This window comes from Artibeus jamaicensis, unplaced genomic scaffold (genome assembly GCF_021234435.1).
Source record: "Artibeus jamaicensis isolate MK-2021 breed Jamaican fruit bat unplaced genomic scaffold, CSHL_Jam_final contig_793, whole genome shotgun sequence".
Taxonomy (NCBI): domain Eukaryota; kingdom Metazoa; phylum Chordata; class Mammalia; order Chiroptera; family Phyllostomidae; genus Artibeus; species Artibeus jamaicensis.
In genome coordinates this window covers 10,630,268-10,774,446 of record NW_026521975.1, presented here as the reverse complement: position 1 = coordinate 10,774,446, position 144,179 = coordinate 10,630,268, and the positions used below count along the sequence as shown (strand labels likewise).

General features: G+C 44.0%; 3 protein-coding genes across 9 annotated transcripts; 1 reads left to right on the top strand and 2 right to left on the bottom strand.

The window, feature by feature from the left end:
• Nucleotides 1-44,804: 44,804 nt before the first annotated feature.
• ZDHHC19 (zinc finger DHHC-type palmitoyltransferase 19) lies at nt 44,805-55,763 on the bottom strand. The gene is made up of 8 exons (XM_037147428.2): nt 55,639-55,763; nt 55,149-55,270; nt 54,469-54,608; nt 53,413-53,585; nt 52,916-53,021; nt 45,958-46,043; nt 45,412-45,616; nt 44,805-44,899 (listed from the first exon to the last, which is right to left on the bottom strand). Exons 1-8 carry the CDS (start codon nt 55,761-55,763, stop codon nt 44,852-44,854), a joined length of 1,005 nt encoding a protein of 334 aa, XP_037003323.2. The 3' UTR covers nt 44,805-44,851.
• Nucleotides 55,764-63,127: 7,364 nt separating this feature from the next.
• SLC51A (solute carrier family 51 subunit alpha) lies at nt 63,128-82,327 on the top strand. 2 transcript variants are annotated; one of them, XM_037147409.2, is made up of 9 exons: nt 63,128-63,388; nt 64,006-64,100; nt 75,757-75,911; nt 76,821-76,894; nt 77,348-77,506; nt 78,021-78,132; nt 78,392-78,538; nt 80,650-80,755; nt 81,258-82,327. In XM_037147409.2, the coding sequence occupies exons 1-9, from the start codon at nt 63,351-63,353 to the stop codon at nt 81,392-81,394; spliced, it is 1,023 nt and encodes a 340-aa protein (XP_037003304.2). In that variant the 5' UTR covers nt 63,128-63,350; the 3' UTR covers nt 81,395-82,327. The 2 variants fall into 2 exon arrangements, with proteins under 2 accessions (XP_037003304.2, XP_037003305.2); XM_037147410.2 differs by lacking the exons at nt 63,128-63,388; nt 64,006-64,100 and adding an exon at nt 70,189-70,289.
• On the bottom strand, nt 82,077-143,067 carry PCYT1A (phosphate cytidylyltransferase 1A, choline). Of its 6 annotated transcripts, none has more exons than XM_037147404.2 (9): nt 143,024-143,067; nt 125,526-125,645; nt 106,068-106,167; nt 101,013-101,129; nt 100,261-100,412; nt 97,846-97,924; nt 89,034-89,176; nt 87,000-87,188; nt 82,077-86,148 (listed from the first exon to the last, which is right to left on the bottom strand). In XM_037147404.2, exons 2-9 carry the CDS (start codon nt 125,640-125,642, stop codon nt 85,942-85,944), a joined length of 1,104 nt encoding a protein of 367 aa, XP_037003299.1. In that variant the 5' UTR covers nt 125,643-125,645; nt 143,024-143,067; the 3' UTR covers nt 82,077-85,941. The 6 variants fall into 6 exon arrangements, with proteins under 6 accessions (XP_037003299.1, XP_037003300.1, XP_037003298.1 ...); XM_037147405.2 differs by having other exon boundaries at nt 125,526-125,642; XM_037147403.2 differs by lacking the exon at nt 143,024-143,067 and adding an exon at nt 142,551-143,015.
• Between the last annotated feature and the right edge of the window lie 1,112 nt (nt 143,068-144,179).

The window sequence follows — 144,179 nt, the reverse complement described above, 5'->3', positions numbered from 1 at the left end:
GTTCATTCTCTCACAGTTCTGGAGGCTAAAGGTCCTAACAAGGTGCCAGCAGGGCCATGGTTTTCCCAAAGATTCTACAGAGAACCCTTCTTTGCCTCTTTATAACATTTGCTGGTTGCTGGCAATCCTTGACGTTACTGGTTTGTAGGTTGCATGACTCCACCTCTGCCTTCATCTTTACATGGCAGTCTTCCTCTGTATGTGTCTTCTTTGTGTCTCTATGTCCAGTTTTCCTCTTATAAGGCACCAATCATTGGGTTTAGGGCTCACCCCAATCCACCATGAGTTTATCCTAACTAGATTACATACGCAAAGACCCTATTTCTAAATAAGTTCACATTTACAGGTACCAAGGGTGAGGACTTCAGTATCTTTTGGAGGAGCACAATTCAACCTACTATATATAAGCAGTTTCAGTTTTTATCTCTCATGTCTCCTTCTTGATCCAGGCTCTGAAGAACATTGAAAGCCTTGCTGAAATCCAGACCGCGCAGGAGTTTATGCACCCCACCCCATAAACCAGTCAACCTGATCTACTGACCAAGCCTGGAGTGATGGTTGCTACCAGGAATTGTATATGGCTGCTCTCTCCCTTCCCACTTTTCAAAGATTCTGATGGAGTTTCCCCCTGGGAGAGGAGGCCAAAATCTGGGGTTTGGAGGGTGGGTACGTGGAAGAAGGAGGCCATTAAGTGGCATGGTTAAGAGCATGGACTTTGGAACAAGACAAACCTGTGACTTGGGGCTAGCTTACTCAACCTTTCTAGCATCACATTTTCTTCACTTGTAAAGTGTGAGTACTAAAACTTATCATCTTATGAACATTAAATGACATCCCAGGGTATCAGTGGCTGTTACTGCTGCTGCTCTGGCTGTGAGCTGCTTTGTGACTCTGATAAAGCTAGGTTGGAATTCAGACCTTCAACATCCCTCTGAGGTAGGTTTCTTAACATTACTAAACCTGTTTCAGGTTTTCATATCTGTAAAATGAGAAATCTAATTCTTAGGGTGTTATGAGATGTGAGTACACCTGGACCACAGAAAAAGCATCATAAATGTTTGCTTCTTGGCTTCCCTTCCCCTGTGAATAAAGGAAGTAATGTCAGTCTCTGACATGACCTACTTTCCAGGAACTCAAGGTGACTCCTTCATGATCACTCTCTTTTCTCTGTCCCTGGGAAGAGATCTTGAATTTTATATTGAGTTTGTCTTTACAGAGACCCTCAATTGTTTATAGAATCAAAATGTATATTAATATATATATATATATTCCCCCCAGATTTTTAGAGAGCCCTCAAGTTACTATTTATTTATTTGCTTACTTACTTATTGTTGTTGTTTTTCTTCCTTTAATTGCTCAATTACAATTATTTTTATTTTTTGATTATAGATGACATTTAATATTATTTTATATTATTTTCAGATATAGAGCATAGTGGTTAGACAATTATATAATTTATGAAGTGATTTCCTGATCACTCTGGTACCTACATGGCATCATACATAGTTATTACAATATTATTGACTATATTCCCTGTGCTATACTTTAAATCCCTGTGACTATTTAGTAACTGCCAATCTGCATTTCTAATGGGGGAACTCAAGAGTTAAAACAAATTTTTAAAATATATAATTTTTATTATATTTTTTTCCCATTACCATTTAGTCCTCTTATACTCCCTCCCCTGGCAATCACCACGTTGTTGTGCATGTCCATGAGTCCTTTTCCCTAAGAGTTAAAAAAAATTGGCTTTAAGTTATGGTTAATAGGTTTAGTGATTAATGGTTATAGAAAGCTATTGCTCCAGGAACTGGAATGCCTGACCCCAGGAGGACCACAAGCAATCAAGATGATATCTGAGCTATTGTGCTTCAGGGAGGAACCATGACGAGGATGCAGATTAAAAAAATCACTGGTCAGCAGTTGAAGGGATACCACTTTTACCTGATTTATCTTTTTCCCTGAATTCTAAACTCCTTATCTACTTTTCCCCTGGATTCCAAACCCCTTCCCTACTCTTTTCTTCTCCTTATAAGAAATATCTGCTTGAGATGATATGTTAAAATGGATTTTAGGGTACATAACCCACCATCTTCTCAGATTGCTGGCATCTGAATGAAGTGCCAGTGAAGATTCAATCCCTGTCTCTATTTATTGATTTTGGTAGTGACAAGCAGCATGAATGCCAGCTTTTCTGGTTTCATATTCTGGCAATTCCTAGGACAGCTTTGGGACTCTCTGGTAAGTCTGAGTATTTGGCAGGAAGTCCTATTGGCTTTCTAGACTGGGGAGCCCTGGAGTATGAATTTGAAGACTCCCTAGCCACACTGCCAAGTGATTTCACTTGGGGACCCTTTTCCAACTGTTGGCACTCCCCATTGCTTTCCCTTTCAATTGAATTGCTGTACTTCTTGGTTCAGGATTACAGTTCTGGGTTATGACTTAGATTGGTCGACAGGAATTGAGGTGCCTCCTGGGTTATGTGATATCACAGAGCTTTGTCTGATAGAATGGGAGGGGGACCCTCTGTTCTGGGAAGAGCCCTTTAGGGTGAATTTTGACTGACTGGATGATTTGTGGTTATGAACCTATGACTAAAAAGAAAGTGATTTTTTGTTGTAATACTGCTTGCCTTATGTATAATCTGGATTCAGGAGAGCACTGGCTACTGAATGGGTCTTTAAACTACTGTACTATACTGCCATTAGAGTTGTTTTGTCACAGATCAGGGAAATGGAATGAAATACCTTATATACAGGCTTTTATGACTTTATATAATAAAAATGCAGGATTAAAAGGAAACAGATTAATCATCCACAGAAAAGGGAATCTGCCTGTGGCAGATAGCGGAAGCTGAGAAGGGAGGGACCAGGAAGATCACAGTGTGATGGCTGCTGTGAGCATGGTCAAGGTTCCCAGGGCTCCTCCATCCCTAGAGGATTTTCCTTCTTACTCAGCCAAGGGAGCCAGAAGAGGTAAACCTGAACTGGTCTTTCTGTCTCAGTCCCTTCAGGGAAACAAATTTGGTGGAGGACAAGAACCTAATGGGGTAGGGCAATATATTTTGCATAGACTCAGCGGAAGTAAGGCCAGAGGGCTAGCCTGCTGGATATCACTGGGCACAAACTCCAATTTTTTTTATAATACACTGGATATGTTAAACTGGATAAACTACAGTTCTTCCTATAGAAATGATTCTACTAAAATGACTGACTTAGTTATACCAATTTTTGCCACCCACCATCTTAAATGGGCAGACACCCAAGCCTTACTGAATATTTTTCTTATGGGGAATGACTGGAGGTTGGTACTGGATAAGGCAGATGAAGAGGTTCAGACTCTGCTCCAAGAAAATCCATATGGGGATCCCAACCCTACTAAATCAATACCTTTACCATGCCCAACTGGGATCCTAATGAGAGTGGACTTCCTCCTTTAGAGCATTATAAGACACACATCCTTGAGGGACTGAAGAAAGGAGTCTCCCGACTTCCAGCCAAGATGGAGGCATATGTAGATACACTTTGCTTCCTCACACAACCAAAAGAAGAGCAATGACAAATTTCAAAACACAAAGCAACCAGAACTGCCAGAAAATCGAATGGTATCGAAGTCTGATAACCAAGGAGTTAAAGAAGAAACATTCATCCAGACTGGTAGGAGGGGCAGAGATGGGCAGCTGGGGCAGAGAGGATGCGTGGCAAGGCAGTGGACTGGGCAGTCCCACATTCGGGTGAAGATAAGCTGGGAGGAACAACTAGGGAATGAGACAGACTGCACAACCCAGGGATACAATGCAAGAAAATAAAATCACAAAACCTCTGATTGGAAAAACCTGTGGGGGTTACAGCAGCAGGAAAAACTCTCAGCCTCACAGGAGAGTTTATTGGAGAAACCAATGGCATCCTACAACATAAACAAGTCCACTCATGAGGGACTCAGCATCAGAAGGGCTCAATTTACTTGGGGGAAGCATAGAAATTACTGAAAGCAGGGCAAGAGCTGAGTAAGCAGCATTGTTCCATCTCCGACTCCTCCCCCACAGAGAGTGCCAAAATGCAGTGACATGGGTTGCCCCACCCAGGCTAATACCAAAGGCTCCACCTCTTAGAACATAACAGGTGTGCCAAGACAAAGAAATATGGCCCAATTGAAAGAACAGGTTAAGCCCTGGCTGGTGAAGCTCAGTGGATTGACCCCCAGCCTGTGAACCAAAGCGTTGCCGGTTTGATTTCCAGTTAGGGCACATGCCTGTGTTGAGAGCCAAGTCCCAAGTGCGGGAGCGAGAGAGAGACAACCACACATAGATGTTTCTCTCCATCTCTTTCTCCCTCCCTTCCCTCTCTCTAAAAAGAAATAAATAAAATCTTTTAAAAATAAATTTAAAAAAAGAGAGAACAGATGCAGAGTTCAAAACACTGGTAATCTGGGTGCTCACAGAATTGGTTGTGTATGGTCACAAAATAGAGGAAGAAGTGAAGGCTATGCAAAGTGAAATAAATAAAAATACACAGAGAACCCACACTGAAGGGAAGGAAACTGGGATTCAAACCAACAATTTGGAGCAGAAGAAAGAAATAAACACTCAATTGGAAGAGAATGAAGAAACAAGAATTCAAAAAATTGTGGAGAGGCTTAGGAACCTCTGGGACAACTTTAAATGTTCCAACATCCAAATCATAGTGGTTCCAGAAGAAGAAGAAGGAGAGCAAGAAATTGAAAACTTGTCTGAACAAACAATGAAGAAAAAATTCCCCAATCTGGCAAAGGAAATAGACTTCCAGGAAGTCCAGGAACCTCAGAGTCCCAAAGAAGTTGGACTCAAGACATATAATAATTACATGAGCCAAGACTAAAGATTCTTAGTCTTGGGGAGAATCTTAAAAGCAGCAAGAGAAAAAGGAGGCAGTTACCTACAAAGGAGTGCCCATAAGACTGTCAGCTGATTTCTCAAAAGAAACCTTACAGGCAAGAAGGGTCTGGAAAGAAGTATTCAAAGTCATGAAAGGTAAGGAGCTACAGCCAAGATTCCTTTATCCAGCAAAGCTATCATTTAGAATGAAAGGGAAGATAAAGTGCTTCCCAGGTAAGGTCAAATTCAAGGAGTTCATCATCACCAAGCCCTGGTGATGTTAAATGAAATGTTAAAGGGACTTATCTCAGAAAAACAAGAAGCTGAAAACTACGGACATTTTATCAATTACAACAAACTCATAACTGTCAACAACTGAATCTAAAAAAACAAAAACAAAAACAAGCTAAGCAAATAACTAGAACAGGAACAGATTTGGAGAACTGGAGATCTCATGGAGGGTTATCAGTAGGGAGGAGGAATGGGGTAGAATTGGGGGGAAAGGTACAGGGAATAAGAAGCATAAATGGTAGGTACAAAATAGAGAAGGAGAGGTTAAGAATAGTATAGGAAATGGAGAAGCAAAAGAACTTATATGTATGACCCATGAACATGGGACTAAGGTGGGGGAATGCTGGTGGAAGGGGGGTGCAGAGCAGAGGGGGATAAAAGAGAAAAAAAGAATGAGACAACTGTAAAAGCATAATCAATAAAATATACTTTTTAAAAAGTAGTCCCTAAGCAGGAAAGTCTGAATATGGTACAAATAGTACAACAAAAATCTACAGAGGACCCCTCTGAGTTTCTTGAAAGAATCTGCCAGGCCTATAGAAAATATACTGATTTGGATCCACAAGCCCCCAAAATAGTAGAATGGTGAATATGACCTTTATCTGTCAAAGTATGCCTGACATCAAGAAGAAACTTCGGAAGTCAGAGGGAAGAATAGGCATGAATCATTCCCAATTAGTAGACATTTCCTTCAAAGTTTATAAACATAGAGAATAGAAAAAGGCCCAACTGGCCACCATTTTCTTGAAACAGTCCTCAGGGCAATTCCACAGGTGGGCAAGAGGTGCCCAACCCCCACACCCCCAGTCTAAATCATTTGCCCCTGATCAATGGGCATATATTGCAAAGAAAAGGGGCACTGGAAAAATAAGTGCCCCAAGCAAGGTAAAAGGAAGTCAGAGTCTGAGAACTTGAGAGTTTTACTGGGGAAAGGAAATCGCTCCCACAGTGAAAGATGAGGCCCAGAGGTTCTCGACAACCTGTTAAAGTCATCCCCCATGAACCTAAGGTGAAACTAACTGGAACTGGAATTTCTGAAAGCTGTGAAAGCCAATCTTTCTCTCTTTTTAGGTATATTTTATTGATTATGCTATTACAGTGGTTCCACTTTTTTTCTTCCCTTTATTTCCCTCCAGCCTTCACCCCCACTCCCACCAGCACCCCCCATCCCCCTTCCCAATTCATGTCCATGTCCATGGGTTGTACATATAAGTTCTTTGGCTTCTCCATTTCCTATACTGTTTTTTACCTCCCCCTGTCTATTTTGTACCTACCATTTATGCTTCTTATTTCCTGTATCTTTTCTCCCATTCTCCCCCCTACCCCTTCCCTTCTTATTACCCTCCATGTGATCTCTGTTTCTGTGATTCTGTTCCTGTTCTAGTTGTTTGCTTATTTTGTTTTTGTTTTGTTTTTTATGCTCAGTTGTTGATAGTTATGAGTTTGTTGTCATTTGAAGACCAATTTGTCTTGAAGCCATTAGAATGTGCTATAGGAGATATGGTTTTAACTCATAAAATTTTATATATTCCTGAGTGTCCAATTCCTCTTCTGGGAAGGGATTTGCTGTACTGATTTCATGCTCAAATCACTTTCTCTGCATAAGAATGACAGCTCCACCTACAGGTTCATCCAGAGCATGCCTGGAAGTTCCTTATGAAACCAATGGGGGAAGAAGAAGAAAAGCAACCTTGGCCAGATGAAGTTGAGACTTGGGTAAACCCCATTGTGTATAGTGTTGAAAAGCCCGGAGGGTTAAGTGAGCCTCCCCTGTTAAAGTTGATCTCAAACCAGGGTGGGGACTCCCAATAAAAGGCAGTATCCCTTGTGGAAAGAGATCCTGGAAGGAATATGCCCAATAATTCAGAAGTTTCAGGAATACAGACTTATGCAGACCTGCCACTCCTCATATAATACACTGATTTTGCCCATTAAGAAACTACATCCAAATGAGTATCCATTTGTACAAAATTTAAGGGCCATAAATGAGATTGTACAGGATATTCACCCCACTGTCCCGAATACTTATACTTTGGCGAACAGTATACCCAGGGACAGCCTCTGGTAGTCAATACTGGACTTAAAAAATTCTTTCTTTTGCATTTCGGTTGATCAAGACTCTCAATCATTGTTTGCTTTTGAATGGCAGGTCCTGGAATCTCAGGTCAAGACTCAGCATTGCTGGACAGTCCTACCACAAGGGTTCAGGACCTCCCTTACAACTTTTGGAAAGCCCTGATCCAGGAATAAGAAGATCTAAAGCTAAAAGGAGAAACTCTGTTACAATATGTAGATGACCTCTTAATTACAAGGACATCATTTCAGTGTTTAACTAATACTACAGCTACCTTGAACCATCTGGTATCTTGTGGCTATAAAGCATCAGCACAGAAGGCCCAGATTTGCCAACAAGCTGTAAGATTTCTTGGGTTCCTTCTAGAACCTGGCAAAAGGAGTCTTACTGGAAACAGAAATGAAACCATAATTCAAATGACAGTCCACAATATGAAGAGTCAGTTAAGAGGTTTCCTGGGAATGACAGGCTACTGCTGCATTTGGGTTCCAAACTTTGGGCTCATTGCTAACCCATTGTATGAAGCTCTGAAAGGATTGGAATATAGCCCTTTAGAATGGACAAAGGAGTACACTCAGGCTTTTGAGTCCCTAAAGGCACACCTGGCTTCTGCACCATCCTGAGGGCTTCTGCACCTACTAAAGCCCTTTCACTTATATGTTCATCAAAGGCAGAGCATTACCCTAGGAGTCCTCACCCAAATGCTTAGTGATATTCCTCATACTTGTCAAAAAAACTAGATCACACTCCTCTTCAGGGTGGCCAGCCTGCTTGAGAGCTGTGGCAGCCACTACAAGCTTTTACAAGAAGCTGAAAAGTTCTTCTTGGGACAGCTTATTACCAGATATGCACCCCCACTAAGTGTTGAGCCTGCTAGAGCAAAAAGAAAATTTGTGGCTCACTGCTGGAAGATTGTGCAGTTACCAAGCCATTCTTCTCAACAATGCCAAGGTCTTCTTCAAAAACTGTAAATTAGGTAAATCCTGCCTCCCTTCACCTGGAGCCTGACTCAGCCATATTAATGTACGACTGAGTGAAATAATTGATGAAGTGTATTCTAGCAGAATTGATTTATAGGGCCATCCTCTAGAAGAGGCAGACTGGACTCCATATGCAGAGGGAAGCAGTCACAGGGACAAAGGAAACAGAGAGGCTGCATGTGCAGTTGTGGCTCCTGAAGGAGAAGTAGAAGCCAAAGCCTTGTGACAAGGAACCTCTGCTCAGAAAGCTGAACTGATTGTGTTGACGAGGGCACAGGAATTGTTGCATGAAGAGAGTGAATGTGAATACCAATTCAAGGTATGCTTTCCTAATCTTGCATGCACATGGTTTAATCTGGAAGGAAAGAGGACTGTTAATCTCCAGTAAAAAGGAGATTAGGCATGCAGCAGAAATTTTAAAATCATTAGAAGCTGTCCAGGTACCTTTACGGGTGGCAGTTATGCACTGGCCGGGGCATCAGAAAGAGGACACTGAAGTGGCTAGAGGAAACAATCTGGCTGATCGAGCAGTAAAAGAGGCTGCTAAAGGAATGTGTGTAATTCCCTTGGTACCTGTTCTAGACTTGTCACAATTTGACCTTGAATATTCAACTACAGACTTACAGAAAGCTAAGGGCTGGTGTTTTGATGAAGATGGTCCCAACAGTAGATGTAGAGAGAACAAAAAAGGAATCATACTACTTCCTGAACATTTAGTAGACCCAGTCATGAAGCATTTGCATGAGGCCACTCACTATGTAAGGGACTAATTAACCACCTGTATTAAACCATGGCTCACAGGCCCTGGAATTTCTAAAGCCATATGAAAAGTAATAGCTAGATGCCTTGTGTGCCAGAATAACAATGCCAAGACAGATCTCCATCAAAAGAAAGAAAGGAAGCAATACTAACAGCAGTACCCACTTAAAGATTAGCAAATAGAGTTTACCCAGATGCCAAGGGTCCAAGGGTGGAAATATTTACTAGTTTTTGTCGATATCTTTCCAGGATGGGTAGAAGCCTATCCTACTAGAACAGAGAAATCCTCAGAGGTAGTGAAAGACTTACCACCCCTGGGTGGTGTTGCTCAGTGGATTGAGTGCCCGGCCTGCAAGCCAAAGTGTTGCTGGTTCGATTCCCAATCAGGGCACATACCTGGGTTGTAGGCCAGGTCCCCAGTTGGCATAACATGAGAGGTACCCACTCACACATTGATATTTCTCCCACTCTCTTTCTCTCTCCCTCCCCACTCTAAAAATAAATAATTTTTTAAAAAAGAAAGACTTACTGAAGCAAATAATTCCTCACTCTGGTGTACCTGGAAGCATCCAAAGTAATAATAGACCTGCTTTTGCTTCAAAAATTACACAGAAGGCTAGCAAATTTGGGGAATCAAGTAGAGACTCCACACAGCATGGAGACCTCAGGCTTCTGGGAAGCTAGAAAAGATGAGTCACACCTTGAAGAAAAAATATAGCCAAGCTGTGCCAAGAAATTGTTCTCTCTTGGGATCAAGGTTTACCTATTGCCCTGCTCAGGATAAGGGTGGCTTTTCTAAATGGGATTCAATTGCATTCTTATGAAATTGTGTAGAGGTGACCATTTCAGGCTTTGACTGGGGTAGGAGGTATATATAGTAGAACAAGAAGTGAAGGTAAAGAATTATATACAACATTTAAGTCAGACCTTAGCTGTAATTAATGACCTTGCTTGTATTAGAGACCTCTCCCCACAGGTTCACTACGTTCCTTTGAGCCTGGAGACATGATGCTACTCAAGACTTAGATGACAGCATTTCCAGAAAGCCAACTAGAAGAAAAGTAGACTGAACCTTGGGACGTACTCCTCACCAACCCCCCACTGCGGTGAAATTGGCAGGAATAAAACCTTGGATTCATCACACCAGAGTAAAGAAAGCACCAGAACAGTGGACCACTGAACCACAAGACTTGAAAGTTATCTTTTGAAAACAAGGACTTATATTCCTTTTTGTTTAACCCCATATTATGGTGAACTTGCTCCTTTCAAATGAGATGAAAATATTTGGGTCTATTTAACAAAAAATCTCCTAAATATCTCTGACTTTTGTCTTTTAGGAGGAACCTATTTTGAACAAACTTTTACTTCATGTCTTGTATTTGTACTTACCTGGAAAACCTTCGAAATTATACTTTGTTTCAGCATATCAATAAGATCATAACCTACTCCAATATTTATAACTGGGGACCTGTGATAATTCCAAAGGACAGGGAAGTGTTTCCTTAAAAGTCACTAATGTAGCCCCAGCTGGAGAGTGTGCAATTTTTGTTACCTGTACTAAAAACTGTTTTATGCTCTCAGCAGATGTGGAGATGAATTGTACCACCACCAGTGATGTACCGTCTACCTTTAGTCATGTCAAATTGCCTGCAGAATGGTTTCTAATATATGAGAGGACTGTTTATTCCTATGTTCCAGCAAACAGTTCCAGGGGACCATGCTTTCTAAGAAGACTGACAATGTTTATGCCTCAGAAGCCACATACCACCTGGGCTCAATGGGCACTCTCCCTTGTATCTGATTGTAACAGTGACTTCCACCTTTTTAGGCCTGCTGAATACATACCTTTGATCATATTTGTTTTCTAAAATATTATATGTATTTACTTTTAGAGAGAGGGGAAGGGAGGGAGAAAGAGGGAGAGAAACATCGATGTGTGAGATATATCGATCGGTTGCCTCTTGACACCCCCAACTGGGGACCTGGCCCACAACCCAGGAATGTGCCCTGACTGGCAATTGAACTGGCAGTCTTTTCATTTTGCAGGCCAGTGTTCAATCTACTGAGCCACACCAGTCAGGGCTCTTTGACTATATTTGTAATGCAAGTCTGGAAACCTTTTCAAATATAGAAATAAGTAGATTAGCCTGCACTATGATAAAAGCTTTATGCCACTTCTCAAGCCATTAATGCCATCAGTCAAGAACTAGGACAAGTTTGAGAAGCAGTATTAGAAAATTGCACAGCTATAGACTATCTCCTTTTAAGACATAATCATGGATGTGAAGAATTTGAAGGACTCTGCTCTTTTAACCTAACTGATAGTTCATAGCTCATAGGTGTTAAGTAAAGCAAATACATTAAGTAGTGTCCAAGATAAAACAAAAAGAGGGAGTCTTCGGTATTAATTTGTCTAAACCAACCTCCTGGATGCCTAGTATTACTGGTCTTAGAAAGGCAATTTTTGTTTTATTTCTTTTTATCTTTTTCAATACCACAATTTGTTGTTGCATACAATGTGCCCCTTAAGTGCATCTGTAATTAAGTGTATTCCTAAACCCTCAAAGAGACTTTCTAACATTAAGATACATTTTAACAGCAAAATAATTACTTCTATATGAAACTAATCTCATAGAAATGATAGTTAAGACTAACAGTGGGGAATGATGGGGGAACTCAAGAGTTAAACTTTTTTTTAGCTTTAAGTTACAGTTAATAGGATTAGTGATTAATGCATATAGAAAGCTGTTTTTCCAAGAGCTGGGATGCATGACCCCAGGAGGATGACAAGTCATTAAAATGGTATCTGTGCCATTGTGCTCCAGGGAGGGAAGGTCTGCCGACCAGGACACAGAAAAGAATCACTGGTCAGCAGGTGAAGTGATGCCACTTTTACCTCATTAACTTTTTTCCCTGAATTCCAAACCCCTTACCTAATTTTCCCCTGGATTCTGAAACCCTTATCTACCCTTTTTTTCTCCTTACAAAAAAGGTCTAAGATGAGATATTAAGGTGGTATTTAGGGTTTATAACCTACCATCTTGTCAGATTGCTGGCATCTGAATGAAGTGCCCATGAAGATTCAATCCTTGTCTCTGTTTATTGGTTCTGGTAGTGACAAGCAGCACAAATGCCAACTTTTCCAGTTTCACTTCTGTCTCCTCATTAATTGCACCAGCCCAAACCTCCTCCCATCTGGCAAGCCTCAGTTTGTTCTCTGCATCTATGAGTCTACTTCTGTTTTGTTTGTTTGTTTCTGTTTTATTTTATTTTGTTCTTTAGATTTCATATATAACTGAAATCATAGGGCATTTGTCTTTCTCTGTTTAGCATTTTTTTCGTTTGTAAGTATATTTTACTGATTATGCCATTACAGTTGTCCTATATTCTTCTCCCCTTTATTCCCTTCTATCCTGCTACTCCCTTTCCCACTGGCATTCCCCCACCTTAGTTCATGTCCATGGGTTGTGCATATAAGTTCTTCGGCTTCTCCATTTCCTATACTATTCTTAACCTCCCTTTGTCTATTTGGTAACTACCATTTAAGCTTCTTATTCCCTTTTACCCCATTTCCCCACCCCCTCCCTGCTGATAACCCACCGTATGATCTCCAGTTCTCTGATTCTGTTCCTGTCCTAGTTGTTTGCTTAGTTTTGTTTTGTTTTTGTTTTTTTAGATTCAGTTGTTGATAGTTGTGGATTTTTTGTAATTGGTCAACTGTCCATAGTTTTGATCTTCTTTTCTTAGATGAGTCCTTTTAACATTTCACATAATAAGGGCTTGGTGATGATGAACTCCTTGAATTTGACCTTACCTGGGAAGCACTTTATCTTCCCTTCCATTCTAAATGATAGCTTTATTGGATACAGTAATCTTGGGTGAAGGCCCTTGCCTTTCATGACTTTGAATACTTCTTTCAGGCCCTTCTTGTCTGTAAGGTTTCTTTTGAGAAATCAGCTGATAGTCTCATGGAAACTCTTTTGTAGGTAACTGTCTCCTTTTCTCTTGCTGCATTTAAGAATTCCTCCCTATCTTTCATCTTGAGTAATGTAATTATGATGTGCCTTGGTGTGTGCTTTCTTGGGTCAAACTTCTTAGGGACTCTCTGATCTCCCTGAACTTCCTGAAAGTGTATTTTCTTTGCCAGATTGGGGAAGTTCTCCTTTATTATTTGTTCAACTAAGCTTTCAATTTCTTGCTCTTCCTCTTCTTCTGGCATCCCTATGATTCAGATGTTGAAATGTTTAAAGTTGCCCTGGAATTTCCTAATACTCTTCTCGTTTTTCTGAATTCTTGTTTTTTCTTTCTGTTCTTTTGAGTGTTTACTTCTTCATTCTGCTCCAAATCATTGGTCTGAATCCCAGTTTCCTTTCCTTCACTGTTGGTTTTCTGTATATTTTTCTTTATTTCACTTTGCATAGCCTTCACTTTGTCCTCTATTTTGCAATCATACTCAACCATTTCTGTGAGCATCCTGATTAGACAATGTTTTGAACTCTGCATCTGATAAGTTGGCTATCTCTTTGTCGCTTAGTTCTATTTTTGGAGTTTTGATATGTTCTTTTACTTGGGCCATATTTCTTTGTCTGTGCTCACCTGTTATGTTGTAGGGGGTAGAGCCTTAGGTATTTGTCAGGGCAAGGCAACCCATGTTTTTGCATTCTGGTGGTGTATGTAGGGAAGGGGTCAGGAGGGAACATTGCCGCTCGCTCAGCTCTCAACCAGCTTTCTTTTTTTTTTATTGATTGTGCCATTACTGTTGTTCTATTCCCCCCCCTTCATTCCCCTCCATCCTGCACCCCCCTACCCCCACCATTCCCCCCCTTTAGTTTATGACCATGTGTCTCAAGTTCTTTAGATTCTATATTTCCCATACTATTCTTGCCCTCCCCCTATCTATTTTCTACCTACCATCTATACTACTTATTTTCTGTACCTTCTCCCCGCTCTCCTCCTCCCACTCCCCTGTTGCTAACCGTCCATGTGATCTCCATTTCTGTGGCTCCCCTCCTGATCTAGCTGTCCTTTTAGTTTGCTTTTGTTTTAGATGTGATTGTTAATAACTGTGAGTTTGCTGTCCTTTCACTGTTCATATTTTTTATCTTCTTTTTCTTAGGTAAGTCCCTTTAACATTTCATATAATAAGGGCTTGGTGATGATGAACTCCTTGAATTTGATCTTATCTGAGAAGCATTTTATCTGTCCTTCCATTCTAAATGTAAGTTTTGCTGGATAGAGCAATCTTGGTTGTAGGTCTTTGGATTTCATGACTTGGAATACCTCTTTTCAGCCCCTTCTTGCCTGCAAGGTTTCTTTGGAGAAATCCACTGACAGTCTGATGGGCACTCCTTTGTAGGTGACTGTCCCCTTATCTCTTGCTGCTTCTAGGATTCTCTCCTTCATTTTCATCTTGGCTAATGTAATTCTGATGTGCCTTGGTGTGTTTCTTCTTGGGTCCACCTTCTTTTTTTTTTTAATTTTTTTATTGATTATGCTGTTACAGTTGTTCTATTCCCCCCTTCATTCCCCTCCACCCTACCCACCCTTCCCCACCATTAGCCCCCCTTAGTTTATGACCATGTGTCTCAAGTCCTTTAGATTCTATATTTCCCGTGCTATTCTTGTCCCCCCATCTATTTTCTATCTACTGTCTATGCTACTTATTTTCTGTACCTTCTCCCCCCTTCTCCTCCTCCCACTCCCCTGTTGCTAACCCTCCTTGAGATCTTCATTTCTATGTTTCCACTCCTGATCTAGCTGTCCTTTTAGTTTGCTTTTGTTTTAGATGTGGTTGTTAATAACTGTGAGTTTGTTGTCCTTTCACTGTTCATGTTTCTTTAACTTCTTTTTCTTAGATAAGTCCCTTTAACATTTCATAGAATAAGGGCTTGGTGATGATGAACTCCTTGAATTTTATCTTATCTGAGAAGCACCTTATCTGTCCTTCCATTCTAAATGAAAGTTTTGCTGGATAGAGCAATCTTGGTTGTAGGTCTTTAGATTTCATGACTTGGAATACTTCTTTCCAGCCCCTTCTTGCCTGTAAGGTCTCTTTTGAGAAATCCGCTGACAGTCTGATGGGGACTCCTTTGTAGGTGACTGTCCCCTTAGCTCTTGCTGCTTCTAGGATTCTCTCCTTCATTTTAATTTTGGCTAATGTAATTATGATGTGCCTTGGTGTGTTCCTTCTTGGGTCCACCTTCTTTGGGACTCTCTGAGCTTCCTGGATTTCCTGGAAGTCTATTGCCTTTGCCAGATTGGGGAAATTCTCCTTTATTATTTGTTCAAATAAGGTTTCCACTCGTGACTGTTCCTCTTCCCCTTCTGGTACTCCTATAATTCTGATGTTGGAGAGTTTAAAGATGTCCTGGAGGTTCCTAAGCCTCTCCTAATTTTTTTGAATTCTTGTTTCTTCATATTTTTCTGTTTGGTCATTTTTTTCCTTCCTTTAGGTCTGCTCCCTTGATTTGAGTCCCAGTTTCCTTTCCATTACTATTAGTTTCCTGTGCATTTCCCTTCATTGCAATTAGTTTAGCCTTCATATGTTCCTCTAATTTGTGACTAAAATCAACCAGTTCTGTGAGCATCCTGATCACCAGTGTTTTGAACTGTGCATCTGAAAGTTTTGCTATTTCTTCATCACTTAGAGTTATGAGTTCTGGGGCTTTGAGATCTTCCTGAGCCATTTTTGGTTCGTGCCTGTTAGGTATGAGGAGCGAAACCTTAGGTGCGGGGTAGGGCCACCAGGGCGGAGTTGCTGGTTTGTGACACTGTATGTGGGGGCAGGGTCAGAGCGTGGAAATGGCGTCCCCCTCTCCTGCTTCTGGCCACTGGGTGAGGAGCAGAGCCTTAGGTGTTCACCAGGGTAGGGCCACTCAGGTCGCTGGGTTGTGACGCTGTATGTGGGGGCAGGGTCAGAGCAGGGAAATGGCGGCCCCTGACGCAGGGGCCTGCTCTTCCCGTTTCACTGCCCACTCCCTCGCCTGTCTATTTGTGCACGAATGCGCCACCACAGTCAACCTGCCGCCCTGCACCCTCGCTGGGTCCACCAGTCGTTCACTGGATAGAGCAATCACTGGAGAGAGCTCACTGGGTCCTCCTGTTGCAACCCCATGCCTGGGGTCCGCCTGCCTGAGTCCGTCTGATTGAGTTTTCTGGTGCAACCCCACTCTGCCAGCAGCTGGCTTCGCCCCTCCTACCGGTCAGGCTGAAGAATTCGTTGTTAACAGACTTCCGAAAAGTTCAATTTTCTGTGTTCTGGCTGTGTTTTCTGTTGCTAATATTTTGTTGTCTCTAAACTTGGTTGTGTGAGAAAACATGATGTCTCCACCTATGCCTCCATCTTAGCGGAAGTCTCAACCAGCTTTCAATCACTTTTCCTGCTACCCAGAAGCAAATTGGGCCTTTCTGATGCTGATTCCCAGGTGGGTAGGCTTGTGTATGTTCTTGGACCTGTGGGTCTCTCCAATGAACTCTCCTATGAGACTGGGAGTTTCTCCTCCCACCACAATCTCATCAGATTTTTAAAGACAGGTTTGAAGCTTCCTTTTCCCATGCTGGAACCCTGGGTTGTGTGGTCTGTCTTGCTCCCCAGTTGTTCCTACTGGTTTATCTGCACATGAATGTGGGACTGCCTGGTTGGCCAGCCACTTCACCCACCCGGTCCTTAAGCAGCTGCCTTGCTGCGCCCTCTCTGCCCCACTGCTCATCTCTGCCTTTCTTACCAGTCTGGATGAACGTTTCTTCTTAACTTCTTGTTTGTAGTACTTCCATACAATTTGCTTTTCTGGCAGTTTTGGTTATTTTTTATTTTTAAATTTGTTGTTGTCCTTCTTTTGGTTGTGTAAGGAGGCACAGGGCACAGTATATGTACCTATGTGTCCATCTTGGGGGGAAGTCCATTTGACATTTCATATAGCATAATACCCTCTAGGTCCATCCATGTTGTTCTAAATGGTAAGATTTCTTTCTTTTTTTTATGGCTGAGTAATATTCCATTGTATCACTATTTTTATTATCCACATGTCCAACCCCACAAGCAGACAGTAGTGAGTGCTGACACATGGCTTCAATACACACCCTTGAACTTCAAGCCCTATGCTTCGCATTTACAGAAATTATATTTTTAAAATGTTTAATTATATACATAAATGAATTTTCTTTAAAATAATAGAACATTACTGATCTATCTAACATTTCTCTGCCTGTCACTTTGAATCTTTGTCCCATGTCCCCTTTCTCAAGGGTAACCACCATTTATGGATTTGATGTGTATGCTCTCGAACTTTAAAAAATATAGACATTTCCATTCCTTTATTTATATATAAACCTATGTATACAAAATATACTGTATACTGTTTGTATGAATGTTTTCACATGGATGTCATCATATACCATACATGATTTGTCTACTTGCATCTTTTACTTCAAGCACATTTAGAGCATTCTCCCTGTTGAAATATAAATCTTGTTTGCTTCTTTTGTTCCTCTGTATCCCATCATCCTTGCCATCCTTGATTGGCCCCCTGCCTCTTCATAGCCCCCTTCCCCCCCACCCCACCCCCACCCCTGCTTGTGCCCCATTTTCTGTTTTCTAGGGCTGGAGGTGAGGCTGAGCAGGACCTGAACAGCCTCCAGGAAGTTCTCCTGTGCTCACAGACTTCCTCAGCTGAAGAGGCCAGAATCATGCGGAGCTAACTTTGAAAGGAGGGCCACCCACAGACCCTAACTGCCTGAGTTCAAGATCAAGGAATTCCCTCAGGCCACCTGCTGCAGGAGCAGGAAGGCCCAACAGAGCTTGCTTGGCCTTTAGTTCCTCCCTGCTGGGCCAGCCCTCTTCATCTCTGCTTGCCAACAGGACCTGTTAGCAGTGAAAGATGAAAAGAGATGTAAAATAAACACAATAAATAGACTAAAGGTTACCAAATAAAATGGCAGCAGTAAAACAATAAAAGCAAACCAACCGACTACTGTGCAAATGCACAAACTTAAAGAGATTAAATGCTTTTGAACAGGTCTTAATCTAAATTCAGACTCACCAAGAACAAGGCCTGAGGCTGGAGGTGGGGACCACTTCCCTGGGAGAGCACTCCCTCTTTCATGTAGGGGTTCATCCTTCCTGAGGCAATTGAGTCTCGATTCCTTCAAGAAATTCTTCCAGATCAGTGGCTACACGTTTGAATCTTGTGAGAAGATTTAAAACAAACAACTTTCCAGTGGTTGGGGGCAAATCAGTTAGGAGGTGAGAATCTATGAATTAACATCACACTGACTTGTAGTGTGATGATTTGTAGTGTTTGCTGATTTTCATGCTATAAATACTCCCATCAGACTTTTTATTTTGAGCTGCTAATGGCTTGCAAATTAATTCATTTAGTATTCAGGACAAGGACACCAAATTTAGAAACATTGCGATCATATACACCATGATCACTGAAAAAACAGTCAGTCAAAAGTTAGTAAGTTATTAGTAGCCAAGTAATTTATAAAGCAAGTTTTTAAAAACCCTCTGAAACAGTCCATAGCAAAAACTATTTAATGTGGGCTGTCAGCATGTTGTACTATGTCTAATATGATGTGTGGGAGGCTTCCATGGGAAGTATTCTGAGGGTCTACGGAGAGAGTAGAAGAGGCGGGGAGCCTGGACTGGCCCGAGGTACACAGGAGAAGCACCAATGAACACAGAAATGCTCTGCATGATTCGCTGAGTCCACCGAACACTTGCACAGGAAAGGAAACGGAGATTCTTAAAGGGAAAACAACTTGCTCAAGGCCACAGGGTAGGTTTCAAGTTATGACTTCTGCTGTTGGAACGGGGTCTCTTTCCAAAATCCACTAGAGCCCACCTAGTGGTGTCTAAGGCCCCAGCTCAAGTCTGGAACCTTTAAAGTCCAAGTGCCCCTCCCTTCCTCTCCTTTCTTGACCTTCAGCCATGGCCTATAGCTGCCAACCTGGCAAGACCACAGGCTCGTCTCACTTGACCCTGAGTGCTCACAGGGGCAGCCAGTGAGTCCATAGCCTCCTGACACCCAGGAGAAACACTAAATCACCAACTGCCCACCAAGCTGCCCAGGACAGAAGCAGTGCCTGGGGGTGGCAAGAGCAGGGGAAACCAGAGCTGCTGACACCCAGAGCAGACCCACACACTGGGGGCTGCTCCCTGTAGCCATGGGTGACACAACCCAGGAAGTTGGCCAGGCAGGGTGGAAGTCCCCACAGAGAAAATGTTTCCACAAGGGAGGGGCGCCATTCCCCCATGCCCTGCAGTGAGCCACACCCCCCAGGGGTTCCTTGCAGCTCACCCCTTTCAGTGGCAAAGCTACAGCCCCACATTCCTGCCCCCATGAGGGTGCAGCACTGCCTCAGGAGTAAGCCCAGGCAGAAGAACAGTTGATTTCCTCAAGTATCAGCTACTCTGGCCAGCTCTGGGCCTGCTCAGTGTGGGTCGAGTCTGAGGAGGCTTCCCCAAATAACTCTCAGGGTAGCCTGGACGTCCTGGCCTCCAAGGTCAGATATTACTACCAAGAATCCTGAGGAGGCCCTGTTCTCACACCCTCTTGGCAGGTGCCCTCAGGCAGGCCAGCTGGGCAAAGCTGGGGAGGAAGAAAGGCCAGGCTCCCAGGGCTCTGGGGAGGGTGTCTGGTCCCCGTGGCAACCTCTCCTCTCTAACACTACATGTGGATACAGGACACTCTATCTGGCAGGAGCAGGTGGAAACAGGGCTGAAACATAACCAGGATGCTGGATTTCAGATCCCGTGGCTCTCAATTTATTAAGAACATGAAAATAAAAGACAAGGAGGCCAGGAGAGAGAAGTGTGATGTGGTATGTGTAATGTGGGGGGTGTGTGTGTGTGTGTGTGTGTCTGTGTGTGTGTGTGTGCCATTTATGTGTCACATGATGAGGGAAGGGAACCTGACTCAGTGTGTGTGACAGGAAGATGGTTTTGAGGGGGAGGAAATTAACCACAAGAAATGGGAAATTGAGGTCAGATGGAGAAAGAAATTGAAAAATTGGGCACACTGATGATGGTCAGAGAATGATAAGGATCCAAGAGCTCAGAAAGGTCTGGCTAACGTCTGAATAAGGACAGGAGAGAAGCCCTGCCCCACAGAGTCCCTGGAGGGCCTCGGGGAACCCCTGTCACTGGAGACAGGGTGCACAAGAGTAAACAGAGGGAAGCGTGACTGTGGCTGCCATCAACAGAAAACCTGACCTGCAGGCACCTGAGCAAATAGTGGTTTCTTTGTCTCACATAACAGAAAATCTGACAGCGGGCTGGGACGGGCCTTCAGCAGTGTCGGGACTGGCACCTCTGAGGTTCTCTTGGCTTTCCCCATGGGAATATAGTTGTGGCAGTTTCAAATATCAGGAACTTTTTCAGAGTAGGAAGAAAGAGAAGGGAACTGCACCAGACAGCCTGTCCTAGGAGTGCTCCTTTCGCTGGTCACATGGTCTCCCCTAGTGGCAAGGCAGGCTGGGAAAGCAGAGTGCAGAGTTCTGCTAGTAAGGAAGAAAGGAAAATGGACATTGGGAAGGCAACCACGCCCCGGAGGTTCAAGACAGAGTGGCAGTCCAAAACCCCAAAGTCTAGCCCCTTGTGCAAGTCTCAGTCATCAATAATTGTCTGAATTAATCTTCATAGCAACCCCATGTGGCAGGTGCTATTGTTTTTCCCACACTACAGACAGGAAAGAAGAGTTTCCCACTTTGTCCATCACACTTCACAGAAATACATCTGAGTCAAGAATTCACAGGCTCTAATCCACATACCCATCAGCTTCTTGGTCCTAAACTCTAACTAACTACTTACAGAAAGCTGTCCCACCCTCCTTCACCCAGTCACGGATCTCTGGCTCTTCCCTAAAACCAAAACAGCAGTAAGGAGGCCTTTGAAAGCAGACTTGCATTCAAGTTCCTATTCTGCTACTTGTCACTGTGTGGCCTTGGGCAAGGTACTGGGCTTTCTGGGCCCCCCTAAACAGGTACCTCCTCCAGAGGTTGCAGGATTAATAGAAGATGGATTAGAGCACATTGCACGGTGCCTAGAAATAGCAGGTGTTCAACAGTATCAGTGTCTTCTAGACAGGAAGCAATGTGGAAATTCAGCCATGGACTGGTTTTGCATAAACTATTACATTATTTCTCAAACACTCTCTCTTTTTTTTTTTTTAAGATTTTATTTATTTATCTTTAGAGGGGAAGGGAAGGAGAGAGGGAGAGAAAATATCAATGTATGGTTCCCTCTCGTGCATCCCCTGCTGGGAACTGGCCTGCAACCCAAGCATGTGCCCTGGCCAGGAATCGAACAGCAGTTGTTTGGTTCCCAGGCCTGTGCTCAATCCACTGAGCTACAACAGCCAGGGCCCCAAACACTTTCTTAATAAAATCTAATTCTTTTTGTTCAGGAGTCATCTGTTTTTGTTTTTGCTTTTCCTCCTTTGCCACTAAATATCTGACATGGTTGAAGTGCTCAGTGGTTACTTCGACTCACATTTATCTACCAAGTACAAGGCACTCTGCTGCTTGGAGGGTAGTCCTTGCCTTAGGAGTTTGCGATCTGTTGTATTGATAGAAAGGCACATGTAGGCAAATAACTTGCAGACCAGACAGGGGGCAGTGAGAGACGTGGAGTGATAATTCAAAGAGCTGGGATTTCAGAGATGGCGGAGCTACCTGGGTGTGGCAAGGTCTTGTCATTCCTTCTTTAGGGAGCAATGCTCCAGGGCTGCCATTAGAAGAGGCACCAGCAGGACCAACTACATGATTTGTGGGACCCCATGTTAAAATATTAAGAATTTTAGTGATAAGGCCCTGGCCGGGGGCTCAGTTGTGGGTTCAGTCCTAGTCAGGACACATATCCAGGTTGTAGCTTTGTTTAATCCCTGGCTGGCGAGGTCTGGGTGCCTATGATCCCCAGTCCAGGCGCATATGGGAGACAACTGATCAATGTTTTTCCCTCACATCAGTGTTTCTCTCTCTCATCAATAAACATATCCTTGCATGAGGATTTAAAAAAAAAGAATTTCAGTGACAACAGAGCCTTAAAGCAAGCATGGGGCCCTCCTGAGCACAGGCCCCGTGGCTGCAAGGGCTGCATACCCATGCAGCCAGCCCCGGGTGCTGCTGTCCCCTGACCTCCTGAGGGCCTCTCCGGTCCTGTGGAGACGCAGCTGCTACCTCTGGGACATGCAGGCACAGGGCACACTCTGTGGGCGATGGGCCAGAAGGCCTCCTTCGGGCTAGTGACTATGCGTCACAGCTCCCCACTTCGCCTGAGGAAAGTCATTTCTGTCTGATGAGAGTCAGCAGGGTTGACTCTGAGTTTCAACAAATCAGAATGGGAGGTAATTTCCCAGGGTGAGAAAGAGCCACCCATAACCGTTTTAGGCAGTTGATAATGGCCTGTCCCTTGCTGTGTCTTTTGCCATACCACTGACCACAAGCAGAAGGTCAAAGGCCAGGAAAAGAGGTGGGAGCTACTGATGTTGCTAAACCTAAAAGGGAAGTCCTAGGGACCTGCTGATCTCAGAGACAGATGCCATGGACAGAAAACAAACCAGGGTGTGTAATAAACTGTACTGTACACACAGATATTTGTGATAGGCACCTGCACCAAAGTGAGATGTTAAGTGACATTCTTGAGCTGGTTGGGCCCTCCAGAGGTCAACTAGGCCATCCTCTGCCTCCAGCTATTTCAAGGCAAATGCAGAAAGTTCTGGAATGTGGAGCATCCCCGGGCATTAACCATGAAGGAAGCCATCTCACAGGTCTGTCGGGGATGCACAGTGTTGACATTCTGCTTCCCACCTACTGCTCTGCTGCCCGCTTACAACTTATCTGACCCTCCTCAGAGCCCAGGAACACATCTCTGTCAACAACCCGGTTTGAATAGGGACCTCCATTTCTATGCACAGCCTTTGCAATCAGCTCTCACTGGGATCAACCCAGCTCCACTCCTCCTGCTTCAGCCTAGAGATCAGACCAGAAAGATGTAAGTCCAGGCACAGAATTCTCCTGGCAGAGATGCCAGAAGCAAAGGAGCCATAGTGTGCCATGGTTTACCCTGCTGTGCTTTCCAGGGCAGGCCTGAATGTACCCCTTTATGGCTACAGTCACAGGGTGGTTCCCAAACCCTCCACAGCTAAAGCTCTGGCTTGAGGCCCTCCCAAGGGCCCTCATTTGAAGTGAACTTAGGGCGTGTGGCCAGTTCTTTCCAGTGGGGTTCTGAATGATGGATCGCAGCCAGGGCAGGTCTCCCGAATGGACCATTAGCACCAGGGAGGCTGGAACTTCTGTAATGAGGTCCGGTGTGACCTCGTTGCACTGAGCCCAAGAACCAACATCTGGCACTCAGAGGGTATGGGCAAAATTTCAGCTTGCTCTGCCTTTTTTAAAAAATGACATTTTTATACTACTATAAAAAAATAATAACATTGGCCAGGATGTAGTGAAATTGGGATCTTTGTGCACTGTTGGTGGAATATAAAATGGTACAGCCACTAAGAAAAACAGTATAGAGGTTCCTCAAAAAATTTAAACATAGAATCACCATATGATCCAGCAATCCCACTTCTGGGCATGTACCTGACAGAAAGCAAGGTCTGGGAGAGAGATTTGTGCACCTATGTTCATAGTGGCATTACTCACGATAGCCAAAGTGTTATCAATCCACATATCTATCTATAGATGACTAGATAAACAAAATATGGCATACACATATAACAGAATATTATTCAGCCTTAAAAAGGAAAGAAATTATGACCCACGCTACAACATAGATGAATCCTGGGAACATTATGTTAAGTTTCAGAAATCAGTTACACCAGCCAAGATGGAGGTGTAGGTGGCAACACTGCACCTCCTCGAACAACCAAGTTTATGAACAACAAAGATGTAGAAACCAGAATGCAACCAGAACAGAGAAAAAACTGAACTGCCCCGAAGTCCAACAACAACAAGCCATTCATCCAGACCGGTAAGAGGGGCGGAGTCAGCGGCTGGCAGAGATGGGTCCCAGCAGGAAAAAGCGGCCAGACCAACCCAGGAGCACAGGCTGCGGTTGGCAGATCCAAGGCATGGGGTGGCAACGGGCAGACCCAGTGAGGGCGCAAGGTGGCTGGCTGACCGCAGTCACACATTCACACTCAGATAAACCAGGCAAAGGAGCAAGCAGTGAGACAGACCGCACAACCCAGGGCCCCAGCGCCCGGAAATAAAGCCTAAAAGCACTGATTGGAAAAAATTTGGGGGGTTGAGGTGCTGGGAGAGACTCCCAGGCCCACAGAGAGTTCATTGGAGGGGCCCACAGGGTCCTAGAACCTACCAAGCCCATCCACTTGGGAATCAGCACCAGAAGGGCCCAATTAGCTTGCAGGAAGCAGCAGAGAGCACCAAAATCCAAGAGAGAGCAGAAAAATGCCATTGCTCCTGCTCCTCTCTGACCCCACTCCCACATACAGCGTCGCAACCCAGCGACTTGGGTGGCCCTGACCTGGTGAACACCTAAGACTCCGCACCTCATATGTAACAGGCATGAACAGACCAAAACATTATGGCTAAAGAAGAAGAACAGCTCAAAGCCCCAGAGCCAATACTTCTAAGCGACCAAGAGATAGCCAACCTATCAGATGCACAGTTCAAAACACTGGTGATCAGGATGCTCACAGAATGGGTTGATTTTAGTCACAAATTAGATGAACAAATGAAGGCTAAACTAATTGAAATGAAGGGAAATGCACAGGGAACCAGTAGTGATGGGAAGGAAACTGGGAATAAAATCAAAGGAGTGGACCAGAAGGAAGAAAGAAACATTGAACCAGAACAGAATGAAGAAACAAGAATTCAAAAAAATGAAGAGGGACTTAGGAACCTCCAGGATATCTTTAAATGTTCCAACATCCGAATTATAGGGGTACCAGAAGGGGAAGAGGAAGACCAACAAGTGGAAAACTTATTTGAACAAATAATGAAGGAGAACTTCCCCAATCTGGCGAAGGACATAGACTTCCAGGAAGTCCAGGAAGCTCAGAGAGTTCCAAAGAAGTTAGACCCAAGAAGGGACACACCAAGGCACATCAGAATTACATTAGCCAAGATTAAAATGAAGGAGAAAATCCTAGAAGCAGCAAAAGATAAGGGGACAGTCATCTACAAAGAAGTGCCCATCAGACTATCAGCAGATTTCTCAATAGAGACCTTACAGGCAAGAAGGGGCTGGAAAGAAGTATTCCAAGTCATGAAATGCAAGGACCTACATCCAAGATTGCGCTATCCAGCAAAGCTTTCATTTGGAATGGAAGGGCAGATAAAGTGCTTCTCAGATAAGGTCAAGTTCAAGGAGTTTATCATCACCAAGCCCTTATTATATGAAATGTTAAAGGGACTTATCTAAGATAAAGAAGATAAAAAAACACACACAGTAAAATGACAGCAAACTCACAATTATTAACAACCACACCTAAAACAAAAACAAAAGCAAACTATGCAAATTAGAACAGAAAGAGAACTATAGAAATGGAGATCACATGGAGGGTTAGCAACAGGGGAGTGGGAGAATTGGGGAGAAGGTACAGAGAATAAGTAGTATAGATGGTAGGTAGAAAATAGACAGGGGAAGGGCAAGAATAGTGTGGGAAATATAGAATTTAAAGAACTTCTGACACATGGAAATGAACTAAAGGGGGGGATTGGGGGAAGGGGGTGTGCAGGGTAGAGGGGAATGAAGGGGGGAAATGGGACAACTATAATGGCATAATCAATAAAACATATTAAAAAATAATAATTCAAGCTAAAAAAAAGAAATCAGTTACAAAAATGCAAGTGCTGTATGAACCCACTTATGTGGGTGCCTGGAGCACTCACAGTCCTAGAGACTAAGACTGCAGCAGTGGTGGCCGGGTGGGGATGCAGGGTTGCACGTTGGGCACCGAGGCCCATTTTTGCCAGATGGAAAGCGTTCTGGAGATTGGCTACACAACAATGTGAGTGTACACACCAGTGCTGAACTGTACACTTAAAAATAGTTAGATGGTAAATATTATCATGTGTGTTTCATCACTATTAAAATTTTTACCATTCTTGCTCTGTAATTGAGTGTGGCTCAGTTGGTTGGAGCATCATCCTGTAGCTGAGGGTTGCGGGTTCCACTCCCAGTTGGGGCACGTGCCTGGGTTGTGTGTTTGATCCCCTGTTCAGGCCTGTGTGATCTCTGGTCCAGGTGCATGACAGAGGCGGCCAGCTGATGCTTCTCTCACATCAATGTTTCTCTCCCTTCCTCTCTCTCTAAAAGCAATGAAAGAAAAAAAAGAAGGAAAATAAAATTTTACCACTGTTAATAAATTAAAATTTTAATGTCATTTATATTGTTTTCCTACAGATGACAAAACTATTTATCAAAAATCTTGAACTCATGGAAAAGTCTAAAGAGTTAAGGATGTAATATATCCATATATTATATAAAAAACTTATAAAGAAATCAGAATTACTCATTACTCTACTACCCAGAGACCAGTGTTGCTAATAGCATAAAATACTTCCTTTCTGTTTTGAGCATATACATGCATACATCTAGCTATACATCTATAATTTAAATTATTTAATAAATACAACTATATATACTTTTTCACTTAACTATATTATGAGTATTTGCAAAGGTTTTCAACATTTTAAGCAATACTGTGATAAACACCCTATGTGTACCCTATTACTTACATTCTGATCATTTTCTTAGAACAATTTCCCCGAAGGCGGGGCCTGAGTCAAAGACTGAGTGTTCTGGAGCCAACAGCCTGCAGTGACTGGGGCCTCCTCCGAGGGCCCTGCTTCGTTCACAGGCCCCGCTTGCCCAGTGCTTGCTGTCTGTCCCTTCCCTTCAGGGCTCATAAGGCCACAGACTTTCTCTCTTCACTTCTGTTAGATGAACTCCTGGTGATGCTAGGGAACCAAATGCTCTGGAATTCAAGCAAAGTTAAACAGAGGCTTTGTGCTTCTGTGGATAACTTTGCAGGTTCAAATAACAGGGACCAGAAGCCCAAAATCTCTGTTCCTGGACAGGACTGAGCGATGGCCTCATTCAACCCTTTCATCTGATAAAGCAGGGAAATGAGGCACGTAGGGAGAATAATATTCCTTTCTCTTGATGGATGGATTGAGCTAAAACTGAGCTTGGTTCATCGCCTCAGGGAGGGGTCACAGTAGAGAGTAAGTTCTCCAGCTCACTGGTCCAAGCGTCAGGTTCCAGAACAGCTGCAGGGTCAATTGGGGCCATCTTTTGACAGTCTGAGTGACAAGGACCTCACGGTCACATCCTGGCACCCAGGAGGTGCCAGTAAAACCCTACAAGACAGCGGCTCAGACCCTTCCCCTACAGTAAATCAGAAAATCAGAAAACCAGGTCTTAGATTTGCAGCCCAGGCCGCCCCTCCATGGCAGGCGTGTGGGTTGGCGGTTGGCACTTGACCAAAGAGAGGCAGAGAAGACCCAGACTGCCCTGTGAAAGAAGTGCAGTGGGGGAGGGGCGGGGAGGGGAGGGGGGAGGGGAGGGGGGAGGGGAGGGGTCCTACCTTTTCTGAGCACCTGCTGAGTACGAGGCCCTGAGGAAAATACAGGGCAAATACATCTTAACTAAAAAAACATTTATTATATGTTATATGTCATATGTTATAAAGAATATTAAAACCTATGCAACTGCCAGTGGACTTAGATGAAGTCCCTATCACATCCTTTTTCCCTCCACTTAAGAGAAACCACTATTCCAATTTAACACTTATCATTCCCTTCCTTTTCATTAAACTGTTAAGTACTTAGGTATCCCTAAATTTTATATAAGTGGCATCTCATTATATGTATTCTGCCACTTCTTCAATTCATTATGGATTGAACTGTGGCCTCCTCAAAACAGATTGCACTGTGAGTCCTAACCCCCAGTGCTTTGCGGAGACAGGGTCTTCCCGGAGCTAATCGGGTTAAGATGAGGTGGGCCCTAAGCCAACATGACGGGTGTCCTATGCAAAGGGGGAAATTTGGGCACAGAGACATGCACACACGGAGAGTGGCAGATGAACAAACACCGTTGTAACACTGCCAAGAAACTACCAGAATCTAACAGGCCTGGAAAAGATCCTTCCCTAGAGCCTTCAGAGGGAGCGTGGCCTTGCCAACACCTTGATCTTGGACTTCTAGCCTCCAGAACTGCGAGAGAACATATTTCTGTGGTTTAAGCCACCCAGCCAGGGGTACTTTGTTCGGGCAGCCCCAGGAACTGAGTACATCATTCCATACTACAGTCTTGAAATTCACTTGTTAATGAATGAAGCTGAGGTTTACCATTTTCTGCCATGTTCCGTTATATGATACACCACCATTTATCCATTTTACTTTGAACAGCTAGATGGCTTGCTTACATGTCTCACTGCAAAGGGCGCTGCCTTGAACCTCCCGAATACAGCGCCCTACCAGGAGCCACCACCCGGGTCTACAAGGCCAATGGGGTCTAGCCTGGGTCAGAGAGCCCAATCTGCTGCCCCTCTGCCAACCAGGCGTGTGTAAAATGGCATTTCCCAGTGTCTTTGGTTTGCATTTTCCTGATTCCTAACATAGTTAAGCATCTTTTCATGTTTACTGACAATGTGTGTTGTCTCTTTTGTAAAAGAGTTACATCTTCCTTCTCTTCTTTCTTATTTATTTCTAGAAGGTCTTTGTATTATGCACTCTAGTCTTGCACTGGTTATGTGTTGCAGGCATCTTCTCCTATTCTCCTATTTTGTATCGTTTGTTTTATTTATAGCTTCCTCTGAGAAACAGAAGGATTCCATTATTTTTTCCTTCTAAATAGACCTTGTTTGTGAGGGCAGCTTCAGGTTCACAGCAAAACTACAGAGCAGAGAGTGGAGGGAGTTCCCACACCCCCAGTCCCCATGCACGCACAGTCTCCACTACCGACATCCCCCACCAGAGAGACACATGGGTTACAATTCCTTTACCTACATTGACACGTTATCAGCTTTTCATTTCATTTAATTTTTTAAAGATTTTTTTTAGAGAGGTGAAGGGAGGAAGAAAAAGAGAAACATCAATGTGTGCTTGCCTCTCACATGCCCCCCACCGGGGACCTGGCCCACAACCCAGGCATGTGTCCCAACTGGGAACTGAACCTGCGACCCTTTGGTTCACAGGCCAGCACTCAATCCACTGAGCCACACCAGTCAGGGCTCAGCTTTTTGTTTTAATGTAGTGTGATTTATTCATCCCTTTCTTAACACTCGGTGCTTTCAAGTTCTTTGTACCCCAAGGTCCCAGAGATAAACTCCTATACTCCCTTCTTAAGGATTTATATCTGCCTGTCTCATGATTAACGGACCTGGAGTTAATTTTGAGACTGCTCTGCAGCAAGGATCTAGAATGGGAAGGAGTACCAGCCAGGCTTTTCTCCCAGGGTTATTGCGAAGATCAAAAGAGACAATATGTGTGCAAGTCCTCTGACAACTGTAAAGCAATCACAAGTACGGGCGTCTGTGATGCTGTTTTGAAGGCAGATGAGAAAGCCACTGGAGAGAAGGCTGCTTCAGCCCTCGATCTGCTAATAAATTGCTGGCATGTTAGACTGCCGATAGGCCGGGCAGACACACAATCACCAAACCCCTCCTGAAGCTAGAGGACAAGTGTGGCCTTTGCAAGAAAGAAAGCTCCAGTAAAATTGCTACAATTGGTCTCCCGTCCGCCTACACTGCCCACTCCGTCTGCCACCTTACATTAGCAAATGAGGTCGCAAATATGGCCCTGAGTCATAGAGAGAAGGTTAATTTACACTCACAAAATCCTGCTCAGCAAAGTATGCGAGTAATGAGACTCAGAAGGTTGTCTACGGCCATACCACCCTGAACGTGCCCGATCTCGTCTGATCTCGGAAGCTAAGCAGGGTTAGTACTTGGATGGGAGACTCAGAAGCTTGTCTGTCAAAAGCAGCAAAAAGCAAGTGTGGTTTCTTCACGGGAAGCCTGTGCACCCCTGTCACAGCCTGCCCCCCTCCAGCCCAGCTCCTGCTCCACCTGGAGAGGCAACAATAGCTTAAGACACACCTGTGACATCTGTAACTGGGAACCCCAGCAACCTTCTTGGATGACGCTACAGGACCAGAGAAGGAAGGAGGGCTGACCTCAGGGAGCTGAAAGATTCAGATCCAAGGAGACAGGTCTGCATGAGGGAGGGCTGGCTAGAGGAAGAGGGCTAGGAGCCCAGGGGCAGCGGGCAGCAAGTGCTAGACAGCAGGCCACACTGCTGGAGGAAGTTGACAAAGTCAAATGCAGCCTTTGGCCTGCAGAATGTGGTAGGGCTCACACTCCTTGGTGCCATGCTGAGGGCCTGTGCCTGTGCTCAGGCAAGCCCCCTGGCCAGGTGCCACCAGGCCGTGATGGTGGCCAAAAGTACCTGGGTTCCAGGATGTCAACACTGGGAGGGGAGTGGAGGAAGGCATGATATGAACAGGACTCAAGGAAACTTTTGGGGGTGACAGATGTCTTCACTATCTTGATACCAAATTGTACACCTTCAATATGTGCAATTTAGTCAATTATGTATCCATTAAGCTGTTAAAAATCACAGAACAGTGTGGTAAGTAATTTTTATCACATATGCATGTTGGTAGGCAGAAGAAAGACCAGAGGGATGTTCCCCAACATGTCAGTAGTGGTTATCTCTGGGTTGTGGGATTACAGAGTGTTTTCATTTTCCTCTGTGTTTTTCTATAGATTTTGTAGAAAAGAGCAACAGTGGAGCCGAGGGGCAGGGTGTGCGGTGAGCGCCCAGCATGCGGGGGCCGCAGTAACCGAAGCAACCAGCCCCGGGCTGAAAACACCAGCCCTGTCCAGACTGTCTGGGTTAAATCTCAGTTCTTCGTCTGTTTGCTGAGCGGCTTTGAGCTGGATGCCTGGCCATTTGGTGCCTCAGTTTCCCCAGTGATAACGTGGAGATGACTGCAGAAGCCTCCGAAGGCGACTGAGAGAGTCGCTAAGCCCAGTGGGTGGCTCTCAGCAGTGTCCCCACAGCCCGGTCCAGACTGGAGGGGTGGTAGCTGCTGTCCTCTTCCTGTCTTAGCTTCAAGGCAGTAAAAAGACTAGAATTAACTTTTTTAAAGTTTTATCTTTTTTTAAGATAAAAAATAGAGAGAGTCGAGTAATCTCTGAAACAGAAAGCCAGTTCTGGAATTGAAGTTTTTTGAGGTTTCTCTTCCGGGGCCAGAAATCTTTATCTTCAACCAACTGTAACCACCATTTTCACGCCGCGGCCCCACCCCCACCTCGTCCCACCACCAAGTGCGCCTCCTTCCTCTTATCTGCACAGCCCACCCCCCTTCCCTGACCCGCTGCAGTGAGCCGCCTCAGCTCCCTTCTCCTGCAGCTGCTTCTGGGGGCAGAGACCATACCTTCCACTTCCCTATTTGTTCCTTTCCCACAGGCCCAGGAGGCACCACTCATGCCCTCCCTGCTCCCCCCCTGCCCAGGATCTAGTGCTATCCTTAAGTTCCTCGGTCCGCTGAACTGAGTCACTAATCACTTCCCTGAGCTTCAGTCTCCTTGTGTGTCTACTGGGGCTATTGCTCCCCACCTGTCTCACTGGGGAATGTGTTTTGTAACTTGTGCATTAAGCCTCACACCACACAGGTGAGAAAAATTTTCCTCGGCTGGCAACAGGAGCTCTGGGAAGAGCAAACCTGCCCCGTTGCCCGCCCTCCACCCAAAGGTGGGTTGCAGCCTTCAGGAACAGCCACGCTCGTCCTTGTGCCCACCATTCTGTGGTCAGTCTTCAGGTCTTACTGAAATCTTCTGCTGATTGGTCTTTGAAGCCACCTGAAGCAAGCTCCCTCTCCTGCCTCTCAGGGGGCCCCAAGTCCCTGGAGGCCAAGGCCATCTCATCCATCCTTGCCCCCCTGACCCTTTCCTTTCCATCTAACAAACCCACACCTCTCAAGGGGCTAGATCATCTCACACACTCATTACCTGCTTGTTCCTTTTATTTCAACCAGCATCGACATCTCTGGCAACCACAGGGATGAGCCGAATCTATTCAATGTTCAGTTTTATAGTGACAACAGAACACAGGCAGAGAGAGGGACAGGTCAGCAAAAATTTGTTCCAAAGGTGAAGTACACCCTAGGGGATTTTTAAGAGGCACCAGGGCAAAAGATCTGAGATGGGCGTTCATGCAGGAAGGCCCCCCGACCGCAAGGTGTGTGGTGGGAGAGGCGGGAAACCCTGGCTGTGCCTGTGTCTGTGTGTCTGCTGGGTGCGTGTGGGTGCATTTGCAGAATTTATGATTTTTCTTTGACTCCAGTGTCAACCTCATTTTCACCAGGGGCCCGGTGCCCAGTGTGGAAACAGGGGCCCGGGCTGTCAGAGGAGATGCTCACAAGTGGCTTAGGGCAGGGGTGTCAAACTCGTTTCACCAGGGGCCACATCAGCCTTGCAGTTGCCTTCCAAGGGCCAAATGTATTTTAGCACTGTATAAACACAACTACTCCTTAACAGTTAATGGAGAGCTCAGCACTGCCGCTGACTACAAACAAGGTGCCAGGCAGATAAAATGAGTAGAGGGCCGATTCGGCCCATGGGCCTTGTGTTTGCCACCTGTGCTTTGACTCAAACCCTTCTCACCTACTCTCAGATTGGGTGTTAAGAGGCCTGCTACAGGACAGTTCTAGGCTAGACCAAATGGTTAATCAAGCCTGGTGGTGGGGGTGGGTTATGTCGTTCCTCCCACAGGTCTGGCCCCTGTGGTCGCCAGCCTGGCAGGCCACTGCCTGCTTTTGTCCTCCGGGTTCTCCATCTCGCCACCCCCTCCCTAATCCCTGATCAGTCTCGCTATCAAACCTGCCAAGGCATGAGGTGAGCCAACCTGATTCAACTGTTTCTGGTCCAAAGACAAGCCCCTGCCTGGAACAGCTCACCAGCAGAGAGGTGAGCTCTGAAAGGTCAACCCAGGGCTCCGGGCTGGCTCGGTGGTCCTGGGAGGAGCCCTCTGTCCAGGCCCCGCCCCCACTGAAGGTGGCCAGTGAGTGGTTCCTTCACTCCCTCACCGAGTGACTCTGGGCAACTCACTCCTTCTCTCTGCGCCCATTTCTGCCTGCATAAAAGAAGGCAATAACACCTACTCTCGGGACTGTTGTGAGCACTAAATGGGAAAACGTTGTTTCCCAAACTTCCATCATTCTATCTCCCATCACAGTTTTTACCATGCCAGCCATCACCTGCACTACTTTTTATTTGGTTTTTGGTCACTAAATCAACTTGTAATCCTCTCACTTTGTAAAAAATATATACTTTGCTGAAGAAGACAGAGCCCATACAATAAATAGATTATGCAGCCTCTCCTGTCTCCAAATCCTTCAATTCTTGGTCAGGACAGGCCTTTTGAGCTAGCAATGTTCTTTTCTAATCCTCGTTACAATAAATGTTTAATTATTAAAGCAAAAATACCTGAAGGCCGTGGCAACACTCCCTGCAAGACTCTGCAGTAACAAAGGGGCGGCCTGGGCCCACGCTTGCCCAAGGCCGGCAGGTGGTGGCTGTGCCTTGGGGAAACCTCTGCCTGAGGAGTCGCTGGCCATTTGGTGAGCAGGGACAGGGCCCTCCATAACCTCCCCACCCTCTCAAGGAGTCAGAGGGGCACAAGGGACAAGGAGCCCTAGGCTGACTGTGAAGTAAGATGTCAGCTCACCTTGGGAGTCACCTTCAGGCCACTGTCATGGCACACACCTCCTGCCAGATGGTGCTTGAGCACCGAGCGCTGGGGAGGCTGAGGCCAGGGCTGCTCTTCCATACATCTCTGGCCTCTGGAGCTGTGTGGCCAGGCAGGGCCTGGTTCCATGAGCTCGGGGTGGCCTGTCCCAACGAGGATTTAAGTGTTCGGGGACTGGAGCTCTATCTCTTTTCTTTTCCTAATTTTCAAAATTTTTTATTAATTTTAGGGGGAGAGAGAGAAACATCAGTCTGCTGCTCCATCCACTCGCACACCTGTTGGTTGACTTCTGTTCAGGGCCCGACTGGGGACCAAGCCCACCTCCCTGGCGTCCCAGGACGATGCTCTGACCCGCTGAGCCACCCGGCCAGAGCTGGAGCTTTATCTCTTCAAAAACAAGTCAGTTAAGCTGTGCCATGGGGCCTGCATGTAACAGTCCTTAACTGCGCCCTGAACCTTCAGCATAGGAGGAAGGCACTTTCACACTCTCCACTTGGTGCCTCACAGTCACCCTATGAAGTGCACCCATCCCTCTGTGTCTGCTGGGGCGGGGTTCCAGGACCCCTGCAGATACCAAAATCCTCGCATGTTCCAGTTCCTTACATAAAAGGGTGTGGTATTTGCATATAACCTATGCACACCCTCCATATACTTTAAATCATCTCTAGATTACTTATAATACCTAGTGTGATGTAAATAGTATGTAAATAGTTGTCATACTGTATTGCATAGGTAATAATAAGAGAAAATAAATTCTGTACATGTTCAGGACAGATGCCACCATCTTAGGCCTAACTACGCAGTACACACCAGCAACAACGTCACTTTTTTCCCCCCCAATTATTTCCAATGTGAGGTTAGTTGAATCCACTGATACGAGTCCCACAGAGACAAAAGACCCGCCGTAGTCAGAGCAACTCCAGGAGTATAAGCCCAGTTCGCAGATGAGGAAATGGGTGTTCAGAGAGTAAGACACTAACCCCCAGGACTGTACGGAGCGGAGGCAGTGTGGGTTTTTGCTGAACACCAATCATGTGCTGGCACAGCCCCACACCTTACCTCGTGTGGTCCTTGGGACAGTCCTGGGAGGTACAGACTATTAGTCCAATAAGCAAGGTTAAGAACCCCACCCAAGATGCAGCAGATTTGATTTTAATGAAGAATTACAAGCAGTCCTCACCTTCCAACCAGGTTGTATTCCAAGGTGTGCTCAAAGGCATTTCTCCACTGAAAATGTTACTATGGTATTTAGGTATTCAGGCTAGTCCAAGGGGGGCCAATTACCCCACAATACTTGTCTATAATATTTTTGGTTTATGTGCTATACACATTAGAAAATTAGTATAATCCAGGAGCCGAAACAGAAAAGCAATAGCATTTGACAGGAAATTACTTTTTGTCTTGAATGACTGCCTAAAACTCTGAGGCCAGGAACGAACAGAGTTTCCCCTGCCCTAATTTCAAATGTAAAGAACAGGAAGAAGGAAGGGGGTATGTGTAAGTGCAGGGGTGGGGTGGGGAGGGCCCCCGCGGGGGGCAGGCTGGGAAAAGGGCAGCTGGTCACCAGGTAGGGAAGTTGTGAAAGGAAGAAGCAGGTGCCTGGAGCCAGGTCAGGACGAGGGACGCTGGGTGTTCCCCTGTTCAGGAGGCTGCTTCCCAGGAGAAGGGCAGCACCCGCCTCCACAGAAAGACGCCAGAAGGTGCTGGGAAGTCAGGGTGACTTAGAGGCCGGAGAACAAAAGGGGAGAAGCAATTTTGCTGGGGGGGGGGGTTCTAGGGAAGAGAATGTGCTTCCAACGGATAGAATCAGACCCCAGTTCAAACCCCAGTTGTGTCGAATGCAGGAGGCAACCAATCGATGTTTCTCCCTTACGTAGATGTTTTTCTTCTCCTTTCCTCACTCTCCAAAATCAATAAGCATATCCTTGAGTGAGAAAATAACTAACTGAATCTCCCTGCCACCACATACAAACTTCTGGCAGTGGGGGGAAGAGCGAGGTCTACAGCTGCCGGAAACCCCCCAGGCCTCCGAAGAGCAGCCCAGGGTTCTGGCTCCTGTTGGCTCACGACGAGACAGCAATTCTGGAGCCCCACTTCCCGGCTCTGCCACTGCATGTGGTTCTGTCCCTCTCTGAGCCTCACCTCCCTTCACACAGTGTCTGGTAAAGGAGGGGACATGTGATCGATGCGTGTTACCTCCCGCCCTCACCAGCTCCCTCACTTCCCAACTGAGGCAGACGCCACAGCTCTGGCCGCAGCCCCCCTTATGTTGGTGGTCGCCAGACTACACTATTTTGATTCTAAACAGGTGTAAAGAGATGAGAGGCATGATTCTAATTTGAGATCAGAGCCAGACAGCTGGCCAGGCTGCGGGTGGCCTCCCCCCACCCCCCACACCTGTGGAGCCCCCTGGGACGGCCGTGGCCACAGCTCCCAAAGCAGATCAGCCTCAGCCAGGCCACTGAAACTGCCACAACCCTCTGGTCCCAAATATTTTTCTGGTTCCACACTCTCATCTCACAGGGGAGGGAAAGGCCCAGAGAGGGGGGGACTTCGGAGTCACACAGCCAGGCACGGGGACAGCTGGGCCTAGAATTCAAGTGTCTTAACACCCAAACAGGTGGCCAGAACCCCCCTAATTAGGAACACTTGCTCATGACCATGAACATTTGATGAATTTGCTTCCAGTCTTTTAAAAATACATATATGTAATTTTAAACTACACTTAATTATGTTATACGTGAGTGTGTTCTTTTTAAAAGTTGATTTCAGTTCCTCCTGGGGACGTCGCAGTTAGCAGTCTTTGGTGAGTGAGTGAGTGCTTCTCTCCACTGCCCCACTTCAGGCCTCAGACGGTGTATCAGCTCCTCCCCGGACAACAAATAAGCCCTTGATTTGTTCCCCCTTCTAGATGCCCCCTCACCGAGTGCCCTCCCCCTCCACTTCCACCCAGTTCCACTGTGGCCCTTGCAGCAGGGACCCAGGGGGCAAGGAGGTCAAGCAAGGCTGCTCCTCTAATCTTGCTCCTTTCTTGGTCAAGGTTAGCTTTGGGACACCCTTTGAACTGAGCTTGGGACATGTGTGAGATGCCCAGATGCCCTTGACCTTGGCTCCAGGCCCTGGCACCCTGCTCAGCTGCTCCCTCGCACTAACAGGTGCTCCTCTTGCCCAGTCGTTGGCTTTGCCTCTGCTTTCTCTCTCTCTTCTCCTCCCAGTGCTGGGACTTGGAAAGACCCCGAGCATCTCTGGTGGGATCCAACTGAATAATTCAATCATGGAAAATTAAGGCCAACTCGACAATGGGAATCCTTGCACAGTGTCTACATATATCAAATCACCACGTTGCACACTTTAAACACATTAAAGTTTTGTCAATTATATTTCAGTAAAGCTGAAAAAAAGAAAATTAAGGCCAGAACATGGGGCGCTGGCCGGGCCTCGGGGCCTGAAGATAGAGGCTCGGCTGAGCCCAGCACTGCCGGGGACAGGGGCACGAGTGAATTCTCCAAGACAGGGGGGCGGGGTGGGGCGTGCAGAGGGTGGGACCTGAAAGATTTTCAGGTAGGAGGTGAGAAGGAGCATCTGGAGGTCAGGAGGAGAGTAAGAGGAGTATCTGATCCCTGAGGTCAGGGTAGAGAGAGTCTTCATGAAAGAGGCTGTGGTCAGCAGTGTGGTTGTAGCTAAGGATGAAAGAGGCCTCCACTTCCTGGGGTGGATGCACACAGACCGGCTCCAGGAACTCGGGCCCAGTGGTGGCCAGCGACTGTCAGGCTGGGTCTGGTGCTAAGGAAGCCTCCCAGTGAGGCTGGATGGGTGTGGACCCTCCACCAAACCCCAGGGACAAGTGCCCGAGACCCCACTGAGCAGAAACAGGGTGGGACGGAAACCAAACAAATTGTTCCTTTAAAGCCACCTGAAAATTCACGTTTCAGGAATGTTTGGTTTGGGGCTTCTCTTTCCTGAAGCAGGATATTCAAAGAAAACAAATCTTTTAAAGCTTCAGCTCCAAAGCAAAGAGCCTTCTGTGTGCCCACTTGTGGTCTCTGCTTCAAGAACAAACCTCTTTTACTCTTTGGTCTGGGTTGTGTCCAAGGCAGAGAGAAACTCTTGGCCAAGATGGGCGCAGCCCAAGTCCCTGCCGATGGTTCAGAATGAATCGGGCACAGTCAGACCTTGAGGCCTTCCAGAAGCTTCCACTCCAGGGCACTCTGGGGTGGCTAACAGATGGCAGTGCCAGCTGGGAGCAGAGAGGGCCACATCCCTGTCCCAAACCCAAGTCCAGCCAATTCTTTCCCTGGGACAGACAGTTGGTGGGGAAGAGAGGGAGCTGAGGTCACCCAAGGAAAGTGACCCAGGCTTATTCTGTCTGGGATTTAAAATAAGGTAGCCTGTCCTCAGCCACTTCCCAAGGATTCAAACAAACCCAGAGTCTGCAAAAGGAGGCCCAAGGAAGACAGATGGAGACCAAAGGGAAAGGCTCCTGCCAGGCTCTGAAGCCCGAGTCTGGCTCCCCACTGCTCCTTCCACGGCGACCCCACACCCACTCAGGGCCAGCCTGCGCAAGGAAGTCAAAGTTCACAGGGCGTCTCCCCTCGCTCCCCCCGCCTCCGAGCACACTGTGACCCTAGAGGTCTGGGAGGGAGGCAGGCTTGGGCTTTCATTTCCCTTCACAGATGTGGTAACAGCGGCTCTGAGAGGCTGGGGGCTTCTCCAGGGCCACAGGAAGCCGCAGTCTCCTGACACCCAGTCTGCCCTCTCCACAGCATTTCATGGCCCCAGCCAGGAAAAAGGCGGGCAGGGACATGCCTTTCCACTTCCGTCTGCACACATATCCGGCAATTACTGGGCAGGGGGCCTTGCCCCCTCCGATGGCCAAGGGTCCTGCCCTTGCTTGGTGACCTAATGCTCCCCACTCCCACAATCAGCAGATGGACGAGGTTCAGGTAAAGGCCCCTAATGGGCCACGGGAAAAGCCTTGTCCAGGGCCCTCTCCACCTCAGGGTTTGTCCCTAGGCCAGGAGCCTTCCTCCCTGTCACAGGGGAGGAAGTGGACTCCCAGGCAGTCAGGGCAGCAGGAGCCCTGAGGATCCTGCAGAAAACTCTGTGCTTGCAGACGGGGAGGTGGGCCTGCAGACTGCCCAGGACCACGTCCACAAAGGTAACGGCAGCACCTCCCTCAAGTTTTTTGAGGATTGCATGAGCTAATGCAAGCAAAGCGCTGAGCCCACAGTTAGCACTCAACCTGATATTGTTATTATTGTCCTGTCTGCTGTGATGTCACCCGAGAGAGGAAGGAGCCAGCCCAGGCCTCTGACCCACTGGCTTCTCACCATGGGGTGACGGTGAGGCCGAGAAGCAAGATGACCGACCAGGCGTCTCACTTGATGAGTGGTTTGGGGGAGGCCTGCAGGACCCCTCCCCCGGTTCCCCAGTTTTCTTCTCAATATAGTCAAGTAGGCCTCTTCCAGTTCGGGAATCCTCAATTTCAGCAGCAAAATCGCCAGACCCCAAAGCCTCCAGGAAAGCTTGTGCCTGGCTCGGAGGAGGAAGCCCAGATTGGAGACAAAGGCGCCCTGTGCAGGCCTGGCTGGGACTTTTGTGGGTTTCCACAACCAGGCCCAGGGGCTTCCAGGAATCACAGTTAGAAGTTATACTTGACCGTTGTCAGACAGTTTACTTCGTGTTCCTGGAGCTGCCGTCTAGGCAGGGGGAGGGGGAGAGGCAGCGTGAGAGTAGGAAGAGCATGAAAGGCAGTGAAAAGAGGAGGAACAGCAAGGGAGAGAACGGAGACGGTGGGAAGGTGGGAAGAGGTGAGGCGGACAGGCACAGGGAGACGAGGGGGAAAGGCCGGACTGGGCAGGTGCTGTGGGCAGTGGCTCTCCACGTGGCCCAGGCACGGGGCTCAGAACACTGCACCCTGTGACGTCCTTCAGCCCGACACTCGGTCCCGCTACCAAACAAGCAGCAGGGACTCTCATGACAGGAACTCCCTCGTCCATGTGGGAGGTCAGAGTCCTTGGGTGGTCTTCTTGCCGCTCCCTTGACTGTCTTTCTTTAGATGCCTCGCTGCAGGGAAGACTCTCCGCCCACACCTCCATTCCACGTTGGCCTGGAGGCCGCTACGTTGGTTGGGTCTCTGTGAACCACCACCACAAACCTCCTCTGTGAAGCAGCATCCTCCGCCTTTGCTGCCCGGCCACTAGGAACCCACACCAGACCGGGCAGGGGCGGGCTGCTGCCACCATGTACCTGGCATCCTACGCCCCCCTGGGTCACACTGTACTGTCCATCGAGCACCTGCCACGGGTCAGTGTAGATGCCAAGCTCTTCACATGAATTCTCATAATGGTGCTAGGAGGGTGCGATTATCCATCCGCGGTAGGGAAACCAGGCCATCTGGCTTCACAGCCGGTCTTAACTAGTGCCCTAAACTGAAATAAAACCGCTGTGAAGCACAGTGCAACGGCAAAGGCCGACGTAGTTTTGGCTCTGCCACACAGAAGCAGTGTGACCTCAGTGAAGTGGCATGTTTTCTCAGGGCTAGTTTTCTCATCTCTAAAACAAGAATAACAGCTTCCGAGGGTGGTTATGAGGATTAGAGGAGGTCTTATGAACCACAGAGCCCTGGCCCTGGCCCAGGCAGCGCTCAATAAAAGTTGTGTTCCCCAGTACGGGGCCCTGGCAAACCTCCAGCCCAGGGCCACACCCCTCAGCCACACTCCACATGTGGGCACCACAGAGGAGGGCAGGGGGCTAATGGGGCATCATCACCTGGTGCCAGGCACTGCGCCCAGGTGCCCAGGAGGGTCAGTCAACAAGGGGCTTGTTCCCTGTGAGGTGCTAGGATTCGGGTCCCTGATCTCAGGACGCTGAGACCTCCTCCTGCTGCAACCTCCTCCGCCCTGCCCCACCCTCAGCCACCTGCAGGGCCCCTTGGGTGAGGCGGGCAGGGCAGAGTAGGACAGGGCAGGGTGGAGCAGGAGGCAGCTCAGGGCAGGGCATCATTATCGCTCCAGACACAGGGCTGGAGACAGAGTTAAGCCTGGCGTTCTTATCAGCGTCCCAAGCCTTGTGCTGAAATGCAGGACCAGGCTCTGAGGCAGGGGGACTGGAAGGCAGGGCCCTGTGGTCACTGCCCAAGTCCCTCCCCCTCTGGAACGGTGCCCTGAGCAGGAATGGGAGAGGCAGCCTGAGAAGCAGGGAGCGCACCACCTGCCTGGGAGACTGCATCACCGGAGCAGTCCCTGCCCCTCTAGTTCCCAGTGTGAGTCCCTTCTAGCTCTAAAGAGTGAGGATCATGTGACCACCGGTAAGGTTGGCTGTGATCGTCCTGTTTACAGATAATGAACCCGACCCCGAGCAGAGGGAAGAGACTTGCTCCCACAGCACTAGCTGACAGAAGAGCTGAGTGATACCTGACTCTCGGCTCAGTGCTCTTCCCACTCCACACGCCCCGACCTTCTTAAAAGGCCCAGGAAGGGAAGAACCAGAGGTCATGAGGAGTGGATGCTGCCAGGCGCCCCGTCTCAGGGTCCAACCACCTCCGTCAGGTTCCAGGGGTGGGCCGGGAACCTCCCAGAGGGGCTCCAGACACGAGGACACCTGGTGGCCCTGCAGGGTGGGGGTCCCTCCTCTGCTGCCGCCCAAGGGAAGACAGGGAGAGCATGGCATCACCAAGTGTGGAGAGTAGGTCCCATCGCTGGTCCCTGACAACACCCCTCCTTTTGTCAGTGAGCCAAGGACTTCGAGAGATGTGTCTGAAAATCAAGGGCGAGTTCAGTAGAAATGGGGAAGGGGCAGAAAAGGCAGATGGGTACAGCTCCACAGACCTCCGGCCTGGCAGGAAAGAACCTCTGAGGCAGGGGGCAGAGGAGAGAGTCAAAAGAAGAGGGGGGCTGGGTCCCACTTACCCCTAGAAGAGCAGAAATCCGGAAACTCCCAGGCCGGTAGGTACTGGAGAGACCTGCAGATCCCAGAGCAGGAGGGGTGTGTTCTCATGGCCTCCTTTGAGAATCTGAGGAAAGTTATGCCTGTGCCCAGTGTGGAAACGGGGACCCGGGCTGTCCGAGGAGTTGCTCACAACTGGCTTAGGGCAGGGGTGTCAAACTCGTTTCGCCCGGGGCCACATCAGCCTCGAGGTTGTCTTCAAAGGGCTGAATGTAATTTTAGGACTTTATAAATGTAACCACTCCTTAACAATTAAGCGAGAGCTTGGCACTGCTGCTGGGTAGAAACAAGGTGCCGGGCCGGATGAAACAAGGTGGAGGGCTGGATTCTGCCCAAGGGTCTTGTGTGTGCCACCTGGGGGTTAGGGCTGGGAAGGCCTTGCCTGGGACTGGACGCATCTCTACATAGCTGGAGGCAAGGACCTGGTGTTAAAGAGAAAACCACAGGCTCCTAAGGGACTCACTCGTGATAAAAGCTCATGATACCAAACCTAGATTTAATACCTGATCTAACTGTAGTTTCATCCTCTCCTAAAAATGTTATCTTAACCAGTCTGGAATTTTCTGGTCCAGCACCAATAATGGAATCTGTCATGTAGACCCTCTCCATCCCCCAAAGAAAGAAATGGCAGCCCCGGCTAGTATCGCTCAGTGGATTGACTGCCGGCCTGTGAAGCAAAGGGTCGCTGGTTCAATTCCCAGTCAAGGCACACGCCTGGGTTGCAGGCCAGGTTCCCAGTAGGGGGTGTGTGAGAAGCAACCACACATTAAGCTCCTTTCTCCTTCCTTTCCCCTCTCTAAAAATAATAAATAGATAAATTTAAATGTCATTTAAAAAAAGACAATCTGAATGACAAGCCCCTTCCCCCTAAAAGACACATGGGCCCCCAAACAATCCTCTCCTTTTGTGTGTGTGTGTGATAGCTTCTTTGCTCCACCATTTTTCCTATTAAAACCTTCCATTTTGTGCCAGACTCCTCAGAGTGCCCTTCTAGTTGCTAGTTGGGACGCTGCCCAATTTATGAATCATTTAATAATCAATTAGGTCTTCAAATTTACTCAGTTGAATTTTGCTTTTTTAACACCGGTAAGTACCGCTCTGATGACCAGCCACCGGGCTGTGACCCAGTCAGGGCAGAGAGGGACAGGCGGCTGGGCAGGGCAGGGCAGAGCTAGGCCTCCCCAGCCCCTTGCAGAGCTGGGGCTGCAGGCAGATGCCACTCCTGAACCAGCCAGTCCCATGAATATACCTCCATCCATGCCTTAGACTGGGATCTCTTCCACTCTGGCCCAGGCCCTGGCCACCCCAAGGACACCCATTTGGGAGTGGGCCTGAGAGCCCTGGGGGTGCCCCACTTCGCCAGCCTGGGCTGAGCTGTGCACCCTGAACACAGACAAGAGGCTCACACAGATTCATGTTCCACATACACACCTTGGCTCAAGGGCTGGAAAGGCCTCATGTTTTACTTCCTTTGCCATGTAACTATACACAGAGAGCTTTCCAGGCTACATGAGGCTGCTCCAGCTTTACTGGTAAACGTGGGCCCTAAGAATTTAAAGGGGGCCACTTAAGCCATTTGCAGCAAGCCTCAAACCGGACTCTAGTGCTCTGCACCCCTCCTGAGAAGCCACAGGCAATGCTGAGTTAAGCAGAGATGAAAACTGAGAAAAGGCATGAACAACAAAGGGGCTTGGGACTTTGGGAGACACTGGGTCCAGGGCAAAGGGGATGAGAAAGAGCCGGAGTTCCTGGGGCTGAGCAAGGCTGGCCAGGAGCCCAGAGAACCAGAGCCAGCTGGATGGGTGAGGCTGGGCTGCACACGGAAAGGCCCGAGGCTGCCACAGCAGGTGGAGGTGCCAGGAACTGGGGAAGGCAGCCTCTCGGGAACTTGGCACATGAGAACCGGAGCCGTGTCTTGCACTGTGGGTCACCTACCTCCCAGGGCTGAGCTGGCACCCCTGGAAAATGAGCTCCTGCCCCCAACACACAGCATGTGCGTGCCCACGCAGGTGCACACACCTCCACGGTCCCCTAGGGTGTACATCTGACCGCCTAAACTTCACCACACCCCCGTTTCACCTGGACACCGGGGAAGCAGTGTGCTTCAGACCCATCCTCACCTGCTAAGGCTGCAGTTCTGAAACTTCAGGGTGGCAGGATCACTCGAGGCACCTGATAACAATTCTGATTCAAATTCCTACCCTCCCCTGCACCCTGTGTGTGATTCTGAGCCAGTGGTCAGGGGGCCCAGGTAATTCTGAGAACGTGGTCTTTGAAGAAATACTGGGCAGTCTGTTAGCTGTGGGTGGAGACAATAATTATAATCACACTGCTGCGTTCATTTGTGCCTACTGTGGACTAGGTAGGTGTTTTGCATGAACCACCTCACTCACTTCATCCTCTGACAATCTTTTAGGAAGCTGCTATTGTTTCCTTTCCCGTCACACACTGGCCCCTAGAGGAGCCAAACTTTCACGTGCACAGTCCCCCCACACCCCATACCCCACCACACATACTTCCTACAGACTCACAGGGCAGGGGGGCCCACCCCAGGGACAGGACCTGACTTCTCAACAGGAGGGAGGGACGAGGGTAAGACCCTCTAGTAGGAAAGAAGCAGGACTGGACTATGATGGAGAAGACCCCCACCCTCCACCTCCCAGAGATGAGGCAGAAGGAGGGACCACTCTGAGACTGAGAAGGGCCAGCGCCAGCCCACCCAGGAGCCCCTGGCAGGACCAGGCCAGGCTTGAGGAATTCCCAGGCAGCGGGCGCCCCCTGCAGCCAGACAGGGGTGCGGTAGGCGGAGGCGAGATCTTTCCCGAGCCGGACAGCCCTGATAATGCTGGATTCCGAGAGGTGGTCAGGACGGCCATTATGGTCTTTATGGTCACTCCATTCTAAGGATGAGAAATGTTGAGTGTCTTGCCCAAGGTCCCGGAGTTGGCTAGTGTTGGGCCCTCCTCCCTCCCAGGGTCTTTGTCCCGGGCCCTTAGAGCACCCCTCACCCCCTGACTCCCTCACACCCAGGAGAGACACACACATTAGGGCAATTGTAGGAGGCAGGGAAAAGGTGTTTAATGGGCTTTGGCGCGGAGCCGGGGGGGGGGGGGGGGGGGCTGGCACTCCCTGCCAGCAGAGTGGCCAAGGATGGGGCCCAGGAGGGGAAGTTTCAGTGCAGACGTTCCTGGCGTCCTGGGTGTGAAGGGGCCGGCCTCATCTGGGGGCCTCCCGAGGCAGAGGCAGCAGGAGGCCTGTGTGGAGCTAAACACGGAGTGGGGTGTGGGGGCTCTTTCCAAGGCCTTGCCCCACAACTCAGAGCCCATCTATTGGGGAGCAAGAAACTATCCAAGCAATCCTAATGCTTCCCCTCCATACGTTTCACATATGTTGGACTTTAGAGTAAAAATTTACTTTAAATAAAGGATGCTGACCCACCCCCCAAATTATAAACCAGTGGGCTAGTTTCAGTCCGCATTGTAGCTGAGGAGACCGAAGCCCAGAAAGGGTAAGTGACCGGCCCAAGGCTAACCAGAAAGTGAGTGGTGTGGTCTGTGTGTTTCCAGAAACCGTGGTGTACTCCGGAGGGCCATGACTCCGGTTCTATCACTCCTCGGGTCTATAATGCCCCTTCCTTGAGCTCTGAGTGCTTTAGCTTCAGAACCAGCCCAACATGGGCAGGGGCAGGGGGCTCCCCCCAACACCTACATTATCCACAGAGGCCCCTCTCCCAACACACACACACACACACACACACACACACACACACTACTCACCTCCAGGACAGCTTCAGACTCACCACTCCCTGCGGGAGCTTTCACTGGTTTGCGGAGAGCCAGAGATTGGGGCTGGTGGCCAGACCCAGGCCCAGGGAGGACTGAGTGACTGAGCCCAGAGGGACACATCGGGAAATGCAGGTTCTGCACTGGCACCCAGTCTGGCTCCACCACGCTCTGCAGCCAGACAGCTTTGGCCATGTACCTGGGGAGCAATACACCGGACACAAGGGGCAGTGTCTCCCCTGGCCCGGTCCCCGTGCCTCCTCAGCTTGGGGAGTGCACAGCCCAGGACCGGAGCTGGGGCCAGTCTCACCCAGGCCACAGTGTCTCTCCACTCCATTTCTTGGGGCGAGAACACACAGAGTCAAGGAAATAGGGAGGTTCCCAAGGCTCCCACAATGCCTTGGAGGAAACCTCAGAGGAATGGGAATGGTGGTGTGGGGGCCTCGGAGTTGCGCTGAGAGTCCAGGAGAGATGACCCAGTTACACCCCACCCCACCACCCCCAGGGGCTACCGCACAGACCTCTGGTCTGCTGACTCACTTGGGTCCCAGTGGTGCACAAATTGTTAAATACCAGTTGCTGGCACAGCCATGGTCAAAGGGGTTGTATCCCTGCAGGTATCGGCACTGGAGGGGGTAAGGGTGGGAAGAGGAGCTCAGAGCCAGCAGGGCTGGACAGACCATCCCCATTGCCCGCCCTCCCTGAGCAGACAGCCAGCCCAGAGCTGCAGCAAAGCTCGGAGGGCGGAGAGGCCCAAGAGGGAGCTGAGGCCTTCCCCAACCCACTCCTCAGTCGTTCTCTCCAGCTGACCCTGGCACTACACCCACCTCTCCTGCCTTCTCAGGAATCCTTCCCATCCCTGTACACCCTCTTCTGCAGCATCTTCCCCATCTCTGTCTCCTTTGGCCACACACATCCTCCTAATATGTCGTTCCGGGTGGAGGTCCAGATCTTCCTTTTGCTGACAAACTGCTCCAAAGACAGTTCCGTGCACACACATGCTACTCCCCTACTTTCCCCTGAACTTGTGCCGTCACAGACAGATATCACTATCTGGAAGGGTGGTTGCACGAAACCCTACTCTATTTTCCTAACCCAAGTCACAGGGCCCTGGAAAATCTGGACTGAAGGTCCTGGGCACCCAATGCAGTAAAGGTCAAGGCCAAAGGTCAAGTCCTCCTCTGGGCACTCTCTTTTTGAAAGATTTTACTTATTTAGTTTTAGAGAGAAGGGAAGGGTGGGGGGAAGAGAGGGACAGAAACGTCAGTGTGGATGTGTGAGAGAAACATTGATGGGTTGCCCTCACACACCCCCAACCAGCGACCTGGCCCACAACCCAGGCATGTGTGCCCTGACTGGGAGTCGAACCAGCGATTTTTTGGTTTGTGGGACAATGACCAACCCACTGAGCCACGCTAGTCAGGGCATCCCCTGGGCACTCTTGACCAGATTCTCCTCCTCCTCCCCTGTCCCTCCTTCCATCCATGGGCCTCCAGCCTTCCTGAGCCCCTTACTCCTCCCCAGTGCAGGCCAAGTCTCAGACTTGAAGAGCCTTTGCCAGGAAATGTTTGTCATAATTAAAAATGGCCCCTCTGCCCACCACCAGCTCCCCTGCACCCCCGCTCTGTTAGTAAGACTTCGGTCCCCAGCAGCTCCACCAGATGGAGCCAGGACTGCACGCAGGGCAGCTGCACCTGGGGAAAAGTCAGGACAGCCCCCAAATGCATCCCTGGCCATTGAGATGTTCTGTCTACTTAAAGCTGTTTAAAGCATTTAAGGGAAACTTACATTCTATTCACAATTTTAATTAAATTGCTCAAAGAGCTTGATCAAATTTATGCTCAGCATTTTAGAGAAATGTTGATTTATTAGATGTATATGAAGTACAGGAAAGTGTTGATGGATCAACGTTTAAAGGATTGATAATTGTTTGATAAATTCATAAAACTGACTGATAAAGCAGAGTGCCCTCCTCTCTCTACCCACATGGGGCCCTCTGAGACGTGAATGGAATCTAAGAGCTCTGAAGTTGCCCAGTTGTCCTCTCTTACTGGCTCCACACCCGGATCTCCTGCCCCAATCCCATGTTTCAAAAGCCCTTACAGTTCACAGATCAAAACCAAAGTAGGCATTTTCTCACCCTCTGTCCTGCCCAACTCCCTGCTGCCTGGGCTCTCTACCTTCCCCAGCAGATCAGGACATCAGCCTTCTTTCTCTTTCCCTCTCTTCGCTTCTTTCGCAAAGCATTATTGGCCCCTTTGCTTGTAGGTTCACTCGTTTACTCATAAATATCTGGGGGCTTTGACGGTGTTCCTGGCACTGTGCTGGTGGAAGAGCATGCACAGGCCAAGACTGCAAGGTGTAGGCAGAGCTGCAGCTGGGCCCAAAGAGGCTGGCGAAGGGCCACGGCAGATGTGTTCAGCTTCGGATGCTGCTGTGCGCAGTGGGGAAAGAGGAGACTGAGGGATGCCTGCCAGCTTTGGCCACTTGGAGGGAGCAGCATCAGTGTGACTCAAAGAAAGAGGCTGGGCTGAAGTGGGCCAAGGAAGGCAAAAATGGCACAGCCAAGTCCTACAGGAAATATGGCAGAGCTGGAGGGGAGAGTACAGCTGGTAGAATGGATACCTGTGATGTTAAGGGAGGATTTTGCTTTGCTTTTAAGATGAAACATGGACATGTATACATGATGATGGGAAAGAGAGAAGACAAGAAGAACAGCATATATAGCACTTGTACCAGCCACAGTTCTACGTGTTTTATGCACATTAATCTGTGTTGTACCTCCTTTACAGATGGGAAAATGGAGGCACCAGGTGGCTAAGTAACATACTGAAGATCTCCCTGCTGATATGTTGTGGAGCTGTGGTTTGAGTTCATGTGATCTGGCTCCAGAGCCCTTGCTATCACCCACCAAGTAAGTTATGGTCAGGAGCTGGACACAGGTTTGAGGTCCCTGGAATGGGGTCTGCAGGTAATGGGAAAGAGCCTTGCCTGGTGAATCATGGACTGCAGACCACATTTAGGTTTCTTGGGCTGAAGATCTGGATTGGGAGGGCCCATTCCAAACAGTGGAGGGAGGGCAGGCCTATGACCTGACCTAGGGTTGGAAGAACCACAGGATGTGGGGATGGAATACGCTTCCCAAGAGAGGCTGAAATGATGGACTGGAGCTTGAGAGAGAAGTCAGGTATACCACATGGGGCTAATGAGTGAGAGCTGAGCAAAGGAGTCACAGATGGGCTGGGGGCCAAATACGGGTGGAGTGATTGAGTGGTGACTGGAAGAGTGGGAGGAGGTGGGCAAAGAGGGTTCCTCTGTCCTTTCAGATATCTCAATGATTCCAGCCCCTCCCTCATTAAACTGGCATACTACTGTCTTCCTGAAACAGCCTTTTGAAGTCATTGTCTTACTGAAGAAATCTCATGGCAAGAATGTTCACTTTCACTACTCCTCAACACTGCACTGGAAGTTCAGGACATTGCAGTAAGAAAAGAAAAAGAAATAAAATCATAATGTTGGGAAGGAAGAAATAAAACTGTCTTTATTCACAATAGCATGGTTTTCTATGTAGAATCAACAAAAAAGTTATTAAACTAATAAGTGAGTCCAGCAAAATTGCAAGATTCAAGACCAATATACAACAAACCACTGTATTTCCTTATATGGTCATGTAACACATAATGGTGTTTCAGGTTCTTTATCAGACTCAAATGCTTTGTGGTCAATGGCAGACTGCATATATAATAGTGGTCCCAATTAGATTATAATAGGGTTGAAAATTTTCTATCACCTTGTGATGTCATAGCCATTGTATTGTCATAGTGCAACACATTACAACTACTTACACTTTCAGTACAATAACGTGCCTGTACAGGTTTGAAACCCAGGAGCAACAGGCTACATCATATAGTCCAGGTGTGTGGTGGACTATACCACCTAGACTTGTGTCAGTGTGCTCTATGATGTTTGCACAACAACAAAATTACTTAATGATGCATTTCTCATATGTGTCACAACAGTTATGTGATGAGTGACTGTAATAATAAACAAATGGAAAATTAAATTTTAAAAATTATAGTAGCACAAAAAATGAAACACTCAAAAAATCTAATACAAAACATGCAAGATTTATATGTGCAAAACTGCAAAACACTAATGAAAGAAATCAAAGAAGACATAAATAAATAGAGAGGTATACCATTTTTATATCAGTTTTCCAAATTGATCAATACATTCACTCCAAATGAAAATCTCAGCAAACTTTGTTGTAGAAATTGATAGATTCTAAAATTTATGGAGAAAATCAAAGGAACTAGGATAGCCAAAAGAACTTTGAAAAAGCACAAAGTTGAAGAATTTACATTGCACCAGCCAAGCTGGAGGTGTTGGTAGATACATTTTGCTTCCTCCCAGAACCAAAAGAAGGATAACAATGATTTAAACACAAAAAAAGAACAAGAACTGCCTAAAAATCAACCTGTATGGATGTCAACAACCAAGGAGCTAAAGAAGAAACATCCATTCAGACCGGTAGGAGGGCAGAGATGGGCACTCAGGGTGGAGAGGATGCCCATCAAGACGACAGCTAGCAAACCAAGTGATCCCATAATCGTGTGCAGATAAACCAGCAGGAACAACTGGAGAGCAACACAGACTGCCCAACCCAGGGTTCCAGCTCTGGAAAAATAAAGCCTCAAAATCTCTGGCAGTTAAAGCCCTGGCTGGTGTGGCTCAGTGGATTTAGTGCTGGCCTCTGAACCAAATGGTCACTGGTTCGATTCACAGTCAGGACATATGGCTGGGTTGCAGGCCAGGCTCACAGTAAGGGGCACGCAAGAGGCAACCACACATTGATGGCTCTATCCCTCTCTTTTGCCTTCTCTTCCCCTCTCTCTGAATTTTTTTTAAAAAAACAAAGTCTCACAAGAGAGTCCATTGGATGGGGCAGGGTCCTAGAATGTACACAAACCCACCCAGGAATCAGCACCAAGGCAGCACCTCAAAGGGCTCAATTTGCTTGTGGGTAGTGGGAATGAGAAAAGTGTCTGAAAGCAGGACAAGAGCAGAGCAAGCAGCATTGCTCCTTCTCTGACCAGCCCCCACCACATACAGCCCACAACATGAAGTAGGGTTGCCCTGCTGTGGTGAATACTAAAGCCCCACCCCTTACAATGTTAACAGGTGCTCTGAGACAATGAAATATGGCCCAAATGAAAGAACAGATCAAAACTCCAGAAAAAGAGCAATGGGGATGAGGAGATAGCCAATCTATCAGATGCAGAGTTCAAAACACTGGTAATCAGGGGGAATTTCAGGGGAAAGGGGGGAAGGATTTACAGGAACTAGTATAAAGGACACATGGACAACAACTAAGGGGGGTGGAAATGGGAGGGAGGTGGGGGGCATGGGGGGTGGGCTGGGATGGGAGTAAAAGACAGAATACTGTAGTTGAAAAATAATTAAATAAAAAATTTAAAAAAAAACACTGGTAATCAGGATATGCAGATTGGGTATAGATGCAAATAAAGAAGTGAAGACTATACAAAATGAAATAAAGAAAAGTGTACAGGGAACCAACGGTGAAGGGAAGGAAACTGGGACTCAAATCAATGATTTGGAGCAAAAGGAAGAAATAAACATTCAATCAGAACAGAATGAAGACACAAGAATTCAGAAAAACAAGGTGAGGCTGAGGAACCTCTGGGACAACTTTGAACATTACAACATCCAAATCATAGGGGTGCCAGAAGAAGAGGAAGAGCAAGACATTGAAAACTAAAATAATGAAAACTTCTCCAATCTGGCAAAGGAAATAGATATAGAAGTCCAGGAAGCTCAGAGAGTCCCAAACAAGTTGGACCCAAAGAGAAACAAACCAAGACACATCATAATTACGTTACCCAAGATTACAGATAAGGAGAGAATTGTAAAAGCAGCAAGAGAAAAGGAGACAGTTACCTAAAAAAAAGTTCTCATGGGACTATCAGCCAATTTCTCAAAAGAAACCCTACAGGCAAGAAGGGGCTAGAAAGAAGTATTCAGAGCATGAAAACCAAGGACCTGTATCCAAGATTACTCTATCCAGCAAAGCTATCATTTAGAATGGAAGGGCAGATAAAGTGCTTCCCAGGAGTTCATCATCACCAAGATGTTATTATATGAAATGCTAAAGGTCCCCAGTAGGGGGCGTGCAAGAGGCAACCATACCTTGATGTTTCTCTTCATTTTCTCCTTGCCCTTCCCCTCTAAAAATATATAAATAAAATCTTAAAAAATACTACAGTGAAACACTTCTACACATTTATCAGTCTAGCTAAGATTAAGATACAAAAAACAACTGACAATGCCAAATGTTACTGAGGGTAAAGAACAAGTGTAATTCTCATGCATTTCTTTGGGAATGCAAAATAGAAAGGCCATTTGGAAGACATGCTGGCAGTTTGCTGCATGAATAAATAACCTGTGGTACAACCATATGAGTGAATACTACACAGCAACCAAAAGGAAGAAACTGCTGAGGTGAACAACATTGATGAATCTCAAATGCATTGTGCTAAGTGAAAAAGGCCAGACTGAAAAGGTTTTGATTCCATTTCATGAGACTCGGGAAAAGGACAACTACAGTGATAGAAAACAGATCAGTGTTTGCGAGGGTGGCAGGGAGGAAAAGTGACTGAAAAGGCCATGAGGGAATTTTTGGAGGTGATGAAAATGTTTTAAATTTTAGTTATGGTGGTGGTTACTGGATTGTATGGCTTGTCAAAACTCATGTAATTGTGCACTTAAAAAATGTGAAATTTTACTTTATGTTAAAAAAAAAAAAAAGAATCCTATCATGGCTCCCAGGATTCCAATTCACCAAGATCAAATTCCCCACCTGATTTCCTGGGCCTTGTAAATCTGGCCACCTCCAAGCAGGCCACTTGACTTCTATGCCATCTTCCACTCCAGTTAAGACTATTTCTTCTCCATCCTCTCCTCATTCCAGCGGCCTGCCTTTTGCCAGCTGGCCCCTCGCCAGCAGTGCTCTCCCCTGTCTTCTGCCCATCCGAAATCACTAACTGGTACTGCCTACCCTACCCTGCAGTCGTGCCTGAACTGTCCGCTTCCTCTCTGAATCTGCGCTACACAGTGTAGGTGAGGCCCCTCGGAGGGTTCACAGGTGTCTGGTAGGTGTTATTCTGACTTCAGTCTCTTTATAAACACGAGCGCAAGATGTAGCCTTACTTGCCTCACGCCCCCCTCCCCTCAAAATATTGCACACGTGCCCAGGACACAGTAGGCCCTAGAGGCAGTGCCCCCAGGAGGGAGCGTTACCACCCAGCTCCGGATGGAGGAGGCGAGTTTTGAGCTTGTCTGGGTCTGTAAATGTTAACGAAGCACCCTCGAGGGAAATCGGGCCATCAAAACCAGGACAGTGGAGAAAGACCGTGAAGTGCAGAGGTGACCGAGGAGCGAGGAGACCACCCACAACCCGATCTCCGCTGGGCCCGCGTACCTTGCCCTCGCAGGAGCGCTCGGCCGCGCTCACTGATAAGGCCTGGATCAGCAGCAGCAGGGAGAGTGGCACGAGGAGGCCCGCCGCGGCCACAGCTACCACGATGCTGCGCACCAGCTAAGGAGCAGCGCCTCCAGAAAAAGTCCTCCCTGACCCCGCCCCTCATCCCTGACCCCTGCTCACAACTACATTGTCTACCCTCTCCCCACCCCGCTCCACCCCCACTCACCCGACTCTGCAATTCAGGCCCCCCGTGCCATCTTCAGCTATCCTCAATTCCTGACCTTGCTGGATTCTCACCTCTTTGCGCTTCCTCCTAGGCCCGCCCATCATCCCCCTGGCCCTACCCACCCTCACCTAGTCCCAGACCGCTCTTCCCAAGGAGCTTCTCTCTCAAACCCCTCCCATCATTGGGGGGGGGGGGCCCGAGACCCCGCCCTCCGCTGTCCCTGAGCTCCCTGCTTATCCCTACTTAAGCCCAGTGGCCAGGCGGATACGCGACGACCTTGTCTATGTAAAGGGGCTGTGGAGTCCTGCGCAGCAAGAATATCAGGCAGGTGACCAGCATGGCGCCCGAGTGGAGGCATAGGGACAGGACAAGCAGCATAAAGAAGCGGAAGTTGCGGTGACCGATGCAGTTATTGACCCACTTGCAGTGATGGTCAAAATCCTGGGCGAAAGGAAGAAAAAGCAGGCCTCTAGAACCCGACCTCTGCCCCATTCTCCGTTACCCCTAAATCTGAGGCCTTACCTTCTCACCCTGAGGCACCCGCCCTTGGCCCCACGTCCTGCCTTTCCCCTACTCCTAACTGGGTCCCAAAGTCCCTAACGCTGGCATTTTCAGCAGTGAGAGCACCATTAGGGCTCTGTGGCTCACAAGCTGGCCTGTCAAGGTCTGGGTCTGTAAGGGCTAAGGAAGCAGCCTGTGTTTAGAGACAGGGCCCGCCTGCTCTTCTGTGGAACAGAAGTTACACTGGTAACTTTAGGCAGGAGGACAAAGTATCTCTGGACATCTCTTTTCTCACCCCAGGGATGAGGATAACAATAATACCCTTGCCCAGGCAGCCTTCTGGGGTTGGAAGGACTACACAGGACAGACAGCACATTTGTAAACCGCTGTGGGCTGTGCAAGTGAGAAGGACGAGCCCTCAGGTCAGGGTTTGAGCCAATCTGAGTCCGAGGGTCCCGGGTGTCTGCTGTCAGCAAGCATGAGTGAGGGCCTGTGGTGGGGGGTCGGGGAGTGGGTAGGACAGGAGTACCTTTCCTTCTCCTGGCCTGACCAAGCCAGTATAAATGTGGGTGCCCCTGTGTATGTCGGCACCCGTGCAGGCAAGGGCCAGCCTCCCAGTACAGGTGTGGGCGGGCACAGGTACAGAGGCAGTGACCGCATGAGTAACCAAGAGCAGCTGGGCATTACTGCCACCCTTGGCCTTTAGCAGTCCCTGAAGTGGTTTCGTAGCCACCACTGGCCCCTGTGTGAGTGAGCTTCCTGGTCCCCACCAGGTAATGGGCTGGGGGGCGGGGCACACTAAGGGAGCAAGAGGGGCCCTCACCTCCACACAGATGTTGCACAAGGGGCAGTGGTAGGTCCGGGGTGGGCGGTGGAAGCAGCACTTCTGGCACCACTGCAGGCGGAAGGCCCTGTGGTTCACCCATACCACGTGCACCGTCATGGGACCCTGTTCGTTGGAGCCTGGCATGGGAAGAGGATTGGGCAGCACCAGGAGCCTCATCCGTCAGTCTCTTGCTGGTTCCAGGAAGCTCGGCAGTATTACTTGGCTCCAAGAAGGATGAGGGGGATGTGGGCTGGGGGGCTCCCTAATCCCCACTGAGCAAGATGACCAAATGCAGAGAGGCTGGCTGTCAAAGGGAAGCATGGTTTCTGCCAGAGGCCTCTTGTGAAAACCCAGGCCTTTGGAATCATGATTGGTGCTTCAAGGATTTTGTGCAGTAGGAAGGAGAAAGAGAGAACTGAGTACGAAGAGCTGGCTTCTCTCCCCAGCCCGGCCGGGCCCACCCCTCCAAGGCTATTGGAAACCCTTCAGAACTCTGTTTTTCCACATCTCAAGCCCTGGGAAATGAAGGGCCAGAAGCAGGGCCCGAGCAAATGAGGACTTGGGATGAGTAGGTCCTGAGGCCACGGCAGGAGAAACAGGAGGGACACTTTACAAATCATCCCTATAGACAAGAACCCTTAGACTGATACTCCTTCTCCTGGGGGCCCAGGTCTCACCTTGATGCAAAATGCCAGGGTCTGAGAAGTTGAGTGAAACAAGACTGAAGAAGGCGAAGACAAAGAGGGGACCCGTGACAATAGGAAAGACCCACTCTCCATTCTGGGCCAGCCACCTGCAACTGAGACCAGAGCAGGACTCAGCCCTGATCTGCGATGGCCTGAAGCTCCTGACAGGACCCAGTTCACCTCCCAGAACCCACAGACCTTAGAGCCTGCTCCAAACGCTCAGGCTAGTGATAAATCCATAGAGGCCCCACCAAATGTCCCCCAGTATTACCAGCCACCTGCAGCTCCCAAATGCACCAAACTCTACTCTACTCCACCATCTGTGCCTTTGCACACTCAATTCCCTCTGCCTAGAATTCTCTGCCTAGAAGATTCCCTTCTCTGACCCCTCTCTTCTGAACTTCTCTTGCATTTGTACCATCAACATCTGTTTTCCTTTCTCTCTCTGTAAGGAACCTGCCAGCTTATGTGGTAGACTCACGGGAATGCAAAGAAGAGGGCGCTGAAAACCAGCAGCAGCACAACATTGAAGGCAGCAAACAGGCTGGGGAGGATCCAGGGAGGTGGAGCCCGAGGTGGGGGACGGGGCTCCCTCAAGAGCGGCATGGCTGGGCCTCCCGTGCCCCCAGGGGAGATCAGAGCCACCAGGCTCCCTCTCCCCTGCTGGCTCCAGGCACCCCATGGCCACAGCAGCCAGGCCAGAAGCCACAGCTTAGGGTGGAAGGAAAGTCCCAGTGTGACATCACAGAGGCTGAGGAGGATGGGGGCCAGGGGCTCTTCAGCAGAACTGTCTGTAGCCTGTGACCTTCACTTCCAGCACCAAACCCATCCCACTCTCACTTGTGCTGGGAACCGAGAGGTCCTGGCCCGGCAAGGAAGTTAGCTTCGAGACTAGGTGAGATTAAAGAAACACATGGGGAGAAGGTGAATGATTCCAATCACCCTTTCAGACTTAGCGCTAATTGAAGCTGCGCTGGTTGCTCACTTGATTTCCGTTATAAAGGGCCCCGTTGGGGAGGGGCAGCTAAAGAATTTTCTAGGTTCCCTCATTTCCATGGCTGGCTTCATGGCACAATTCTGGTCAATGAGAGTGAGTGAGTATCTGTTGAGGGTTCTAGAAAAGCTTTTGTCTTCCTGATAAATGGGGGGAAAGGCATGGTTGGCACAGCTCTGCCCCTCACTTCCCGTGATAAACCCAGACATGCTGGCTAGGGTACCACCTGGGACCCATTAGGCAATCAGTCAACAAGCTACATAGACAGAATGACACTGATGACATTGTTGAATCGCTGCCCCAGACTTGAACTGCCTACCTTTGAGCTGGTTATTATGTGAAAAAATAACTGGGTTTTCGTACCTGCTGTAGACATTTGTCATTTGTTTTAGCCATTGAGCAACTGAACCTCTATGTGTTTGGAGGATTCCCCATCCTGTTGTTTTAATGATGGGCAAAGACTGTTTCCCTGTCCCGGCTGGAGCTGAAAATGCCGGATAGTCGCATTCGAAGCCTCCCTTGCAGTTGGCATGTGGGCCTGTGACCCAGATGCCGCACTGGCCTCAGCAGGTTGTCGCAGCAGCCGCTGGGGCGCAGCAGCGCCCCGTGTGGTCGGAATCTGCATGTGGCAGTGTGATGGCCACTTCAAGGGTCACTTTAATATCAACAGAGTTTATATTACTCCTAAACATGGACAAAATTTGTAATTTCAAGATCCCTACCTTGAATTGGACTAAATGAACAGGAGCCCTTTGAGGAAATTAGATTTAAAACAAAAAGCAAAATTCCCTCATTAACGCAAAATTATTGTTACTTATCCTTTCTTATCTATAGAGACATATTTTTTCTTTCTATTTTTGTTTTACTGATAACCAATCTTTCTATTTATTTCAGGACATAATATACTTTTAAAAAACATTTTATTTACATGTTCTTAGAGAGAAGGGAGGGCAGGGAGAGAGAAAAACATCGATGTATGAGAAAACCATCATCGATCAGTTGTCTCTCACACTTGCCCTGACCAGGACCAGGCCCACAACTTAGGCACGTGTCCTGACTGGTAATCAAACCAGGACCTTTCACTTTGCAGAATGATACTTAACCAACTGAGCCACACTGGTCAGGTCAGAATATAGTGTATTTTTTAGATCCATTTATGGTATTAAGTTATAATCCTGTTTATATATCCATAGGGTATTTTATTTTTGCAAAGGTAGGTTCTAAAAATCATTAAATCAAAGAGATTAATAATAATACACATCAAAATTGATTTAAAATCTAGCCATGGCTCTTGTTTACTGCCTTGGCATTACAGGTGTTATAATTGCACATCCTTAGAATACCACCAAGTATCCCGATGTTTACAGACATAGGTGTTGTCAAAGAAAGTCTTTCTCTGATTTTGGCGAAGAGAAATCACCCAAATTGCATTTCTTAACTACTGACATTGTTACTGAAAAAAGTAGGATTCGGCCACCTGCTGCTGTACTCAAACATAACACAATAATTGGTAGGGAAGAAAAAGAGGTGTTTATTAAAAGGTTCCCCAGTTGGGGGGAGTGGAGAATCCTGGGCTCCAAGCCATTCTCTACTGCAAAATACAGAAAGAAGCCAGCCACCCCCAGGGCCAGAATCAGTGTCCAGACACCCTGATCCATGCCTATCTGTCTTCCCGGCGCCCAGTGCCGTTATGTGAACTGTCTCTGTCTCCCTGGAGTGTGCATTTGTGGGACTGGCATCGCCATTGTCTTGCCGCAGCTTCCACCCTCTCCCAGGGCCAGGTGCGCTGCCAGATCACTGCAGCGGGCGTCCAAGGCTGTTCATGCTCCCAGGGCCAGTGAACATTCCCGGCCCACGCAGCTGTGTGCTGCTGTCACACCGAGAGAGTGGAGGGCGGTCCAGGACCCGGGCTGTGCAGTGTGGAGCTGCTTCGGCCCACAGGCTGCTGCAGGTGAGGCTCATGTGCCTCAAAAACCTACTCTGGCCGGGCAAGAAGGGCAAGGCAAGAGCCACAAGCGGGGCGGCATCCACTGAGTCCTGCAAACGCTCTGCCCCGGCCCAACCAGGCAACTGAGGGGACCACAGAAAGGGGGCTGAGTTTCCACGTGCCCTCTGTCTAGATTTTTCACCCCAAAAGCTTGAATGTTGTGAGAGTGTCCAGCTTGTCAGCCAGTCTAATCTAACCTGCATCACGTGCGTCAGCCCACACAGCACCTCCGCCCTCCTCCTGCCACGGGATCCGGGAAGCGGGTAGGAGGGTTTCTAGTCACGCTCAAGGGTATGGCGTCTCTGCCCGGGGTGGGGTGTCACCATGTTCTCATCCATGACTTACGTCTGTTGTGACCTTTTCAGCCCGTGTGTGCTCTGTGCACACTGTATCACGAGCAGCGTTAGTTGTTTACCCTTTGGTGGGGTGCGGGGGATGGAAGTGTGTCACGTGGTTTTGGTTTCACTCCTGCCACTTTCAGCACTTCCCAGCCCCTCTCATGGGGGTCCCTCCCCTCTGCCCAGGAATCTGGCCAGATCCCCTCTGTTACAACATGATTAACTTCTGCTCACAGCATTACCACTTCTCCTACTGGGGCAAATTCTAGTTTTTTCAAGGCGTTTTCCCCAACTTTTCTGGAAATAAAATATCATGTTTTCCACTTTCCAATCAAAATATTATCCTCACAAATACACGTACCAGGTTGGTATATTCATATATATGCTCTTCATTTACAACAGTTAGTCTGTAAACTTAGTGTTCTCCGTGTATATTAAGATCTGTCTGTAGGTGGCACTGTGAGGCCTCCAGAAGCAAGGAACTTGTCCCGCCAGCTGCTGGAAGATTCTCAGTTTGAGGGCTAGCCATCCCCAAAACGAAACTGCTCATCCAAAGTGCCACCGCCTTTCAGGGGTGTTTTGCATCCAAGGAGTGGCCAACATGAGGGTATAAATGCCCACTTTGCCCCAAAGCAGAACAATTCTGAAGGGCTATCCAGGCCCCATGTGATCTTCCAATTAGCTGAGGCTTTTGTTGGGCCCTAAATACAAATCTGCTTCTTTTGCTCAACCCTGTTTCCTTTCCTCCCACAGGTGCTGATGCCCAAATTATTCTCTAATAATTATCCTGTGTGCTAATAGAGTCTGTAGACTTTTTGTTTCATTCACTTATTAAATTTAGCACCACATATTTCAATTTTTTTGTAGTTTTAGAATTCAGGGGATTTCTTGCGTTTTTAGTTGCCATCATCTCAATCCCTAAAGTTATGATGTTACATAGTAAAAAAAAAATTATAACACAAAAATATCCACTAATAAATAAGAAATAAGCCCTCACTCAAAGATCACTTTTTATGTAAACTAGCATCTTTTCCCCATCCCAACTGCAATGTAAAACAATGCCAAAAGTAAAGCAAAATTTAGAGTTTTGCAAAAGAAGCAGAATGTTATGATGTTAATAGCAGCAATATTAGAGTACCATTTAAATGACCCCCGAAATCTACAGCTAAAAACTGAAGAAGGGAAAATCATCAAGGTTGACAACTTTGTAGTCTCTTGAAAAAACAAAAATGGGCTGTGGCTGCATTGGCTAATTCTACCAAACATTAAGGAATAAATATCAACTCTTGTCAAACTCTTAAGAGAAATAGAAGAGGAACGAGTTCTTCCCAACTCATTCTATGAGGTAAATAGTACCCTGATACCAATGCCAGACAAAGCATCACAAGAAAAAACTACAGACCAATATTCTTTATGAATATACCTGCAAAAATCCTCAACAAAACACTGCCAGGCTGAACCCGCAGCATAGTAAAAGGATTATATGCCATGACCAAGTGAGATTTATCCCAGAATGCAAGAGTGGTTCAATGTACGACACTGCATTAATAAAATAAAGAAAAAGAATACAACATGATTATCTCAATGCAGAAGAGGCATTTGCCAAAATCTAACACCTTTACATGATTAAAACACTCCACAGACTAGGACTAAAAGAGAACTTCCTCAACCTGATAAAGGGCATTTATAAAAACCCCACTGCTAACCTCATACTTAACAGTAAAAGACTGAAAGCTTTTCCTGTAAGATCAGGAACAAGACTAGTATGCTTGCTTTTGTCACTTCTATTTAACGTGCTGGAAGTTCTAGTCAGAACAATTAGGCAAGAAAAAGAAATAGAAGCATCTGCATTAGAAAGGAGAAGGGGACACTGTCTCTATTTGCAGATGACACGACCTTTTAGATAGAAAACCTTAAAGAATTCACACACAGCCCTGACCGGTGTGGCTCAGTTGGCTGAGCATCGTACCACAAAGGGAAGGGCTGCCGGTTTGATTCCCAGTCAGGGCACGTGCCTGGGTGGTGTGTTCAGTCCCTGGTAGAGGTGTATGCAGGAGGCAATGGATCAATGTTTCTCTCCCTTTCTTTCTCCCTTCCCCTTTCTCTAAAAATAAATAAATAAGATCACACACTTTTTAAAACACACACACACACACAATTAGAGCTAGTAAATGAGTTCAGCAGAGTAGCAACATTATTTATCATAGCCAAAAAATATAAACAACCCAAACACCCATTAACTGATCAAAGGAATGAAGTGCTAATACATACTATGACATAAGTCCTATAGATAAGCCCTAAAAAAAATACGCTACATGAAAGAAATCAGACACGAAAGGTCACATATTAATATGATTTTAGATGAAATATCTGGAGTGAACAAACCCATAGAGACAGATTAAATAGATTAATGGCCCAGGGGATGGGAGGGAGGAAGAATCGGAAAACATAAGGTTTCTTTTGGTGCTGATGGAAATATTCTGCAATTAGATTCACAGTGATAGTTGCACAATGTTATAAGTATACTACAAACCACTGAATTATATATTTAAAGATGACTAAAATGGTGAGCTTTATGTTATGTAAATTATATCTCAATAAGTAATTTTTTTAAAAAGAGAAAATAGCCCTTAAATATCAAATGATTGAGGACCCCTGGAGAAAACTGATGAAATTCATGGGATTTTTAAAAATATCTTGATTTTTCAAAAATGTCCCTCACACTGAGAAAGCCAAAACTGAAATGATAGGTGTCCTATCATGTGATTGTATAATTTTGTGGGGGAAATTAAGCCCCCCAAAATGATGACTCGTTCTTGCTTCTAAAAAATCACTGCTTGATAGCCAGCAGTCCAAAATGACCAATCAAATTGGCTGGGACCTCGTCTTCTCTTGCCTGGCCTTAGCTACAGATGAGCTGGCCTTCAGTCAAGGGCATTGCCCTGAGCTAATTCATGGGTCACGCCATATACAAGGTAGCCACTTAGGACTTCGGGTGGGTCGCAGCACCCCGTCAGAGTTGAAGCCTTCTTTCCCACTCCTCCATCATCATCCAACCTGAGAATTACCCAGTTTCCCCTGGACCTCCCACCTGCCAGACTCTGGAAGACTGAATGTCTGCCCAGCTGCCAATTCTTCCAGACTCCCTCCTGCTCTCTGACACCCTTCTCCTGTCTCCCCCAGTTCCATCCTGAAGAAGTTTCGGAGAACATCCTCAGCAGCTGTTATCTGCTTTAAGGAAATCTAAAGTTCAGAGCTTTAGGCAATTAAGCCCAAGGCCTCCCACTGCACTAGAGGTGAATGACCCAGGGAGCACTCCTGTGGAGACAGCTTCAGGAAGCTGAGTCAGCTAGTGTCTTTGTCCAGGCGGGCCCCAGGCAGTGGACCCTCTAGAGGTCAATGCCCCCTCTTCCGGTGGCTACCTTAGGAGGTAACTGGGCCCTTGAGCTTCCTGGATCACTACACTGTCCTACCCTGAGAACTGTGGAAAGTAAAAGAGGCAGAGGGCTCTGCCTGGTCCTCGGAAGATATTTGGAGGTGTTTTGAGACAGGAGCAGGCAGTTTTCTGGAACCACTTCAATCACTGCTTCCTCTGACTGTATCTACTCACCAGCCCCGTCAGGGAGCCGCCTCTGCCCTCCGGAACTGACTCTTTATACCCTCTCCCTGGCCCTCTCTTACTATCAGAGATCTTCACCTGAACCTCCTCAGAGCCCCAGCCCAGGTCCTTTCTGCCTCTCCATACTTCCACGGCTTTCTACCCCATCTAGTGTCATAACCCCTCTGACCCTCAGTTTCCTTATTTGTGAAATGAAAATAAAGATAGCACTTACCTTTACAGAGAGATCGTAAGGCCTAAACGAGATAAGTAACATTGCATTCCCAGCACCATAAGTGCTCAGTAGACCTTAGCTGCTGCTACTGCTGCTGCAGTTTTGTTATTTTATCAGTCAGGCAACCAATTCTAAGGAGCACTTAGTGTGTGTCAGGCCCTGTACCAGGAACCCAGGGGCACTGAGCTGGCCTCAGATCAGTGTATTTGGAGAGAGAAGAAAAGTGACCAATCAATAAAATAGTCCATAAGCAATTTGGCACAGTTTAAAAGGAAAAAAATACTCTATATGCTCAGAAATCTCATGCACATCTCTGTCGCTTACTATATACAGCCCCCTTCTCCCATTTGCTCTATCTTTGGCTGCTATTCAGCTGGTAAACCCACCACCAGGAAGTGGTGGACTGGGCTTTGGAAAACTCACAGGGGTCTCGTCTGGCTTTTCCAACTAGCCCTTCCTTCCACATGCCAAGCCACCAGCACAGACATAGTCAAGGACTGAGCCCTGATTCTCCCACCCCAGGGCCCCAGAGCCTGAGTTGCCATCAAGTTCTTGGGGAGAAGTAGTTGTTGACCAGGGGGCACTGAGGGGAAGATTGAGAACTTTGTCCCCACCACCACCCTAGAAGGCTTCTGGGTGAGGGGGGCGGGAGATAAAGGGTAGGGGTGGGTCAGGGGGAAAGCATGGCTAAAGGTACTTATGGGAGGGAGGCCAGAGGGACCACACCTAGGGGCCGGGGCAGAGGGGGGGCGGAGTCAGGAACCTGGGAACTCAGCCAGCAGAGAGGATCAAATTTCAAATTACTCTGGGATGAACTCTGAGATAGAAATCTTGAGCAAGGAGGCCTGAGGAGGGAGAGAGCCATCGTGGACGACCCAGACACCCTGCCTATCCTCTACCTGAGTACTTTGGGAAAAAGCTGGCAGTCAGCAGGGCCGGGAGCCACCTACCTCAGGGCCTGCACCTGTCTGCCCTTCCTTGCTATTCAGTGCCTGCCAAGAAGGAGAATTGAGAGTTGAGAACCGGAGAGTGAGAGAAGTAATGGAGCCAGGCAAGACTCAGATAAAGCTTGACCCCAGGTGAGTGAGGGCTGCAGGCCCTGAGCCAGAAGCTGGTTGCTATGCAGCAGGTGGCCTCTATCGCTCTGGCCTGTCCCTCCCTCCCTCCCAGTACCCTTTGGTTTCCAGCAGACAGAATGAGACAGAACTGATAATGGTCTGGCTGTCCCTAAGGTCCTCGCTCAGGGACACTTGGGATTTGGCCAGTGCATGACCCTTCAGAGCCTTGGCTTTCTCTCCCCATTCAAGGAGAGAAAGATCCCAGAGCTGGGAGCTGGGGGAGGAGGGTGCATCCACAGAACTCCCACCAGCTGGGGACCCACCCCTAGTGCTGAGGATCCACTCTTTCCCTGGGATTCTGTTCTCTCTCCCCGGCTGGTGCCCCAAGGGATGTGAAGTGAAAGGACTGTGGGCTCTGTGGGCACTGCAGCCAGGCCTGTCCGGGGCCTCGGTGGCAGGCTGCCTTGCACGCTAGATGGGACCCACTCGCCAATTCCTTCCAAGAACCAGGAACTTGAGGAGAAATGGACAAGCTCCCTGAACCCAGAAGTTTTTGAGGGAGCGTCTAGTAACTGACGTCCCTTCCGGTATTCTCGCCTGTCCATAAGGCTATCTGAATGCAGGCTGTGTCTCTCCAGGTACACGGTAGACCTTGTGGAAGCACTGAAAACCAATTACAACATCCCCTCTGCGTGCTTCTCTCTCCCTCCCAGTGCAGCCCAACTTCTGAGAGGTGAGTCGGGGACCCTCCCCAGAGGGACCTGAAAGGAGGAGACGAGCATCCCTGTGGTGGGTCAGGACAGCTGAAAGGAGCAGAGGAGTGGTGGTCCTCAGCTGGCCAGCCTGGAGGTCCTGGGAGGATGGCCGGCCCAGGGTTTGTTTATCATGGTTAAGGCCTTGGAGGAGAAGATCGATTCCTCAAGGAGCCCATAGGCCAAAAGAGGGGCATGACAACCTGGCCCAGGAGACGGACGTGCATGTTGGACCTCCCACCTATCCTAGCCCCAGTGTCCCTTCAAATTGGGGACCCTGGCCTAGAGCATTTTTCAGACCCTAGGACCATCTGAGGACTCAGGATGGTGCTCAAATTTCCCAAGCCCCACAGGCCCCCCCCCACCCCCGAGACCTTCACAACAGCCTTATTGGGGAGGGGCCTAAATCATTCAAGAAGGGTGGTTATTATGAATAGTGTTCTTAAAACTTAGGTGACCCTGTAGGTGTATTTTCACAGTTCCTGCCAACTAGATTCCTATTACTGAATCACTTTGAAAGTGAAAGCCTGAAGATGGGACTCGGTTTATTTTCTGGGTGCATAAAACATGACATTCAAATGACCCCAGCTTCTTTATAGCAAATATTTCTCGCCCACATTTTATTTCATTTTCCTACTGCGTGATTACCTCTGAGACATTGATAAATAGGAGCCTATGTCTTTATGGCACCTAAATGCTTTTCCCAAACTCCTTCCTGCAAGGAGTAGACTCTTTCTGAACAACAGGATGTGGTCAGCGCGCATTAGGAGGCACGTATGAGCGTGTCTTTGAACAGTGCTCACCCCTGTTTCAGATGCCCTGAACCACAGCGAATGCCAGCTGCCAGCAAGTGTCCAGAGAAACCTCTTAGCTGTCAGGAGGCAGCTGCCGCATCTAGCTCCGAGAACCTCTTGCTCACAGAGTGCAGCTGGTGATAGAAGTCTTCCCTTACACCCGTGGTTGTCGGCCAGAGTCGATTTCATCCCCCAGGGGACTTTTGCAAATGTCTGGAGACAGTTTCAGCTGTCACAACTAAAGGGTGCTACTTGGCATCTAGTGGGTAGAGGCCAGGGATGCTGCCCTTGAAACAAAGGAAAACCTCCCACGAGGAATCCTCTTGGCCAAAGTGTCAGTGGTGCTGAGACTGAGAAACCCTGCCTTATGCAGTGAAAATGGATCTCACACTGCTCGGTTACAAAGTGTGCAAAATAGAAGCATCAAGGGCATTCAAAACAGGGAGATCATTTGGGCCTGTTGTCTGGCCAGTTGCCTGCTCCCAGGTGGAACTATTGGAGGGGGTAGCAGTTGGAGAGCGGGAGGCAGGTGGTGAGCACTGCTGGGCTGGGGATGAGACAGAATGAGCAGACAGGTTCCCCAGACACGGAGGAGTCGTGTCTGGCAGAATTCAAGGTTGCTGGTGGGGAAGTAGGGGCCAATCGAGAGGCTGGGCAGGTAAGGTGGGGCCCAGTAAGTGTCAGGCAGAAGAGTTGTATTTTATCCTGCAGCCTGGAGGGGCCTAGTGAGGGCTCTGAGATTGGGGGGGGGGGCTGGATAGTGCCTCAGGACCATTTATCAACAATCAGACTGGGCTTCAAGGAATAAGAACCTTGAGAAGCAGGGGTCTAAACTGGGGGTTATTGCCACAGCCCAGCATAAGGGACAAGGGTCTGAGTCATCAGGGAAAAGAAAAGAAAGGTTGGAAAACACAGGAAATCAAAAGAAAGAGCAGGCCATCTGGTAAATAAATACCTAGGCAAGGTAAGCGAAGGAAAAAGAGCCTCTCCTAATGGCTCTGGGGACCTGGGCGGCAGCGATGGCGTTGCCAAAAACAGGAGAGTCAGGAAGAGGCACCCGCCGGAGGGTGTGGAGAAACCCCTTCCTTCTTCTTCTGTCATGAAATAAATGCCATTTAAGAAAGAGCTATTCAGGAAGAATGATTTCAATTAATCCATTTTTGAAATGCCTATGATATGAGTGCATTTACGATCCTTACAGGATTTTTTTTAAATGGACTGACCCAAACCTTTAAACATAACTATAAAGTACTATGTAAAGCCAAGACCTGCCCTTCCAGAGATTAAGGCTTATAACAAGACTAAAATAGTTAAGGTAACAAGGCAATAACTATAAGGGGTCAGACAAGTAGAAAAATGGAAGAGAATACAGGGCCTAGAAATCATCCCACACCCACTCACTGGGGCAGGATGGACTCTTCAAGAAGGGCTGCTGGCAACTACCTGTCCCTGTGGCAACCAGTAAACGTGACAATAGCTCCAATGCAGCTTTAATCCTGGTTGATTAAAATCCTAAATGTAAAATGCAAACATCTGTACAAAACAATTTTAAAAATGTATCTTTATGAGAGTAGAGAATAATTTCTTAAATGCAAGAAAGCATAAACAATCATGGAAATTGACTACATAAAGCAACCAAACTTCTGTATGACTAAAAACACGATAAAGAATGTTAAAAGTCAAAGTACAGACTGGGAGAAGATCATTTCAAGCCCATAACCTATATCAAAGGTGAGTAGTTGGTATTAAAAAAAAATTACCCAATAACCATTGGATAAAAAATATATGAACAATTTATAGAAGAGGGAACCCAAATGTCCAATACATATATAGAAAGATTGTCTATTTCCTTAGGAATTAAGGAACAAGAGTTAAATAATAAAATATCGTTTCACTACACTCTTATAGACTAAATAAAAAGCCTGATAATCCCAAGTGAAGGTGAATTTGAGGTGGACTGTGAACTCATAGACTGCAGGTGGGATTCCAAATTGGTATAACCACTCTGAAGAGTGGTTATAACTCCTTTAACTTAAAGTCCTCATGTCCTACAACCTAACTATTTTTAATTCTTTAAGTATATTTTATTGATTATGCTATTACAGTTGTCCCATTTTTCCCCTTTATTCCCCTCCACCCCACATCCCCCTCCTCCCAGCATGCCCCACGCCCTTTAGTTCATGTCCATGAGTCATACGCATGAGTTCTTCGGCTTCCCCATTTCCTATACTACTTTTAACTTCCCCCTGTCTATTGTCTACCTACAATTTATGCTTCTTATTCCCTGTACTTTCCCCCCCCATTCACCCCTTCCTCTGCTCATTCCATGTGATCTCAGTTTGGGGATTCTGTTCCTATTCTAGTTGTTTGCTTAGTTTGTGTATTTGTTTGTTTATTTTTATGTTCAGTTGTTGGTAGTTGTGAGTTTGTTGTCATTTTACTGTTCATAGTTTTGATTATCTTATTTTTCTTAGATAAGTCCCTTTAACATTTCATATAATAAGGCTTGGTGATGATGAACTCCTTTAACTTGACCTTATCTGGGAAGCACTTTATCTGCCCTTTCATTCTAAATGACAGCTTTGCTGGATAGAGCAATCTTGAATGAAGGTCCTTGCCTTTCATGACTTTGAATGGTTCTTTCCAGCCCCTTCTTGCCTGTAAGGTCTCTTTTGAGAAATCCGCTGACAGTCTGATGGGAACTCCTTTGTAGGTAACTGTCTCCTTATCTCTTACTGCTTCTAGGATTCTCTTCTTTATTTTAATCTTGGATAATTAATTATGATGTGTCTTGGTGTGTGCTTCTTGGATCCAACTTGTTTGGGATCTCTGAACTTCTTGGGCTTGTATGTCTATCTCCACCAAATTGAGGAAGTTTTCTTTCATTATTTTTTCAAATACGTTTTTAATTTCTTGCTCTTCCTCTTCTCCTTCTAGCACCCCTATTATTCAGATATTGAAATGTTTAAAGTTGTTTTGAATGTTCCTAAGCCTCTCCTCATTTTATTGAATTATTGTTTCTTGTTCTGTTCCGATTAAATGTTTATTTCTTCCTTCTGCTCCAAATCATTGATTTGAGATCTGGTTTCCTTCCCTTCATTGTTGATTCCCTGCATATTTTTCTTTGTTTCACTTTGCGTAGCCTTCACTTCCTCCTCTATTTTGCAACCATACTCAACCATTTCTGTGAGCACCCAGATTACCAGTGTTTTCAAATCTGCACCTGATAGGTGGCTATCTCCTCGTCACATTTCTTTTTCTGGAGCTTGTTATCTGTTCTTTCTTTTGGGTCATATTTCTTTGTCTGGGCTCACCTGTTATATTATAAAAGGTGGAGCCTTAGATATTTGCCAGGGCAGGGCAACCCTCTTCTCCACATTGTGGTGCTGTATGTGGGGGAGGGGTCAGAGAGGAAAAAATGTGGCTTGCTTGGCTCTCACACCATTTTCAGACACTTCCCCTGCTACCCACAAGCAAATTGAGCCCTTCTAGTGCTGATTCCTGGGTGGGTGGGTTTGTGTACATTCTAGGACCCTGTGGGTCTCTCCAACAAACTCTGTTGTGAGGCTGGGAGTTTCTCTCACTGACCCAACACCCACAGGTTTTTATAGTCAGAGGTTTTGAGGCTTTATTTCGCTGTATTGGAACCCTGGGTTCTGCAATTTGTCTCACTCCCCAGTTGTTCCTCCAGGTCTATTGCACACAAATGTGGGACTGCCCAGTCTGCCAGCTGCCACCTCACCAGTCCAGGTTCTCCAGCCGCAGCCTGGTCAGAGTCCTTTTTGTCCCACTGCCTGGCTCCGCCCCTCCTACCAGTCTGGATGAATATTTCTTCTTTAACTCCTTGGTTGTCGGACTTCCATATAGTTCAATTTTCAGGCAGTTCTGGTTATTTTTTGTTTTTTAATTAGTTGTTGTCCTTCTTTTGGTTGTGCGAGGAGGCAAAGTGTATCTACCTACACCTCCATCTTGGCCAGAAGTCAAAATGCATTTGGAATTTTACTTTGAATTCATGTGTCTCTAACTTCAGAGCCTATGCCCTTAACCTCCATGGAAACAAATATGCAAAAATAAAGTAATTTTTGACCAGGATCCCACTGATACTATGGATAATACTCTTTCTTCAAATTTTTAATGTTCTGACATTGTTTTCATTACATAAAAAGTAATCTTCACTATTTTGGAGACAGTGAGAAATTTGTTAGTTGCTAAAGTTGTACTTGTATTCAAAATGGTTAGACAAGCATTTCCCAAAGTGTGTTCCTGGAATCCCAAAGAGTGCTTCATGAAAACAGAGTCTGTAGAAAAACAAGTTTTATAAAAGTTGTAATTCTATAACCTCCTTTTGGAAATTAACATTGTAAATCAGATAAAACACTTCAGTATGCTCTGCAGAAAAGAAACACGTATATAAGTCTCTTCCAAAAATCCTTTGTCCATAGACCACTTTTGTCCCATAATTGCAATTAAGATGCAGAAAAATAAGGTAGGAGACAATCTTCTAAGAAGATAAATAAGTTTGATGGAGAACAGTGGTGCCGGGCTATGGTTGCTAAGAAACTCTTTTGCTTGGCTTTTGCACTGTGGAGATGCATACAAGAGCCTACAGACAGTACAAGTGTGAGAAAGAACAGGGTACCAAAGCCAGCATTTACAAGAAAGCACAAAGGCATTTCTGCATTAGAGTCAGAATATGCCCTTCCCCCTCCTTCATAAACAATCTTTCAGGGTTGCATTTGGTTGTTTCTAGCACTCCTCATTCCCTCTTCTACGGACGTGAACCCAGCCAATAATCAGCGTGTGTGATGGTTGAGAGCATGGGTTTAGTGTGAGAAACCCCTCCATTTGAATCCTAGCTCATCCACTTCAAGACTGTGTGACCTTGGGCAACGTGCTTGTCACTCTAGGCTTGGTTTCCTGAAAAAGCCTGTAAAATAGAGATGGCAATAAGAATTCTCAGGGGATTATGCCTTTCATTCAACAAATAGTCACAGTTGCTGTTCCAAGCCCTTGGAGGCAGAACAGAGAACAAGGCTGACAAAGTCCCTGCCTCAGTGTGATTTATACTAAGGTGAAGAGGCAGACAAGCAAGTAAGTCAATATGTAAATAACGTCATTGTGGGAGGGGCAGGTCCCACTGTGCATTTAAAGGAGGCTGCCAGAGGAGAGGCATTTGAGCTGAGAGCTCAATGCTGAGAGGAGCCGTCCACTATACTTGTCAGGGAGAAAAGCTGAACCAGCAGAAGCCAAGTGTAAGGTCCTGGAGGTGTGAACACCCACGTGGTTGTTGGGAGACTGAAGGAGTGGCGGGGAAATACAATACCTCTATGAACGGAGAAGAGCAGAGCTGCAGTGACTGAGTTTGCAGAACACAAGGTGTGGGAGAGGGTGAGGAATCTGCAGAGGAGACCAAGGGTCAGAGGCCCAGAGGGGAGTCATGAGGACTGTGGTTCTGTGAGTCATGGGGAGGGAAGAGTTTTAGGGAGGAGGGAGGAGTCAAGGAGGGTGAAGACTGAGGAAGGATTTGGCCTTGATGGCTTGCCTGAGAAAGGGCAATTTCCACTCTCGGTTCAGTGACCTGATGAGGACAAGAGCCAGGGAGGGAGTGGGGTCAGGCGAGGATAGGCCAAGGCAGGACTCCCCCTCCCAACAGTGGACATTGGCTTTTAGAAAGCCACTGAATCGATTTTGGTTTCTGCCTTCCAGTACTTTATCTTTGTGTGTATTTTTAACTAAATATTTCTATTGTAAAAATAATTCAGGTTTAGGCAAGTAAATATGAAAATCCTGAAAAGTAAAAAGTGGCGGTTTCCCACCACTTGGAAACAGGCCCTGCTTGCAATTTCCTTCCTCTGTGTTTTTATGTAACATTAGAAATCACACCATACCTACAATTTTATGTCCTGTTTGTTTAAGCACGAGATCATATGAGTCTTTCGTATTAGCATATGTTTGGCAAAATGTATCCTTTTAAAAACATTTTTTATAAAATACATGTTTATTGTAAAATAAATGGGTAAGGTAGAAAAGAAGGCAAAAACCACCCACCGTCTCATTACCCAAAGACGTCATTGCTAATTTTTTTAGTATTTCTAGGCATTTTTTAATATTTTCATTTTATTAAAGTAATATATGTACATGGTTAAAAATTCAAATAGTACAAAAGGGCTGCTAATGAAAGTCAACAATCCCCTGCCCTGTCCATTCTCATTTCTGATCCCCCTCCTTTTTTAGCTGAAGATTTTTTTGATAGTTACCGTCACATCGCCAGTCTGCGCGCACCTTTATTTCCTGGGTATCAGCTTTGGGCATCACCTGTGGCTGCCTCTGTGATACACGAGGATGCAGCCCACTGGGCACCAAACTTCTTTCCTTCTCTCCATATAATTATGTCAGTATTTTTGGTTGGTTATTTCTATAGGTTTGTGCATTTTACCTATAGTTTATTTCCTATTCCGCTATCGATAATGCTTCTTGACTTTCCATTTTGTCAGATAAAGGTGCTAGTGCCTCACTCTCTTCTTCAACTTTTTTGGACCTTTCTTTCCCCAAGTAAATCCTTTAAGCATGGTTATAATTGTTACTGTGTTTATTTTTCATTCTGTTTTGTCCACATAAGGTTTTTTTTTTTTAAGGTATGCATTTAAGGACAATGATCTGAAGTATATAGCTTGGTGAATTTTACCTATGTGTACAACTGTGAAACTGCCACCCAGGTCAATATATGCAACATTTCCAGCATCCAGAGGGGAGCGGTTTCTCACAATTTCTCTATTCTAACCTCTGTCACTTCTATAGATTAATTTCCCTTGTTCTTCAAGTGATCAAAACAAAATCCAACAGTTTGTGCTCTTGTGTCTGGCCTCCTTCATTCATCATTATGTTTTTAAGAGTAATCAGTTTCATTGCGTGTATCAATAGCTCATTCTTTTTATTGCTGTGTGATATTCCCTTATGTAAATATATCACAATTCACTTGTCTGCATTCTTATTGAAAAACATATGGGCTATATTGGGGAAAGCCTCAAAAGTCTAAATTTAGAACTGATTCTGAAGCACTGGCATGGAGGAGCCTTATTCAAATTTATAAGAGCTTTAGTAGGAGAAACTTACATACACAGGCAGAGAGCAGCTGCTTGCTCCCAGTGGGGACCCGCTGGGAAGACATCAACACCCCTCTCTGAACAGGATCTCTTTTTATAGGGGATTAATAGTAAAACCACGTGGTGGGTAGCCAGATAAACCACCAAAAGAATGTGCATTTCTAAGTTAACAGATAATATCAGTCAGTTATCCACACTGGTACATTCGTTAATCTCCTTCCTGGCAGGACATTTACCTTCGGGAGGCAGTTAGCCTGAGGCTACAGAGAGTTAAACAGTCACAGAAAGTTAGAGAATCCAACATTTTCCAGAAGCCTTTACTGCTGGAACCATTTTGCATCCCTGACTTCCCCTGCAGGCTGTTTCCAGTTTGGGCCATTGTGAAAAAGGCTGCTCTGAACATTCTTTCTGTGATTATAAGCATCTCTAGTGAACAGGTATCCCAGAGTGCAGTGTCTGTGTCTTAGGGTAGGTGGATGTTTAATAGCTGCTGCCAAACTGCTTGCCAAAGTGCTTGGACTCCTCTTGACAGCAGTGTGTGAGTTCCAACCATTTATCTCTCCTAACACTTATAATTGTCAGCACTGTTAATTTCAGCCCTTTTGGTGGTTTTTTTTTTCTCTGGCAACTGTAGATACTTAGCATCTTTTTATGTTTTGTGAACATTTGGGTATCTTCTTTTGTAAAGTTACTGTTTAGATCTTTTTTAAAGTAAAAAATTATTGTCTTTTTCTTAATGATGGGAATTCTTTATATATTATGGTATGAGTCTCTTGGTGACTATCTATATTACAACTATCTTTTCTCAGTCGGAGCTTGCCTTTTCATTCTCTTAATAGTTTCTTCTGACTGGTGGAAATTCTTAATTTTAAGGAAGTCCAATTTATTAACTTTTTATGATTGGTGGTTTTGTGACCTATTTTAAAAGACCTTTGCCTATCTCCAAGTAATGGAGATGCATTTCTCTGTTTTCTTCTAAAAACTTGGTTTTAACTTTCACATTTAAGTGTTTTTGAATGAGATGAGGAAAGGGTCAATGTTCTTTTTTATTCTCCAGTGGGTCTGCCAAGAAGATTTTGGGTTTTTTAGTTGACTGTTAAGAAGTTGGGTTTTTGTTTGTTTGCTTTTTAGAGAGAGGGGAAGGGAGGGAGAAAGAGAGGAGAGAAACATCAATGTGTGAGAGAGACATCGATCAGTTGGTTGCTGCCTGCATGTCCCCAACTGGGAACCCCACCTACAACCCAGGCATGTGCTCTGACTGGGAACTGAACCAGTGACCTTTAGGTTCACAGGCCACCATTTAATCCACTGAGCCACACCAGTTGTGGAATGTTAATAAGTTTTTAAAAATATTATTATATACTCTTCACAAAGACTTTTTATGGCATGCACAAAATTTTCACGTCTGAATAATATTCTATGGGATAGTTGACTTAATAATTCCAATACTGTCAGATATTTAAGTTGTTTTAATGGTGATGTATTATTATTCAATAATATCACAAACATTCTCATTTTAATATTAAACATTATCATTTAATAGAACAAAAAAGAATACATCACCATTATTTTGCTCTTCTCTGGCTGCTAGGCAGAGCGACGCTTTTCCCATGTGTCAGAGCCTCCTGTTTTTGTACTAACTTTCTTTAGGTGACAAAGATCTTAAACTTTAGTACACTTTTATCAAAAATGCTTTCCCCCAGTGTGTTTCCTCCCTTTTTATAACATTCAGAAGTTTAAACTATGTCATATTTGACCACTGCTCTCTTTGTGATTTCTGTGTTGCTCATAAGCTCAGAAAGGTGTCTCATGTCCAAAGTTTTGACAAAAATACAATTCTTTCTCTCTTCTTTGCGCTCTCAATTTTTCCTGGTTGATTTTTAAAGACTTATCTCTTTAACCTATTTAAAATTATTTTGAAAAATGGCTGGCTTTAGGTGTATCTCCATAATTGTTTTAAATACAAATTTTTGATATAAAAGGGTAATACCGTATAAAACAAATCCTCTGTGTGTTTATATTTTAAATTTTTCAAGGAGAAAAAGGTGAAGTGTTTTTTTTTTTTAAGTAAAGGACTGCGACAAGTTGTTTAATATTCAAAACTTGCAGGGCCTTTGAATAATATATCTGGAGAGGTAATTGAGAAAGAGGCAACAGAACTAACCAGTAACAGCAATGCCCAGCCAGTCACTTATTCATTTATTTTTTTATTGATGTATAGTTATTATGTCATATTATATTAGTTATATTAATTTCGGGTGTAAATATAGTGATTTGACTTTTTTATACCTTACATGGTGATCACCCTGCCAAGCCAGTGGCTCAGACACCCAGACGGCTCTGTCCTGACTAAATGGAGCCGAATGGAGGAAGGGAGGGGTGGGAGCAAAGAAAAACAGCACGATCCTGTCTTTTATGGCCTGTGGTAGAAGGAAAAACTTTCCTACTAGCTCTTTGCTTAGGAGCTGGAATCCGAGGGCCGGCTTCCCCATGGCAGGTCCTGCGGGTTGGCAATTACCTGACTGTGATCAGAGATAATGGGCCTCCCTGGGGTAAAGCAAACAGAGAGATAAACATGTGCCCTGAAAAGCCACCAGGATCAACATGGTATTTTTGGACAGATTCACCTTTGCCTGGTTGCTTCTTGCGGTGCCACCAGGTATGGCTGATGCAGATGACAGGTCTCTACTGTGGTGCGGTTTCCTTCCTCCCTGGTTTGGTTTTGGCAGTATTATCTCGCTGGGTGAGCTGCCCTTAGTCACCAGAACATAGGGCAGACTAGCCAATGCCTTCCTCCTACTTTACTCCCAATGCACAACGACAGTGGACTGGGTTCTGACACTCTTCCTTTGCCCCTTTTCCCTCTCATCTAGCCAGGTAGGAGGTAGAGAGAAGCAAGTCTGCTAACTGGGGAAGAGACTTAGGTAAATGAGGGTCCAGACTTAGTCACTAGGAACACAGAACCCTTTAAAACTAGTGGTTGCATTGGTGAGTCACCTGTTTAGAAAACATACTGTAACTAGATTCATTTTTTTCTGTTAGCAATGGTGAGGCCTGAAGAGCTTCACTGGTGATGTGAGAATGTTTATCCCCTGACCATTATCAGGGGAATCTGTTAAAAACGCAGTTACTGGGCCCATCCCAGATCCACTGAAGCAGCATCTCTAAGGGCTGGGCCTGGACAGCTACCTTGTAACAACTCCTTGAATGAATATGATAAACACTAAAGAAAGCCACTGGGCCACATTCAGTGTTGTAAGACTAAGTGTGAGACCAACACTCAGTGTGGAGTCCCAGGTTTATGACATAATTTTTGAAATCAAATTCAAATGGTTCTAAAGTATATCACTAATTACATTCTGCTTCAATTCTAATGTTGTTTGCTAGCATGACACGTGGCACCTGAGGTAGAAAATCGAATAGACCCTACTGAACTCCTACTCCAAAAGTTGCACTATGGAAAAACTTGTTTGATGTCTGTACTCCTGTTCCAGTGAACCTCACCATACCCGAAATTACGTGGTCCAGTCTCCCATCCATGCAGAAGAATGACTGTTTTCTAGCCACATGTTAGATTTTCTAGGTCTAAGAAAAAGCCATTGTTCTGCATGCATGGGAGCCTGGGTCAGACAATTCTGTATATGGTAAAGCAATTTAGATCCAAGTGAGGAAGCCACATTCCTGCCCCTCAGTTCTGGACTTCAGCTCCCTGGAGTCTGTCCTCTTTCCTTCCACTCTAGCACTGGGCCCTGTGGAAATTGCCCTCACAGTCATCATGACCTTGCTTGCCCTGGGCTCAATTGCCATCTTCCTGGAGGATGCCGTCTACCTGTACAAGAACACCCGTTGCCCCATCAAGAGGAGGACTCTGCTCTGGATCAGCTCTGCACCCACGGTGAGGGCCCTATAGTTGCCCTTCGGGGGGGACTGAAAAGGAGGTGGGGACCATTCTGAGAATTCCTCTAAACTCAACAACGCGAGTCAGCAAAGGGTTGCCTGCCTCTACCACCTTAGGGTGGAGGCTTCTAATGTGACCTCCATTTGCATTTGGGACCCATGCTGGGGAGGTCAACAGGCAGTGGGATGTAGTATTGGAATTGTTAGAGCCACAGAGACAGCTAAAGAAACCTCTCAGTGACCAGTGGCCCAATCACTCCTCCGCTACTATATTGCTGTTAAAAGCAAGCCTCCTTTGTGTATGGACAAGCAGAGGTTCCTTAGAGTGTGAGAGGGAAAGAATTTTTTTCCCATGGGGTCATACTTAGCTCTACTCTTACATTGCAAGCTTTTGAAACTCCACAGCCATTATGAAGGCCTTTGGCTTGCTCACGGACCGTAAGGTTGGGCTTCTGCTTCCTTCCGGTGAGCTCTGAGTGCCCATTAGGGTGGAGAGTGAGGCCCACGAGGTCCTTTCTTGCCCAATGACATCTGCCTGGGCTATCTCAGGTCATCAGTGATGCTCTAATAACATGGGTTGTTGAAAAGGAAGGGTTGGATCTTGGTCCTCTTACTCCTAAGGATGAAGTCCTCTACTCCCACCCCAGGGATTTAAGATGAGATAGTCTTCAAAAAAGCCCCTGACTCAAGGGGACTTGCTGTCTCTAATTATAGACATAGAAGGAACTGAGAGCTAAATTAAAATGTTTTTAAATTCAATTAGTGATTTTTCCAGCTGTCCACTTTTAAGTAATAGTACTTCAGACATTTATGTTTTGCTTCCTTGAGCCCTCGTCATGAAAATTTCAAGAGGGTGAGCACAGTTTCCCTCGTTCCCGTAACTGGCTTCTTGCTCCTGTCCAAGCAGGTGGTGTCTGTGTTCTGTTGCTTCGGTCTCTGGATTCCTCGTTCCCTCACGATTGTGGAAATGGCCATAACCTCGTGAGCGTCCTGCTGAACTCAGCTCTAGGCCTAGTATCCTTTTGGGGTCCCCTTCTGCTCCCCTCTCACCCAGGACTCCAGAACCCATGTCTTCTTTTACCCCCTATGCCTTCCACAAATCCCTGCAAATCAATTAGTATCGATCACAAATTGATCCCTTTCCGACTTGTGCTAACTCGGGTCTCTTGAACTTCTGGATCTGTTTATCCCGTCATCATTTCAACCCCAAAGCCTGAAATTTCCCCCTTCCCAGCCCCTGGATGCCATCCTCTTCTCTTGCTCCTCTTGGGTCACACGTTCAGAATGGCTAGTCCCTACCGTACTCCCCTCAGTGAGCCCCGCCCCTCTCCACTCTCTTTGCAGTCCATCTTTCTTTGGCAGCAAAGGACGCCCCTCAGCTGGCTACTGCCTCCCCTCCGTGTGCTCTCAGGCCCAGTTCTCTCCCCACTGCAGGTTTTATGCGGTGTGCTTTTACCTGCTGATGCGGGTCATGGTGGAAGGCTTCGGTGGGAAGGAGGCAGTGGTGAGGACACTGCAGGACACCCCGATGATGATCCACACCGGCCCCTGCTGCTGCTGCTGCCCCTGTTGCCCCAAACTCATGCTCACCAGGTAAGAGAGGAGGGAGAGGTGTCCTCAAAGAACAGGTGACCTCTTCCTGCACTGTCCCGAGAGCATCTGCTGGCTCTCTCAGGCCTGCCTCAAGCCTCCTGGAGTTAGTCTTATATGGGACAAACCTGATGATGAAAGGGTGGGCGCCCAGGAGGAAGGGGAGCGGAGAAAAGAGAACTCCAAAGTTCCTGTCACTTAAGCCCACTGCCACCTACAAAGTGTAGCCATGCGAAACAAACTAGACTGTAGGCTCTTTACTCGCCCCCTCATGCTCATTTTGGTTAATGGGGTTGGGTCAGCACTCAAAAGGCAGCATTCTGGCCTAGGAGTGAGTGGGAAGCAAGAATTGCCAATGCTCTCAACATCTTGGCTTCTTCCTGTGTCACCATTCATTTAACCATTTTGGTGTCTGATGGCATCGAAGCCTCTCAGCCCAGGGGCCCAGTGAGGGAGATGAGTCTTCTTGAGGAGGGTGGCCTGTGGGTCCATGTCCCTAACCCTCTTCTCCCTGCAGGAAAAAGCTTCAGCTGCTGACGTTGGGCCCATTCCAGTACGCCTTCTTTAAAATTTCCCTGAGCCTGGTGGGCCTGTTTCTCATCCCCGATGGCATCTATGACCCAGCAGATGTAAGCCAGGAGGAAGGGGCAGCGAGGTCCAAGGCTCATGTAGTCCCTTTGAGCTCTAGCAGGAATAGCTGGCACCAACATCCTCTGCTACTTGGGGACAGGGTGACTGTGGAAAAATACAGGTTCAGAGCCTATGGTGGGAGGGAGACTGGAGCAGGCCAAGGCTATGGGGCTTTTTAAATTAACTGTTCCGCCTTGGGGAGAAAAATAAAGAAAAGGGCCTGCCTCCCTCACTGACTCCTGTCTGGTCTGTCGCCAGATTTCCGAGGAGAGCACAGCTCTGTGGATCAACACTTTCCTGGGTGTGTCCACCCTGTTGGCTCTCTGGACACTGGGGATCCTTTTCCGTCAAGCCAGGCTGCACCTGGGCGAGCAGAACATGGGAGCCAAATTTGCTCTGTTCCAGGTAACTACACCCTGGGAGGGGAAGGACGGTTCACAACAGAGCTACAGATAACTGGGATTAGGAGGTGAGACTAACAGAGGCTAGAAGCAGGTCTGGGAATCTTACACCTTAGGTTTCCTGAGATCTGGAAAATGATCCCGGCCACTTCCCCGTTTTTGCTTTTCTGTGCTGAAATTGTTTGCTAGGGCTGCTGTCACGAAATGTCACCAAGTGGCTTAAAACAACAGAAATATATTCTTTCACAGTTCTGGAGGCTACAAGTCCAAAATCAAGATGTCACCTGGGCCATGCTCCCTCTGAAATCTGCAGGGGACAAACTGTCCTGGCCTCTCCCCAGCTCCTGTGGGTTTGCCAGCCGTCCGGGCATTTCCTTGTCTTGCAGCATCACCCCTCCGATTTCTGCCTCTGTCATCACGTGGCCTTCTACCCTCCGTGACTGTGTCTTTTGTCTCTTTTCTTCTTCTTATAAGGACAAAAATCAAATTCGAATAAGGGCCCACCTTACCCCAGTATGACTTCATCTTAACCAATTACATATAATTAGTCAACTGAAATAATGATGCTGTTTTGAACTAAGGTCACATTCTCAGGTATTGGGGTTAGGACTTCAACATATCTGTTTGTGGGGCACATTTCAACATAACACGTGTATTACCAAACCCTAAATACTTCCGCCTTTGCTTTTTCTTTTCTATGATTACTTCCTAAAACCCCATAATCCATCACTACCAGCAGCATCAGCATTATCTCAGCTACAACATGAACTACCTATACCATATGTTAGCCCCTTTTCATACATTGCATTTTAATTTTCACAATAATATTAGAAGTCATTCTTTTTATTTTATAAATAAGGAAACCGAGACCCAGAGATGCTATGGAACTCACTCAAAGACACAGGGATAGGCTAGAATATAAACCCAGATCTGTCTCACTCCCCAGCCCACGTCCCTTCTTCTCATCGCACTGCCTCTGATCTTCACACCTCTCCTGAAACTTCTCTCCAAGGCACAGTTGTTCACTTTTCACACTTTCCACTCTCCAAGTCCAAAGACAACCTTTCCACCAAATGCAATCTCTTGTTTTCCTTCTCTCTCCATTCTTGTTGTCTCCTTGCTGGGCCCTTCTCCTACTCCCAAGAAATAATAGCTGCATGACAGTTAACAGCAAACTTGCACGTGAATTATCATTTGATCTAAGCACATGCCTCTGAAACATGAATTGCCAGCACATAATAGATAGAATGGAAGGGGCTCAGGGAAGAGAGAAAAGAGCCTGAAATGGAACCAGGGACTTTGGGGCAGAAAGGATCTGGGCCCCAGGAGCACTTAGGATCAGGCCTCAGGGTAAAAGCCTGTGGCTGCAGAGCAGGCCTGTGATTATGGTGGGGAGCCCAGACAAGCCGGTCTGCCTTGACTTGGGGAGAGCAAGTACTAAGACAAATGGTGCTCCTGGGGCCACTGGACAGAGATGATCTTTTTCTTTCTTTCTTTTTTTTTTACTGTGCTATAATATGCATAACAAAATTTATAATTTTAACAATTTTCACATGTACAGCTCAGTGACATTAAGTGCATTCACATTGTTACACAACCATCACCATCATCCATCCCCAGAACTTCATCTTCCACTCAGAAACTCTGTATCCATGGAACACTAATTCCCCTTTTTCCATTCACCTTCAGCCCTGGAGGTGAAGATTCTTCAGAGGGCACTTCAGTGGTTAATTGTTCATCATCCTATCAGCAGGGATCTGATACTTGAGGTAGATGGACTGACTCTTCCCTAATCACCCACCTTTTTTATCCATTAAGGGCTCCTTAGCAGCCGTGACTGAAATAGGGGAATAAACTTGAACCTCCAATCAGTTCTTATTGTTTCTTGTCAGGAGCTCTCATAAAATATTGGTTGAAGATGAGGTTACAATTTTCCGAAAGATTAGAAACTCCACCAAATTTTAATCAAGTGTGAATCTCAGCCCCTCTGCAACCGCACACAGGTCTAGAGGTGGCCACTCGTCCCCTGCGGCAGGACGAGCGTGGCAGTGGACCAGCTGGCCTCGGCGCCTTGCACCTGGGCCCGCCCTGCCCTCGCTTGTCTTCCTTCTGCAGGTGCTGCTCATCATGACTGCCCTGCAGCCGTCCATCTTCTCAGTCTTGGCCAATGGCGGGCAGATTGCTTGTTCACCTCCTCTTTCCTCTAAAATCAGGTCTCAAGGTGAGCGCATAAAAGCTCTTATCTCATTCCAGGATGAGTGAGAGGGGGAGGGTCACGGAAAGGTCAGAGAGGAGATCTTAAAACAGAGGTTGGGCCAGGCAGCCAGCTGCTCCAAATACTCAAAAAAGGACCCTCAAGAATCCCAGCAGAGAATTAAGGAGACTAGGACTTTTCCGATCACACAGAAGAGAGCTGTGATTCCACAGCTTGAGGTCAGCCTTGTTGGCCATGGGTTTGATTCTTAGCTCTTGGGAGAGAAATGGGTGTGGTTAGAAAGGAGATAAAATGCACAAAAGAAATGAGGTTTAATGTTAGCCTCAGATTGCAGGTTGAGAGCCAAGTTCTGGTTTTGGCTCTACCATGAACCTGCTATGTTACCTGGACTCTAGGTCCTGGTTTGAGGATAAATTACAGAAAATGTCCAACTGAGGCCAGGGCTGCTGTTGGGATACCAAGTCTATAATCCAGTATAACTTACACTGTATTTCACCCCACACTGCAGTGATGAATTGCCACCTCCTTGTACTGGAGACTTTTCTGCTAACTGTGCTGACACGAATATACTACAGAAGGAAAGACAGCAAGGTTGGATATGAACCTTTCTCTTCTCCAGACCTGGATTCGAACATCAAAGCCTGAGGTGAAATGGCTTGGACTATGAAAGAGACACTGTACTCATGAGATGGGCACACGATTTCTTTACTGTCCCTCAACATTGACCAAATGGGAAAGATTCCATTGTCAGCACAAACTGGCAAATTACATTTGACTATAGAGATGAAAGTGAATTATGCAATAGGATGAAATTGTTTTCGATCTTTCCTGGGAAAGGTAACAAGTTTTATAATAGACAAACAGGATGGAGTTTGAAACTGTATAACTGGGCACATTACCCTTGTGGGTGTCACTATCAACCCTTAAAGCTTGTATATTGAAAGGTCGCTTTGAGTTTTCTCGAAGCGAAAGAGGGAAGAGTATATGGTAGTTTGTCTGGTATGAGAATGAGAGTAGAACTCAGGCAAAATAGTACAAGCCCAAAATCTTGAAAGAACCAGGCTTTTGAAGAATAGATCAAAGGTGTTCTTTTCCTTACAGATAACATTAGACTTGGGAGATCCAGGTCAGCCTCCGGTTTGGGGGACAATGGCTTTTTAAACCTTCTGTGCCAGACTGAAAAAGGAATCCTCAATAGTGTGGTCATGGAGCTTGACTCTGAGAAAATACATCAGAGTGCAAAAGCAAATGAATTGAGTGCAGGAAAAAGACCCCAATACATAAATGTATCATATACATGTATATCAGATCAAAACACAGAAAAACATTAGGTAAAACCACTTTGCTTTTATTTGGCTAAATGACAAAAGCCAAAATAATTCTGAACAAGTTAATAACACTCAGACAGGAAACAATACACTGAACACCAGTTGAGGAAAACATTCCTGTGGATGTCCGCTCTGGTGATGGGGTTGACTTTTGTGCCGAGGCCAGCATTTCTTTACAAGGCTGTTTTTTTTTTCAGGTTCCTCAATTAAAAAAAAAAAAAAATCCTACCAATCAAGTCTCTGTGTTCCAAACAGTCATTGCCTCTAAAAGAGGGTGGGAAATCATACTTCAAACCTAAAGGACCACGACCTGAGTAATCCTTAATGTTAATAAGCCTCATACCTTTCTACCCCAATTTGAGTACAAAGTTTGGCAGACAGAAAAATCTTTCTTCTTTTAAAGAAAATTAGCATTTAATAGTATAATCCTGAGAACATGCTCTACTTATTTGGATAAATAGAAGTTAGGGAGCACTCTCTACCTCATGACAATCTATTCTACATGAGAAAACAAGAATAATCATTGTATGATTTGAAAATATATAACCTTCAAAAATACTTATATTGGTAAGCTTAAAAAATACCATCAGTTAAAAAATATTGTTAAGGGAGGTTTTTTTTTTTTTTCTGCATGTATTGGTTCAACTTCTGGTAAGAGTGTATGCTGACAGAAAATGTAGAAGCTATGGCTTTTAGGGAATTAAAGAAAATCAGCAAAGTATAACTGACTTGGAAAGATTTTAAATATGAGATCTAGAGCAGGATTAGGCAATAAGCTCCAGGAAAATCACAAGTTACCCACAGATCAAACTAATGAAGAAGAGTAAGAGTGCTGTGAAGATCTGAATGCGGGAGTGCCCAGAGACCACCCAACCAGCCGTGCAGTCACAAGGAAAATTTTAAAGGTGTAACTCAGGTGCTGCCCCAAAGGTTATCAGTGATCAGAAAAGGTCAAAAGTTCTGCCCTCACTCATATATTTTTTCTTCTTCAGGATTTTCAGCCTCCTCACACACAAACTTCTTACCCAAGTCTCAATAAAATAACGGTCTTTGACGGGAGCCATGAGAAGCAGTTGTAGCAGCAAAATGATCCATTTCTATTCCTCTAAAGTTTCAAGCTCTATTTTTCAGTGCTCCTGAGCCTAGTATATGAAAAAATCAAACTTCCTGCTCATCGCATCTCCAGGGAACTGCTGAAACAGCACCTCCTTGGCACCAGTGATAGGGCTTCCTTCTCCACTCTCCTTCCGTCTTGCACAGTGGGGCCAACCAGAATTTAAAGATCTACCATCTCTGCCACATTTGGCCTATTTAAGCTGACAGTTTTGTGTGTGGCATTCAGAGAAATAGCTCCACAACCTCAAATATTGTATTAGCTTTGTAAGTCACAGGTATGGCTGTGGTATGCAAACCACTAACCCCATTTAATTAGGCACAAGTGATCAAACAATGCATCATCCCAACAGCTTCCGCCATCCGCCCATCCTTATCCAGCACCTAGGATCTCATTCATCCCATAGTAGCTAACATGCCGTGCCATAAAAATTTTTGCTTTCAGTCAAAATTACTGGAATATACTAGTGTTAAGAGACTGAGGCTGTAGAGGCTCACCAAGCAAAAGGGGCAAAGGAGTGTTCCAAGAATGTGTGCACGAGCCGGCACTAGCAGTCTCACGGGGGTTTCAGCCTAGAGTCACACTCCAAGGGCCAGGCCGCCCATTGACAGGGCAGAGGAGGAGGGCCCACAGCTCGGAGACCCAGACAATATCCTAGAGAGGAGTGACTACAGGGAGGAAAACCACCTTCTGGGCATCTCCCTTTCAAAATATACAGCATATGCCCTGGCTGGTGTAGCTCAGTGGATTGAGCGCAGGCCTGCGAACCAAAATATACAGCATAATGAGTACCTGGAGGGAACGAGTAGGTGGGCTTCAGAGGTGACTTCACTGCCTTTCTGTACCAGGGAAAATAAGAAAGAAACAGGCGAAATTCCCAAAGAAGGAGATTAAAGCAGAAAAGTTAAAACGTGATCATATGAAGCTGGGCAGTGTAGGCAAATGTCAACTTCACCTGTTTCAAAAAAAAGGATGCCAAGCCAAAGCTCATGTAAACCAGATTTGATAGTAAAAGTAGCACTTCATGAGATACAAATGTAGTTTTCACAGGCCATCAGGACAAGAGGTTCTCCTCTGTGTCCCTCTACTCTGCCACGCTCTGCCTCTGGGTGATCCTAGGTTTTGGGAACCTAGGTAGTCCAGTGTGCGGGCAGGCAGGTGTTACCAGGAAGTGTTAAGGAGAATGACTATGAGATACTCACAGCCCTAGCACGGGCAAGATAAAATGTGGTTTTCTTAGCTGAAAACACTAAAACTCCACCCCCACAAGGGGTATTTATGAGTGACGGGGTGGGGCCTGGACAGAAGCAGTCTTCCCCTAAACCCAGCTACAGGGTTACTAATGGACAATGATCTGCTAAGTCATGTAGCTGTAGGATACTGGAGGTTTAAAATGAGCTCAAGCCCAACAAAAAGCGTTAAGCTTTAGCATTCTCTGATGTGAAATTTAAGTGATGCATTCCCCCCCAGGGAACCTAACAGGAGAGGTGAGGCCATAACCACCAGGCACATGTGGAAGAGAGGGAGAGAGCTTACCATATCCTTGTAATGGGAACCCTTCTCTGGCTTGCTGGAAGGGGCAGCGGAGGGAAATAAGTCCCTGACAGCTGCCACTCTCAGAGGAAAACAAACCCTGTGGAGCACTGGTTCGAGTCAAGAACATTAAGAGGGGCAGAGGTCAAGATAGGAAGGTGGATGTTCCTTTATGACTTTGCATCTATGCTCTTTGCAAATCTCTCTAAATATTCAACGTGATGTGAGCAACGTGGATTAACAGATCGTGTTGAAATTGCAGACATTTACAAAGCACCCTTTGTATAAAGCTTTGTATGAGCATAGAAACAGGAGCAGCAGGACCAGGGACTTGCTCCAGGGGGAAAAGGAATCTGAAATGACTGTGTAGGATTGAGTATTGCCCCACTCCCCTCCACAATCACAGTAAACCTGAAAGTGTTCCTTCCTTTAACAGTAGATTACAGGAAAGAGATCAACAAGAGCTCCCAAATAACCGAGCAACAGAATTTTCTGAGATGAACACAGCAGAAAAGCCATGACTGATGCCATCAGTGTCTTCAGGGACCCCACTGGGTCCATCAAGAAATTCCTCAGGGAGTAAGAACAGTTAGGCTCAGCTCTCCTCCTTCTCACAGCCACACCGGCATATGTGCCAGCAACACCGTTAGGGGATTTGTGACTATTACCTGGCTTTTAGTATTTCCTTGTAAAGAAACCAAAACTATATCCCTCAACCCCTGCCTGCCCCAAAGTCACTCATCAGCATGGCCACTGCTTAAAAGACTTGGCCAGCCTCAGAACAGAAGGCAAACCCTACAGTGTATCAGGAAAGAAAGGCCTCTGGGTATTATACCACTTCCTTCTGCCCACTCCTCAGGGGCAAAAGAATTAGTTCTATTAATTGTAGTTGAAAGACTGATTTTTTAAAAAATTAATAAAATGACAATTTCCCTGTCAAGATCACATGAACATAAACAGTAAAGCAAAGTCCGTGGGAAGGGTACATGGATGCAGAACAGGCTTCTAAAGTGTAGTCAGCCTCCTTCTCGGTGTGGGTGGGTAATGTCTCTTGGTGGGTGGGCTGTTTGCTCCCCCCATCTGAGGTCCTCTTGCCCCAATTTCTTTCCTTTGCAACTGTCTTTAGGTTTATTGTTGGGACCACAATTTGGAATTCAACAGAGAGCTTCTGAAGGTGATGGGACATGGGGAGGGGAAAGGAAAGGAGGGATGAAAAATTAGTCTTCTTCATCCTCACTGATATCATAGGCTGCAGCCTTGTGCCTGGAGAGGTTTGCTGGGGAGGAAGGAGGGGAAGTCTTGCCAGAGAAGGGCCATCGGAAAGAGGGCGAGGGGGAGCGTTCACGAGTAGGGCTGCTGCTGGGACTCTGCTTTGGACTGATGGCCTGCAGCATCCGGCCTTTCCCTTCTTTCAGCATATGTTTCTGTAGAGACCAAAGGAAGAGTTAGAAGAAACCTATGGATCCTACTAAATCACTGCTGGCATGCCGAGCCTTCAAATTATCACAAGTGCCTTATGCAAGTAAGCCAGACGAGGGACATAGCTAAAATTCTAAGTCATTTTCTCCCTAACGTGGTCTACGTTGTGACTTATCTAAAGGTTCCTACCTGTTCTCCAGCCACCTGATCCTACTTCTAGGTCAAGGGAATTCCTGAAGGCCGACTTGGCTTATAGTCCAGGCTCCAGGCAAGAACAAAGGAACTAATTCACACAAAAGGGTACCTCTCTGCATTTCAGAGTTCTCTGAAAAGGGAATTCATATTTTCCCTGAATAATCTATTCTCGTATCCAAACACCTTCACAGTCAGGTCCTTCCAAATATCTAACCTAGGGCTCACCTGCTGAATGGCTATATATATATATATATACCCCTCCTCTATCTGGCTTGAGAACTTGCTACTCCTGAAGGACAGAATTCCCACCTCACCCAGCAATATAGAAGAAGCTGTTTGTAGTGGAGTGCAGCTTTCTTTTTACTGTTCTGTTCTTTCCTTCTGTCTAAAACTATAGTGTACAAGTGGGCAGGGCTACTCTCTTATTTTGTCACCTGATTTGGACATTGATAGAGAGCTGGCAAAATTATTTAGGAGAGTATGTAACTCTTTCGGGAAAGATTTCAAAGAAGTTTTTGGGAACGGTTGAAATATAGTTCTGCTCAGTAAGGGGAAAAGATTAGATAACTTCTGAATGTCCATGTCCCTTTCTGGCCAAGGATGCTATTATTCTTTCCACAGCATGAGAATTCCCTAAATTATCCAGCAAGAAAGAACGTACCAGTGCTCCTTCTGGACCAAACATTTCCAGGAAATTTCCAATGAATTCTCGGGATTTCTCTTCCCATTTCTGAATGAGATCAATGCTTTTTTCCTCTACCTTCTGAACAAATTCTTTTGACTTTTCTTCCACATCTTTCACTTTCTTCTTTACTTTGTCAACCCGTTCCTGCAAGTGGTATTTCTTCTCCTAGGTAAAGAAAGAGTTGTTTTGAGAAGTAATACCTACCCAGACCTTTCATACCAAAGGGGGCAAAGAAACATGGTTCAGCACTCTATTGACACTTGTTTTTTAAGATTTCATTTATTTATTTTTGAGAGGGAGAAAAACATCCGTGTGTGGTTGCTTCTCGTGAGCCCCCTACTGGGGACCTAGCCTGCAACACAGCCATGTGCCCTGACTGGGAATCAAACCGCTGACGCTTTGGTTCCCAGGTTGGCACTCAATCTGCTGAGCCACACCAGCCAGGGCTCTATGAACACTTTTTAGTCTTTACAATTTCACTTTGCTTAATCTAGCCCAAACTTCTCTAGCATAATAACAGAGAAGAGATGCTCTGGATGGCCATCTTATATAAAAGTGTGATAATTTTAACATTTTGGAAACATGACTAATCTAAATACATAGGGTAGGCCTGGTAACATATATGTAAGAAAATGAAGTCAAACTTTTAAAGAAAAAATATGAACTTAGAACATAAACATGCCAAACATAATCCAAACCCCATTCTAGACAGAGATGTGAAGGGAGCAAGAAGACCACTGCACAAAATATTGCCAAGAATAAGTCAGTTATAACAACAGGCTGAAAGTGGAAGTAGTAGATCTTTTACTTACTTCATTTATTGTATTGGATTTTTCTCCTCTATCACTAGCTTATTCTATGATTTTTTAAAGAGTTATTTTTGGTATTTGGAGGTCTGTTTGCTCTTTCGCAAAATAAAGATGATGTGCTTGGTCCTACCAGCTTCCCTGAAGAGAAGAGAAAACGACGGGACTTCTCTGGACATGGGGGCGGAAGGAGCGTCTTTAGTCAAATGAAAAGTATTCTCATTAATTTCTCAATAATAAAGGGGTAAGGAACTATGTTTGAAAAATTTAAATACCTGTCCTGGATGGCATAGCTCAGTGGATTGAGCGCGGGCTGTGAACCAAAGGGTCACTCACTGTTCCGATTCCCATCAGGGCACATGCCTGGGTTGCAGGCCAGGTCCCCAATGGGGGCGTGTGAGAGGCAACCACACACTGATGTTTCTCTCCCTCTCTTTCTCCCTCCCTTCCCCTTTCAAAAAAAAAAATAATAAAATCTTAAAAAAAATTTAAACACCTGAAAATAGATAAAAAGTTATTTACTAGGTGGTTAACAACAGCTAGGATTTATCTCCAGACATAAATCATATTCAGATGAAACCGTTTCCCCCATTCATAATTCACAGTGAGGTACAGATAAGGAAGTATGGTAAACTACTAATGCAGAAGATATAGTTAGCAGTTTCTTTTAAAATAAACTTTATATAGGTATAATTTATATACAAAATATATAGCAGTTTGTTTCTAAAGGGCAATATTTACCTAAAGAAAAACTGGCCTTCATAAATCAAAATGTAAAATTTAGGTTTTTATGGCCTTAGAAATTGCATGCAAAATGTGTGTTGCTATCCACACAGGCAAGGGGTCCACAGCTTTCAATAGATTTTCAAAAGACCCATCAAATCAAAAAACAAAAAGGCTAAGAACCACTCTTTTAATTGTATTTAATATATATATTGTACTTTGTAAGTTACACATTCTTATTTATTTAATTAGCTGCGAGTCTTTTTATCAATGTGTTGATACCATACCATAAAGACAGAAAATGCCTCTGTTTCATTCTACTTGTAAAGAGCTTGGAATAGTGTTATCTGCAAAGATGATTCATTGAGCTTTTGCAGGAGATAATTATAGCAGACTGAAAAGCAAGCTTAGCTCAGATGAAGGAGTAGGCAATGTATGTCTTTATAGGGCCAAGGAACTCTCGGATGAAGTTGGAACTCACGTTGATAAAGCTGACATTGAGCTCCTTTGCCGTGTAGCCCCTCTGTAGGTTCCGTCTGGCATACACATCATAGTCCCGGACAATGCGGGTGATGATGTCTGATGTGGAGATACCTTCTGTCCTTTGTGTTGGAGCAAACATGCCTAAAGCCAAAACACATATAAACACTGTAACATTCTGGTTAGCTCAGGCAGTAGGACCAGATGGAAACTGGGAACAACATTCCTTTCCTTGAAAAGCAGAATCTGCTGTTATTAAGGGAAATCTGGAGATATTGACACATAGAAAGAGAAATGAATCAAAGAACAGAGGTTAAGGAAAGGAGGAGCTATATGGTCCTAATATTAAGAAAAATATGGGGTCTCCATTCTTGCCTCCCTGCTGTGGCTGCAGGCGATCCAGTCTCAGCCCTCCTGTAAGCGCAGCATCAAATATAGGCACTTGGGTCAGATCATCTGGCTCCTCCTGCCTTTATCTCTCGTACCTTTCTAATGTTGGTCTTTATTAAGACTGTATGTTAAGTCTAAAAACATGAGCTTTATATTATCCTTTTATATCATAAGCAAAATGTTATTTATCAAGAAATTTTCATCCTGAAATATTATGCTGTACAGAAAAGCAAAGTTCTTTTTTTTTTTTTTAAAGATTTTTATTTATTTATCTTTAGAGGGGAAGGGAAGGAGAGAGGGAGAGAAACATCAATGTATGGTTGCCTTTCATACATCCCCTGCTGGGAACTGGCCTGCAGGGAACCGGCCTGCAACCCGGGTATGTGCCCTGACTGGGAATCGAACCTCGATTGTCTGGTTCGCAGGCCCGCGCTCAACCCACTGAGCTACACCAGCCAGGGCAAAAAAAGCAAAGTTCTTTATCAACTGCATTTTAATCAAATCTACAACTATGTCATTTTAAATTTGGTCATTTATAAATAGTCACTGTTTTGCTGTATTGAATTTACAAACGTATGTTTAAACAGGTTCATGAAAAGGACTCTAACTTACTCTAAATTACAGGTATCTAAGTAGGTCATATCTTTGAAATAAATAAAGATTTATAGAATGCTTAGAATCACTAAATTCATGGACATACTAGCAAATCATCAAGACAAAGAATATTGGTTATATGCGACTAAATGAACTAAAGGTAATTGTTATTCATATGAACTTGTTCAAAATATTGCTAATTTTAAATATTTTTGTTTTCCAGATGTAAGGAAACTTTTTTCCCCAGAACAATTGGTAAATTATACCCATATAACCAATATTGAAACATTGGTTTTTTTCTCCCTCCATTTTTCTGGAGGGATTACCTAAATCCCTCCAGAATTCAGTAACTCTTAATAAGTATTATTTTTATGGCAATGTGGTTGTTTGCATAAACCCAATAAGAATCTGTTCTCTTTAATAGCACCAGTTTCCAAATGTGCCTTTATTAACCAAGTCTTTGTCTGGAGTGTCATAATCAAAAGAGTCATGTCTGGACTCTGGATGTCACCAGAAAACCTCAAGGAATTAAGATTGATGACTTCTGGCCAAAATGGAGGCATAGGTAGATAGTCTGTGCCTCCTTGCACAACCAAAAGAAGAACAACAACAAATTTAAAAACAAAAAACAACCAGAATTGCTAGAAAATCGAATTGTATGGAAGTCTGAGAACCAAGGAGGTAAGGAAGAAACATTCATTCAGACTGGTAGGAGGGGTGGAGAGGACGTGTGACAAGGCAGCAGCTGGAAAACTGGGTGGTCCCACATTTGTGTGAGGATCAACTGGGAGGAACAACTGGGGAGCAAGACAGACTGAACAACCCAGGATTCCAGTGAGGGAAAAGAAAGCCTCGAAACCTTCGACTGTAAAAACCTGAAGGGTTGTGGCAGCAGAAGAAACTCCCAGTAACAGAGGAGAGTTTGTTGGAGAAACCCATGGGGACCTAAAACATATACAAACCTACCCACCCAGGAATCAGCACCAGAAGGACTCAATATGCTCGTAGGTAGTAGGGGAAGTGACTGAAAGCCAACCGAGAGCTGAGCAAGGGGCATTGTTCCCTCTCTAACCCCTGCCCCTATATACAGCTCCAAAACTCAGCCATGTGGGTTGCCTCACCCTGGTGAATATCTAAGGCTCCACCCTTTATACCATAACAGGTGAGTGGGGACAAAGAAATGTGGCCCAAATGAAAAAACAGATCCAACTTCCGGCCAAGATGGAGGCACAGGTAGATACACTGTGTGTCCTCACACAACCAAAAGAAAAACAACAAATTTTAAAACAAAAATCAAGCAGAACTAACAGAAAACTGAACTGTACAGAAGTCCGACAACCAAGAAATTAAGGAAAAAACATCCATCCAGGCTGGTAGGAGGGGAAGAATGGGCAGTTGGGTGGAGAGGACACATGGCAAGCTGGTGGCTAGAGAACTGGGGCAGGCGAGGTGGCAGCTGGCAGAGTGGGTGGTCCCACATTTGCATGCAGATAAACTGGGAGGAACAACTGGGAAGTGAGATAGACCGTGCAACCCAGGGTTCCAGTAAGGGGAAATAAAGCCTCAAAGGACAGTTTGTTGGAGAGACCCACAGAGTCCTAGAATGTACACAAAACCACCCAACTGGGAATCAGCACCAAAAGGGCCCAATTTGCTTGTGGGTACCAGCAGAAAGCTGGCAGAGAGCTGAACAAACTGCATTGTTCCCTCTCAAACCCCTCCTCCACATACAGTCTCACAATGCAGTGAGACCTAAGCCTCCACCCCTTACTATGTAATAGGCGCGTGGAGACAAAAAAAAAAAAAAAAAGGCCCAAATGAAAGAACAGATCAAAGATCCAGAAAAAAATAGAACTAAGCAACGAAGAGATAGCCAGTCTATCAGATTCACAGTTCAAAACACTGATAATCAGGATGTTCACAGAATTGGTAGAGTATGGTCACAAAATAGAGAAAAATATGAAGGCTATGAAAAGTGAAATAAAGAAAAATGTACAGGGAACCAACAGTGATGGGAAGGACTCAAATCAATGTTTTGGACGAGAAGGAAGAAATAAACAGTCAATCAGAACAGAAGAAACAAGAATTTTAAAAAATGAGGAGAGGCTTAGGAACCTCCAGGACAACTTTAAATGTTCCAACATCTGAATCATAGGGGTACCAGAAGGAGAAGAGGAAGAGCAAGAAATTTAAAGCTTATTTGAAAACATAATAAAGGAGAACATCCCCAATCTGGTAAAGGAAATAGACTTCTAGGAAGTCCAGGAAGCTCAAGAAGTTGGACTCAAGGAAGCACACACCAACACACATCATAATTACATTATCCAAGATTAAAGATAAAGAGAGGACTTCTGCCAAGATGGAGGTGTAGGTGGAAACACTTTGCGTCCTCACACAACCAAATCTAAAAATAACAAAGTTTTAACAACAATAAATGCAACCAAACCACACAGAAAATCGAACAATACAGAGTCTGAAAACAACGAACAGCTCAGCTAAACCAGTGAGAGGGGTGAAGCCAGCAGTGGAGTGGGTCGGGCAAAAAAGATCCCCCCACCCGGGCAGTGCGCAGGCAGCTGAGGGCGCGGATCGCAGGTGCGGGCTAGCTACGGGCGGGCCCAGGGAAGAGGAGTGGCTGGCTGTCTTCGGTCAGCCTCGAATTTGCGCTCAGATAAACCAATGAAGAGGCGAGCATTGAGACAGATCTCGCAGGGTGGTGGGCTCGCACATTTGTGCTCAGATAAACAGGCGGGGGCGAGCAGTGAGGGGCACTGGGCAATTGGAGAGGACCGCCATTGCTCCCTCTCTGACCCCACTCCCACATATAGCATCACAAACCAGTGACCTGGGTGGTCCCGCCCTGGTGAACACCTAAGGCTCCTCTCCTAATATGTAATAGGCACAAACAGAGCAAAACATGGCTCAAGAACAACTCAGAGCCCCAGAGCCAATAAATCTAAGCTATGAAGAAATAGCCAAACTTTCAGATGCACAGTTCAAAACACTGGTGATCAGGATGCTCACAGAACTGGTTGATTTTAGTCACAAATTAGAGGAACATATGAAGGCTAAACTAATTGAAATGAATAGTAATGCACAGGAAACCAATACTAATGGAAAGAAAACTGGGACTCAAATCAAGGGAGCAGACCTGAAGGAAGGAAAAAAATGACCAAACAGAAAAATATGAAGAAACAAGAATTCAAAAAAATTAGGAGAGGCTTAGGAACCTCCAGGACATCTTTAAACGCTCCAACATCCGAATTATAGGAGTACCAGAAGGGGAAGAGGAACAGTCATGAGTGGAAACCTTATTTGAACAAATAATAAAGGAGAATTTCCCCAATCTGGCAAAGGAAATAGACTTCCAGGAAATCCAGGAAGTTCAGAGAGTCCCAAAGAAGTTGGACCCAAGAAGGAACACACCAAGACACATCGTAATTACATTAGCCAAGATTAAAATGAAGGAGAGAATCCTAGAAGCAGCAAGAGATAAGGGGACAATCACCTACAAAGGAGTGCCCATCAAACTGTCAGTGGACTTCTCAAAAGAGAACTTACAGGCAAGAAGGGGCTGGAAAGAAGTATTCCAAGTCATGAAATCCAAAGACCTATAACCAAGATTGCTCTATCCAGCAAAGTTTTCATTTAGAATGGAAGGGCAGATAAAGTGCTTCTCAGATAGGATCAAATTAAAGGAGTTCATCATCACCAAGCCCTTATTATATGAAATGTTAAAGGGACTTACCTAAGAAAAAGAAGATAAAAAAGATGAACAGGGAAAGGACAGCAAACTCACAGTTATCAACAACCACACCTAAAACAAAAGCAAATTAAGAGGACAGCTAGATCAGGAGCAGAACCATAGAAATGAAGATCTCATGGAGGGTTAGCAACAGGGGAGTGGGAGAAGGAGAAGGTACAGAAAATAAGTAGCATAGACAGTAGATAGAAAATAGATAGGGGGAAGGGTAAGAATAGCAGGGGAAATATAGAATCTAAAGAACTCGAGACACATGTTCATGAACTAAGGGGGGGAATGGTGGGGGAGGGGTGTGCAGGGTGGAGGGGAACAGGGGGGAATAGAACAAATGTAATGGCATAATCAATAAAATAAAAAAATATATTAAAAAAAAAGATAAAGAGAGAATCTTAAAAGCAGCAAGAGAAAAGGGGACAGTTATCTACAAAGGAGTTCCCATAAGACTATCAGCTGATTTCTCAAAAGAAACTGTACAGGCAAAAAGGGACTGGAAAGAAGTATTCAGATTCATGAAAGACAAGATGCCAAAAAACTATATGTAGGACCCATGGACATGAACTAAGATGGGGGAATGCTGGTGGGAGAGGTGGTACAGGGTGGAGGTGGATAAAGGGGAGGAAAAAATGGGACAAGTATAATAGCATAATCAATAAATCATACTTTAAAAAAATTAAAATAGACTTTTGAAGCCAATAAGAGCCTATTGAGAAACGGTCTGGTACCTTACTTGGTCACATGGTTCATGGAAGTCCTTCCAGGTAAGGAGCCTAGGTCGCTTTCCTGAAAGATGGCAAAGAAGGAACCAGAACTCGAGGAATCTGCTCAAACTAATAGGTAGTCCAGACAAAGCCAGATGGCAAATGTGTGGCTTGGCTTCTTTGCCCTGAAAGACTGACTAAAATTCAATCTGAAGGTTCCTTGTAGAAATTTCAGCAAAGCAGATATGAAAAAGCCTATGTAATTAATTGCTGTTCTTGCAAATAATCAGGCCACATTGAAACTAAATTTATATACAGTCTCTTTAATAAAATGTGGTTGATTTTAGAGAGCAATTGTGTTTTAATGGAAATAACAAGGCCCAGTTGTCACGCACAAACTGACAGAATCCTAGTTTTCTTCCAAGCTAATGTTTCATTTTTTTCTTTCAGCCCTTGACTTGGAATTATTGATAACTGCTACTGATGTAGGGTGAGCCATACAAAATTCACCTACTACTCTGCCTCTCCCTTTCTGGGATTTTAAGTTCAATATCTGGTGTTGGCTTTCCTGACTAATTCCCCTCCTGGGACCTACAGCAGCCTTTTTCTTTATTCTTATTTTGAGGCCGTCTCCACACATATCTCCTATCCTTTATTCAACAGGGCATCCTGGCTCTGAAAGATCTTCCATAAATGGCCACCAGCCACAGCTCTTGCTTTGTGGGCTGTCCAATTCCACCCTCTTGTCTTTAATGACCCATACCTGGACCCACAGGCAGGGACAGCTCTACAAACCTAGACTGCCTGAAGTAGTTACAGATGATGAGACCTTCATCCCTACTCCCCAAAACCAGAGCTGGGCAAGGACATTAAAAATAAATTCATTTTCTTGGGAGGAGTTCTGGCCAAGATTAAGGAAGGCATAGGTAGAAACCCTTTGCTTCCTTGCACAACCAAACAGAGGATAACAACCAATCTAAAATCAATAAGCAACTAGAAGTGCCAGAATATCAAACTGCATGGAACTCCAACAACCACAGAATTAAAGAAACAGTCAAACAGAACAACCTGACTGATAAGGCGGCAGATGGAGAGAAACTGCAGTGAGTCGACAGAGCATGGGGGCGGGGCTGCCTGCAGTGAGGCAGCAGGCTGCGCAGGAGGGGCAGACTTAAGGGGAAACTGAGACTCAGAGGTGGCTGTGGACTATGGCAGTTGCCGCAGTGGGAGAAACTCCCAGTCTCACCTGAGAGTTCATTGAAAAGTGGGCTAGAGACAGCAGGTGAGCTGCACTGTTCCCTCTCTGGCCCCTCCCCCACAGGCAGCTCCGCAGCACAACAAAGAGGGTTGCCTGCCCTGGTGACTACCCAAGGCCCCACCCCCACAGTCCACCAACTTATCAGGGACCCCAAACAAAGAAATAGGGCCAAAATGAAAGAACACATCAAAACCTCAAAAAGAGAGCTAAGCCAGGAGGAGATAATCAACTTAACTGATGGAGAATTTAAAGCCCTGGTAATAAAAATGCTCACAGATCTGATTGAGCTTGGTTGAAAAATGAAAAAACAAGTGAAAGATACCCAAAATGAAATCAAGCAAAATACTCAGGGGAACCAACAGTGACAGGAAGGAAACCAGGATTCAAATCAACAGTTTGGAACAAAAGGAAGAAATGACATCCAACCAGAACAGAATGAAGAAACAAGAATTGAAACAATGAAGAGAGACTTTGAACCTTTTTGACAACTTGAAACTTTCCAATATCCAAATTATAGGGGTGCCAGAAGGAGAGCAACAGCAAGAAATTGAAAACTTATTTGAACAAATAATGAAAGAAAACTTCACCACTCTGGAGAAAGAAATAGACTTCCAGGAAGCCCAGGAAACCCAGACAGACCCAAAGAAGTTGGACCCAAAGAGGAACACACCAAGGTACATCATCAAGTTACCCAAGATTAAAGATAAGGAGAGAATCTTAAAAGCAGCAAGAGGAAAGAAAAGAGTTATCTACTAAGGAGTGCCCATAAGGCTATTCGCTGACTTCTCAAAAGATACCTTACAGGCAAGAAGGGGCTGGAAAGAAGTATTCCAGTCATGAAATTCAAGGACCTACATCCAAGATTACTCTATTCAACAAAGCTATCACTTAGAATGGAAGGGCAGATAAAGTGCTTCCCAGATAAGGTCAAGTTCAAAGAGTTCATCATCACCAAGCCATTATTACATGAAATGTTAAAGAGACTTATCTATGAAGAGGAAGATAAAAAAATATGAACAGTAAAATGACAACAAACTCATAATTATTAATAAAAGAACCTAAAACAACAAAAGAAAAGAAAGAAAAAAACAAAAATTAAGCAAACAACTAGACAGGAGCAGAATCAGAGAAATGGACATCACATGGAGGGATTTCAGTGGGGAGGGGGAAGGGAGGAATGGGGGGAAGGTACAGGGAAGAAGAAACATAATTGATAGGCATAAAATAGACGAGGAGAGACAAAAAAATGGTAGAGGAAACAGAGGACTCAAAGAACGTATATGTACAACCCATGGACATGAACTAAGGGGGGGAAGAAAGCTGGAAGGTTGGGGGGGTGGAGGAGGATAAAGGGGGAAAATTAAGAAAACTATAATAGCATAATCAATAAAATATACTTTAATAAAAAGGAACTCCCAAAAAAGAAAAAAAAAAAAAGAAGAAGAAATCCATTTTTAAACCAGAAGGGGATAAGAGGATAAAGTCAGTTCCATTTGCTATCAAGGCACCATTTGCTGAGCAGGCCTGTGACCTTGTTAAACATGACTGCCATTTCGCTCTTCTGAGCTTGTCCCCAGGACTAGAAATGACTGGAAAGCAAGAATGGAACTAACCGCTCCCTACAGCCACAGGTGGAAGATAACACTGGAACAAACTGCACCCTGGTGTTTTAAGGCCCCAATAGCCCAAGGGCCACAACAAGAGCAACACCCCCCACCATTTTTAATCTGATTATAATCCAATAAAAGCTCAAATCACCAACTCCTTAATGCTGGTGTATCTCTCCACATCATGCCCCTCTCATTTCTTGGAGAGTGAATAAAATCTTTTATTCTCTACAAAAAAAGAAAATAAAACAAAAAAGAAAAATATGGGGTTAGAGAGAGGTTTCCTGAAATTAAAAGAGATATCAATAGTAGAAGTTTAGACAGAGAATGGCTGGACTTCAGTACTACGCTCACCTTAACCCGTTATCCAAAGTGTGTCCTGAAAGTGGATGTTGAATTTCTCAATGTATAGACTTTTCTCTGTCAAGTAGTAATGTGGATGGATACCTGTCACTTCCCCTGAGACTCACTCATAAATTAAAAATGCACATCAACTTACTCACCTGCTTCCTTGATGTGCTTATAAACATCATCACTTCCGGCAGAAGAGTAAGGGATGTCATCATGGGCTACAAAATCGATCTGAAAATAAGGAAATGTCATTTAAAACCGAGGATACCAGCCATTCAGAAAGAACCAGTACATACTTAGGCCTAGAAAAAGGACAAAAAGGAAAGGCCACTCCTAACTGGACATTTTCTCTTTATCTCTCTGCTTTGCTCATAAATTCCATGCTTCACTCATAAGCCACTTAATTATTTACAGATCATAAATATTCCTGGTCTACTGGAGGCACCACCCTCACACTATATACCAGTCACCGTGTTTGGAAAATTGGGCCGGGTGTGTTGGGTAGTGGGTGGAGCTAAGGAGAGAAGAAAGAAAACCTCCTCATCCTCCTGGGTCTATATGAATTTGTCAAATGAGAGTTTTTGAAATAATGAGAAATAAGTCATTTCTTTGTTAACTGGTTCCTCTCTCAGTCCTAGAGATCAGTGGGGATATAAAAATGGAACCAAGGACCCTTGAACTTGAATAGATACATCTACACTCCTAAGAAATGCAAAATCCAAAGCCATAAAAGACCTTTAGGTCCCAGGATCCACCATTTTACTAGTGTCAATACCTCTCGCAACAGTGAAGAGACCACTGGCACTAAGATCCATAATATTTCTGGGAAATATGCTAAAACCTCACTCATTTACTCCTTCCTGAAGAAGCCATATACCTTTTGCTAACATGACTGCTAATACCACCATAACCAACTCCCAGAGGCCACAGTAGTGTGAAGCAGACTCATCGGGACTGTGTCAGGGACTCTCGGCTAACGTCCCAGTTCCTCATACACAACTTATCAGGAATCCATAGGTAGCAAAATGAAACTTGGGTGGGCAAGCAAGACTTGTGGCTGAGGATACACTGCTAACAAGGAGAAAAGCAAAATTTGAAGTTCCTCTAACCTCTTCTGCCTGAGCCTGCCTGCCTGTGTTACTAAAAATAATCTCACCCATTACATCTTTGGTACCATTGGCTGCCAAACGTTGGCATAGAAAAGCTAGAGAACTGTAAAACGTGTGTCTAACCCTAAATAGTTATAACAAATATCCCTTAGCTTCAGACCTATGCTTTGAAAGTATTGCTTTTGAAGCACTCTGGCTAACTCTGTTCCTTCCTGATTCATTGAACAAGTTCACTTTCAACCTCCCATACAACCCCTCTAGAGAACTGATGATATATATACTTGCGGGTTTCTCAAGCCTTGGTCTCAAGCTATTTGGTCTCTCTGGCCTTGTTCTCATATATAAAATGGAAATAATAAATGCCCAACAGGACTGTTATGGGGAGCAAATGAAAATATAATAAATGTAGAAGTGGTTATAAACCATCAAACCCCAAATGTCAGGGATGACTATCCCAGCGATGTAGTAACATCACTATCATCTCCTCTATGTGAATTCACATAGAAGCTAGAAGCTAGAAGCAGGTCCTCCAACCTGACCTGATAAATCCCTCTCATTTTTTTAGCCTATCTTTTACAGATAACCTGTTGCTTTAATGTAGGAGAATTAAAAAGAGGTAAGGGGGCTTTATAATACCAACAGTGAGCAAAAGTGAAAAATCTCCCTTGTTTCTGATTATATACAACTTCTAGTCCAAAATCAAAGCCCTGAAACGAAATTCGAGTCAACACAAGAGACGTCTACACTTGTCTGATTTCCTGTGATGTGAACTCGAGAGCATGGCTAGGCTATGTGTGTCCTAGAGACTGGTCCCAGCACATGCACTCTCTCTCCCTCTGGGGAGCAGCCCATGCCATTGACTTTCCTTTCTTCTTCTCCCACTTCTTCCACCACTTCTTTCCCCACAGGCACATGTCTCCTTAGCTCTAAGGCAATGGACAGCTGGCAGCTTGTCCCAGGCTTACTCTCTGAACCTGTTCCAAGGCCCCCTCTTGTCTGGCTTCCTAGTGAGCTAAGGTAGCCCAGCCTAGGCTCTCCTGTTGCTTCTTCTATGCTAAGCCCTTCCTTGTTTTACTGTCCCCAGCTTTAATAAAAGTTTCCTCATAGTCACCTAGGAAAAAAATAGACTGATATGCTATGAAAATGGACATCTACAGTGTCTGGTGATGGCAGCAGGGACAGAGAACCTAACTGACACATTCAATTTCTACCTGGTACAGAGTGATCTGGACCAGGTTATTTGGTCTCTCTGGCCTTGTTCTCATATATAAAATAGAAATAATAATTGCCCAACAGGACTGTTATGGGGGATAATAAATGTAGTAAATAAACAAATCAGGGTTAATATTCTGTGATAGGAAGCAAAATAAGGTGAATGGAAAGCTACCAACTGCCAAAAGCCCTGAGAGTTGAAGAAATTCTGAAACAGGGACCGGGGACCTGCACTCAGTTTCTTACCCGGTGTTCGGCCAGGAACTCCGGTGTCAGGGTCCAGGGGGCGTTCCGCACCACCTCGTCCACATAGCGGCAGTGCTGCACCGCATCGTAGCGCTCGTTCTCATTCATCACGGTGAAGCCTTTGAAGTTGTGCGTTAGCTCATCGCTGCAAACTGAGTTCACCGTATCGGAAAGTTGTAAGTCCAAGCCCTCTTTGCTTAGCCACTCCTCAGTCACCAACCTCTCCCTAGGACTGTAACCATTCCCCCCACCTGGAGAAAAATCTTTTGGAGGTAGCACATCCAGATAACAATGCTTTTTCTAATCCAAAATACACCTTCAGGAGCAACACTCACTAACTAATATGTTCGCACTTTGGAGAAGAGAGGCTCCAACAGGACTAACATCTTTGCCTTTGAAATAAACATTAGTGCACCAATTAACTTTTAAAAAATGTTTTCATATCCTATTTTTATAAGACTGGACTGTACCATATAACATTTGTTAAGCTGAATTTTGTAATTCAGCTGATTCAAAATGATAAATTGGAAACCAGAGGCAATGTCATTCTTAAATAGGCAAGAGGGGTGTCCCATGACTGCAGACTAAAAACAGTGAGATAAACACTGGGCATTTCAGGTTAAAGGGCTTAGAACTTCTCTCTTTCCAGGTTTGTACAGCATGTTTTAGAGAGGCTGTACTATATCCCTTACTTAAAAGCCAAAACAAGAGCCAACACACTCAGGTTATAAAGATAAAAGATGTTTCCTTACCTCCCACGATGAGGTATGTATTAGGGAAAAGGTTCTTCGCTTGCATCAGAGCCCGGGCATGACCAGAATGAAATAAGTCAAATATTCCATCTGCATAAACTCTTACAGGTCGCTCACCTAAATCCAAAAGAAAATTTATTGCAAAAATACACTGATTCAATATCCCATATTTGACAAACTGGAAATGGCACTGTGTGACTGTTCCATCCTTGCATACCCCTCTCTCGAGGTGTCCTCTGCACAGTCACTCTAATTTGGGGACTGCGAGGAAAAACATCACAGATGTCAGCTACAAAGACTCTTTTGACCTCATGCCCATTAACTCTCTTTGTTAGAGTGCTTGTACCAAACTGTTCGGGTAAGTGGATTTCACAATTGCTTTTTCTTAAAAGATATTTTAGAAGTGAAAGGGAAGAGTTACATAACAGGTGAGTTGAAAACTTCAAAATCCTCTCCTTCAGTTTCTGTTTAAACTTCAGTTGTATATAAACAGAATATAGTTATACTATAATCTGGCTGCTCGCTCTCTCTTTTTCAAGCTGCCTTGAATACTAATTACTAAATGCTCTGCTTTGAAAATAAACCTCCCTGCTATTGCCCAGAGGGTAAGGAGTGATCCAGAAAGGTGAGACTAAGAAAGAAGGAAGGTAAGTACCAGTTATCAATTTATTGCTTCTTAGTCCCTGCTCTGGGATAACAGATGGAATTCCTTCGAACATTTCTCCTTTTAAAAAAAAAAAAAAAAGATTTTACTTATTTTTAGAGAGAAGGTAAGGGAGGGAGAAAGACGGGGAGAGAAACATCGATCAGTTGCCTCTCACATACACCCCAACTGGGAAACAGACCTGCAACCCAAGCATGTGACCTGACCTGGAATCAAACTGGTGACCTCTCATTTTGCTCAATGATGCTCAACCAACTGAGTCACACCTGTCAGGGCCAAGCATTTCTCCTCAATAGTGAGCATGTGTTATACTTTCTCAGTAGAAGGTGATATACTGTTTACATAAGATTTGAAAATCAAACATAAATATTTTAGGACTTTATATTAGAGGTTTTCTCTTCTCTCCATTAGTGAGAAAATAACTGTCAATTTACTTTTGGTGGTAGTGGACTATGAACGAAAAGCCAGAAGTGTTCTCTTGGGTCACAAGACTAATTCCAAATCCAAATAAATACACTGAGAATGAAATTGATATAATGGTTCATCATGCTTCAAGTGATAAATCTAACCAGTCCTAGTAAAAGATTCCCACTATGCGAAAAAAGGAAAAGCTACTTCACTGTAGCAGCAGGAAGAGTAGGAGCACGTACATCACTCTGGGAAAGAAGGGCCAAAGTCTTATCAGACATAACAAACTGAAAGTGGGGATACGATACCTCTCTCTCCTGTCTGGTGAGTCAAGAAAACAAATCAAGGGGGAGGAAACTGGTTCTCAGGAAGTGTACAGATTTTTATTTCTAGATAGCTTTATCCATAAGCAAGTAGCTTTTACACTGAGAAATCATACTTTGCTGATATAAACTGATACAACTTAAGATGAGCAATTAGGCAATATTTCATCAAAGGTCAAATGATAAATGCTTATACCCTTTGGCCCAGCTATTCCAACTCTAGGAATATATCTCACAGATAAATTTGTAAAAATGTGTGTTATTCACTGCAGCATTGTTTGTAATAGCAAAAGTTTAGAAACAACCTAAATTTCAACGGAACACCGACTATACCATGACACATCCATTAAAAGGGTAGGAGGATATGGACACTATTTGCATAGTTATCCAAAGAAATTGGTAAAACTGGTTGCCCTTAAAAGGGATACTAGGTGGCTGTGAGACAGTGGTAAAAGGAAGACATTTCTCTCCATATACCTTTTGGTACTTTAAGAATATTAGGCATGATATTGCTTTTGTAATACAGGTAATAAAACTTTTAAATAAATACACCAATACAATGAAAAACAAATAAAATGATGGTCTAAAAAGTCAGAAGGGTTATAACCATCTGCCAACCATCCTGTTTCCTCTGTACTTTTAACCTCTTTAAACCTCAGTTTCCTCATCTATAAAACAAAGCAAAGCAAAACCTGAGTAGTATAATCGCTCACCTACATTTTAGAAATAATGACCATGAAGTAACTAATATACTTTAATCTTTCCCAAACAAGTTCAGAGTAGCTATGATCTCAGTTTATTTGATCCTAAAAGATAAAGGATCAAATACAAAAATTAAGAGTAATTTTGTTTCTGTTTGTTTATTTTTGTTTTTGTCATTAGTGTACATCAAGGGCAAAGTGAGATTTCCTGATAGTGAAAATAGCATAGAATGCTGTTTCCCAGTAACCAATCATCCCACATCAGGCCGCACCACCACTGATTCCTTTTCTTAGGCCAACCCCAGATGTGCTTCTTGCTCTCTTCAGTGTTGCCCAGCCTCCCAAACTTCTCAACTCCCTCTGACTTCAACCCAAGTCTTTGGTGAACCCAGGCTGGCATATTAACCAAGTGACCAGAAGGGGGCACTGTTAAACTAGAAAATCTGAGGAGAAAGTACAAGTTACCCATTCTTTCACTAAGAGGCTCTTGGCCAGGATAACCGTACCTTCCCTCTGATTTACATCTGTTGTCTCAGTGTATTATCAGGAGCAAACCATTCACTCTCGAAATGGTTCTGATCTGGATTACAAATTACAGTCCTTACACTACTGCTGGCCAAGTCACTAGATGTTCTCCTTCAGGCCAAACAGACCTGGCTCTTTGGATACATTCTCTCAAATACCTATCACCAAAACATTTTGTCCCTAACAGATTTCCAGTGCCCTTCAGACTCTGCATTTTCTTCCTTTCTCTAAGAGAACATATCACTCAATTTTTAAATCTTTCAAAAGAGATAATCTCATCTCTCAAGCCATATTTGTTTTTTCCCCCCCCTCTGGGTAGTGAGTTTTCTCCTAGATTACAGAACTTCCCTTTTGTATACCCTTAACCTCCCAAGTAAAAGCCTGGAAGTAGAGGGAGGAATGCTCCCTTGTACCAATTATTTGCTTAAAACTCACTATGGTATATGTATATAGATTCATTACTGGTTTATCCCTTGTCCAGCACTGGCATGAATTCGGTCAGTTATTTAGCTATTTAAAAGGCGAAAGACTTGTATTACCTGAAGAGAAACCAGAGTATTGGCTATTTAACGTCAAACTGAACAGACATAATGAGATACAGGAGAAACACTGGAGACAGAATTGGACTGGCCAACTTTACAGGCTAATCTGTGACTGTACAGTCTAAAACACAATCAGTTGGCTGATGGTCTTCTACCGTTAACAACCGATGTCTATGAAGAGTTGCAGCACTCCAGGGTGAAAGGAACACAAAGATAGAAAAACCTAGGTTTTAGCTTCAATTCCACCACTAATTATTTGTTTTACTGTAGAGGAGTTTTTGTTTCTAAGTTTCTATGGGCCTTAATTCCTTCAGGTATATGATAAAGAGAGTGTAAAGTATATTATCTCAAAAATAAACGATTTGTAAAATTCTATTACTTTTTAAAGTTTTTAAAAATTAGATTAGTTAGTGCTTGTTAATTATAAGCTTCCAAACTGGTGAAAAGTATATCTACACACACATACATTTTATGTATCACAAGTGATATGGACAGATTAGCAACAAGCTGGCTCACACAGTTAACATGATCAGACCTGAGGGCGGGCTACATTCTGAACGAGTGTCGTCAGAGAGCACGCGAGCAGTTCTTGCCTTCAAGAGGCTCTTCTACCACATCTGAATGTGACCCTTGAACAGTTTGGTGGCATTTTGAAATGTGACCTCCCACCATTACACCCTGTTACATATAGTCTGTTTTTCCATGTTGTCATTTAACCTGCCCATTAGCCTTATCTATTACTCAAGGAAGGGGAGCCAAACCCCAAACATGACATCATGAATCAGAAGACTTATGATCAACACATATTAACACTCTTTCAAAGGGAAAGCATTCTCTGGAATTTTGAGAACCAAAAACACTATACTCCATATAGCCAAGACATAGTAGTCCGGGGGTACTGGGGTCCCTGACCTAACACTGCCCAGCATTCCTTCGTGTTTGTATTTCACTTTTCCTCAGTTTTACAACAGGGAACAAATATGCTAACACAATTCAGAAGCAACCACAGATATTGTCTGCAAAGATCTGTGGCTATAACGGCTTCTTATTCCCTAGTGCTTGACTGAGTTTGAATCCAGACCTATGTTTACACAGTAGACAGAATACTTACCATAGTAACTGGAAGAAATAAAAAAGGATTGAACAAAAAAGAGAATTGAAGAATTTATTAGGAAGTAAGGATAGCTGTCTCTAAGACTCTGTATCCACAACAAATGCTCATGGAAGTTTCTATTTATGATGACCCCTAAAACCAGCTGCACAAAACAAGACTATCTAGAATACATATATTATATAAACCAAGCACACAAATAAGTAGGATGAGTTTTGATAATAATAAAGTGAGTCTTAAAAAACTAGAAAAATTGTATCAATAAAGATAAAATTAAGTGAGGAGCATCTCAACTTGGGATATTTCTGTCCTCTGTGATCAACAGCATCATAGCCAGGGTACTCACTGACAGAAAGGAAGATGTGGGCAACAATTCTGAAGGTTATTAAAAATGTGACAGACAGCCTGACATATTACTCAGACCTTTGTAAAAATAGACAAGTTTGAAATCCAGCTCAGGCTAATGTCTTACTGTCTCTGCTCTGCTATATCTCATAACTGTGACTACAGCCCAGGACGCAAGTGTGCACTGCTATCGCTCGAAGCTGTGACAACATCCTGGGAAACAAGTGCATAATAAGAAGAAAAAAATGAAATTTTATGGTGTAGTTAACCTCCCAAAAGAACAGCAAGGGAGATAAAAGAAACTCACCCCCCTTGTCCCAACTAGCCTTTATAGGTAAACTGAGGGAAGAATATAAGAAGTAGGTATATATTTGATAAATACAATTAAATGATAAAAGCAATAGCAAAACAACAAAATAACTGGGCCTTTACTTACAAGGAGTTCCTCTGCTGGCTTCTTCCATAGTTACCCTGACATAGGGCTTACTGAAGTCTACTTCAATCTCATCAGAAAAAGGAGCTGGCTGCCGTAAGCCCTTAAAAGAGGAAGGTGAAGGGAAAAAAAGTTAAATTCAACGGTACAAACTGAAATACTAAAAAAATGACAGCTTTGAAGAATAATCAGTTGTTCAACATGCAGTGACTAAAATTCCTCCTCAAACTTCATAACATGAAGAAGAAAGAAAAAAAAGGGCATTCCAAAGATGACAAGTGAAAGTGGCAACCTTTTACCAAATCGGTAAATCATGGTCTCAAAGATAAATGTCTTACTGGTGATTTCAGGGTAAAGATTGAGAAAGGTGTCTGGGAACAGTCCCAACTGACTGGGTGCAGAATGACGGCTCCTCTGCTGCGTGGCAGAACCAGCCAGCACTGTTCTGTGTCTAAATTGCCAAGGTTTGTAAGTGCATTTCAAATGGCTTCAACTAAGGGACTGCGAAGGCAAACAGCTCCTGTATACTTTACTGAGGATAATTATCACTTGTAAATCTTTGCACTGTAAACACGATCTAATGCTCAAAATAGCCCTGTGAAGCAAGTAGTACAATACTTTGGTATGCTCGATTTAAAGATGAGGAAAACAAGGTTCAGAGAAGTTGCATGAATTATATGTGATTACTTAGAGGCAAAGCTGAAATAAGAAGGCAGGTGTGGGTTTTCCTTTATAAAGGAAAGCCTTCCTCAGGAGGTTTTGTTAACTTTATTCCTATTTTATTTTATTTGATGTTATTGGGACTGCAACTGTTTTCTTAATTTTATTTTTAGATTGCTCCTTGCTAGTGTCTGTAATTTCAGTTCTTCTTGTATATTGATCTTATATCCTATGACTTTGCTAAACTCAATGATTAATTCTAGCAGTTCGATAGATTCCTTAGGATTTTCAACATATGAGATGATGCTGTCTGTGAATAAAGACAGCTTTACTTATTCCTCTCCAATCTGGATGCCTTTACTTTCCTTTCATTATCCCTCCTTGCTCTAGCTGAAACTTCTAACACAGTGTTGAACAGAAGTGGGAAGGACAAATATTCTTGCCTTCTTCCCAGTCTGAGGCAATCCTTCACCATTAAGTGCGAACTATAAGTTTTTTGTAGATGCCCTTTATCAGGCTGAAAAATCTCCCTTCTTTTTACAGTTTGAGAGTCCTTATAATAAACAGGTGTTGGATTTTGGGTTTGTCTTTTATTAATTATGATATACTAAATTAATTATTTTAGTATCTTAAACCAATCTTGAATACCTAAGTGAAAACCCTCTTGATCGTATTATAATAAATCATTGTATATGTCCCTAAATTCAATTTGTTAATATAACAAGAACTTTGTGTCTAAGTTTGTGAGGGATTTTGAACTATAATTTTCTTGTGCTGTTTTTCCTGGCTTTGATAGTTGGCCTCATAAAATAGGTAAGTGTTCTCTTCTCCACCATTTCCTGAAAGTATTTGTGTAGGACTGACATTTTTCCTTCTTTAAATGTGACTAGCATTCACCAATAAAGCCATTTGGACCTAGACTTGCCTTTGCAGGAAGACTTTTAAAAACTAACTCAAGCTTTTTTATTTGGGATAGATCTATTCACATTTTCTATTTTTTTTAAATTTATTGATTTTAGGGGGGAGAGAGGGACAGACAGACAGACAGACAGACATCACTTTGTTGTTCCAATTACTTATGCAGTCATTGGTTCTTCTTGCACGTGCCCTGACTGGGGACCAAACCCACAACATGGGTGTATTGGGACGATGCTCTAATGAGCTGAGCTACCCAGCCAGGGCACATTTTCTATTTCACTTTGGATCAATTTTGATAATTTGTCTCTTTCTAGGAATCTATTTCATCTAAATTGTCAAAATTTTTGACACAAAGTTGTTCATAATATTCTCTTACCATCCCTTTGATTTTTGTTGGGCTGTAGTGATGTTCCCTTCGAATTTTAAATTCTAAACTGATCACAGCCTTCCCAATGGGGCTAAATCCAGAAACTGGGAAGACACTGTTTTGTCCTGTTTTCAGATAAGGACAGATTTTTTAGTTGTTTTAAAGTTAAAGTATAGGACTTCCGCCAAGATGGAGGTGTAGGTGGACCCACCTCACTTCCGTGCACAACCAAATCTAAGAACAACTATTTTTAACAACGATAATTACAACCAGACCACACAGAAAATCGACAATACGGAGTCCGAAAAAATAAATAAATAAAGGACGAAATGCTCGGCTAAACGGGTAAACCAGCAGCGAAGCCGGTTGACCGAAAAGATCCCTGACCTGGTGGTGCACAAGCAGCTGAAGGCGCGGATCGGATCGCAGGCTCACGACGGGCGCACACAGGGAAGAGGAGCGGCTGGCTGTCTGCGGTAGGTCGCGCATTTGCGTGCAGATAAACCAGTGAAGAGGCCAGTATTGAGACCGCAGGGCTCGGGGAAGCAGGCTCCCACAATTCTGCTTGGATGAACAGGCTGGGGCAGTGGTGAAAGGGGACGGACTGGGCTAACCGCCATTGCTCCCTCTCTGACCCCGCCCCCACACGCAGCGTCACAAACCAGCGACCTGGGTGGCCCCGCCCAGGTGAACAACTAAGGCTTTGCCCCCCTTACTTACCGGCGCAAATAGACCAAAAATGGCTCAAGAAAAACTCAGAGCCCCTGAGCCAATAAATCTAAGTGATGAGGAAATAGCGAAACTTTCAGATGCACAGTTCAAAACACTGGTTATCAGGATGCTCACAGAACTGGTTGATTTTAGTCACAAATTATGAAACATATGAAAGCTAAACTAATTGAAATGAATGGTAATACAAAGGATACCAATAGTAATGGAAAGGAGTCTGGGACTCAAATCAATGGAGTGGACCAGAAGAAAGCAAATATTGGCCAAACAGAAAAGAATGAAGAAACAAGAATTCAAAAGAATGAGGAGAGGCTTAGGAACCTCCAGGACATCTTTAAACGTTCCAACATTCGAATTATAGGGGTACCAGAAGGGGGAAAGGAACAGCCACCAGTGGAAACGTATTTGAACAGATAATAAAGGAGAATTTCCCCAATCTGGCAAAGGAAATAGACTTCCAGGAAATCCAGGAAGCTCAGAGAGTCCCAAAGAAGTTGGACCCAAGAAGAAACACACCAAGGCACATCATTATTACATTAGCCAAGATTAAAATGAAGGAGAGAATCCTAGAAGCAGCAAGAGATAAGGGGACAGTCACCTACAAAGGAGTTCCCATCAGGCTGTCAGCTGATTTCTCAAAAGAGACCTTACAGGCAAGAAGGGGCTGGAAAGAGGTATTCAAGTCATGAACACCAAAGACCTACAACCAAGATTGCTCTATCAAGCAAAATTTTCATTTAGAATGGAAGGACAGATAAAGTGCTTCTCAGATAAGACCAAATTCAAGGAGTTCATCATCACCAAGCCCTTATTATATGAAATGTTAAAGGGATTTACCTAAGAAAAAGAAGATAAAAAAGTTGAACTCACTGTGAGCAAACTCACAGTTATTAACAACCACACCTAAAACAAAAGCAAATTCAGAGGACAACTGGATCAGGAGTGAATCATAGAAATGAAGATCATGTGGAGGATTAGCAACAGGGGAGTGGGAGAAGGAGAAGGGGGGAGAAGGTACAGAAAATAAGTAGCATAGACAGTAGATAGAAAATAGATAGGGGGAGGGTAAGAATAGTAGGGGAAATACAGAATCTAAAGAACTTGAGACACGTGTTCATGAACAAAGGGGGGAATGGTGGGGGAGGGGCATGCAGGGTGGAGGGGGGAATAGAACAAATGTAATGGCATAATCAATAAAATTTAAAAAAATAAATATAAGGACACAGAAAAAAAATAAATAAATAAAGTTAAAGTATATATTTTTTAAAAAATCACTTATGTAAGCTTAGTTTAAAACATTCCAAAACTATAAAATAAGCAAAAACACTCATTTTTAGATGTGTGTTATCCTTTAAAAAACATTTTTAAAAAGAGGTAAGAACAGATCAAGGACCCAAATGTACAATTTTCTGAATTTATTAGTGATTTTCCTACAGAGCAGAGGAATTTATCCTCTAGAAGTTAGCATGCAAGGAGTCACTAAAAGTATACACTACTCACAAAATAACACATATTCTATGATTTCATCTATATGGTGGTCAAAAAACAGACAAAGCTAATAAAAACTGGAAGCCAGAGGACAAAGAGAATATTCGGGAAAAGATATTAACTAGCAGAGGGCTTGAGAAAGTCTTCCAGGAATAGTGGTGATCACATAGGTAAACATTTACTGAGCTATACTATTAAGGTTCCATCTGTAAGTTACACCTCAAGAAAACAGATGACATTCAGCCACAAAAAGGAAGGTGGTACTGATGCATGCTGCAACACGGAACACAGTATGCTAACTGAAAGAAGCCAGCCACAAAAGACCACTTATATGATTCCCTTCATATCTACTGTCCAGAATAGGTAAATTTTCAGACAGAAAATAGATTAGTATTTACACTGGGCAGGGAGGGTTGGGGAGAAGTGAGGAGTGACCACTAACGGGTACAGGGTTTCTCTCTGGGGTGATGAAAATGTTTTCAAATGGGTGATATGATGGTTGCATAACTCTGTGACTATTCTAAAAACCACTTGATTGTATACTTTAAATGGGTATTGTATTATAACAGTATATGAATTATATCTCAATAAAGTTTTTTACATATGTAAAATACATTTTCATACATGTAAAATATAAAAATATATGAGGGGGACCCCCCAAAACCAGAATTTACTTATTAAAATTGTGTATTTATTCCTACATGTTTACACTTCAGTCACCTTCAAAGTGCTCTCTATTTGGTGCAATGCACCTATCAAGGTGTCTTTTCCACTGCTCAGAAGTTTTTGAACTGTTGATTCTGATGTCTTTTAGTGCTTCTGCCATTTTTTGTTTCACCTCTTCCACATCAGCAAAATATTTCCCTTCGAGAACTCTTTTCACCCGGGGAAACAACCAAAAAGTCTCTCAGAGTAAGATCAAGTGAATAGGGAGGGTGGAACATGGGGGTCATGCCATTTGTGGTCCAAAACTGCTAAACACTCAGCACGATGTGGGCAGATGTGCTCCTAAATCACCCATCGTGAAAAGGGCAAAGGCATTGAAAGAGTCTTCAAAAAAATTCACTGAAGCTGAACACAGCCTCTCACAGCAATGACAGCTGCTACACTGATACAGAGGGGTTCCCAGAACACACATCTAGTGGTGGAAGCCTGTCTTACAATGGGCCCTCCCTCCAGAAGATAATTCTGGGTTTTGGGGGGTCCCCCCTCATTTATGAAACAAATAGGAAAATATATGATTATTAACAATAACATATTGGTAGCAGAAATGGCATCAGAAATTAGACCTCAGTTCAGCAACCTTGGTACTTGAGTTCTTGCGAAGAAAGAATTCAGAGCCAAGACTCCAACTATAAGAAAAAGCTTATTTAGCAAGTCACAGAGGTAGAAGAAATGAGCTATAGAAGAAATGGGCTCAGGAAACAAGTTACAGAGGCAAAAGAAGGGCCCTTGGTGCTTAGGAGAAAGAGAAGGAGGCAAGGAAAATGGGGGAAGTGGGTGGGGGAAGTGGGTGGGGAAAGGAGTGGGCAAGCTCTATACAGCAGCTGGGACCCCTATCTTAAGGGCTTTTAGGAGAGGTCCCAGAAGAGGATCTCAATAGAATGTTCATCGGCTTTCCACTGTGTCCTTTTAGGTCATGGTCTCTACTGACTGGTCAGCACAGGGGCAGGGGGTCATCAGTCAATGTAGCTGGTCCTAATGTCAGCCATTGTGTTGCTTGTCTGATTTTGCTGTTTTTCTGTACCTAGAACTGAAATACACCTGAAGCCTAGATGTATTTGATGGAGATCAGAACTTCACTGTCTTGGGGGCTTAATGGTTTAGGGCTATTTCCTGGCTCCTCTGTTCATTTCCCCTCTAAGGGGGGGTCTAACCCACAGGAGTAGCGACATACTGGAGGAGGAAAGATCAGGGAGGGTATGAACCATATGACTAGAGATAGAAGAGATCAGGACGTCTGAACTGCATATGCTGGGGGAGGAAAGGTTACCCTGGGTGGGGCGAGGTCCTTGTTTTTTCAGTTTTGCCTGTTGTTAGGCACCTGGGGCTTAATACTTTGGCGACCTTCTGTACGTGGCCCATCATCCTTGCTCTGCTCATGCTTGTCTAGCTGCCTACACATGTAAATAAAAGACCAGCCTTACTGTGTTTCTGAAAGTTATTACCAACAGTATGCTGAGATTTGGTTGTTAAGTGCTGAGGAATTTTGTAGGCCAGTTATTAAATCATTGCTAGTCAAAAATCAATCACAGAAATCAGCAAATGCTACATATCAGAAGATTTTCCCCTCCTCAGTAAGCCAGTTTACCAGAACACCACTGGGTAGTCTGCATACTTAGAAATAGATCAGTTCAGAGGTTATTATAGGGGAAGGACATGGATTTAGGGATTTTTTCATTAATGTTGCAGTAGGAGTAGAAAGGGTGATATTTAAAAGAATTTGTGAAGAAAGAATAGGTGGGATGTGGTAAAAAGAAAACATATTGTCACCTGAGAAATAATTTATAATAATTGAGATTTTGATCTGTAGAAAATAAGCTTGTGGTACCATTACCAGGAATAGAGAAATTTTAAAAGGAGTTGAGATCAAAGAAAGTGAGAACTGAGAAAAGTCTTTGAATTTGGAGATTCATATGACCACTAGAGACCTTTAGAATATATTACTGAAAGTTAGAACACCAATGCCTTTAGGAAAATTGGAAGACGGTGAAATAAATTAGTAATAATCATTCAATAGAGATGTGTGACCATAAAAATGAGAAAACATAAAGGTATCTAGAGGGGACAGAAGGATTTTTAATTAAGGAGATATGTACATATCTAAGACAGAAGAAAAGAAGCCAATGAGATTGAAAATACTGGAGAAGGAAAAAACAGAGAATTCGGGGAGAAAGAGGCTAGAAGAATGGCAGGGAACAGCCTCACAGGAGAGCAGGGGAAAGGTGTTAGCTTTAGAAATAAGCAGGATCACATTTTGCTAAAAGCAGAAGAAAGGAAAGGTGATAAAAGAACAATGTTCAATGTAAAAGAAGAGAGATGTACAAACGTGTACCTGATGCCCTCAATTTTCCCAGTATAGTGGAAAAGTGAAGTTACCTATGAAGAACAGGTAGGTTGGAATAAGAATGAAAGCTTGAACAAAGAAGAAAATATTTGGAAAGTTGTGGGAAATGTATTAGAGCATTAGTAAATAATTAATGAGACTATCAGGTACTATATTCAAATTCAGATCAAGCTAGAAACTATAGTAGCCAAGTTAGTGGTTCAGGAAGAAAAGTAGGCCCTGGTGAATGGAAGGGAGAAAAGAGGGAATGAAAACTTACAGAGACAAAGAGATCTGGACATTTTTCCAAAGAGATGTGCTAATGGCCAAAAAGCACATGAAAAAATGCTCAACAATATTAGTCATTATGGAAATGCAAATCAGAACCACAAAGAGCTACCACTTCTTACCCTTTAGGATGTTTATAAGCAAAAAAGATGGGCAATGTCAATAATGGCCAGAAGAAGTTGGAACCTTCCTACACTGCTGCTGTGATGTAAACTGGTGCACAGCTTTGGAAAACACTTTTCAAAATGTTGAACAGAGAATGCCATATGACCTAGAAATTACACTCTTAGGTATATAACCAAGAAAATAAAAATATATGTTTTAAAAGGAACTTGTACATAAATAATGTTCATAACAGCATTATTCATAATTGCCAAGAATGAAAACAATCCAAATATCCATCAACTGTTGAATGGATAAACAAAATGATATATCAATATAGAATATTACTCACCTATAAAAAGGAATGAAGCACTGATATATGCTACCACCTAGATAAAATAAAAGAAGCCAGACTAAAAAGGCCACATATTATATGATTCCAGTTTTATGAAATGTCCAGAATTAGGGGCAGAAGGCAGATTAATGATTACCAGGAGGTAGAAGGCAAGGGGAATGGGGAGTGACTACTAATAGGTGGGGGGTTATTTTTGTGGGGATGAAAATGTCCTGGAATTAGTGGTGAAAGTTGCACAACATTGTGAATATACTAAAAACAATTGTACTGTACACTTTAAAATAGTTAAAATGGTAAATTTTGTCTCAATTTAAAAAGATATATTAAGCATCCTATCTTTCACAACTCTATTTCTTTAGCCTCCCTTGTAGTATACCGTGTATGTTCAAGACAGAAGGCAAATGCAGCTGTCTCTCCTGGCTAGCGTTTTTGCTGAATCAATTCCTTCTAAGTAGAGAGAATGAAAAATAGGGTTCTTCAGCTATAGCAGATCAGCAAAATCTTTATCTCTTCACCGTTGCCTCCAGTTAGAAAGTGCAGTATTTTTGGACTGCCAGCCAAGATGGAGGCATAGATATACTTTGCTTCCTCGCAGAACCAAAAAAAAGACAACAACAAATTCAAAAATAAAAATAACCAGAACTGCCAGAAAATCGAATGTATGTAAGTCCAACCAAGGAGTTAAAGAAGAAACATTCATCCAGACTGGTAGGAGGGGCAGAGACGGGCAGCTGGGGTGAAGAAGACTCGTGGCAGGGTGGCAGCTGGGATACTGGGCTGTCCCAGACTCATGTCGGGATAAACTAGGAGGAACAACTGTAGAGTGAAACAGACCACACAACCCAGGGTTCCAGCGCACGGAAATAAAGCCTCAAAACCTCTGACTGTAAGAAACTCCCAGACTCACAGGAGAGTTCATTGGAGAGACCCACAGGGTCCTAGAATGTACACAAACCCACCCACCCAGGAATCAGCACCAGAAGGGCCCAATTTGCTTGTGGAAAGTTGGGTAAGTGACTGAAAACCAGCTGATAGCCAAGGAACTTGTTGCATTATTCCCTCCCTGACCCCTACCCCACACACAGAACCACAACAGAACAACATGAGTTGCCCCACCCTGGTGAATACCTAAGGCTCAGCCCCTTACACCATAACAGGAATGGTGAATATATATATATATATATATATATATATATATATATATATATATATATATATATATGGCTCATATGAAAGAACAAAGTTCCGAAAATAAAACTAATTGATGAAGAGAGAGTGAACCTATCAGATGCAGAGTTCAAAATGCTGGTAATCAGGATGCTCACAGAAATGGTTGAGTACACATGAAAAATGGAGGAAGAAGTGAAGGCTATGCAAAGTGAAATAAAGGAAAATGTACAGGGAACCAACAGTGAAGGGAAGGAAACTGGGACTCAGAACAATGGTTTGGACCAGAAGGAAGAAATAACATTCAACCAGAACAGAATGAGGAAACAACAATTCAAAAAAATGAGGAGAGGCTTAGGAACCTCCAGGACAACTTTAAATATTCCAACATTCAAAATCATAGGGATGCCAGAAGGAGAAGAGGAAGAGCAAGACATGGGAGACTTCTTTGAAAACATAATGAAGGAGAACTTCCCCAATCTGGCAAAGGAAATAGGTTTCCAGGAAATCCAGGAATCTCAGAGAATCCCAAAGAAATTGAACCCAAGGAAGCACACACCAAGGCACATCATAATTATATTACCCAAGATTAAAGACAAGGAGAGAATCTTAAAAGCAGCAAGAGAAAAGGGGACAGTTACCCACAAAGAGTTCCCATACGACTATCAGCTGATTTCTCAAAAGAAACCTTACAGATAAGAAGGGGCTGGAAAGAAGTATTCAAAGTCATGAAAGGCAAGGGCCTTTATCCAAGATTACTGTATCCAGCAAAGCTCTCATTTATAATGGAGGGGCAGAAAAAGTGCTTCCCAGGTAAGGTCAAGCTCAGGGGGTTCATCATCCCCAAGCCCTTATTATATTAAATGTTAAAGGGACATATCTAAGAAAAAGAAGGCAACCAAAAATATGAACAGTAAAATGACAACAAATGCACAACTATCAACAACTGAACCTAAACAAAAAACAAAAACAAACTAAGCAAACAACTAGAACAGGAATAGAATCCCAGAAATGGAGATCACATGGAGGGTTATCAGTGGGGATGGGGAGGGGGGAGAATGGGGGAGAAGGTACAGGGAAATAAGAAGCATAAATGGTAGGTACAGGGTGAGGTTAAGAATAGTATGGGAAATGGAGAAGCCAAAGAACTTATATGTATGACCCATGGACATGAACTAAGATGGGAGAATGCCGGTGGGGGGGCAGGTGCAAGACAGAGGGGAATAAAGGGGAGAGAAAAAATGGGACAGCTGTAATAGCATAATCAATAAAATATATATTTTTTTAAAAAGTGTAATATTTTTATAAAAACACCCTGTTACTCACATCTCAGTTAGAAAACAATGTCTCTAAACGTTGAGGCTTATAAAAGCAGGACTAAATATTTCTACCTGTGTTATAAAATATACCTCCTTCATTTTAACCTCAAAAGAATCCTAGAGAATAATATTGCTTTCAAGTCTTTTGACTATCTGATAGTGAAGCACACAGAAAAGGGAGTGGGTTTAAACTCAGATCTAAATCCCAGCTCTATCACTTAATAGTTGTGAAATCACAGAGCTTTTAAAGCTTTCATTTCTTCTATAAAATAACCTTCTGCCCCACAAGGTTATTATGAGGATTAAATAAAATAGCATATGCAAAGTAACTAGCATAAGATTGCACATTCAGTAGGCACTCAACAAATTTAGTTCACCAAGTAAAAGACAGAAAACTGTACTTGAACAAATTAAATTAAAATTTTTTTTAAAAAATTTAGTTCACCATTAACAATGTTAGCTCACTTTCTCTTCCATTCTATGAACACAAGTTTCATTATGCCAACAAAATTAAGTTGCATTAATCTAAGAATTTTTTAGCTTCTAAATGCTATATAAAGTATCTAAACCTATGCAAATTATAACCAATACTGATCATCGTTATCCCCTAAATTATAAATGATCTACTGAATGCAAAATTACTTTAATAAAAACTTTTTCCTGATTTTGTTCACATACATAACTCATTACTCCTCAAAATTTCAATGAAAAAGAAGTAATTCTGGTGTTCTTACTAGTAGGGAAATGGAGATAACTCAAATAATTAAGACTAGAACTTAATATGGTACTTTCCAGTACTCAGAATTTCTACTTCTAAGGCTTTTTTTTTCATTTAAATTTTTATTTTTTTATTTTTAATAATATTAACATACAGTATTATATTAGTTTCAGGTATATAATCCAGTGATTAGACATTTATATAACTTATGAAGTGATCACCCATCTGATGCCACACATAGTTATTCCAATATCATTGACTAATTCCCTATGTTATACTTTACATGCCCATGACCATTCTGTAACTACTAACTTGTGCATCTTAATCCCTTCACCTTTTTTTTTTTTAATCTTCATCCAAGGACACTTTTTCATTGCTTTTAGAGACAGAGAGAGAGAAGGGGAGAGAGAAAGAAACATCAATTGGTTGCCTCCTATACACGCCTGGACCAGAGATCGCACAAACAACCTAGGTATATGCCCTGACTGGGAACTGAACTCAGACTCTCAGTTATAGGATAATGCTCCAACCAACTGAGCCACATGGCCAAAGCACTTAACCAGTTTTACCCATCCCCCCGCTTCCCATCTGTCAGCCATCAAAGTATTCTCTATCTATGAGTCTGTTTCTAGTGTGTGTTTGTCTATTTTATTTTTTAGATTCCACACATAAGTGAAACCATATGGCATTTGGTTTTCTCTGTCTTATTTCACTTAGCACAATACCCTCTATGTCCATCCATGTTGTTTCAAGGGGCAGAATTTCATTCTTTTTTATGGCTGAGTCATATTCCATTGTGTGGTCATACACACACCACTTCCTCATCAATTCATCTATTGATGGACACTTATGTTGCTTCCATATCTTGGCTATTGTAAATAATGCCACAATGAACATATCTTTTCAATTTAGTGGTTTGGGTTTCTTTGAATAAATTCCCAGAAGTGAAATTGCTGGGTCCTTTTGTGTTTCTCGTTATAGCCTCTGTCTTAAAGTCTATTTTGTCTGGTATGAGTATTGCTGCCCAGCTTTTTTCTTCTTTCCATTTTCATGAAATATCGTTTTCCATTCCTTTACTTTCAGCCTGTGTCTCTTTCGATCCGAAGTGAGTCTCTTGTAGACAGCATATGTAAGGGTCTTGTTTCCTTATCCATTCACCAACCCTATCTCTTTTAATTGGTGAATTTAATCTATTTGCATTTAAAGTAATTGTTAGATCCAATATGCAGTGGAGGAGGTGGAAGTTACACTCATCTCCTCCTAAGTCCAACCAGTAATTACAAATAAATTATAGAACAATGAGCCTGAATTACCAACTGAAGATTAGCCGAATCGAAGTCTTATAACCGATGATTTATAAAAGAAGCCATATCAAGACTGATAGGAAAGGCAGAGACATAAAAGATCTGGCACTGCAACCACATATCTCAGCTGCAAAAGCTGAGATCCCTAAAAAGCATGGCATCTCAACCCCACCAGCCCAAAGCACCAGAGCCAAGAGGAGGAGCCCACATAATATCTGGCTATAAAAATCAGCAAGGATTCTGTATGCCAGGGAGAAACAGGAGTCTTCTAGAAACCCAGGTTCCCTGTTAAAGGGCCAGTGCCAAAATCTCATTCCCAACCACTCACCCTGGGCTCCCGCAGACAGAGGGTGGACTGGAGCAGACTGGAGTCACATAAGAACAGACTCAGCTTCATGGCTCTAGGAAGAGCTTGAAGGGACAGCCGCTGGGGTGCCTGTACTGAGTTCCTCTCTCATTCCACCCGCAGACACCATCTTTCCTGGGTCAAGCACTCCCTTCCACACTGAATCAGCCTGGAGGAATGCACTAGCCCCACCAGCCCGACTCCCTGTTGCCCTGCCCTGCTGAGCTTATAACCTGTAGGGGAGTCACCTGCAAGGGCCCATGGTGTAGACTTTTTTGGAGGGCTCTTGACAGTAAATTCAGGGACTATCAGAGACCAAGTTGTGTGGCTCTAGGGCAGGGGCCATTTCCCTCCACCCCCAGCCAGACCAGTGCTGCTCCCCTCATGAAAGATCCACTAGCCTCACCATCCCAACACCTGGTGGCCCTGCCCTGCTGGGCTCTCACCCTGCTGAGTGAGGAGTCAGATGGCTGTGGCCAGTTTGGGCCTTTGGTGCAGACTCTCTTGTGGAGGGAGAGACAGTTCTGTGGCACTACAGTAGGGAGCATGTTTCCCTCTCACGCCCAACTCCCAATACCATTCCTGTGTAGAGCCCTCCCTTCACACAGCCAAATCTTGGTCTATTTGGGTCTGTTGAACACTGCTGGCCTCACCCTGAGGACTCCCTGAGACCCCACCCCACCTCAAAGGTCTGCAGGCACTCAGTGAGTGGCAGCTGGCCTTGGTGTACCCTGAGACTTTGGCCGAGTGGCCTCAGTCACAGCACTGGTGCTGAGTTTGACTCAGTAGTAATCTGCCTCTATCTGGTGACTCACTGGGAACCTACCTCACACACCTGTAAACCGCCAAAAACGATTTCAGCAACTTAGCCTAACAGCAAGCCAGCAGGTGGAGGCAGATCTTTGGGTACCTTGGGCCCTTTGCTGACGTGCCCCCAGTCTCGGAGCTGCTGAAAGCGGGCCTTGGTGCACAGCTTGGGCCCTCCCCCACACACCCAGGCCTAGCAGAGGCAGCCACAAACTGTGAATCACTTTGTATCTCCAAACAGGTATCCCAGGGCTGGTAATAGGCAGCACCTGACATTGACCTATACCAGAGTCCCTCCCAAGAGGCCCTAGAGCAGGGGTGTCAAACTCATTTTCACCGGGGGCCGCATCAGCCTCTAGGTTGCCTTCAAAGGGCCAAATGTAATTTTAGGTCTGTATAAATGTAACTACTACTTAACTAGAAGCAAGGAGCTTGGCATTGCCTCTGGGTAGAAACAAGGTGCTGGGCCAGACATAACAAAGTGGAGGGCCAGATTTGGCCCAGGGGCCTTGTAGAACCAACACACCTGGTGACAGGACTCAGGCCACATCAGAGCACAACCCAATTAGTTCCACAAGCAACACACCCAAAGGAAGATATTAGTGGGCACCAGAACCTGCTGCGGGGAATTCCAATTCATGGGGTCAGCCCCTGTACAGCAATTTGTATACTGCAGTCAGGATCAATCCTCATAGTCAGTGAGCCCAAGGGTCAACCCCACCCAAGGACAGGCCAATAGCAGCTACAGCAGGAGGGTTCACATAACTTACATAATGAACGTTCCTGGAGCACCTAGCTCAGGTCATCCGAAAGACTGTGCCACTGAGCCCCACAGGACACTTACTACATAAAGCCACCCCACCAAAACTGGGAGGCCTAACAGATCTACATACCTAATACACAGAAACTATTACAGAGAAGCAGCCAAAATGGGGAGACAAAGAAACATGACCCAAATGAAAGAACAAGAGAAACCCCCGAAAAAAGAATAAAATAGAGGCAAGCAATCTACCAGATACTGAGTTCAAAACAATGGTTATAAGGATATTCAAGGAACTCAGGGGAAGAATGGAGGAACTCAATAAGAACTTAAAGAGATAGTAAACATAGAAAGAACACAAAAACCATTAAAAAAGAGTCAGCCCTGGCTGGTGTAGCTCAGTGGATTGAGCATGGGCCTGTGAAGCAAAGGGTCGCTGGTTCGATTCCCAGTCGGGGCACATGCCTGGGTTGCGGGCCAGGTCCCCAGTAGGGGACATGTAAGAGGCAACCACACATTGATGTTTCTCTCCCACTCTTTCTCCTTCCCTTCCCCTCTCTCTAAAAATGAATAAATAAAATATTTTTTTAAAAAAAGAACCAGTCAGAAATAAAGAATACAATAACTAAAATGAAGACTACTCTACAAGGAATCAACAGCAGGTTAGATGAACCAGAAAACTGAATCAGCAATAGCAGAAAACACCCAATCAGAGCCGCAAAAAGAAAAAAGAACTCCCACCCCCCAAAAAACCCCCCCCAAAAAAACACAAGAATTAAGGGACGTTTGGGACAATATCAAGTGTAACAGCATTTATATCATAGGGATACCAGATGGAGAAGAGAGAGAGAACAAGGGACTAAGACCCTATTCGAAGAAATAATGACTGAAAATATCCTTAACCTGGTGAAGGAAAAAGACATACAAGTCCAGGAAGCAGAGAGAGACCCAAGTAAGATGAACCCAAATGGGCCTTCACCAAGACACATCATAATTAAAATGGCAAAGGTTAAATACAAATAATCTGCCCTGGCTGGTGTAGCTCAGTGGATTGAGCACAGGCCTGTGAAGCAAAGGGTCGATGGTTCAATTCCCAGTCGGGGCAAATGCCTGGGTTGCAGGCCAGGTCCCCACATGAGAGGACACATGAGAAGCAATCATACATTGATGTTTCTCTCCCACTCTTTCTCCTTCCCTTCCCCTCTCCCTAAAAAAAAAAAAAAAAAAAAGACAAATAATCCTAAAAGCACCAAGAGAAAGCTCCCCAGAAAGGAGCTCCCATAAGACAGTCAGCTGATTTCTCAAAAGAAACTTTGCAGGCCAGAACGAATTGGCACAAAATATTCAAAGTGATAAAAAGCAAGAACCTACAACCAAGATTACCCAGAAAAGCTGTCATTTAGAATTGAAGGATAGAAAAAGCACTTCCCAAAGAAAAAGCACTTCCCAGAGAAGAAAAAGCTGAAGGAATTCATCACCACCAAACCAGTATTACGAGAAATGTTAAAGAGTCTTCTTTAGGAAAAAGGGAAAAAAAACCCCAAAATATGAATAATAAAATGGCAATAAATATATTATCTATCAACAGTTATATTTTTATTACTATATTTTTATATAGTATCAACATACTATATTTTTATTTCATAATTTTCTTTTTCAATTATAGTTTATATTCAATATTATTATGTTGTATTAGTTTCAGATGTACAGCATAGTGGTTAGGTAATAATATACTTTACAAAGTGTTCCCCACAATATTTCCAGTACCCACCTGGCAAAAACACATAGTTATTACAATATTATTAACTATATTCCCTATGCTGTTTTCTTTATGCTCACACTGCTTAGGTTCTTCTTGATATCCTTGGTGTTGGGGAGGCGTTGCCCCAGAGGGTGGCCAGCAAGTAGGAGGCAAAGTAGCACATCTCAGAGGTGGCTGAGAGGCCTCACATGAGGAACCTGAGAGGTAACAGGTGTGGAAAGCTCTTGTCTATTTCTTGAATTCCTACTTATCCTTCAAAGTTCAAGTCGAAAATAATCTCCTCAATGAAGCTTATCAAAAACTGTCTGCACTCCTCAGTCAAAATTCCTCCAACCTTCTATTTGTCCTTTTTCATATTGTATCTTAATTATGTCTGTACCTCCTATTTTTCTGTGAACTTCTTAAGGTCAAGGTCATCTTTGCATTTTTGTATCTCTAATTCTAGCAACTGGCAGACAAAAGTTCTCAATAATATACATTGACTGAAATGAGATTATGAGATCTCCATAGCAGAACTTGATTATACTTTTAGAAATCTCTGTATAAGTAAATTCTTTATAGTTATTAAAAAACTAGCCATAAAAGTTATCCCTTAATTTTTCCTCAACTCTTTCGCTCTCTTATGACCCATCGACTCAACTACCTAATACTTGGTGATCCTTCCCATTCCTTTCCCCACTTGCAAAGAAAGCACTTTTCTAAAGCTAATGAACTTTGAGCCTTGGAACTCTACATTATGCTCACATCTCTCAGAGGGAAGACCTTGCTTATCTTTACACTCCTAGTCACCTACTGCCATGCTGGCACATTATAAATGTGTGATAACATCTTGTCTGCTCAATCCAAATGTTAGCTAATAACTGGATAAATCAAAATTGGTATGTAATATTTGATGGCATGCTATTAGCCAATAAATAGAAATCAAGTACTGATACATGCTACAACATTAATGAATCTTGAAAACATGCCCCGTGAAAGAAGCTAGCCACAAAAGACCACATACTATATGATGCCATTTGTATGTAATAGTGTATGATGCCACTTGTAGAATAGAAAAATCTATAGTGCCAGAAAGTAATGGTTTCCAGGGGCTGGGGAGCTTGGAAGGAAATGGGGAATGATTGCTAATGAGTATGGAGCCTCTTTTTGTAGTGATAAAAGTATTCTAAAATTAGTTGTGGGGCCCTGGCTGGTGTGGCTCAGTGGTTTGAGTGCCAGCCTGAGAACCAAAGTGTCCCTGGTTCAATTCCCGGTCAGGGCACATGCCTGGGTTCCAGGCCAGATCCCCAGTAGGGGGTGCGCAAGGGACAACCACACATTGAAGTTTCTGTCCCTCTCTTTCTCTCTCCTTTCCCCTCTTTCTAAGAATAAATAAATAAAATCTTTAAAAAATAATAAAATAAAATTAGTTGTGGGGATGGTCACACAACTCTGTGAATATAGTAAAAACCACTGAATTGTACAGTTTAAATTGGTGGATTATATGATCTCAATAAAGCTGTCACTTAAAAAATATCTTGCTTGCTTTTGCTACAGAATTGAAAGGGGTTCAGAGACAGAAAGTACAGGTGTATGATGAAGATGACAAACAAGCTTATTTAATGCATACTCCTCATTAGCATCGGTCTAGCCAGTTGGGTGAGTGAATCTTTAACCATTAGCCCATTCTAAATAGCCAGCATGTGCCAGAGAAGAATGCGGAATAGGTAACAAAAGTCACTCAGCTGATTTGTGACTTGAATATATGATGTAAAGTAATTTAAAGAACTGAGATTCCTCATATTCTAAGGACCAAAAATTCAAGTCTTCTCAGAGTCCGTTCCACTAAGATGGGCCTTCTTTGCTCTATTCCTGGCTATGGCAACTGGCTGAGAGTACCCACCTACTTGGTCATAATTTGTTCCTACTCCAAGTGAGGTTGTTGAATTGGTGTCTACCACCATCTCCTTAACCAAAACTGTCTAAGAAACATTCAGAAATCAACAATGCACTGCTTTGTTGACTGCTGAGTCATTTTCTGAGTTTACTTCTGCTGTATGCAGAATAATGGTATCTGTTTACACCTAAATCTCTATAACATATAACTATACTTTCCATGGCAAAAGGAGCTTTGAAGATATGATTAAATTAAAGGACTTTTAGGCAGGGAGATTATCCTGGATTATCCAGGCATGTCCAGTATAATCACAAGGGTCATGATAAGTGAATACGGGAGAAAGGAGAGTCAGAATCAAGAGATGTGATGACAAAACTGTGGTCAAGGTGCCAGGACTGCTGGATGGCACCATGAGCAGAGTGATAAAGCAAGAAAGGCAGGGAAACTGATTCTCCCCTGGAACTTCCGTCCCCACCAACACTTTGACTTTAGCTCCCTCAGATCCATTTCAGTCTTCTGCCCTCCAGAACTGAAAGGTGTATCTGTATTGTTTTACTCCACTGAACTTGCAGTAACTTGTTACAGCAGCAATAGGAAAGGAATACACTTGCCCCACGAATATCATCAATACCAGGCCTGGAACATATGCTTCCTATCTGTGAAGTCCAGTTGCTTTTATTGCTCAAGACAAGTATTGGTTTGGTACAACTGTTAACTGGGTCAGAGTAGAAATGTTTTTCCATCTGGGCTATGAAGCTCCAGAATGAACCAATGGAAAGTGCAGTTTGATCACTGACTAATGGCTATTATAGGTTAAGAAAATACAGAAACATGCATTTTTGTCATCGGGATTTTGAAACATCGATTTTATAATATTGTATATCAATAATCACTTCAATTGTGTGTTCTTTAACATGTTTTTGAGGGAGGAAAATTTAGCAAGGATATAAACCTGAGGCAGGATGAGCAGTTTGGGATGGGGTATTTCACTGAAGGCTTGGCAATAGAAACACAAAGATAATGTTCCAGAGATAAAGGACCATAAGGTAAGCAGTAATAGAAAACAGTTCTCATCTAAGATATAAGCAGTAATAGAGTGGTAAGTGATATGGAAGAAAAGACAGTAAGACAGAAAACTAAACACCAGGAGATGATACCAAGATCAGATCACTGCCTAGAGCCCCAATTTCTCTATTAGTTTGATTTTGATCTTTAGCCTAATATATAACACAATCTCCAAACTTTCCTAACATTCTTTTTCCAATTTCAATGGAAAGCTGAGTTATAATCTAGTAAGAAAGCATAAGATTTACAACTACTGTGAAAATACTTACTATCCACACTTACTGTTCATTCCCTCCATTATTTAAGAAGGCATGTAATGCTGTATCAGTTTTCTACCCTCCCCCTGGGTTATATGCACAACACAGAAATCTCTTCCTTACTTACAACTGCACAGCGTGGCATTTTAGAAGGAATCCCATCTTCCTCTGTTGCCCCATTGGGTCCAGGTACCTCTTTCCTCCTCTTCCTTGTGTTGACTTTGGCTGAACTCTGTGCATCCATCTTCTTTTAACCGGTCATACAAAGTGAAAAAGAATTTTTTCTCATTGAGGTAGAAAAAAGTCTGTCACCAGTATTTCAGAGATGTTAACACAGATATACTCAGCAAAAGATCAATCCCATAGCACACATTTCGCAAAGAAGATCCAACTGCATCTGGAAAAAATAAAGCTTCACCAAACACAGGATCCTGTAGAAACTCTGAAATACCTCTCTGTGGAGCAATGGCCACAACTAATCACCTGACCTGGAAATTATTCCTCCTGACCAATGAAGCCTGAATACTAACTACTAATTTCATATTCTGATTACATTCAAAAGACTGAAAGAACTTGGCTGAGAAAGTTAGTTATACAGACTTTAACATTACCCTTTATATCATTCCTGGGATATCTGGAGGTATGATCAGCGAAAGGAAATGTAAAAGGTATGTCTTCCGTGCGGATGGGGAAAGGGGCCTTTTTTAAAGGAATGGTCATCACCATTCCTGGTTTAACAAGGCATGGATTTCTTAACTCTAACTGCTCTGTAGATTTCAGAGACCACTCCACTAAGGATCCATAGAAATTGTAGTGTAAATGTACTGCATCTTTTAAATGCCCTTCCTTTTCTTTCTTCAATACACAGTTCCCCTTACTCTGAATTTCAGAGTCTTAATCCCCTTATATTTATTTGTTCAGAGTCCCCAACTATTAAAATCCCACCCAGCCTTCTCCTTCCCCCAGGAAAAAATCTTATTTATCACTGTCTCATTTAGCAGAGAGCTTTTACCAACTAGCTATCCTATAAAAGGTCTGAATGTTTGATATTTCACGTTTAGATGTTGACTTGTGCTACCTTGCCAATCCCCAGCAAGGATATCTGCATTTTTCTTGGGTAACAATTTATACAAGCAACTTAATTTCTTGGTATTGATGAAATGTTAGGCATCAGCCAGAAATCGGGGACAGAGGAATTTTAGTGATCAGCTGCCATCTCTGCCCAAGATACGGTAGGGTGGGTGAAAGACGGAAGAAAGATCCTCAGGGCAGAGGTGGGAAACAGCTGCCAGACAGAATGAGGACGTTCTACTCTGCCTCACTGACTCTAGTAAGCCCTTCTCACCTGAACAAAGCATTCAATTCAGCCTTACTTTCTTTCCTCCAGTTAGTTAAATTCCAAGTGGCAATGTGACAAGATCTATAAGAAACCTGACCCAATTCTTAGAGACTGAAGGTGACACCCTAATGCCCTAAGTATTAGGCTGACAAAGAAAAAAATATATAAGTCTAAAGTGAAAGATGAACACCACCCAGAAACTCCCTTTCATCACAAATGCAAATTAAAATGGAAGAAGAATACTATACTTTTACAAGTCTTCCCAGTAATGAAGATCAGAGCTTTCCTCCTCCTTCTTCTTATTATTATTTCAAAATATCCAGGTGTGTATTACTATTCCTATCTCATTGTCAGAGAGGCCTGAGAAGAATGCCTAATCAGTCCATTTAGAGAGCATTTCTCACTTGCATATGACAAGACTTCTCTAAGTATCCACTAAGTTCTTCTCAGGATAAGCAGACAAAATCCATTGGACAAATATAATCAGCAATCTGGTGACAGACAGCTCAAAATCAGGTAATCAATAGTACTTACTGTGCCCTAGCTGATGTGGCTCAGTACTGAGTGCCACTGGACTGAGTGCCAGCCTGCAAACCAAGGGGTCACCAGTTCAATTCCCGGGCAGGGCACATGCCTGGGTTGTGGGCCAGGTCCCCACTTGGAGGCATGCCAGAGGCAACCACACATTGATGTTTCTCTATTTCTCCCTTCCTCTCTCTCTAAAAATAAATAAATAAAATCTTTTTAAAAAATTAAAAAAAACAGTACTTACTGTGTACAAGGTACTATAACAATCTTTAAAGTAAAAACTATTTTCTCAAGAAGTCTTCAATCAAGGTAACAAAACCACATGTTTATGTAAAAAAGTTCTTTAGAAATGTAAAACCACTGGAAAAAGTTTGTTGAGGTACAGGATATTTACACAGTTTCAAAGTACCTCCCCATAGATTACTTGCTAATTACAAAGGGAAAATGTTACCTTTGTAACACTTGAAAAAAATCTCTTAGCTAAGTGATCAAAGTTAATTAACATCACCAATAATGCCTCATGTGAAGCACTGAGGATATATGATATACCAACAATGCATAATCTGTATGGATATATGAGGAATAAGCAGACAGACCTTAATTAAAGGACCGTCTACAAAACAAGCCTGTATTCTTCAAAAAACACCAATCATGAAAAACAACAAAAGGCTGAGGGGCTGTTATATGTTAAGAAACCAAAGAAATGAAAACTAAATGTAATAAAAAATTCTACATTGGGGGAAAATTGTTATAAAGAATAATTATTAGACAATCCATAAAATTTGAATATAAACTATGTAGCAGGTAATATTAGGAATCAACATTAAACTTCCCAGATTTGATTTTATAGCATGTTATGTAAAAAACTGTCCTTGTTTTAAAGATTTTTATTCATTTTTAGCGACAAAGGAAGAGAGAGAGAAAGACAGGGAGAGAAACACTGATGTGCAAGAGATACATAGATCAGTTCCCCTCACATGCCCCCAAATGGAGACCCAGCGCACAACCCAGGCACGTACCCTGCCCAGGAATCAAACCAGCAACCTTTTGGTTCGCAGGCTGGTGCTCAGTCCACTAAGCCACACCAGTCAGGGCTGTCCTTGTTTTTAGAAGATAAATGCTGAAATATCTAGGGATAATGGGTTATAATCTCTGCAATTTACCATCAGAAAAAAATAAAAAGGAAAATGTATATGTTATATTACATATAAGAAATGTGAAGCAAATATGGTACATGCTATCAATGTATGAATATAGGTAGGGCATAAGAGAGTTCATTTTGATATCCTTTCAACTTTTCTATAGGCTTTACTTTTAAATAACATATTTAATTTTTTTAAATGCTCTATAACAATTTCTACACAGATAGGCACTCCATTGTCTTTGGGGTCTCTGGAAACTGATTTCCTCTCCTTTCTGACTCTTTCATTTGGAATACATGACACATATATTCCAAAAAGTATGTCTAATAATCTAAATGTCTTACAAGGAAGTTAACAAAACAGTCATAATAATGGTTATTTTTTTTGAATAGTTACTATGTTCCAGGTACTGTACTAGGCAATTAAGACACATATATACAGGTATTATTAGCCCCAATTTACAAATGAGAAAACTAAGGATCAGAGAAATTAAGCAACCTATCTACGATCACACAGCTAGTAAGTAGAACAGCCAGGATTTAAATTCAGACTTGCCTAATTCCTAAATTCTTACCAATATATTGTGCTGTCTTCCAGAAACCTAAGATTTTTAAGAAGAAGCTGTCTCATTACTGTTGTTTCTTTATATCAAGAACATTCTCTCTACAGCATGGGTCCCTTGTGTTTTAATTTTATGTATTGATTTGAGAGAGAAAGAGAAACACCATCAATTTCTTGTTCCACTTATGCATTCGCTGGTTGATTCTTGTATGTGTGCCCTGACTGGGGATCAAATCCGTAACCTTGGCAGGACTGTGCTCTAACCAACTGAGCATCCGGCCTGGCCCCCCTGTGTTTTTTCACATTTAAGTCAGGGCAGCCTGACTGGGCAGTGTAATAAAAAAAGGTCACAGTTACTTAAAGGTAAACAAGGCCCCAGATAGAACTGGCATGGCTACTGGTTCAGAGGCTGCTTGACTTGTCAGATATACACATTTTTAGACCTTTCCTACTGGATATGTTAGCTAAGGTTTCCTGGTAACCTTTCAACTTAAACAATAAAGAACTTTTAAATATCTGCTCCTCCCTCTTCTGACATTATAAATAGCTAGTATTTTAAAGGTACTTCTACTTTTCATTCATGATACAAAAGTTTTAAGGGTTCACAATAAATCAAGGAGGTAAATGCCATTTCATATTTTCATCAGTTATTTTCCATAATTGCAAGGAATTTAAATTCCTTAATGTTTACACATCCAAAGTCATGTTTATAGGAATTTCCCAGAAGTCTTCACTCTCTGTGTTGGGGGAAGGGGCAATGTATATTATATTTGTACAGCTTTACTGAAGTATAATTCATGAATGATAAACTGTACATATATAAAGTGTATAATTTAATGAGTTTTAACATATCTATACACCCATTAAATCATCAAAATTAAGATACTGAACGTATCATCACTCTCAAGTTTCTTCACGCCACTTTGTAATTCATCTTTCCTTCCCCACTCAGGTTTTGCTTTGCTTTCTTGTTTATCTTATGTTTATATTGTGGTAAAACATAAATACCAGTAACAAAAATTTGCTTTGTTTTATAACTGCTTGATTCCTAAAGTGTGGAACTATCTTGTCATATGATTCAACTTAACCAGCCAAACACATGGTAAATATCATTATAGTAAGAAGACTACTTCCAACCAAGATGGAGGCATAGGTAGACACACTGTACCTCCTGGAACAACCAAAATAAAGACAATAACAATTTAGAAACAAAATAACAACCAAAACTGAGAAAAATGGAACTGTATGAAAGTCTGACAACCAAGGAGTTAAAATAGACACATTCATCCAGACCAGTAAGCAGGGCAGAGACAAGCAGAGTCAGGAGTCAGGTGGTCTAGCAGAGAGGGGTTGCAGCACAGGAAGTGGTGACAACGGGCATGCAAGGCACCCTGGGCGCGCAAGACGGCACCAGGCAGACCCTGGGTGCCCAGGTGGCCGCTGGCAAATCCTGGGCATGGGAGGGCAAGGGGCAGACCCAGCGAGGCAGCGATTGAGAAGTGGGGCACAGAGCGCAAGGTGACTGGCTGACCGGGCAGAGGTCCCACTTTCGTGAGCAGATAACTGGGCAGCAAGACAGATCACGCAACTGAGGGTCCTAGCGCCGGGAAATAAAGCCTCAAAACACTGATTGAAAATACCTGTGGGGGTTGAGGCGCAGGGAGAGACTCCCAGCCTCACAGGAGAGCTCATTGGAGAGACCCACAGGGTCCTAGAAAGCACACAAACCAACCCACATGGGAATCAGCACCAGAAAGGCCCAGTTTGCTTGGGGGAAGCAGCGGAAGGGACTGAGGTGCAACAGAGAATGGAGCAAAGTGCCATAGTTCCCTCTCTGACCCTGCCCCCACATACACTGTCACACCCAGCGACTTGGGTTGCCCCACCCTGGTGAACACCCAAGTCTCCGCCCCTTGTACACAACAGTTGCAACCAGACCAGACCCCCCCCCCCGCAAAAAAAAATTGGCTCAAACAAAACAGATCAAAGCCCCAGAGCCAATACATCTAAGCGACCAAGAGATAGCCAACGTATCAGATGCACAGTTCAAAACACTGGTGATCAGGATGCTCACAGAACTGGTTGATTTTAGTCACAAATTAGATGAACAAATGAAGGCTGAACTAAGTGAAATGAAGAGAAATGCACAGGGAACCAATAGTGATGGGAAGGAAACTGGGGCTCAAATCAATGGACTGGACCAGAAGGAAGAAAGAAACATTCAACCAGAACAGAATGGAGAAACAAGAATTCAAAAAAACGAGGAGAGACTTAGGAATCTCCAGGACATCTTTTAACATTCCTAACATCCAAATTATAGGGGTACCAGAAGGGGAAGAGGAAGACCAACAAGTGGAAAAGTTATCTGAACAAATAATAAAGGAGAACTTCCCCAATCTGGCAAAGGAAATAGACTTCCAGGAAGTCCAGGAGGCTCAGAGAGTCCCAAAGGAGTTGGACCCAAAGAGGAACACACCAAGGCACATCATATTACATTAGCCAAGATTAAAGACAAGGAGAGAATCTTAGAAGCAGCAAGAGAAAAGGGGACAATTACCTACAAAGAGTTCCCATAAGACTATCAGCTGATTTCTCAAGAGACCTTCCAGGAAAGAAGGGGCTATAAAGAAGTATTCCAAGTCATGAAAGACAAGGACCTACATCCAAGATTGCTCTATCCAGCAAAGCTCTCATTTAGAATGGAAGGACAGATAAAGTGCTTCTCAGATAAGGTCAAGTTCAAGAAGTTCATCATCACCAAGCCCTTATTTTATGAAATGTTAAAGGGACTTATCTAAGAAAAAGAAATTAAAAAACACGTACAGTCAAATGACAGCAAGCTCACAATTATTAACAACCACACTTAAAAACAAAAACAAACTAAGCAAACAACTAGAACAGGAACAGAACCACAGAAATGGAGATCACGTGGAGGGTTAACAACAGGGGAGTGAGAGGAGGAGAGAGGGGGAAAAGGTACAGAGAATAAGTAGCATAGATGGTAGGCAGAAAATAGACGGGGGGGGCAAGAATAGTATGGGAAATGTAAAAGCTAAAGAACTTTTTTTTTAAGATTTTATTTGTTTATCTTTAGAGGGGAAGGGAAGGAGAGAGGGAGAGAAACATCAATGTATGGTTGCCTTTCGTGCGTCCCCTGCTGGGAACTGGCCTGCAGGGAACTGGCCTGCAACCCAGGCATGTGCCCTGACTGGGAATCAAACCGCGATCGTGTGGTTCACAGGTCCGAGCTCAATCCACTGAGCTACACCAGCCAGGGCAAAGCTAAAGAACTTAAGACACATGGACATGAACTATAGGGGGGAAATGTGGGTGGGAGAGGGTGTGCAGGATAGAGGGGAATGAAGAGGAAGAAATGGGACAACTGTAATAGCATAATAAATAATATATTTAAAAAAGCATTCTTTTAAAGTCTGATTCAAGCTACAAAGAAAGAAACATTATACTACTCTTCCTAACATCAAGCACTTATATAGTACCTATATATGTAAACACCTTAAAAATATTAAAAGCCCTGGCCAGATAGCTCAGTTGGTTAGAGTATCATCCCAATATGCTAAGGTTATGCGTTTGATCCCTGGTGAGGGCACATTCAAGTATCAACCAATGAGTGCATAAATAAGTGGAACAACAAATTGATGTTTCTCTCTCTCACTCTCTTTCTCTCTCTCTCCCTTACTCTCTCTCTCTAAAAATCAATAAACTAAAAAAAATTATTTAATAAAAATATTAAAACTCTTAATATTCACAATGCTTTGATACAGGTATATTATTATTACTATTTTACAGGTGAGAGAACTGAGGCACAGAAGATGAGATCACACAGCTAATAAGCAGTGAAGCTAGAAGTCAAATTTTTTTAAAAAATTAAATTTAGTCAGCCTGTCTGCAGACTACATACCCTTACTACTACAGCATTGTATATGATATAATACAGAAGGTACCTGGTAATTCTCTCTAAATATTCGAAAGCCTGTCATGTTAAATAGGGGGGCACTACTCTGTGAAAGTCCAGACAACAGAACATGGATCGGTGGTTGAAAAATACAGACACACAACTTTTAACTAAACACAAATTTCATCTAAGCATAAGAAAAACTTTTTTAGGAATAAGCATTATCTGAAAAAGGCCTGGGTGATCTCAGGAAACATTTCATTTTGGCACACCAGGACATTCAAGCAGAGAATACATTTATTTATTTTGTTGGTCATATCCTATTAAAGTCTAACTTAGCTGAACTTTTTGTTTATAGGAATTTGATTTTTTTCAAATCTTGACCACCATCTATCATATTAACTATTTATCACAATTGTATATAATCTATAAACTTGAAAAGCATAGTTTTTATGTCTCCACCCAACTCACCAGTGAAAATGCTGATCAGGATAGATATATCACCATATGCCAGCCTGACATTCCACTAGAACCCTCTTTCCTCACTGAGACCCATTCCTAACATTCTTTAGGTTAGCACAGTGCGAAACACACTAAAGTGTGTCTTTAGAAAACAGAATAGATAATATATTTAGAATTCTTAATGAGGTAGGGTATTCAATCCAATGTAAACCTGTTTTACTGTACTATCCCAAGATCCACATTTCTCTATTACAGTCCCAAAGATTATTATGATAAGCAATGATAACATTATAGCTAATACTTATAGAGTACTTCCTATGTGCCAGGAAGTTATAAACTTTTAGCATATATATTAAATAACAATCCTCACAACAATTCAATGAAGTAGTTAAAACTACTATAACTTGTTTTGCTAATGAGGAATTTGAGAAACAACTAGTTTAAATGGCTTGCCTAAGGTCACACACCTAAGACAGAGAAAAAACAAGATCTGAACCCAGACATTCTGGCTCTGGGGTCTGTGTATTTAATGACAACATTACACTGCCTAGTTATAAAATGGTAATGAATGCATTTAATCAAAACCACTTCTTGAACTCTAGTCATGTGCTACAACTGTGCCAAGCAGGAATTTAATTTCATCTTTCATAAAGACTAAAGGTCCCTTCCTGCTGGGCACATTGCTGGCACTCCAGGGGCTTGTTTTGGTTTGGGCCAGAGTAGGAAAGAGAGCAGGGAAAAGAGGGGAGGGTACGGCAGTGACAGGTGATGTGACTTAGTACAATCAGTGAGTATCTGGACTCACCAGATGGGAACGCTTGGACAAAGATCATCACATCTTTCTTTGCAGGTCTGAACCTGGAGACATGGCTCTCGGAACAATCCCAACTATCTAGTGGCCAACCTACGACCAGAAGTGCTTTTCCAAAATAGTCAACAGAGAGAAAGCAAAGCTGATGAGAGAAGGCAGACCCTGAACTAACTGTGCCAACCAAATACATTCCCCTTTTTGTTTAATTCAGTTAAGTTGGGTTTCTTATCACTCGGAAGACAAAAATTATAATTAATGTGCCTGATATGTGGCAATGACCCCTGGAACACAGTAAGCACTCAATAACTATTTGAATCAATATAGTAAGTATAGAAAACTGCTTTGAAATTTTGAAAAGCACTATGTACATTACTGTTTTGTTTTGATGGTAGGAGGTCAAGTACTTGTCAATTTATAAGTGTATCAAAGATGGTGCAACAAAGTTCTCATCCTCTCAAAAGTATTTCTCTTTATCTGCTAACATATAGTTCTGTTTTCTAAAGATGACCTTTGTGTCTTACATTAAACTTTACATTTTACTTTCAACTGAACATTACATATTAGACAAACTAAAGTCTTAAGAGCCTTTGATTTTGAACAAACACAGCTGATCCTTTTTAGTCTTTAACATACACTTCCATATTTTATCTACTTTCTTAGGAAATGGAAAACACCCAGGGCACAGACATTCCATAAGAATTTAGAAATTATAGAGATTAATCCTCACACCTTTCCTCTGGAACTACTACTAATTTTTAAACTCTGATTTTATAGATCTCTCAAGGTTTTTCATTTTTCACTGGCTCTCCTAGACCATCCCCATGTTCCCTCACATCTACTAACTTATGCCCCAAAAGGCATATAGAATAATTTACTAGTGCCCAAAGTGATGGAAAAATTTTTCCCCAGTTTCCCTGAAGTTCCAGTATGTGCCTGCTGGGGTACATCAACTTTGCTACTGAGAAAAGGCAGTGTGAGGATGAGGACACACTGAGGAGCGTAAACACGTCAGCTTTTTAGTTCACTGCACTAAAACTTAGCATACCTAAAACTACACTGCCTTTACAACTTCCACAATTGCTCAGTAACTACTGAATGCCTCCAACAAGGATCATAATTCCCAAATTCTCTGTTTATGATAACTGCACCTTTGTAACCAACCAACACCATTCAAATAAAGGTACAGTGGTGGCCCTGAAAGTGGAGGTGGCTTTAAATATCTACCTCTAAGAGGGGGAAGAAAATACATATACATACAGTTTGTCCAGCAGGCGAAGAAGCTGGGAAAAGATGGCACCTCCTTAAAGGCAATACAGTACAAAAATCAAAATGGGGATGGAGAACAGGGTGTTGCCTAATCCTTAACAAGTGGATCCTGGCTTCCAGCCATAGCACCCACATTGATTAAAGTGAGATGAGTCAGAATGAGAGTAGTTACAGAATACAAAGTCTTCCTCATAGGTCCATTAGGGTGGACCAAACTTCCTGTTTCCTTAGCGGTTTATCCTCCAAAAAATTTTGTTAAAAGAAGCTACACTAAAAGAAAGACAAAGGGAGCTAGCAGCCAAAATATAGCATTTGTAAGGCCTGATCTTTCTAACACTGCTACCTATTCAGTCTCTAGTAAGTTGCTTTATCTTAGTCATTCCAACTCTCCATTCAAGCACCTATTCTAAACATGGATGTAACTGAACCACACCACCATCGCCAACTACCACCCTGCCTGTTAAGTGCATTAGTGTCTCTAATTGCTTTCAAGATACAGAATGCAGTATTGTGCCTATTTTCACTCACAAAATCTGGCTCCATTTCTGTTGACTCACCTCCCAGGACACACTGCTTGCTTTATTCTTCAGTGTTCCTATAAATGCCTGCTTGGAAGCACCGACTTTGCTACTAAGAAAGTAGAAAGTAAGTGGAAATGAGTGTGAGCAGGGAGGAGTTGTGGTGAGAAGATACTGAAGATAAATCCAGTCAAGTGTTTTCTCAGTATGAATGTCCTGAAGGAGAAAATCTGAGTGCTAGCATGCACGTGCTTGAAGATGGAAGTCTTCCACCAGTGCAGCTTTTGGGACTCTGCCCAATCCCCTCCATTCTATCTCCTTATTACTAGTAGATCTACTAAGCACCCAGGGTGATAAAGGAGGTGGACTCTGCTTCTAAACTATGTAACCACCTAAACAGTAGCAAGTTGTAATTACATATACTCGTCAAATTTCAAAAATCTAATTCAAATTTGACTAAGTACTACAGAGAACTATTTGCAAAAAGAAGAGACATAAACTTGTCCTTTGCATTCTATTCCTGCTTCCACGTCTCTGGGCCTACATTATCTTCCTCAGTAAAACCCTATGCTCAGTAATTTTCTGGTAATACCAATGCTCAGTTCCAAAGTTGACAAAGTATACTTCATATTTGGGATCTTTACCAACTTCTACCATTGTAAAGCTTAATAAAGTAGCGCTCTAAGAGGCAAGTTCTATGAACTTGTAAGTTAAAGTGAATCTAATACTCTTGGCATTAATCGTATCATCTGATATATATAGATAGATATAGATAGATATGCTCAGCCTTTCCACAGATGACACTGCAGTCACATTACCCCTTGTGTAAACGCTGCTGATGCTTGAGGGAGAATATGTCTAACCCATACTGGAGAGGAGATCCTGGATTCAGGGACCATAATGTATCCTAGACCAGGGGTCAGAGGGGTCAGCAAACTGCAGCTCACAGGCCAAAAATATTACATCGTCTAATTTTGTAATTAAAGTTTTATTAAAAACACAGCCATGCTCATTCATCAATACATTTTCTATGGTTGCTTCTGTGTTATAACTGCAGAGTTAAGTGTTTGCTACAGAAATCTTATGATCTTTAAAGCCTAATAGTTATGACCTGGACCTTTACTGAATAAGTTTGCCAACTCCTAGATGAAGACAGGATAGTTTTATCAATAATTCGGTAGCAAATTCTACCTAGATTATGCACAGTTCTAAAAAGGAGAGCAGTACTAGGAATAGGATTATTTCAAGAAATTGTACCATATTTTTCTGACACAGGATTACTTTAGTTTATGTCACTAACCTGTATATATCACCACACTATACAGAGTAAGTCAAAAGAATGCCTGATTTGGGAAATTCTAAATATAAAGGTAAATTTCACAGCATGACCTATACTGACACATTACTTTTAAAGCAGAGCTCAATGTTATTCTTCAACATCTGAGGCCAGTAAGTTGCCACATCTAAAAGCTTCGCTTTGAACTTGATCTCTTTTCTTATTTCTTCAGAACCGCCCTCATTCAACACACATTGAGTGGGCACTTATTCTGTGCCAGACCCTGGGTTAGCTCTAAACTAAATAAAGCTTATACGTGGTCCTGGCCACACAATAGGATGTTTCAGGAAGGAGATTATCGTAAAAATCACAAAGGACACTTGTAATAATTGCTACAGTTGAATAATTTCGCTCTGCCACTGTTCTATTGTACTAGAAGATTCAGTGAGTAAGCCCTGTGTTTAGACTGTGCTCTGTGTAAAGTGGGTTATGGAATTTATATCTCTAAAGCAAAGTCTGTGATAAATTCAGGGAGCCTGGGATTTGGACCCTCCAAAATTATATCTTTACTTTTACTTACCTCTGGCAAATTCACCTTTCCTTCAACTATGAACATAAGCGACAACTGTAATAGTGGACTCAGTAGAATAATAAATAGACTTTGTAACCAACAGAAATCATAGATATCTCCATATTATTACACTTGTTACAAATATCTTCTTTAAATACATGATCATTTAAAGTTATAGTGCCCTATAGAGGACCGTTCCAAGTGGTGTGGGAAATGTAGCCCAGCCCCCACCTGGAAAGGCCAGTGGGGAGCAAGGTCTGGCACAAGGTCTGACCCACGCCCATTGATAGGTTCCCCCCTGGGGAATCAGGCTGGGACTGTAGGGAGGCTGCTTTGAGGCTTGCTTTTGTTAAAACTCCCTCACCCTGAATTAAGGCAGCAAATGTTTACTGCGTATCTTTAAAGTAACTTCCTAAAAACTATGCTAAACCTTCCAAGGATGAGTGTAACCAGTTCAACCACTTTTCCCTTTGCATTTGCAAATATCCTTCCTCTGTGATGCAATTAGCAACATCCTCTCCTTTGTTTTCTGTAAAATGTAACCACCTAAAGAGAACCTGTGCATAGTAAATGAGGACCATCCTCAATGTAATATGCCCAGAAAAGTAATAAAAGCCTGTCCAGGCAGGGGTTGGGGCCCTCTCTCTCACTTAGAGAGCAGTCATACTGTTCCTTTTTCTCCACAGGACTTCTGTAGTCCATGTGAATTTGTTTATCACAGCCACAACACATGGACCCTGGACTGGGGTCCACATCATCTGGCACCCAGGAAGAGGGACCCAAGGCTACAAGCCACAGTTGTAGCCAACACACCAACTTAGTCGGAGTGCATGCATCAGCTCAGGTAAGGGCAGACAACACAAAGTGCTTTTCGGTAAGGTCGTAGGGTGTGTTGGATTTCAGAGGAAAAGGGATTTCTTCTCTCTCTTGCTCAGAGAGAGAAGGCAACCCTTTTTCTCCACAGGACTTCTGTAGTCTGTGTGAATTTGTTCACTGCAACCACAGGGACCCTGCAGGCCAAGGTCCACATCGGTGCCCTGGCTGGTGTGGCTCAGATCATTGGAGCATCGTCCCATTATTGAAAAGTCACAGGTTTGATTCTTATTCAGGGCACATGCCCAGGTTGGAGGTTTGCTCCCCCACTGGGGGCAACCAATCAATGTTTCTCTCTCTCTCCCCCTTCTTCTCTCTCTAAAAGCAATGAGAAAATGTCCTCAAGTGAAGATAAAAAAATTTTTTTAATTAAAATTATTTTAGTTATAAGTCCCACTGATACTAAACATTATTTACTACATTAATGAAAAGCACATAAGTGCTGTATCACACATTTAAAATATTTTGATAACTATATTTCAACATAATTTGTTTCCTTTATAATTCTATGTACTTTAATTTTTTCATATTAAAATATTATTTCAAAAAGGGAATCCACAAGATTTCACCATACAGCCAAAGGAGTTCATGCCATAGGAGATTAAGACTTGCTCTAGGGCCTAAAACTAAACAAATATAATTACATCTAAGGTGATGCTCTATAGATTAAAAAAAAAAGCTACCTATTTTCTGTTACGTGTCATACACTCATTTTGTTCTCTAGTATAGAGAAAAAAAACAAATGTCGCTATTTTTAGCAGATCTCACTTCAAAACTGGTTTGCAAATAGTTGTGAAGGTGCCCTAACAGCCTAGCAGACCCATGGGTTCCACTGAAACACAGAAAGCTTCAAACTAACATAATTTTCAGCTTTCACCTAGAGTTACCAAAAAAAAAAAAAAAAAGAGAAAAAACACACACACAAAAAGACTGCTATATATCTACATACTAATCTGGTTTGCAAACAGTAAAATATAGTCAATTCAATTATTTAATTAATGATAATGTATATAAACTAACATAGTACACCAAATATATATTAGACATTCACAGTTTCTTTTTTTCTTCTGGAATAGTATTTTGGCACGTACTGCAAAATAGAGTATATAAAAATGTGTATTCCCTAAATTTACTGTCTGAATTGTAGAAGGGAGTGGGGATTTACATTTTGCCACATTTATAAAGTAATTAACAAAATAAATCAAACTTCAAACACATGTCCAGGTACCCATTGGACAGGAATGTTGTGAAAAGAGAAGTTTAGAACTAAACAGAAAGGTTTAAGCTTAGAAAAGAGAAGGTGCTGGAAGCCTCCTTTAAGCAAATAAGCAGGATGCTGAGCCTAAAGCCCTGACTTCCTCACTTTCTCCATCCTAAGTCACATCGTCTTTCTAACACGGCTGACATGGTGATAACATAACTGTTGATAACATAACATGGTGATAAAATGTAAAAGCAGCCACAGTCGAGCAAAACAGAACTCCCAGAGTCCAATGATTAGGAAGTACTCTGTCTGACTTTAGGGTCTAATGAAAAAATTCCCTCCAGAATCATGACTTCTGGAAAAAATTTATTCTTGCCAATCTATTTTAGGGTATCAGATGTTGATGTCAGAGGGACCAAGTTCTGTTTGATTTAGAAAGGGGATTATCTGTTAGTAGAAAAACCAATGATCCGAATTAAAATCAGAGTTGGGCATAACAAATTATGCTTGCTTTTTCTATGACTTTCATAAACTAATTCTCCTCAGTGTTTAAAGATGAAGAAGTTACTCAACCACCCAGGGGAACGATGTCAACCTACAGGTTAGACACCTCCACAGGGGAATCATGAATGGGGTCATGTGGTTTACAAACTCGAGTTTGCATACAGCATTTGCATATATTTCAGATTATTAAAGGGCTGTTTAACCAAGAGAATGATTGCATTCTAACCTCTGCCACAGTTAGAATATCTAAAACAAAAGAAACAATAATTCTTCACACAGTCACAGTGAGTCAAAGTCATCAGATAAAAGTAAACTGGGACTTCTAAATCCAAAACTCCATCTGACTAGATCATTAGACTCGAGGAATCAAATGTCCAAAAAGGACAGCTCAAATTAAAAACAAAAACCAAAAACCCTCACCTGTTTATGGAGGAAGAAATCATAGGCTGAAGGAGAAGTAAAATTAATCTTTTATCAATCAGGCCATTATACTGGTTTTCAAAGAGAATTTGCAAAGCAGGCTAGGTCAAAAAGAATCATTTCATTCAGGAAACACAAAAGACCCCAGAGGCAGTGCGGTACTTGCCACACCTGTCTTTTCTTCTATGGCCATTTACCTTGAAGCACATATATTCTATTCTAGAAAGAAATTCTTCAGTAGTTCCTTTTAGTTACACATAATGTAAGCCAAGTAAACACCTAATGTTCTAGGAAAAGGTTTAACTAGACATTTTTTTTAGCTAAACAAAGGCCGTCACTCACCATTCCCAACTCACTTCCATCCAAGAATCTTTCTGAACTCTCTTCCCCTATCACAAAGTGTATTTGTGTATAGGAGGTAGGGAGTGACTACTAGGTTACCAGATAAATACAGTGTCCGATAAGTTAAAATTACCTCAAGCTTCTTCTATTACATACTTTTTAAAAAATGGGTGGCAGGATCAGTAGCACTTTCTACAAAGGGCTGTAAGAGAGGAGGAGGTAATGTAACTTTAGTTCACTTCACCAGCATCACACAGAGCCCTCACGAAAGGGAACTAGTAGGAAATAAAACCAGCACCTAAAATATCATTTGAATCACCCACAGCATAGCTTCATTCCCAGTATGCCAGTCTTAGCCTCCAATGCACAAATCACTGAACTAAATGGCTAAATACATTAAAGCCTCCCCTCCTCGTGTGGTATTCTAGTCACTATTTTGACCTTCCCAGAGTCATCCTTTCTTCTCCATGATGATCATCATGTGTTTGCCACTGATTACTGCACCAAATTCTACTCTCAACTGATATCTTTTTATTAGCAATTTTCTGTACTTGCAGAATCACTAAATATCAAGGTTGAAAAAGATGCTGAAGGTCTACACCCATTTCATTCTTGGCAGAATGTTATTTATATCTACTGTTCCCTTCCTAAGCCTATTCCTATCTGCCCCAAAGTTTCCCCACCCTCAATGTCTACTCCTAGCAGTTTTTCCTGTTATAAACCCCTATACCCGCAGTGCCTCTATAAATATCACTGTCCCTATTTCAATATATAAGTTCTGGTTCTCCCAGCTGAGGTCTCAGTTTCAAACCTCTGTCATAACTAGTCACCTCAGTTATATTTGGGGAGCCTTCTCCAGTCAAGTCTCTCTTTTAAAGCGCATGCCTTAAGAATACAGCCAGGCTTCCCAATTGCCTCTTTGTACTTACAAATAGCCATAAAATCATGACATTTCAGACCTGAAGGAAAACTCATAAATAATCTAGCCCAATGTTTTCAAACATTTTTACTGCACTTCACATATTTTTGTATGAAATCCATTTTACATGACAATCTCATATACACATAACTGAAATAAGACTCATGAAACAATACTTACCCTTATTATGTAAACACACTAAAAATTTGTATTCTATTCTATTTTTTAAAAATTCAGGTGCTATCCACTGAACGGATTTCACAACCCAGCAACAGGATGGAACCCATAATTTAAGAAACATTAGTCCAAACTTCTATGCACTGAAGAAGAAACTGTAGTCCAGAGGTGAAGTAAGTTTCCCAGCAACAAGAAGTTTGTCCATAAGCTTTTAAACTGAGGTCGCTATGATAAGTCTCAGACCAGTGTTCTTCCCACTGAAGACCTTCTCTGCCCAGTCACAGCCACTCAATCACACCTTGTGCCCAAACCCAGCCCTACAGTACCATCTCCAGTCACTGGTCCCACGCTCTTCTTCTCCGAGTTAGCCCTTCCAAGTTAGTGCTCGTTGGTCAGTCTGCACAGCCGCTGCTTCATGTTCCCTTAGGTCAAAGTATCCTCACAGTCACTATCCATCGATCAGTCTCCTCCGAATCATTGGCCCTTGGTCACAGTGCCCACGCAGTCACTGCCTCACATTTCTTCGGTCATAGTCCCCTCGCAACGTCTGCCTTGTGCTCTCCGAGGTCAGAATCCCTTGCATTCACTGCTCCTGAGTCTCAGACCCCTCGTAAGCAGCTACATCTCGGTCACAGTCCTCTCGCTGTCACTGTCCCTGGGTCACAGTAGCCTCGCAGTCCCTGCCTCACGCTCCCCTGCTGTCACTGACCCACTCTTTTTTCAATCTCCTCGCGGTCTCCACCCCACAATTTCTCCTCTCAAAGAGAGCCGCGAGAATATGCCCACTCCGGGCCCCCACCTGCAGTTCGGGTTCCCTCGACCCCTGTCCCGTCAGATTTCTCCCGGGCGAAAGGGAAGTTGAGGGAGACGCCCGAAAAAGGCAGCTGAGGGAACAGCGGCCGGAAATCCCGCCTACTGCCCGCCCCCTTGTCAATCCAACCACGACTTTTCTCGGCAAACCCTGACCCCTGACACAGTAGTTCCGCCTCCACGGAAGCTCTGGAGACGTGGTGACTGAGCAGATGACGGGAGATAAATTGGCTAAGGGTCAGTCTCTATGCAACATGAGTACGCGGTGGCCTCCTAGTAATGAGATACGGATGGGGCCTGTCACGCGTGCTATCCCGCAATCGGTCTAGAAACAGCGCTAACTTGGCGGCCCCGAGCTCCGTCCTCCTCGGGCGGACCTGTCCTGATCCTTCCCACTCTGTCCCCAGCGCAGCGTGGCAGACACTCATACCAGGGCATTCACAATGCGAATGGCTGTGACGCCTTCCGCCAAAGACCCACCGGGCTTGCGACGGCTTCACCACAGCGCCAACTTTTCCCTACTGGGTGATGTAAAGGGATTTAGGTCCACCTACCAAGTCCTGTAAAAGCTGGCTCCAAACCCGCTTTCCTGAATTGTACTAACCTATATATAATGAATACAGTGAGTCCTGTTATATCTGACGGTCATTGCCGCACCAAGAAACGATTCCTGGGACTCAACTGAGGGCTAGTTGAGCGGGAGCAGTGTGGAAGAAAAGGATTCTGTGAACGGGAACCTCACAGGGTGATCTGATCATAAATTCCTAACTGAGCAGGTTGTGTGGTGGTCAGCCACAGGCACATCTTTTTACGTGTAAGGCTTAACTTGTCCGTAGCAAGTCATGTCCATTGTTTCTGTGCATCTGGGCTAAACCACATCTGAACAGCCTCCTTCCAGACCCATCCTTCTAAATGATGACCACCCTCAAGAGTTCAATTATTCTATAAGCCAACCCCAGCTTGCGTTCCCCGCCTTTCATGTGATCTTTCTTAGGGTCCCTCCACAATTACAGATGCATAAAAGCAGCAGCAAACATTCTGAGGAACATTTGAGATCTTGCTCCCAAACATATGCTGTCAATTCAACTCATATAAACTCATAAAAATTCTCTGTGGGGTGGACTTCTCTTGGGTCAACAAGAAGA

Excerpts from the sequence above, each read along its gene's own strand:
- ZDHHC19 (XM_037147428.2), bottom strand. The coding sequence starts at position 55,763 with ATGCCGCTCTTGAGGGAGCCCCGTCCCCCACCTCGGGCTCCACCTCCC. Across the intron at positions 46,044-52,915 it reads AGCGCTCCTGCGAGGGCAAG|TGCCGATACCTGCAGGGATA; the intron begins GTACGCGGGCCC and ends TACCCCCTCCAG. Across the intron at positions 44,900-45,411 it reads AGTCTGAAGCTGTCCTGGAG|CTCCACACAGGCCTCCTGCT; the intron begins GTGAGTAGTGTG and ends CTCCGTGTTTAG.
- SLC51A (XM_037147409.2), top strand. The coding sequence starts at position 63,351 with ATGGAGCCAGGCAAGACTCAGATAAAGCTTGACCCCAG. Across the intron at positions 63,389-64,005 it reads CAGATAAAGCTTGACCCCAG|GTACACGGTAGACCTTGTGG; the intron begins GTGAGTGAGGGC and ends GTGTCTCTCCAG. Across the intron at positions 75,912-76,820 it reads GGATCAGCTCTGCACCCACG|GTGGTGTCTGTGTTCTGTTG; the intron begins GTGAGGGCCCTA and ends CTGTCCAAGCAG.
- PCYT1A (XM_037147403.2), bottom strand. Across the intron at positions 89,177-97,845 it reads TAAGCACATCAAGGAAGCAG|GCATGTTTGCTCCAACACAA; the intron begins GTGAGTAAGTTG and ends TTTTGGCTTTAG. Across the intron at positions 86,149-86,999 it reads TTGGTCCAGAAGGAGCACTG|AAACATATGCTGAAAGAAGG; the intron begins GTACGTTCTTTC and ends TGGTCTCTACAG.